Source organism: Opisthocomus hoazin, chromosome 6 (genome assembly GCF_030867145.1).
Source record: "Opisthocomus hoazin isolate bOpiHoa1 chromosome 6, bOpiHoa1.hap1, whole genome shotgun sequence".
Lineage (NCBI taxonomy): Eukaryota > Metazoa > Chordata > Aves > Opisthocomiformes > Opisthocomidae > Opisthocomus > Opisthocomus hoazin.
The window spans coordinates 26,829,505-26,972,479 of record NC_134419.1 but is presented as its reverse complement, the minus strand read 5'-3'; the positions used below and the strand labels follow the sequence as shown (position 1 = coordinate 26,972,479).

General features: G+C 41.5%; 5 protein-coding genes and 1 long non-coding RNA gene across 20 annotated transcripts in view; 1 reads left to right on the top strand and 5 right to left on the bottom strand.

The window, feature by feature from the left end:
* Positions 1-25,760, top strand: part of CFH (complement factor H) — a 36,590-nt gene extending 10,830 nt beyond the window's left edge. For 2 of the 3 annotated variants that reach the window (XM_075422329.1, XM_075422331.1), the window contains 19 exons: positions 625-795; positions 3,950-4,129; positions 4,852-5,052; positions 6,332-6,511; positions 7,981-8,157; positions 9,242-9,421; positions 9,576-9,749; positions 11,118-11,300; positions 13,559-13,741; positions 14,838-15,020; positions 16,271-16,450; positions 17,970-18,176; positions 18,756-18,932; positions 20,455-20,631; positions 21,580-21,756; positions 22,948-23,130; positions 23,858-24,058; positions 25,026-25,223; positions 25,365-25,760. In XM_075422329.1, the coding sequence (XP_075278444.1) occupies positions 625-795; positions 3,950-4,129; positions 4,852-5,052; positions 6,332-6,511; positions 7,981-8,157; positions 9,242-9,421; positions 9,576-9,749; positions 11,118-11,300; positions 13,559-13,741; positions 14,838-15,020; positions 16,271-16,450; positions 17,970-18,176; positions 18,756-18,932; positions 20,455-20,631; positions 21,580-21,756; positions 22,948-23,130; positions 23,858-24,058; positions 25,026-25,223; positions 25,365-25,378 (3,326 nt within the window). In that variant the 3' untranslated portion in view covers positions 25,379-25,760. The remainder of the gene's footprint in view (positions 1-624; positions 796-3,949; positions 4,130-4,851; positions 5,053-6,331; positions 6,512-7,980; positions 8,158-9,241; positions 9,422-9,575; positions 9,750-11,117; positions 11,301-13,558; positions 13,742-14,837; positions 15,021-16,270; positions 16,451-17,969; positions 18,177-18,755; positions 18,933-20,454; positions 20,632-21,579; positions 21,757-22,947; positions 23,131-23,857; positions 24,059-25,025; positions 25,224-25,364) is intronic. The other variant, XM_075422330.1, reaches the window with a different exon arrangement.
* A 47-nt stretch (positions 25,761-25,807) lies between these two features.
* On the bottom strand, positions 25,808-35,790 carry LOC142361573 (uncharacterized). 4 transcript variants are annotated; one of them, XR_012764193.1, is made up of 5 exons: positions 34,387-35,790; positions 29,627-30,256; positions 28,781-28,986; positions 27,741-27,929; positions 25,808-26,876 (listed from the first exon to the last, which is right to left on the bottom strand). It is a non-coding gene; the product is annotated as an uncharacterized LOC142361573 (long non-coding RNA). The 4 variants fall into 4 exon arrangements; XR_012764194.1 differs by having other exon boundaries at positions 28,781-30,256; positions 34,387-34,731; positions 35,223-35,790; XR_012764195.1 differs by having other exon boundaries at positions 28,781-30,256; positions 34,387-34,579; positions 35,223-35,790.
* A 72-nt stretch (positions 35,791-35,862) lies between these two features.
* LOC142361572 (complement factor H-like) lies at positions 35,863-58,246 on the bottom strand. Its single transcript, XM_075422332.1, has 13 exons — positions 57,882-58,246; positions 56,841-57,029; positions 55,788-55,976; positions 54,015-54,185; positions 50,084-50,260; positions 48,910-49,086; positions 46,872-47,048; positions 44,834-45,010; positions 43,135-43,311; positions 39,552-39,731; positions 38,629-38,829; positions 36,708-36,753; positions 35,863-36,303 (listed from the first exon to the last, which is right to left on the bottom strand). The coding sequence occupies exons 1-12, from the start codon at positions 57,940-57,942 to the stop codon at positions 36,725-36,727; spliced, it is 1,905 nt and encodes a 634-aa protein (XP_075278447.1). The 5' UTR covers positions 57,943-58,246; the 3' UTR covers positions 35,863-36,303; positions 36,708-36,724.
* Positions 58,247-64,943: 6,697 nt separating this feature from the next.
* On the bottom strand, positions 64,944-79,340 carry LOC104329709 (coagulation factor XIII B chain). Of its 6 annotated transcripts, XR_012764191.1 has the most exons (13): positions 78,386-79,338; positions 76,429-76,629; positions 75,725-75,910; positions 75,119-75,295; positions 74,795-74,971; positions 72,931-73,110; positions 72,504-72,596; positions 71,653-71,835; positions 69,028-69,231; positions 68,347-68,529; positions 67,782-68,023; positions 65,807-65,853; positions 64,944-65,404 (listed from the first exon to the last, which is right to left on the bottom strand). XR_012764191.1 is itself a non-coding variant. In XM_075422333.1 (12 exons), exons 1-11 carry the CDS (start codon positions 78,465-78,467, stop codon positions 67,812-67,814), a joined length of 1,878 nt encoding a protein of 625 aa, XP_075278448.1. In that variant the 5' UTR covers positions 78,468-79,340; the 3' UTR covers positions 64,944-65,404; positions 67,782-67,811. The 6 variants fall into 6 exon arrangements, 5 of the variants coding, with proteins under 5 accessions (XP_075278448.1, XP_009933157.1, XP_075278450.1 ...); XM_075422333.1 differs by lacking the exon at positions 65,807-65,853 and having other exon boundaries at positions 78,386-79,340; XM_009934855.2 differs by having other exon boundaries at positions 64,944-65,853.
* Positions 79,341-79,474: 134 nt separating this feature from the next.
* ASPM (assembly factor for spindle microtubules) lies at positions 79,475-116,828 on the bottom strand. The gene is made up of 29 exons (XM_075424094.1): positions 116,532-116,828; positions 115,009-115,152; positions 113,280-114,627; positions 111,207-111,308; positions 110,314-110,460; positions 109,200-109,445; positions 108,976-109,043; positions 108,288-108,429; positions 108,082-108,212; positions 107,207-107,382; positions 106,961-107,106; positions 106,797-106,882; positions 105,197-105,415; positions 104,098-104,314; positions 103,866-103,996; positions 103,635-103,763; positions 102,022-102,216; positions 96,604-101,229; positions 95,009-95,158; positions 94,529-94,695; positions 93,440-93,599; positions 92,742-92,948; positions 92,098-92,247; positions 83,583-83,774; positions 82,966-83,158; positions 82,299-82,453; positions 81,221-81,397; positions 80,098-80,270; positions 79,475-80,018 (listed from the first exon to the last, which is right to left on the bottom strand). Exons 1-29 carry the CDS (start codon positions 116,826-116,828, stop codon positions 79,913-79,915), a joined length of 10,380 nt encoding a protein of 3,459 aa, XP_075280209.1. The 3' UTR covers positions 79,475-79,912.
* A 355-nt stretch (positions 116,829-117,183) lies between these two features.
* ZBTB41 (zinc finger and BTB domain containing 41) lies at positions 117,184-137,942 on the bottom strand. Of its 5 annotated transcripts, none has more exons than XM_075422324.1 (11): positions 137,553-137,942; positions 135,635-136,870; positions 133,412-133,619; positions 132,598-132,667; positions 130,033-130,180; positions 128,421-128,550; positions 126,551-126,646; positions 125,934-126,040; positions 124,365-124,470; positions 123,302-123,390; positions 117,184-122,527 (listed from the first exon to the last, which is right to left on the bottom strand). In XM_075422324.1, the coding sequence occupies exons 2-11, from the start codon at positions 136,755-136,757 to the stop codon at positions 121,884-121,886; spliced, it is 2,721 nt and encodes a 906-aa protein (XP_075278439.1). In that variant the 5' UTR covers positions 136,758-136,870; positions 137,553-137,942; the 3' UTR covers positions 117,184-121,883. The 5 variants fall into 5 exon arrangements, with proteins under 5 accessions (XP_075278439.1, XP_075278441.1, XP_075278443.1 ...); XM_075422326.1 differs by having other exon boundaries at positions 137,620-137,942; XM_075422328.1 differs by having other exon boundaries at positions 135,635-136,838; positions 137,620-137,942.
* Between the last annotated feature and the right edge of the window lie 5,033 nt (positions 137,943-142,975).

The following is a 142,975-nucleotide window of genomic DNA, read 5'->3' as shown; positions in this document are numbered from 1 at the left end:
CAAGAGAACTCTTTGGTGTCCTGCTCTGTGGCCTCCGAAACAGCGTCTTGAATATTTTCTGACATTATGAGTGCAGCTTTTGGAAACTGCGAGATCTCAGTGGTTTTGCTGGGTTTGGCAAGGAGCTGGGGATGCTGAGGTTCTTTTACAGGTAGTGAAGCACTCCAGTATCAGTTTTCCAGATAGTTCAGTTGTTTCTTCCTGTTGATGCCATGATTTAACTAATTGTCTGCTGGCTAAGAGAGCGTATCACATTTGCTGGAAATTACAAGGAAATGAAATTATCGGTAAAACGGAAAACCCTAAATTTCAGCTAGCCTAGTTGCGTATTTTAGAATTTCCCCTGCCTTATATACTGATTCTGAGATCCATTAAAATCCAAAGCAAAGCCCTGAAATCTGTCTCAAGAACCAATTTGCTATAGATGCTGTGCTATACCGCACTTCCTACCTGGCACCCACAGTCACGTCAGTGAAGAGTTCTCAAATAAGTATCAATTGGTTTTCATGCAACTGTTTTTGTGAAGTCGAGTGAAAGAAACCTGAAACTTGATTCCAATAGGCATTTATTCTCAGCAAATAAAAATAAACAAAAATATATGGATTTTGTCTTGCTCAATTTCAGAGATTATCTGTGACCTGCCAGAAATACTGCATGGATACGTACGTTCTCCAAAGGAGTCTTACAAGGAATCTGAACAACTACAGTTTGCCTGTGATGAAGGGTACAGATACGGTGAAAGAGCAGACGCGCAGTGTACTGCATCAGGATGGAATCCAACCCCCTATTGCACTGGTTAGCCTTGCCTGAAGTTATTTTGCACGTTTGTTGCGTTTGGAAGTCATTTCACAGATTAGTGATGACACAAGTTAGTTCATTCGTAACAAAATAAATCCATCCACATCTGACCAATATCCCATGAAGATATGGAGGGATTAAGTGTTAACGGGATTAGAAATCTGGATAAGAGTTTCCCACGGACAGCAGTAGCACAACCAGTTATTTCAATATTTTGTTACTTGAGTGTAGTTAAATACGCCCACAAAGCAACAATTGCTTTAGTACAGTGCATGAATAAGATTGATGCTTAAATGCTTCATGCAGCATTAGTAGCTGTTGTTATTTTATTCTTTTTTTTTTTTTTTTTGTATGATTCTGCATTAGTGGGGAGAACATAGGAAATATATTTCCTGGGTTAGAAAAAAATCCTTATTTGGACAAATAGGAAGGATAAAGCTGAATCTCTTTTACCTTGTACAAATTATGACAAAAATATTTTGTCTAAGGAATGGAAGAATGAGACACTAAAAAGAATACTTAAGCAAGCAGAACAACAACTACAACAAAGTATTAATACCAGAGAAATTCATACTGCAGAAGTAATCTGAGATTTCTAATGGCGTGGGAAAATCAACATTTGAAAGCAACTTCTTAGAGAAGTGGTATGGTTTTTGAAGTCCTGTTGTCATCACATCAAGTCTCGATACCTTTTTATGTGTGTTTAACATGAACACAATGGGTACATGTCAGTGGCTGTGCTATATGTTGGAGGACTGGGTAAAGAAATGTTTGTGTGATACCATATGAATTGAAGCAGTGTGAGTAAAACCGGGAAAAGCGAATAGTTTTAGCTTGATGAGCTACTTAGGAACGACAGGCAGTTCTTTGAGGGGGAGATACAAGTTAATGCATCTTCAGGTATTGCGTGTTCAGTAGTTGCGATGTTGTGTCACCATAGCCAAGACTCTGCTACTTGTAATCATAGGACTAACCACTCAGTAAAATACCACTCAACGTCTCGTCCTGTATGAAGATTTGAGACAATAGAAGTTTGCTTGACCTCCTGAACTGACCTCTGCATTTTGTCTGGGTGTCCTGATGAGTCTTACCGTAGTTTGAGCAGACTGAGCAGGTTGCTAGTCATTATATCTGTTCTTGAGACTTCCAGGCTACTAGTTCTCATCAACCAATTCCAACCAAAGAGGAACAATTCAAAAATGATCCCTATTTTGCTGGTAGAACTTCCGTAAGAAATTGTTGGTGTACTGTGCAACCTTTCAGAAATGACTGGAAATTACAAAGGTGTCTTTCAAATTAAAATCCTGAGTTCAGTTTGTAAGCTGCCTTTCAAGACTTCTTTTGAAATAGCACGGTAGTGTCATAGGAAGAACAATCTGAAGCTGACATGGCCATTTCTAAAGGAGTTTGAGCAAATCTGAAGTAGTCCAGTTTCAGAAGGAGTAGTAGTCCGTTGGTGGCCATAAGTGTCTAAGCTGAAAATTACAATGGAATTGCAAAGACGGATTATACATAAAGGTGAAAATGACAGTACTTTCTACACAATCATTACATCAAGAATTGTGTACAGCATAGATTTGAAGTTCACTAACCCTAAGAGCCATGGACATGAAATGACGTATCAACAAGGATCAAAGTGACATGGTGTGCATGAATCCAGCCACTGTCCGTGACCCTTAGTCTAGGATGAAGACAGCAATTTCTTCAATGTCATGAGAACTGTAATTACGCAACCGCATTATCCATGGTGTTCAAACTTCCCATCAGAGATTCTCTGAGGGTCAATACAATTTAATCTGTTTACAATGCTGAAGCTCCCGCTTGCTTTCTAACTCCCACATGCCTTCCGAGCAGTTAAGATGAAAAATCCGTAATTTCTGAGGCTAGTGCTGATTGACATCAGCCCTCTGGGTCATGGATTTTACTTTTATTTCATTCAGCTACAACACTTAAAGATTTCAACCAAATCTCCCAATCCCACAAAGAGAAATATGCGTGCCATGTCCCAGTTGAGATAGTGTGATCTAAATTTGGCGGAAATCGTTAGTACCTTGAATTGTCTTCAAGAAATTACCAAACACTTGAAACTGGAAAAAAACGTTGGCAACAGGGCAATGTTGTAGGATATTATGTACCACTGACCTTGCCGGGACCTCTTCCAGAAGGCTCCTTTAGAAATAAAGAGTAGTCAGTCATAGTGCCCACTCAGTTCGTGAGCTTTCTTGCTTCAGGATTAGCAGTGATACAAATTAATATGCATTGCCTACGGTTTAGCAGCATACTGCTTTTGAGAAGTGCCAAACAGAACATTCTTCCAGATGCAGATATCCTGGGCTCTGATACTTGGGGCATATTCAGATAGGGGTTCTGGATCCTACTTGACTTACCGCTGAACCTAGATGATTCAGCAGTATGTGCATACCGCTGATTCATCCACCTTCATTCCCAAGCAGGACCAACCTGGAGTTACCTTATAGTCATGCCCTCCCAGCCCTGAGTGTGTTGGTGCTACTCGTCTGAGTTGGAAGCAGAATATGAAAAACCCCAAAAGACGAACTCCAGTTTATAAAGAATATCTTTGCCTGAGTTATCTGAGCATAAAGATATCATGAGCTTTTTAGAATACCACTCTCGTCCTTTCTTAGTTGTTGACGTACTTGCAGTGTCAGTGCCAGAGCCTAAGCTTATCACACAGCCTTCGAATGATCAGTTCCTAGTGAAGAATAGTTACTCCTCCTTTTAGGACCTGCCAGAGAACCTGCCCTCCCTTGCGACAGCGCCCATAAACCAGCCCAGGAGAGCTGTGAGTGAGCCCAGCATAGGTTATTTTAAGCTCTAGCTGTGGAACGACCTGCTGGAAAAGATCAGTCAAATTCAGCTTGATCACCTCTAGTTCTTGCTCCCGCCATTCTCTTTGCAGTTGATATTTAGTCTTCTAATTAACATGACATCAGTAACAGCTGTCACTCTCCTCTTGCAGAACCATACATTTCTAAGAGTGAGAGAGAAATGTAACCTTTTCTTTGCCCTAAGAAACATCTTTTTAACAATTTTACGCAGTTATTGTCCATGTACTATAAAGCTAAGGACTTATGCAATAAATGTAAATATATCATTCGAATTAGCATCCATTTTTTCTCTTTTTGTTTAGAAATTGTATGCTCTCCTCCAAGAATTCCCAACGGGAACTTTAGACCTCAAGAAGACAACTACATAGTAGGTGATGTAATCACAATAGAGTGTGATCCTGGATACCATTTTAAAACATTGACTGGCAAAACCACATCTGAATGCACCAAGAATGGCTGGGTGCCTGATCCAGGCTGCGTCCGTAAGTAGCTCTCGTGAGTGAAGACACAAGATGTCGAGTTGTTGGAAATATCTCAGTGAAAAAGAGGTCAAGAGAAAAACTTAAGAAGTATGAGAAATGAGAGTTGCTTCTTCATTGTGTTTCTTGGTGAGGTAGAGCTTAATTTGACGGTTTGGAAAAATTGTCTGTAAAAAGAATGGTATTGTCCACATTTACATTGTGTTTGTAAACACAGGCATTATGTAGTACTGTACTGTGAAAGTGTGTGTTAAGAAGTGCTGTAGTCAGCTCCCTGTCAGGAAGGTTTGTGGTCCTCCTGAGGAGTAGCATGCCAGTCAAGATAAGAGGACGCAGAGAGTGTTAAAGTATCCAAACCAAACAAAAGCACAGGTAACAGTTGGAAGGTATCTTCCATCGTAGTTGTTGCAGCTTTAGATTTTTACTTGCAGTTGTTTGTTGGAATATTATGAACAACCACAGTTTTATTCTACCTTTTATAACCTGTCAAATATCAAACCATATGCAATGGTAACAGGGGAGCCACCCGAGGTATAGGTAACAACAGAGACAGCAGAAGCAGAGTGCCGATGTTCCTGCGCTCCTTGGGATCTGCCAAGGTGTGCACTTCTGACCCTGCCAGTTTCAGAAATCACTTGGGTGATGAAGCTGAATCTGAATAAATTGTCTCCTGAGTTTTTTGTCACGCATTTGTTGATGATGTTCTTGTTAAATTCTATTTCAAGAGAAACCATGTGACTACCCAGCTATAGAAAATGGCAAGTTAAGTGGAACACTGGAGTACTACAAAAACTATTACTTTCCAATGAGGCCTGGGCAGCATGCGGATTACCACTGCAATACTGGTTATTCAACCCCGACTGGACAATACTGGGTTCGAATAGCCTGTTCGGAAAGGGGCTGGTCTCCAGCACCAAAATGCCTCAGTAAGTACATTAGTAAGTACATTTCCACCATATGCTCAGTTCTGTTAGAATGACGAGAGATCTGTGCAGCAGAAATTGTGCCAATGGAGCACAAGACAGAAGAAAGAAGAGTTTGTTAAAGTAGAATGGCTTTAGCTGACCCCTGGAACTGCACCCAGACTGTCATTCTGTCTGCAGAGCTCAGACTGTAGTCTGACACTGGTAAGTGACGCTCTGAAGTGAGTAAGGCTGAAACGGTGTGTTTAGATTTTGGAGTTTCTTTCCTCCTGAAATTATCCATGAGATGAAGATATACATAGGAAATGTTCCTCTTCTCCGGCCTCTGGGTCGCATGCATGCATCTACTTTCATCTGCACACACAGCTGCGCATACAAAGAGAGTTTCTGCTCTGTGTAGATATATTCTTCCTTGCGTGACTTGGGCACTTAGTCTAGAGGTTCCTCCCTGAGATGTGTTGCCTGGTCTATTTGGCTAACATGGAGCTAAGAAGGTGGCCAACTCTTGCAGTAAGCTGAAAGGGAGCGTGGCATCAGCAAGAGACCCAGATAAACTGACTTAATGATTGAACCATGGAAAACCGATACAAAGGAGCGAGCTGAGGCCTCCTCTCCTAACATACTGGTAGGACTTGGAAATGGGTTACAACAGGTTGATCTTTCCCTGTTGCCCTCAGTGGAGAGGTGCCCAGTGGAGGAAATGAGTGGAATCCTGCCTGGAGGAAAGGACCGGTTACCCAAGTAACACAGCTATAGCATTTCCTCCACCATCTTCCTCCTGCCTGGGCTCTTGGGGACGCAGGGTGCTGGAGAGCCAGTGTGCTTAACTATTGCTAAAGTCTCTGGAGCTGCTTTGAGAGACTGATGCATTTGCACAGAGATGATAAATCTCCTGGAGGCAAATGCTGAAAATCACTCAGGGCAGATGTCAACATTTCAGAGACATAGCAGACCGAAGCAGAGCTGGTGGACATGACAGTAGGTGCACCGAAGTTAGCCAGCCATGCTTGTGAACACTAGGTGAGGCACATTGTTTACTAGAGCACTCCTTAGTGCTTTAGGTAGTGACTTGCACTCCTGTTCACGTGACTTGTTAATCTTAGGGCAGTGAAGTAAAAGATGCTTTCATTCAGCTTTGAACACAAATGTCTTTTGGGGATAGAAGGATAAAGAAAGGTGCTAGGGGGCCCTTTTTCAGTAACTCTCTTCCTAAGAATTCATTTAGCTCATTTCTTGCTTTATAAATGAATGTATTTAAATGTACTTTACCTTCCTCCTTTAGAAAACTGTCATGTCAGACGTCTGGAAAATGGTTACTACTCAGATAACCATGAGAATGTTTACAAAGAAGGTGAAAAAGTTAGATATCGCTGCAATGATGACTATTATGCTGAACATGAAGATGGGGAAGTCACGTGCACAAAGGATGGCTTGTCCCCTCCTCCAAGATGTATCCGCAAAAGTGAGTGTCTTGTATTTTGTTGAGGTTTCTAGCTAAAACCGGTAAGTCCATCATCACATCACCTACATTAATCCGTCGCCACTGCTTAGTAATTCAAAGTGTTCTCCAGCTAAGACACAGTGCTGTGATTCTCTCAACTGGCTCATGCGGCTCTCCTGTCCCTGTATGCTGCTGAGGCCACTCACGGTACAAACGTGCAGAACGTAACCCTGTAAAACGTCTACACATGGCTCATTCAGATCTTTTAGAATGTAAGCCCTGGCATGGTACTCATATTCCCTTTGTCTTCAGCAGTGAAACCTTGTTATAACATAGCTGTGCAGTAATATAATAAATAGTAATCATTCCCCTTGTGCAGCCTATCTGTAATTTCTTGTCTTCCTTCAGCCTCTCACTATGCCACGTGATCCCTATTTCTCTTGCTTCCTTTCCAGTTGACATCAACTTTAAATTCTTTAGATAATGATTTCATCTGGACAAAAGAAATAATTCAACCTAACTTTTCTTGGACTGTAAAAATACTTTTTTAGGAAACAATTCCACCCTGACAGAGACACCGACCATGGAATCTTTTGGACCGCCACCCACTGGCATTTTGACATAGCAATGAGCGAGCAAAATAAAATTGTGTGAATCCTAGGGTTAGGCAATTGCAGGCATTACTGGAATAAACACCAAAACATGTGATGTGGAATTTAAACTTTCAAAGCTGTTGCACAAAAGCATAATTAATTCTGCTCCCAGCATGCAAATACATCCTCTAGTGTTCCTCAAAGTCTTTTTTCCATATCTTTATTGGCTCTCTAATGTACGAATATTGCTGTTTGTTATGGTGTTAATTTCTTAAAATGTTTTCCTTCACAATACAAGACCATAACATCCAACCAAGATGACTGATTTCCATTTGTTTAGACTTGTTTAAACAACGTGTTCCACGTGATGTGAAATCAGTTACAACATTGGGTCTGTCTGCACTAGCGTGTTAGTGTGCAAGAAGGGGTCCTTTGGTACATATTTCCTTTAGTCCTGCAGTATGTGCCCTCTAAGTGACCTCTTTTTGGTAGAAGTGAGGTGGTGCTTGCACACTGTGAGGATCTCTGGTGTGTCCCCCCTTGCAATATGGACAGCAGGTCCTCTTTATGCATGCGCAGTGCAGTGCACGCCCAACATGAACTCATTTCTAGTGAAAACCAGGTGCGGACATACAATTTTTGGAAGTTTACAGGATTGCTGCACATCAAATCCCTGTCCACCCCTACTTGCGCTGCTTGAGTTGGTAACTGTGAACTTTGACTTTTCTCTTTACAGTTGTCCCCCAGGAAGAGAGCTCAATGTTGAAGCAAAAATTCATGTACTCTTAAAAATGTTCTCAGTTGTACTGCTGGTTCATTGTCCTCCTCCTCCTGTGTATTAGAAGCATGTAATTTAGCAGTGTTTTACTTTGAAGAAATTCTGTCTATCTCTTTCAGAAAAATGCCAGAATATCAATTTTGATGATGGTTATTTCACCTCGCGCAAGAAAACATTTCATTTGCAGGAGAAGGTCACCTACAGTTGTCATACTGGTTTTGTAACTCCAGAAGGCCAAGGAACAGGAGTGATACAGTGTCAAATGGATGGCTGGACTCCACCTCCAAAGTGCATCAGTGAGTAACGTAAAGGCTTCAGAACTCCCTGTCATTGTCACTGGCACAGACAAGGTGTCCTATTTAGTCAGATTTTTGCCATCTAGATAGGTAGGGTTTTCTTACTGGGCAGAGGGAGACTCCAGTAGAGGACTGATCCTGCAGAGACTAACCTTCCTGGGGCGCCAAGAGGTAAGGAGAGAAAACATAAAAGACCTGAGTAAGGCAGGAAAATAGCTACCGTCTTCTAGGTGAGCTATCTTTTTGGACCTCTGTAGCACAAAGCAGATGGTAATCACTGACCTCTCCAGTGATTCTGACCTGATGCAGATGCTCCAAATTATTCCCAATTCTCGCACCTTTCACACTTGTGAGGGAAGATTTATGAAGAAATGCCTGTGAACCAAGAGATTCTGCCAAGAACTTTCTTTAAATGTGACCAAGCTAGAGAAAAATGGGATTAATTATTTGGAAATATGTTATCACTATGCATAAAAAGCAGTATACAGATGTCTTCCCTGGTGTTAAAAAGCACATTTGTGAAAAACACTGGAGTGCTTTTTCCTGATAATACCTCCATACTGTGGTTGCCTTTCTCCTCTTAGAAGTTCCTTCCTCTCCTGAACAGGGATGTGGGATGGTGTTTAATCTTTCAGTGTTATCCTACCAAGGCTCGTGATGTTGACCATCTTTAGCCAATATTTTATCTTGTCCTTTTATTTCAGACTGCCTTTACCAAGGATTTGGCAGCTTTTTCTCTGACCCTGTCACAAATGACCATAGGGAACAGAAGTATAAACTGCTTGCTATGACACCAGTAATAATAATATCTAGTAGAAAGAAAGGAATTGAATCTAAGGAAGAAATATTAATACTGGGTATGACTTCTAGACACGTATTTCTGAAGATTAATGCAACAGATATTATGTGAATGTGCCACACACAAAATTTTGCATTCATATTCTGGCAGTGCAGAATTTTTAGTGTTTCAGACATACGGAGTAGTTCAGTATGGTAGCACACGCTAAAGCACCTACAGAAATGATGGTTCCAAAGGACAGTGTTTCTGGATCAGAAAGTGCACTAACTTTGTTTTATTCTGCAGAATCATGTAAAGCACCTCATGTGGACATTTTGAATTACCATGCAAATAAAACTATGTTTGTGCCTGAAGATACAATCGAGTATGCGTGTTCGGAGGGATATCAAACTGCAGATAATATGCCAACTGGTACCACAAGGTGTGGCATAAATGGTGAATGGAGTCCAGCGCCGCAGTGTCTTGGTGAATATTGTTCTGTTTGCTAGTCAGTCTAACTCTGTATACACTTTGTGAAGCTTTTTTCTTTAAGACTTTCTTTGGTTTTTTTCTGATCAGTAGCATTTCATGTACTTTTTGTGGGGTGTACACTGTATGTTAAAATATTTTTTCTTTATAGCAATAGAATGTGAAATGCCGACATTGCCCAGTGGAGATTTTTATCCGAAGAAGGGTAAATACCGCAATGGAGATGTTGTGAAATTTACCTGTACAAACAAGTACGTTAGAGTGGGACCTGCCTCTACTCAGTGCTATTACTTTGGATGGTTTCCATCACTGCCAGTATGCAAAGGTAATTCTGTTAACTTCATTCTAGTAGGAAGTAGATGAAAATGCCTGGGTCCTGAAGACTTCTGGGGACACCTTCTGAAAGTCAGTCATGCTCCCAAGAACGATTATGCCATCTTTGACTGTAAAAGGGCAGGAACTGGTCCGCTTTGGATCATTGCGTAGTGTTTTGCTATTTCCTGTGAAAGATCCTGAGGAGCTGAACTTTCAGTGTTGACCTTTCTTTTAGCTTTAGCTATGCCAGCTGGAGTTCTGCAATAACTGCAAGTCAGCTTGTAAATGGCTTGTGCAAAAGGTCACTCAAGTTACTGACTATAATGTATGAAAAACTATTTATTATTCAAAAAGTCATAAATAATATGTAATATGGTAGCCAGGAAGGATTAATTTCAGTAATCTTCTCTCTTACTGTACCCTAAACGTCCTAAGTTTTGCCGCTGCCTGATGCTGGTACCCATCAGATATTGTACTCTGTGTTCCTTTTTCCGATCACATGATATTGAAGAAAATAAATTTTTTTTTGAGATGACACAGAGCTGGACCCAAGCAGAAGAAACTCAGTGAAGGGTTTTCCCTGAGAAAATCCTCAGCTTCATCCAATAGGATGAACAAACTCATGCAGAAGGGAAGGTACGTGCCCCTGTTCTTCTCTTCCTCTTTCAGACAGAGCACAACTTAGTGGCATCTGAAAAGGGTTTATTTTGCTGGTGCTATGCCCCTTCATGAGACAGCTTGAGAGGATGAAGGGATCTCATATTTCTCATGTCCCTTCCTTCACACTTGATCCATTTCCTTCTTTTTGCTCACTCTCTTTTGCATTTAAAAACAAGTATGTTTCATCTAGTTGGCTCTTCAGCTCAGGAACACTTTAAGCTCCCCTAATAGGAGTTCCATTCGCTCTGTCAGACATGAATTCCTTTAATATACACTACATATCACTTGCTGGGTGATTTTTATAACATTGTATAACACTTTCATAACATTATAACATTATTACTTGCAGAATTTTCACACTTTTTCCTTTTTTCCTTTTTTTTTTTTACTTAAAGAATACTGAAGTTGTCATCCATGCAACACTTTTTTTTCTCTTAAAACTGGGTTGGTTTTATCAACCACTTCTGTCATAGCAGGCAGCTGGGAGTGCGTGGAAGTAACAGAGTAGACTGAGCCAGGTTCACGCATATCTTTTCGTGATCTCCAGACCAGCAGGAATCCAGATATTCAAAGGCATAAACCAATGGCCTGTTTAACCTGTTCTACTGATTTTTCTTAGCTTTAAACAACAAACTCGATTTACTTTGTGTTTCACTTTACATGTAACTGTGCTAATAGTACTGAGTTCAGAGCATAAGCTTTGATCTCTTGATTTCAGTGAACGCCAGACGCTGTGGACCTCCACCTGAGGTTACCAATGGAAGCATTGCTGGTGGCTCTGTGAAACAGTATCAGCACGGGGACAGAAAACAGTATGAATGCAACATTGAATTTAAATTGGTTGGATCAAAGGAAATAGAATGTGTTGACGGACAATGGTCATCTTCTCCCTCTTGCATTGGTAATCTATATAACTCTTCCTTGAAAGAAGTCTTATAATTCACTGTAGGCTAATACTTCACAGATATTTTCACAATTAAAATTACCTATTTGCAGGTATAACGTGCAATGTTCAAAATCATGTTATGAATGAAAAATAAACGCACACTATAGGTAAAGCCAGAATTTTATTAGCCGTATAATTGAAATCTTAGCAGTCCAATCAAAGAATTGTTGTGAGTCCAAATCAAATGATTACAGGAAGAGAAAGAAAATAAAGACATCATAGATGAAGACTAATTATATAAATAATGCAGAATACCATTGCATATTTGTAGTACAAATAATTTATAAGATATAATTACAATTGTTGTACACACACTCTACCTTATTGACCCCTTTTTCTGGTTTTATGCTTGCCCTTCCACTGCCTCTTTGGGTCCTACAGTCAACGGGTTCAGTCTGATGCGTTTTGGAGGGAAGTTACAGCACGTTACCAGTATCTCAAGTCATTCACTGAGAGGAAGAAGATGTTGATGCTGATGACTTCCTCTTCCTCCTCACAGCATCTGCTTGGGGCAATTTTTAGGTTTACTAGCATGCTCTTATGCCTTGCCCTGTCCTCACTGATCTGTAAGTTCTGAATCAGATCTGTTAAATGCGTTTTATGTATGTTAGAGACTTGCCCTTTGTTCTTTGTGTTATCCCTGAAACCAGTTGTGATCAGCTCCAGGTCTAAGCTGGCCTTTTGAGAGCTATTCCTAGCCTTTGGGTGCCAGGCTATGCCCTGTCTCTTACCATCCCATGCCTCTGCTCTGCCACGCCCAGCCTTTGTCCCCACTTCTCAAGGACTCTGTTATTGTACGTGCCCTGTACTCACCTGTATCATTATATTAGAGGCACCAGTAGTCACTCTACAGAGACTGAAAATTTCTTACTACTATGTATATAAAACTATGGTTGTGCCACGCAGAGCTAACCAAAAGTAGAATAAATCAGCTATAGCCTGATCTAGAAAAATTGTTGTTACAGCTCAAACAAGTAAAACCAAGCCTATAGGCAGGTAAGGACAGGTTCTGACAAAGTGAGCCTCATACGCGTCCATCCTGATGCCTTACAGCTCAGTACAAATTCTGTGGCCTCTTTGTTGCAATGGCAATATTGTATGCTAGTGGTGCACAGGGCTACAAACACGATGGCCATGACTGCGTGATGTACGCTGCTGTCTTCTTTAGGGTAGAGTCAGACACGTCCACCAGTTTTTTATTGTCCTGATAATGAAATGGTGACTAGTTCTACAGTCAAGACTCCTGCCTAGGCAAAAGCACATACTTACTGTGCATGCCATTAGGTAGCGTACCTCAAACCTGAGAGTATGAATGTCAATGACAGGAGTTAAAAAAATACTGTTGAAAGTACTTGTACTAAACTGGGCTAGTTTACTGTGTTCCTCTATATACACATTCTTACACGTCTTCCATGAGCAACACTGATGGTTTAAAAACGTGCCGCATGGAGCTTGCCATCTTTTCAGTGCTTGATACAGTGAGAATAGTTCAATGCACAGGCTTGAAAGAAGAGTGGTCCCAGCTTGAGTGCAGGGTTGTTCAAATTCAGGTTTTTAGTTTATCATGGGTCTTCCCTCTCCCTCATTAATAGCAGGCTGTATGCCCTTATTCCCTTTGCATGCCTTTTTCCTCCTTCAGAAAATCTACTCACACACTGCGCTCATCTGTGCAAGCCGTTACCCTTTGCTGTCACTACCGCTGCAACCGTGACAGCCTGAAGCAGCAACTGCTGTTATCACACTGAGGTGGCAGCACTGCTGCCCTTTGAGTGGTGTTACAGTGGTTTTCAGTTCTTGTAATAATACTAATTGAAAGTACACACTACAAATATGTAGGTGTATAATCAAATATAATTTTGACTGATCAGAATCAGGTATCCGGGTGAGCTGGATTAATTGAAGGTTTTCTTACACTTCAGGTTTTATGTACCAATGAAAAACTGTTTGGGAAATGAACATTAGCTGAAACTACTTGTGGAGCGTGCTGTGGAGTTAGGGCAGTGATGGAAAAGGAAGGGGAAAGACAGGAGAGGGATTTAGTAAACTGACTAAAATATATACCTACTCCAGCTGTGTTGAAGCTTAGTTGTTCCAATGCATGGAAGCAGGTTTGACTGACCAAATGCAAATATAGTTATTTTTATTTAAGTTCTTTCAGCTGTTCATATGACTCCAATATTATTGTGGTGGAATACTTCTGCTCTTTTCAACAGAAGACAAAATGCCGTGTGGATCGCCTTCCTCTATTCCAAATGTTGTTCTTCATCAGGAAGACCAGACCCAGTTTTTGCATGGTGATGAAGTAATTTGTGGATGTAAACCAGGCTCTGGCAATTCTAAGGAAATGAAAGTTAGATGTCTTAATGGGGAATGGAAGCCTTTACCTCTTTGTGCCGGTAATCTATTTCCGTAATATTTCAGATGTGAGCGTACCATAGTTCCATGCAAAATTTCAAGGACTTCAGCAATCCATATGTAGCCAGAGATACTATAGTTTCATGCATCTCAACTAAGTTTTTTTAATTCACTCCTCTTTTATAAGTGAACATGTCCTTTGTCCTGGAAAGACCCTGCACCTACAACTTTGTAAGTGCTCTGATTAGGTTTGAGGAAGGAAACAGACACTTGCACAGTGGGTAAAATCAAGTGTGGGAGTACAGCTTTGGTGGACGGTGGCTTTTACCCGTTTTCCAGGTGTTGCTTCCTGGTAATGACCCTTCAGAAGCCTTGGGACATACCTGCAATAAAGTACCATGCCTGTTGTTTTAGTTACTTGTGGCTTTATGTGTCTGTATACTACTTTGCTTTCTTAAAATACTACTGGGAATTAAAAAACATGCTAGTAGCCACAATGTGCTAGACTTATCCCATCCTCACCATTTTTATGTGGATTAGTCCTTTTCATTTCTGATCGGTAGTGATTTGAGAACACTGTAAACCTTTGTTAACAATTACGTTGAGGATCGAATCTGGCACAAAACACGGTCTGCTTAGCTTTCGTGAGTAGCTTGTGTTCTGATTCTCAGGATCACCAGTTGAGGACACAAGACCTGGCTATGGCTCAGACACACTTTCACAGGAGATTGATACCTGATACATATTCGGTTGGGAGTCGCACTTTATGCTCCTGTTTCTACAAGCAAAAGAAGGTTTCTCTTCTTGCTTGTCTTCCTACGTTTTTGTAGTTTTAGGGAAGACAAGAATGCTTAGTTTTTATATTATTTACTGCATTCAGCAAAAGGGATCCTGTCAACTTAAAAATAATTTCTTCGTGAGTGGGAACAGGCTCTTCTTTAGATAGCAGGAACAAAAAAATCATTCTGTTTCTGTAATCTAGGAATCTTACAGGTTACTTCACACTACAGTAAATAAAAAAACACTTTCACATGGACATGCATGAGGAAACTGATAAACTCTTCACCAGTGAATGCGTATGTATGTACTATCTGAATTAAATCGATTTTTTGGCTCTTTTTATTGATTTTTTTTCAGATCCATCTCCTCAGTGTGTGCTTCCAAGCAATGTAGAGCTTGTGCACAATGGTCATCTTCCCAAGCCAAGAAAGGAGACTGAGTTCCATGGAGTTATACATTATATATGTAGCTCAGCTGACAGAAGTATTAAACAGGCAACTTGTGTGTCTGGCAAATGGTCACCAGAGATTGAGTGTACAGGTATGTTTTCAGATTTGGATACAATTTCTTTATGTTATGTAGGACTGATAAATGCTCATTATTAAAGCTTCTTAGCATTACTGTGTCACTAGTCTGAAATAGAAATGCTTACAGGCTCATATATACGCTAAAGAATAGTTATGAATAATTATGGGAACCATTTAAACAGTTAACTAGGTTTAGAGACACACTGTTTTAGTGAGGCAGACTTAATAATCTCTACTCTGACATTGGAATGGTTGTCACTGTCACTTCTGATGTGAGAAAAGATGCAATGGTAAATTTAGGCTCAGTTCTTCAAAAGGGCTTTACCCTGGTGCAAATGAGAGTAGCACAGAGCTCAAGCTCCAGCCAAAGCTCCTTTATTTCCTGTAAACATCCAAAAGCTTTTCTATTCCAGTTTTTTTTTCCTTCTTTTTTGTCCAAATTGCTTCCTAGTGAAACAAGAAGAAAAAAGCAGTTCCCAAACTCAAAAGCACAGACCTAGAAGAGATTGACCTTATCTAATACACACCAAAGGTCAGACGCCTGCTTTTATGTATAGTAGAGCAGGATATTGTCTGTCGAAGGCATGACTCTGAAACAATCATCACCTCATTGCCTGCTTTGGTTATGCCAGCTTTGTGGGAAACAGCGCACGAAGTGGGAGGAGTACACTGAGTGGCAATCACTGAAGGGACCATCCCCTTAAAAACCAAGTGTCCCTACCTTCCCAGCAACAAACCAAGCTCCTGAGGTCTCCTCCTTCCTAGATCTACCTTCTTCCCTCCCATTTTCTTTCCTTTGGCAGGAGCAGCCCTTCACTCCTTGAGTGGCAAAATTGAAGTTTTTTTCTTTGTTTCCTTCTGTGATTCTAATTCAGCTCTGTTATCAGCCAAGTCTGAAGAAAAAAAGCAGCAGCAGAACAAAGCAAATTGAGAACCCAGAAGTGAGTCCAGTTTTTCTGAAGCAGCTCACCACAGAGAGAGGAAGGGGGAGAGCACACAGGAGCGTGAAGCTGGGTGTAAGGGAAAGGAGGGTCTACAAGAAGCTCCAGCTTAGATTAGTGTAGGCAACTGTGACTGCCTGTGCTGTGAGTTTGAAAGCAAGCATCTGAAGGCAGCTCTGGTGTTTCTGAAGCAGAACAAAATGATCAAAGTATTAGTTAACACTTGACATAGCTACTGAAGTGTTTTCTTGGTTGTTTGTGCTGTAAACTGTGATGAACTCTTACGCTTGATCTTAAGTTCTATTACAACATGTGTCCTTAGCTGAGGAGAGTACATGCCCACCTCCACCTCAGGTGCCTGGTGCTCAACAGATAACAGTTGGAAGAAATTACAAGAATGGGAGTAAAATAGCTTTTTCATGTCTGAAGAGTTTCCAGCTTGTTGGTGTGAATGAAATAACGTGTACAGAAGGGAAATGGGAGTCACCACCTCACTGTGTGGGTCAGTAGTGGATTTTTGGTTTCTGTTTATTTTGTTGTGAATTTCTGTGTTGTGCATTTGCAGTCATCATTAGCAGGAGGATGATGTTATTCATGTTAAGATTATCACGAACAGGTAACTGCAGAAAAGCAACAGAACGGAAGCTGCTAAAGAAAGTGCAGTTAAACAACTGCTGCACAGGAGGTCTTTTTATTTACTCAGGCTTCTCTAAGATGGCATATAAATCTTTCAGGTTTCTCCTCAAGAGCTGTGTGTTTATTTGCTTAGTATATTGCAGAATGGAGTCTCAGTTTTGACTGGGGGCCTTTCGAGTACCCTGGTGAAAAAAATCAGGATTATTTGTTATTTAGTTGCAGTAGTAGCAATGGCTGGGTTTTTTCATTTTTATTCTTTCTTGATTTGCTTTCCTTTCTTTTTGCAACCTCTTGCTCTAACAGGCGTGTGAATGATATGGTATAACTCAGGCCATCTATTCTAAGAAACGGTGAGGAACCTGTAATCCAAGTGCTAAAATGTTGCTGATGCAGGTGATGTCTTGTAAGCAGAAGTTCAGTAAGAGGTAGAATAAAGCATTTTCAGAAATAGATAGTGGGTAGATGAGCACAGGACAAATGAGGTGCCAGCTGGTGAATGATGTGCGCAACATGCCAACCATGTCTGTATTTTTAAGCTGCAAAACTCCAGTGCCACATGGTTTGTCTTCTTTTGCATTGCCTGAGTCTCCATTTCTGCTGGTAAGTGGCAGACATAGAAAAGAGTAACGAAAAAATGCTTGAGCTGTTCATAAACCAGCTTATAAATGAAATAAAATTCCCAGTGCCAGTTACTGAACAGGAACTTTGACTGTAATTAGATCTTTTGTGTTGTGGAATTCAGTGCAAACATATGCATTTTAAATTACTGAGTACATAAGGTTTTATTTTATTGTGTTGACATATCAAGTCGAATGCATAAAATAGAATCTAAGTACTGCCATGCTGCAGTAGTATAGGAGAAGAAAGCATTGGGACAGCCCTGACTCAGAAGGGCTTCATAGAGATTTAGTCCATTGTATGTATTAGGAAGTACATTTTGTCATTTCTGTTCTCTCTTTCATTTTCATCATGCCATCACAAAACCCCTCAGGATGTTGGTACAACTTTATTAATGGTGGAAAAAAATAAAAGCTAACATTCTAGAAACTCCCTTTCAGCATCCCAAAACAACATAACGTCTCTTCTGTTTCTCTGCCTATGACATATTCCCTGTTCTTGATGCTAAGCTGTAACTGTATCTCCTCGGTATGAACTGGAAAATTGCTTTAATTTGGTTCAAAGGAAAAGAGAGAGAGAAACCCCACATAGGAGGGAAATGAGAGAGAAGTTTTCGGTTATGTATCTTGGATACATCTTCATCTTCCTTTCAAGCCACATAATTTCTGTTTGGATTATTTTTTTTTCTTTCAGTTTTAGATGGCATATGTCATTGGAATATTAATTGTCTTACATCATCATTTACCTGTGTTTTCTTTATTTTACAGAAAGACCATGTTTGCCACCACAGCCTGTAGAATGTGCTGATGTTCCCAGCCTGGAAAATCAAAACTTAAAAATTAAAAAAGAAGGGAAAACAGTTTATCTGTCTGGTGCTAGATTTAAGTATGTTTCTCGTTCCGGATATGAGTTAAAGGGACCATTGGAGATAACTTGTTCTATGGGAAACTGGACTTCAGCTCCTACATGTTCGGGTAATATCAAAAAATACTTCTTTTGAAGAGCATTTAGCAATGAAACTGGAAGAATTTTAAACTGGATGTTGACTAGTAAGAGCCAGCAACTCCATATTTTGCTGTGGAATCTTATGATCCCCCGTGTATGTCTCCAGAGCAATCCTGACTGGACGTTTTGAATGCACTTTAGTTTTTAAAATCTTCCTCTATATTCTTAAAATCTTTGTTCAGTTTCTGTCAGGTGAGTCGTGGGCACATCCTCATAATCCAAGGATCTCTTTTCTATAGAGTCCACTAGTGACCAGGAGTTGCTTTGGTGCTTCAGTGATGGAAACCACTCCAGTGTAGTCAGAGACAGAAGCCTTTATTAAAATTTTCTGCCACGATTAGAAACAGGATCTCAATAATTCAGTGACTGAAGTCCATGCCTGTTTAGGGGAACAATTTCTTTAACTACCTTGTATATAAAATCCACGGTGAGCAGATGACTGTGCCGATGTGAGAAAAAGCTCTCTGAAGCCTCTGTTTGGTGGAAGCGGTACACTCATTCTACGTGTGTCCCATTAGCACAAACATCGACTTTCTGTATCTTTTCAGAAATGCCATGTGGAAGTATCCCAAAAGTTGCCAATACTCAAATTGAAGGCAGAAACAAGGATATTTATGAGCCCGGTGAAACAGTTCGCTACCAGTGTGATGCGGGGTTCCTGATTGTTGGTCCCCCTGAAATTATTTGCAGAGAAGGAAATTGGACGGCACCGCCCTTCTGTGAAGGTATTGGTTCTATTTCTAAGTAGCCTATGATCCTTCTTAGTCTTTCATGTTGTGAATTTAAATAAGGGCAACTCGGGCATGTAGGTGAGTCAGGTCAGTAGAGCCAACAGGTGACTTGCTTTGAGGGGCTGCGACAGCACCTGTTTTTCTGGCTCCTAAGAAGCAAAAAGCAGGGTAGATGAGAAAAGAAGTCTTTTTTGCTGGGGGCTGAAGCTAGTAGCTGAAACTTAGCTCACTGCTGAAATCATAGAATCGGAGAATCGTAGGTTGGAACAGACCTCTAAGACCATCAAGTCCAACCATCCACCCAAAAGCACCATGCCTGCTAAACCACATCCCAAAGTGCCACATCTACATGTTTTTTAAACAGCTCCAGGGCTGGTGACTCAACCACCACCCTGGGCAGCCTATTCCAATGTCTGACCACTCTTTCAGAAGAGAAATTTTTCCTAATATCTAGTCTAAACCACCCCTGACACAACTTGGGGCCATTGCCTCTCATCCTATCGCTAGTTACTTGGGAGAAGAGACCAACACCTGCCTCACGACAACCTCCTTCCAGGTAGCTGTAGAGAGCAAGAAGGTTCCCTCTGAGTCTCCTCCAGACTAAACAGCCCCAGCTCCCTCAGCTGCTGCTCATAAGACTTGTTCTCTAGACCCCTCACCAGCCTCATTGCCCCTCTCTGGACACGCTCCAGCAACTCAATGTCCTTGTAGTGAGGGGCCCAAAACTGAACACAGTACTCGAAGTGCAGCCTCACCAGTGCCGAGTACAGGGGAACGATCACTTCCCTATTCCTGCTGGCCACACTACTCCTGATACAAGCCAGGATGCTGCTGGCCTTCTTGGCCACCTGGGCACACTGCTGGCTCATGTTCAGCCGGCTGTCAACCAACACCCCAAGGTCCTGTTCCGCCAGGCAGCTCTCCATCCACTCCTCTCCAAGCCTGTAGCGTTGCATGGGGTGGTTGTGACCAAAGTGCAGGACCTGGCATTTAGCCTTCTTGAAACTCATACAGTTGGCCTTGGCCCATCAATAGAGTCTGTCCAGATCCCTCTGCAGAGCCTTCCTATCCTCAAGCAGATTGACACGGCCACCCAAATCAAGCGTGGAGTGGGTTATGGGGGAACAGATGCTGGCTGCAAAGGAGGAGATGACTGGTAGGGTAATGTATCTCATTTTCACATCACTAAGAATGACAGTTTCTGAAAGTTGCCTACAAAGAGTAAAGAAATCACTTTGCTCACCAGCCCTTTTGGCACACAGTGCTGCACAGCATATGTCTGCATCTTCGGTCGAGCTCTACAAGCCCTTTTCTCTCCTTAGTCACTAGGCAAAAGTAATAGTGTCTGCCGAAGCATGCAGAGTAAAGACCATAATCTCTTCCTTTTGTACCCATAGAAAATGATCTGCATTACGCAAACCATTTTGTTCCTCAGGAGCAAGGGTGCTGCGGAATGCAAAGTTCTGTGACTGTCATAGTGCCGCACTACTGTTCTTAAATGCACCTCTCTTTGCAGATGTTAGCTGTGGAGCCGCACCTGAAATTCCCAACGCTTACATTACAAGCACTCAACAGCATAGGTATCTGCCCGGTGCCAGGGTGCAGTATGAATGTGAAAACAATTTTCAAATGATGGGTGGAAATTATGTGTCTTGTAGAAATGGAGAATGGTCACAAGCACCAACCTGCAGAGGTAGGAATCTGTGCTTTCCCCTTGCCTGTTAGCATTGAGGAGACTGTTTGTTTACCTAAACATTCCAAAGACTTTCCCTTTTTATCTTCTGTTTTCTTTGTGTACTGCCACTTTGTACTCGTGATTGCTTCCTTGCACAGCATCTTAATTTAGCCTGATACTGCTAGAAATATCGGGGATCTTTTCCTCAACAGCAAAAACGTCTTGAAGAAGCAGGGCCTAAAATAGGCTGGTCTGTCATTCTCCTGCGACCTGTCAGGGAGAATCTGAATGGACGAAGCAGCATGGGAGAGAAACAGCTGTTCTTCTCCAGGGCCCCGCCCTGCCCGGTGCCGATCCCAGCAGAGACTCAGCTCTAAGCCATGTAACATCTACCAGGGCTACGGAAGGGGGAAGAGGGTTCCTGTGACAAGGAACCGGCGGGAGCTGTTCTCCTGGGCCCTGCCCAAACCTGTGGCTGCGGGACGAGCAAGTGCTGCTTGGCTTTCACACAGCTGCCCGGAGCTGAGTGCCCTGACCCGTCCCCGAGCAGTGCGGGCTGACAAGCTCCTCCGGCGCTGCCGGTCCTCCCGAGCTCTGCGGTTCAGCAGGGCGCCAGCTTGGCTGCTACCCCGGTGATTTTCAGGAGTGCCAGGGCTCCCTGGGGAGGGACATGGGCATGCGGGAGGGCTGGTGTGGCTTCTTGTGCCGTAAGGCGTAGCTACAGAAACACTGGCTTTTTCTGGAAGCTCTCGTTGACCCTGCCGTCTCCCGAGAGTCCCAGAAAGAGTGTTCTGCTGCCACTGTCACACCTCCTTGCTTTCTCCAGGGTGAGCTCTTGGAGCTGTGACCCACCAGAGGCAGAAAATCTGGACAGAAATTGTAACAAGGTTGATTCCTTTAACTGTCGGTTGTGTAGGTGAATGCCTCAACGACTGCAAAGGTGACTGCAGCATTGTCTCTTTTCAGATGTGACTTGTGAGCCTCCTCCAGAAATTGCTGGTGGTAAAGTTCAAGGTGTTAAAAAGTCGAGGTATTTGCCTGGGGAGAGTGCTCGCTATCAGTGCTGGCGAGGTTTTACGATGAGTGGGGCTTCCGCTGTAGCGTGTCAGAATGGGACCTGGACAGAGCTGCCAAAGTGCAAAGGTAATTTCTCTCTCTCTTCGTACAGTCGCCTCTTAGGGAGACTGTCATGAAGCTGACTCAGTGGCATTCCCTTCTCCACATTTCAGTCCTGTTACTCTGCATAAATGCAACATCTCCGACACACTCAGGAAAAAGCCATGTTCTCAGGTATCTATTCAGATTAGCGTACCAGCTGAGTGACCCCGGTGGCCTCACTCAAGAGGGCCGGCATCTGGAAAAGCACCCTGAGGCTGAGAGCAGTTGCTGGCCAGCTCTGATTTTGAGATGCGGCCCTTGGACTGCTTAAAATCTACTTTCTGTGCCTGCCTGATGAGAAGAGTGCAAGAAATGTTGCCGTCCATGTTGGAGAACAGAGCCCAGAGCTTCCCTGCTAGTTGACATCCAGATAGTGCCGATGGTGCATTGCTACGTTGAATGCCCTGGAGTAACATCAACTGTTACATCAGCTGAGGGCAGAATTTGACCTGTGAGCCAAGACCTAGGTACCGTGTTGGTGTCTCCTAGGATTTCACGTGTTTTCATTAGACATAAAGTTTCAGCACATCAAGCAATGCTGCAGCATTTGACTCGAACACCATGCAGCTGGGAGCTGAAAGGGGTGGAGGAGCAGCAGATCAGTTAGGACCAGGCTCCATGTTGTGGCTCCAGAACACAATGCTAAGTGCAGAGAGGCTCACTGCCCGTACCAAGGGACCTGGGTCTTCTCTGAAGGTTTCTGAGAAACTGGTGACTGCCATGTGTGAACTCCCCAGTGGCCCTAAGTGGCCCACAGAGCCCAGGGGCTACCCCGCCAGTCACTGCAGTGGTGCAGTTCAGCGACAGTCATTACTGTCTGCAGTCAGATCCACGTTCCTCACTGCTCAGGCAGCACAGGGAGGGGCTGGGCGTCAGGCGCTTCTGCAGAAAGAGCTGTGCCAGACACTGCACAGTTCCACAGGACGAGAAGCCGCCCTGCAGACAGCTGCAAGCACTTCAGCCGCAGGCAGATGGGGCCAACTGGAAGTTGTGAGGCCAGGCACTGGAGAAATGAGAAACACTTGCTCTTTCTCCCTTGCCCGGTATTTGGGTTTCTCTCTGCTGTCCTCCGGGTCTCTCAGAGCAGTGCCACTGTACTGTCCAATACTATTTGTGGCCAGGCCTCCGCTGCAATTAAACTCTCGCATTTTTCTCTCATTGGGAACTTTCTTCCAGGGAAAGGTGGGAAATGTGGCCCGCCTCCAGTTATTGAAAATGGAGAACTTCTTTCCTTCCCCATGCAAGAATATGCACAAGGCACAACTCTGGAATACAAGTGCCCAAGTCTCTACGTCCTGGAAGGATCTCGGTATATCACCTGCACCGACGGGCAGTGGACAAGCCCCCCAGTTTGCCTAGGTAGGCTGAAGAACATGCTGTGTGGCCACAGGCTGTGTGACTGCTCCCGTTTTGTTTTTCTCAGAGCCTGAGGGCACCGCTTGTGCAGCATCACTTGTGCTGGGGCTGCGATGCCAGCCAGGAAGAACAAGTATGAGTCCTTCTGCTGTCCAGAAGGAATTTCTTCTTGAAGTCAGCTCCTGTATCCCTTCTGCTGCCTGCTGTCTCTCACCACAACAGGCTTGGGAGGAGAGGAGTCTGGCTGAACCCCACTGTGCGGGACTCCCAAGTGCTCCTGAGCTGGGGACGCTGCTACAGTCAGCAGGCTGGGAGTGGGGAGGATGGGTCAGAGCGCGTGGCAGTGCTGGGGAAATCTGGGGGTGCATCCGAGACATGGCCACGAGGAAACGGATTTGGAGAAGGGCTGGGCAGAAGGGAAGCAAGGATCTCGATAAAGTTCCTTGGTGTCTGGTGACTTCCGCCACCCATGCTTTGGTCTTGCCCTGTGTGACTGTCAGAGAGAAAGGGCTTCTCCGTAGCCCTGCGCAGGGTCTCAGCCACGCTCTCTTTTTTTTCCCTTTAGCATGGATGTGGATGTCTTTCCTGTTGCAAGTAACAGAGAGTCAGAGCAAAGAGCTGGAAGCATTTTGTGATGCAAACAACTTTTGTAGGCTCTAGGGGGAAAAAAATTACCTATGGTGTGTCTGTTTGAATGAATTGATGGCACTCTTCTCTTGCCTTTTTCAAGTGGCCTGTACAGCATCTGAAGAAGACATGGACATAAACAATATCGAACTGAAATGGATCGTAGGAAGAAAGCTGTATTCCAGATCGGGTGACTTTATTGAATTTCGCTGTAAAAGAGGATATTTGAAAGACCCAGCATCTTCCCCCTTCAGAGTACAGTGTATGGAGGGGACGTTAGAATATCCACGGTGCAAGCCGGGAAGTAAGTCATCTCCACGTCAGCCACAACTTCACTGCTGTGTTGTTGCATTTTTCGTGCTGCGGTGAAGGGGATAGGCTCTAGCTTTCCTGGGGAAGTGCCTGGGGAGGTAGTAGCTGAGTGCCAGGGTGTGATAGCATGTCCTGTAAGCTGCAGGCGTTGAGGGGCAGTGCCCCCAAGAAGCCATTGACCAGTGTACCTGAACTGGAAAGACTGCTGGGGAAAGAGCTTTCAGGGGGGTCATGCCAGGGTTACTTCTGCAGTGACTGCCTGGCCACTTGCAGTCAGGACCAAAGAGCCTGGCAGTGTCCTGAAAGTCAATTCCCTGATAGTGGAGCATGCTCTTTCCCCGATCCTGGGATCCCTGATGGTTCCTTGCCAACTCTCCCAAGACTGCTTGTTTAGGTACAGCTTTCCCCCAGCAACTGGTGTCCTGGTTGTCTTTTGCAGCCATGGCTGTACCTCCTTCACGACCCTGGCCCTCCAGCCTTCTCTCTGGTTGTGCCGTGTGCTGTCGCATGTGGAGGCAGCAGCTGTTGCCTCTCCCAGGCCTCTGTAGGCTGCTTGGTCAGGAAACCTGCACTTGCCTCATCCCGGGGTTTCCCCAAACCTTGATTGCTGCATCACTGCTGATGAGTATGAAATGGGCATTTGCCCTTCATTGCCTGCACCATGTGCTAATGCAGGCCGCGACAGCTGCCAAAGAGCCACCTGAGCCAGCAGCAAAGAGTCCTTTTCTGCCAAGGAAGCAGGGGGGCCCTTGCGCTGCATGCGGCAAGTGTGAAGGCTTGCTTCCCAATTACCCTGCTCTTCTACCCCAATTCCACTCTCAGTGTTTCCCTGTTAAAATCAGGAGGGGAAGCAGCAAAAGGGAATAAATCTTTTGGGCACTCAGCTGGTACCGGCAGTTTCAGGGCATCAGTTGTCCAGTGTGAGGTCTACAGGGAAATAACGAAAGCACTTTTTGCAGAGGACTGTTCGGTACGTGAGGTGATCATGGCAAACAACAATATTAAACTACAGTCATCAAGCTGGTCGAGCGCTTCCCCCTATCGCTCTGGCGATTATATTTTCTTTGAATGCAAATGGTTTTACCGACAAGTTTCACGCCCGGAGAACTTTATTGCACAGTGCCTGGATGGAGTGATTAACTATCCTACATGTGCACGTAAGTGCTCCGTGCCGAGGACATGGGGGGGCTGTATGAGGCAGCTGTTCTGAAATTGCCTGTCCAGTGCTCTGAGGAACCACTGCAGGGTGCCAGGCTTGGTCTTCATGCCTTTTCCCCTGTTTTGTCTTTATGCTGCAGCACTGTTTGGATAAACGGAAATGGCATGAAGGAGCCCAGCTGTGGAAATGAAAGGTCCCTCAACCGACCCAGTGATTTGAGGTCGATTTTTCCTGGCGTTTCCTGTTTCGCAGTGCCTTGTTTGCAGCTTTGCCGATGTTCTGTCTTGGAATTTGTTAGGGTTTTTTTTTTTCTTTCTATTATTGGATGATTGTGTTTACATTTTATCCACATTTTATCCATTTTTGTAAATGTATTTACGTTCTGTAAATGTGATTACATTTTATCCATCCAAATGGTTGTGCTTATGTTTTATCCATTCTGTATTGATCTCACAATTGTGTACTGAAATAGGCTGGCTTTGGTGGCATGCTGAGACAAGAATTAAAGCCCGCAGGTAATCTGGTCATCAGCAAATAGCGTGTGTTTGGTCTTGTCTGCTCCTAGCTGCTTCTTCTGTGCACTGCCCTGGAAACTACCCTAGGGTCGTGGCAGAGGTAAGTGTCCTGACTGCCTGATCAGGATGAGCAAGTGAGTGGAGTTTCCTTTAAATGACTCAAGGAATTCTCTAGATCACAGACCCAGTTCTTACAGGGGACTTGAGCCTCACTGACATTTGCTAGAAGGGCAAGGTGTTGGAATGCAAATAATGGGGATTCTGGGTGGAGGTGGGGGTGACTTCTTGGTACAGGTCCAGAATGGGACCTGCCATGCTTACGTTTTCTAGGAGCATTTGTGATGGTGTCTTGATGATCCAGAGCCTTCTTGATTTTTTGGTAGTTGATCCGAAGATAACATATTGCAGCCGATGTAAACTAACACATTGCCGGCAACACATTTGTGTATCATTGATGTCTTGCTGCGTGGAAGAAGGCTGAGGGAGTTTTTTTACTGCCTCTTACCTCTAGGGCTTTGTAGATAATATGCAGTTTCTTTTCTTGTTCACATTGCTAAGATTTTTTGAAAGCCAGTGTAGACAGCCCACCCGGCACTGTGCAGCAAGGGGTAATTCTGCAATGGCTTTTGGTGCCTTCATCTTGCTGGGTTTTTTTTTTCTTTAACTTCATCTAATTTCAGTAAGGTGATGAAAATCAACTAAAGCAGCAAGTTGTATTTATATATAGATAAAGGACCCTATCTCAGTATTCATGTGGGTTATTATTACTGTGTGTTGATTACTCTCAAAGCAAGAATGCAGCATTTGTGGTGTAAAAGGCAATTGCCCAATGAATAAACAGCCTCTGACAGTACAGGCAGATGCAGTTCATCTACACGAACAGTGGCAGAATTACATGCAAGATGTGTCTGACAGATAAAAATTATTCAAATATGGTGCATATTTACCAGTGATACACGAAGGAAGCTCAATGTGTCCATCAGAGCACTGCTTGATAGGAGAGGCTGTGAGTTTAAATCCTGTCATGCACATAAACTTCTGCCACTGACCACTTTGAATCAGAAACGTGCGTCTTTGTCCGTTGGAGAGAAGTAGGTTTTGGGCTTCCAGTTGCTGTTTTGTAATAGTACATGGTGCTAGGGAAACAATAAAAATTAAAAATGGTAGAGCACGGATCTTTGGTGGCTTTTAGCACGTGAAGAACCTCCTCAGTAAAGATAGCGCAAAACCACCTAGGTTCTCACTCAGCAGTGATTTTTAAAAATAAAATACAGACTGCTTAAACACTTGATCTGTATCACAGTTAATTCAGGGTATTTAGTTTTAGGTAGTTTGTCAATGACATGGCACAACGTCCAAGAATATTCTTATTCACCTGTATATAAGACTCATTTCCAGACTTTGCAAACAGCAGTGATGGGCTCAAGAGGTACTGATTTCAGGAGATTGCAGTCCTTGAAATAATTAATTGATGAAATCCGTACAAGTAAGTCTAATTTTATCCCTGGTGTTTCCATTAACTGAGATTAAAAACTAATTTCGTAAGACTCCTAAGAGCAAGCTCCAATGAGGAAACTGAAGACGGCAAAGCAGCTTATGACAACAGCGCTCCTCACCCCATATGCGGGGCAGTCAGGAAAGTGTGCGAAAGGAAGTCTAGCAAATGCGGTCACTGGAGGGAAGAGGCTGACACCACTGTCAGTACGTGTGCCTTGTTGCACAAACTCTTGAGAGTACAGACAAAACATTTATCTGCTTGTAACCTTCCAGACAGCTCCAAAATTCTGACAATAAAAACCACGACTGAGCATAAATGATTTTGGGATGCTAAAGCCCAAGATCCTCAAGCTGAGGAGTACTGAATCCAGGGATTAATCTTGGCCCTTTACAGACTTGGTAACCGAGCAACAAATGTAAACTCAGTTCTGAAACTCCTACTTTAAGAATGATGAGAACTGTCTACCAGGGTAAACTCAACAAGCAATACAAGTTACACTTACCCAAACACTCTGGTGGTCCAGGTACCCAGATTTTTTCATGGCACATTACCCATTCTGATCCCGACAAAGTGTATCCCAGGTTGCACGCGTACTGCACGCTGTCACTTTCCTTATATCCTGATTTATGCCCACTAACGATTTCTCCAAAGTCAACGAGAGGTGGGTCTTCACAGGCTGCTCCTGCAGAAGCTGTGCACGGATTCTGGTTATGTGACGGCACGCTGCCATTTGCTTCTTATCTTGATTTATCCCTGCTAGCAATTGCTCCAAAATCAGTGGCGGGTGGGTGTTTGCATGCTACTCCAGCAGAAGCCATGCACGAGTGCTTGTTAATCGATAGATGCAGGACAGTACTGACAGCTGCAAGCCATGGCACTACACAGGAGTTAAATAATGTTCCAATGACCGACCGACATATCCCTCCACCTGGCAATATCCTGTTCATTTTTTGAAAGTACAAGTTATATATAAGGAAGCACTCTTAAAGGCAGAGGGGGGGGGGGGGGGGGAATCTTGATACGAATAAGTTTAAATGGATCAATCATGGAGTTTAAAAGTGGTTATTTTGGTAAAGGTATACATCCAGTGAAGACCTCCTTCAGACAGCGTGTTTTTTGTAGCATTCTTCTTCCCAAAAATAACAAAGCACCTGTGTGTTTGGAGAGTTGCATGCTGTTTTAAAAACAAATCTGTATTCTGCATTTTTAATAGCATGTCTTGAGCATAAGAGTAGCTAAATGAAAACATAAAGGAATTCATCTGGATTAAGGTATTCTGAGTGAGTTGTGGCTTGTAAGAAGTTAGATTCTTTATGAGAGCCATCAACTTCAGGCGCAAGGCAAAGAAGCAAGCTCATACAAGAAAATACAAAGCAAATATTCTCAAACACATAGTTCTATATTACAAGTCTCCTTCCAAACTTCTGAAAGGAATTCCATAAAAAGTAAATGGTATAGTTTCATTATTTTTTTCCAGTTCGCTTTTCTTGATTTTCACCAGCTACATCAGTTAAAAGTATAAATTTCCATTTAATCATTTACCTTTACATGTAGTACAACCCATCCACAGCAGAAACACTACGGTCTGGCTGTGCAGCGTCATTCCCAAGCCTTAGAAGTTCAATATGTCTCGGGCAACAGAGTTCTTTTCTGTATTCCAAATTGGACGTACTTGTAGTCACTCCCATGATTCCTGAAGTTGTCCTTGCAATCTGTTCCCCTCATTTTCTTGCAACACAGCAGTCAATCTGTACAGTTAAATTGTGCAATCGTTGCAAAAAGGCTTCAATACTTTGTGCACAAAACTTTTCAGACTGAACTTGACACTGAAACATTATGACACCCATAACCAAAAACTCACGGTGCATTTATCACACACGCTATAGTGCAATTAGGTTTTCAAATGCTGCAACTTCAAATTTTGTTATAGTCAAAAACATCTGCTGACATGTGGAGCCCCTAATTCGTTATCAGTTTGCTTAAGATTTTAACAGCCTAATGAAAATACAAAGTTATTGTTAGTCCTATTCAAATAATGCTAACATGCATAGTCCAAATTAATGCAGAGAGCCTCAGTAATGCAAATTTTTTTAAAAAACTGTTTTACAGAAAACCTGTCCCAGCACCTAACCGCCTCCTCTGGTGTTACACTCATCCTTCCCCTGCTCCTCTGGCTGACAGCGACAGTCTGTCTCAAGGAGGCTAGCAGGACAGTGAACCATTAACGTACCAAGGTTTTTATGGGAAGAGTTCAATGCAAGTAGCAGGAGACCCTTGCTCCTAAGTACTCAGGTCTTCTTGTGTTGATACATATGTATTTTCTTAATACAGTCCACTTTGTTTGGATCCCCGCTATTCAGCATCTCTGTTTGCTAAAATTGGGTTTACCTGGACAAGACCAAGTTGTACTTCTGCTGGGGCCGCTGCTTGACCACGGTGGTTTGTTTTTACACTCTTTGACCTCTTTTCATCCTGTCATCCCATATTCTCCTTCCCCACGCCACATTGTAGTCTGGAGCCACAGGCAGATCAGTAACTGCTCGTTACCAGTATGAAATGCCTGACCAACCTAGTGGCCTTCTGCGATGGAGTGAAGACGTCAGCGGACAAGGGAAGAGCTACGGATGTGATCTATCTGGAATTCTATAAGGCCTTTGACACGGTCCCCTGCAACATCCTTCTCTCTAAATTGGCGAGATGTGGATTTGCTGGGTGAACTCTTTGGTGGATGGGGAATTGGTTAGATGCTCGCATCCAGCAGGTAGGAATCGATGGCTCAACGTCCAGATGGAGATCAGTGACAAGTGGTGTCCCTCAGGCATCTGTACGGGATTCAGTGCACCCTTGGCAAGTTTGCAGGTGACACCAAGCTGGATGTTGCAGCTGACGTGCCAGAGGGACGGGATCCTGGGCTGCATCAAAAGCAGCGTGGCCAGCATGGTGAGAGAGGGTATTCTGCCCCTCTGCTCCGCTCTGGTGAGACCCCACCTGGAGTTCTGTTCGGAGGGTAGATTCAGTCTAGATAGAAGGAAGAAATTCTTTACAATGAGGGTGGGGAAACACTGGCATGTGTTGCCCAGAGTGGTGGTAGGTGCCCCATCCCTGGAAACATTCAAGGCCAGGCGGGGCGAGGCTCTGAGCAACCTGATCCATTTGAAAATGTCCCTGCTCACTGCAGGGGGATTGGGCTAGATAACCTTTAAAGGTCCCTTCCAACCCAAACTGTTCAAGAATCCATTCTGTGATTCTGTGACTCAGAGCTAAACTAAAACACATGTAGGCATCCAATGGGGTCATTGCTCAGCAACCGTCATCACAGCTAAACAAGCTAAAAGCAGCTCAAGACAAACCCCGGCAAGCCCAGAGATCCTGAACCATCAACTCATCGTAGAGCCTCTGTTTTTTTATTTGCAATGGCAAAAATGATATTTGTTGGGCTACACCAGCAGGACAGCTTTGACTGAAACAAGCTCCACTCTCACGTGACAACACTATGATTATTTTCAAGATTACTTTCTGGGTAGATTTTTGTGAGTTTATTTTGTTGTGATTTTTGTTTTGGTTTGTTTAGTTTTTTACCACAATCTTCGCTCTTAGGATGTTCTCATTTTTTTCTTCCAGTGTGCTTGCTGATGAGAACTATTGGGAAATACAGAATTTACTAACCTAGCCATTGACTTTGAGTTGTTTTTTCTCCCTTCAAAAACACACATGGCGTTGTTTTGTTTACTGAACGATAACATCCATCTGAGGACCAACAGATTTTGCTATTACTATATACACTAAACGAATTTCAACATCACTGATATGCCACCAACTGGCAGAACTTCAAAGCGCCTTGCAGAAAGGCTTTTCTCCAAATCAAAGTCCACAAAAGTCTCAGTGACAAGCACCCAATATTAGCACCTCGATTAACCACTCTTCAAGCAACTAAGCACATTCCTTTGAGAAAACCAGGAATATGAGCATGTAACTAATATTTCTAGAGACAGGTAGCATGTATTTCTATATTAGATTCTTACATACCAGTCCAACGTGACCCTAAGCACTGACTGTTGCTTATGGAGTCCTGGCAGGCTTGCAATATAAAACAACAGCCCCCCCCAGACAGTATTAACAAAGCTGTCTGGATTTCATTCCGAGTCCAATCTTTCTGGCTCACTTCTTCCTCACTCTCTAATCCTCCTGTGCTTCAGAGAGACCGATGTCTCACTGAGGAACTTTGACTTGTAGTATAGCACTAAGAAGAACTAATAAGGTGAAATTAATTTCCACCTTATCTGCCACCATTCCTGCCCCTTTTTACAGGTCATTGGCTTTTATAGATCTCCATAGGTCATGAACTTTTGGGCTCATTTGTAAATCAGCCACTGGAAAACACAGAGTTACCTTTTCTAAGCAGCAGTTTTTGGTCAGGCAGCCATTTCCAGTAAGTCGGCTCCAAAATGCTTGCCAAAGTTTTGTTACACAACATGTAGATTTCTTTCTTTCTTTCTTTTTATGAAAAGTGTGACAGAAACTGTTCTTCCTATTCAAGGTCACGTTTCCTTATATTTGCCCAAGGAAACACAGGCACTGTTCAAAAGATCTGATCTCCACACCAAGGCAGAAGAGGACCGTACTCGGTGCGTACAATCACTTTGCCCTTGCCCTAACACAGAAGCATGGTCAGCAAGACCAGCCTCCTGCCCTAGTGCCACGGGCTGAAGCCCACCTGAAAACGTTGCTCAGGTGGGTGAGAACCTGGTTGCCTTTGCCTAGCTCCAACGAGATGTCTCTTGTACGAGCTGGGTAACAAAGCAGCAGCAGACAAACTCTGCTGTTTCACATCGGCCAGCTTCACACAATCTGTAACACGCTGGGGGGAGAAGACCAGAGGTTCACAGAGATTCTGGTGACAATCTGAATTGGACTCACATGCAGATAACATTGAGTAATTTGAGTCTATGTGATTAGAGAGGCCACTAGCAGTTTCTGCTGACAATCTAATTCATAGTGAAAGCAATAGCTTCTCGGGACAGGGGAAGGGGAACTCCATACACAAACGTCCAGCACTGCGCAGAAGGCTGAGCCCACTGTGTGCGGGGGCAGCCAGAAGCCAGCACCCAAAATGTCAATGGGTCGGAGTGGCCCGTTCTCCTGGGACCATGATGTTGGTTTAACATGGACCAGAAGAGCAGGGCCTCAGATTCGTAGGTGCCATAGAACAGAAAGCTCGCAGTAGAAATTACTGTCCCCCTGCTCTACCCAACCTGCTGCTTCGTTAAAAAAAATTAAATTATATGCCACTGAGTGGTGTGGTACTGCTTTTGTAGCCGCTCTGCCCAAAATTCCCCAAGACGACCACCCGCCCCTTCTGATATATATTTTACTACAGATCCGTGATACCTGACTGACTGCAAGACTCAGCCGTTTCACATCAGGACTTCAGGAAGGAAATAAACACTTATTAAAACACAGGGAATTGCTCTGAATTCCACTCCCAACAAAAGTTCTGGAAACAGACTTTAACCCCTTTCCCTCCATTTTCCCCAGTTCTGCTCTTCAGAGAAAAGGACCTTTTTACATTTACTAAATCTTTGGATGCTTCATCCAGAGCTCCTCAAAGGCAGCAGGTCTGGGCACCACCTTCACTACACAAAACATTGTAAAGCTGATACAAGTCACTGAAACTTCACTGGAGCACCTTGGTTAAAACATGCCCGTCTGAATCAGCGCACACAGCACTCAGAACTTTGCCTGTTACAGGAATTGCCACGAGCCGTGAGTTTAAATCCAGACAAAAGTCAGCTTCCCCAATAATGTACCATGGAGGTGAGAACTTAACTGGAAAAGAGAAATTACAATCCATAAATAAATCTGAAGGCCTGTTTGGCTGATGATCGCAGAAAAACGCATAGATGCAAGGTTGTTACACAGGAGGAAAGGCCTCCCTGTCATGACAGGGCACTGATTTTGGACTGAAAGAGGGTAGATTAAGATTAGATATGCGGAAGAAATTCTTCACTATGAGAGTGGTGAGGCTCTGGCACAGGTTGCCCAGAGAAGTTGTGGCTGCCCCCACCCTGGCAGTGTTCAAGGCCAGGTTGGACGGGGCTTTGAGTAACCTGGTCTGGTGGAAGGGGTCCCTGCCCATGGCAGGGGGTTGGAACTGCATGACCTTTAAAGGTCCCTTCCAACCTAAACTGTCCTATGATTCTACAAAAGCAAATAAAAGGCTAATTGCGAAAAAATGTTCACAAGCCAGACTTGGTGCAGACATGTTAGCAAATCATCTGCATGCTCCCAAGCCAGCACTATCACCGTGAAATGACAGAGCTGAGATCGATTGGAAGGCCCTGCTACACAAGGAGAGGCACCAACAGAAACATCAAATCTTTATTTTTCTCGTGCCTCGCACAACCAAAACCACTCCATTCTTTTTTGTATGTTTCTGAAGCAGAAAAGGCTTGGAGAACACCTCGATTCTGGGTCTGGCTTCCCGATGGGAGAGTATAGAGAAGATGGAGCCATAGTCTTTGCAGAGATGTACAGCGATAGGATGAAAGACAACAGACACAAAGCTGCAGTCAAAGAAGTTCCAGTTAGATATTAGGAAAAAAGATTCACCACGAGGGTAGACAGACATGGGAAGAGGTTGACCAGAAAGGTTAGAAAAATGTCTCCTTGGGGATGTTAAAAACTCAGCCAGACAGGTTCCTGAGCAACCCAACTCTCATCCTGTAATTCTATGCTAACTCTGCAGAAGGCCAGCAAAAGCTCAGGACTGTTCAAGGGTTAAATTCAGGGCTTTGGTATGTTGATGGCTATTGCAAAAGTCATTCCAGCACCACAGCTTGGTAAGTCTTCCTCCGCTTCTGAACACACTTCGAAGCCAGGAGCACTCTTGTACTCACACATCACTGAGCCTCATTTGCATGATACGTTCCACACACATCAAGCACAGCGCTTTGGCAGATGAGCTTTCAGCATCCCATCCATGGTAGGACAACAGCACGCCAGAGCTGCGTGCCTGCATCAGCTTCTCTGCTACCGTAGCAGTGTGCGTAGCTGATCCCTGTCTTCCCACGCTGCCTACTGACATTTACATAACTAAATTCTGGGAAAATTAAGGTAGCGGAAAGGAGTCATTAGCAAATTTTCCTTACCTTCCAGTAAGCAACTGGATGATCACTTCTTGTGTCTTCATTAACTTCTGTGACAATTCTGTGTTCGGCCGTTTTTGTAATGTTCATGTTGTAAATCTTGCTTCTTCAAGATTTCACGCGGATATTTCTGAGCTTTGTCAGATGTTGAAACCCAAGCTCTAGCTCTCATTTTCTTTCGCTTAATTCTGATGTGCTAATTAACAGAAACAGCATAGCCCCAGATTTCACATCACAAGCAACACGTTTGTTTTCAAATAATCCACGCAACAAAACTGACAATGGAAAAACGAAAGAAATCCGCATTCTCTTTCCCAGAGGAAACACCCAGATGCTGTCCTGAACTTGCTGCACAAAAAACAAGAACGAGAGAATTAAATACACTAGCATAGGCTGGTCTTGGGAAGCAGCTGGGAAGACGCTGATGCCATCAGGCCTGGAACGGGCACCAACACAGTAAGGAGTGGATGCTCCACCCGTGTTTCTCTCTGCTAACTAGAGAATGTGCCCTCCCCTCCCTGCCCTGAATGGGTCTTCCAGTCCTTGGAAACAGGTTTGGTCTCTGTGGTACAGTTGAGACTACGGATTTGGGGTTTTGGCCTGACCTAAGCTAAGGTGATCAAGCACGGAGCTGCTTGACTGGTATCCCTGGAGAGTCTCACCTAGATCACGTGCACAACTTATTACCCTTTTTCTTGCTTATTGATCCTCTCTCCACCATGCTTGTACTTCTCTTTCTCTACCTGGGTCTCCTTCCAAACAACCTGCCCCAAATTATCCCTCATTTTTCCTAGTTTGGTTACATCCCTGTTCAGATCCCGTTTTTCTGATACCGATACCTAGGTAATGTTGAACTCGTGTGGTGTTACTGATATGTCCCAGGTGCACGAGTTGCCTTGCAACATTTTGCTTGCAGATCTGCTCCATCATGTAAAAGCACCGTTCCTGTTCAAGGGAAATAGAGTTGTTTTTCTTCTATCCTTCGCAGGCACGGGAACGATGAGAGTATAAACCCTCCGAGACTGAGATTAATTTCTATGCCTTTTGGCCTCCGTACAAATCGTTTCTGCATGCATAGCAAGCCTAGATGGCAGCTACTAAGGCAACAGTGCTCAGTACACCAAAATCTGCTGGTTAAAAACGTATCACCAACCATTTTGTTTAACTGAGTTCTTACATTATTTCTTCACTGAGAAAGACCCACCAATTCACATTACAAACGTTGTTCATAACATGACCTAGAAATAAAAGCTGTAGTGAAAAGTTCATTACATTAAATTGCCAGATCTCATTGTTATTTGTCCTGATTCTTTGATACCATTTTCAAAGCAATGACTTTCTAATCTTTTGAAAACATTTTGGAACGCAATAAGATTAAAATAGCATTTACATGCTATTTACAAACTTCCCCCCCCCCCCCCCCCAAATCGTTCACCGGGTTTTGATTACATAAGCAGAATTTCTCTAGTTCTTGAACGCTTTAATTTCTTTGCTGTTTTTTTATTGACGTAGCACTCACAAAAGCCTTGGAACACTATACAGAACAGAACACATGCAATGATACCACAGAAAGTTGGGAGTTCAGAGGTAAAACACAGAAGTGACTGTTACAGTGACTTTTTAATGAAAAAGTACTAAAATGGATGCGAAGCAAACATTGTCCATCTTCCTGAATTTTCTTCCTGTCTTCAGTCACACAACATGTTCGAAGACAGAGCCCCAGCAGTACCAATGTTTAAGCGCCATAGGAAATCGTCCAAAGGAGTTGTCAGGGTTTGGCCCCGGCCAGCAGCAAAGGGCCACGCGGCCGCTCTATTGCCCCTCCCACCGCTGGGGTGGGGAGGAGGATTGGAAGAAAAGGCAAAACCCGTGGGTCGGGATAAGGGCAGTTTAACAGAACGGCAAAGGAAGCGAGCTGTACTGGTAAGAACAAAGGAATACACAGAGTGACTCGCTCACCATCTGACGCCCAACACACTCCCGAGCCGCGATTCACCTCCCCCCGGCCAGCTCCCCCACTCTGCACCGAGCAGGACGGCACATGGCATCCAATGGCCTCTGCATTTGGCCAGTTTGGGTCAGCTGCCCAGTTGTGTCCCCTCCCAGCTTCTTGTGAAAGTTAACCCTATCCCAGCCCAACCCAGGACAGCAGTTGGACTCGGTATGTTAATAGTTTCAATGCTTTCAATTAGCAAAACAAAGATCCTTGCTTGACCTTTTCTTTAAAAAATAATAATTAACTACTGAGTAGAATTTGCATATTTTCAGGTTTTAAATGGTTCCATACAGCCATTAAACACAATTTTTTTTTTTTTAATACTTGCTTTTTTTTCCTTATCCCTCAAGCCTTGTCCTCTGGAGGCTTCTTACCTGTGAAAGAAGACATGGGTACTGTTAAGACGTACAAAAAAAATACACCTCCCATTTCTCCCTCTCTCAGAGTTTAAGATCCATCTGAAAGGCATGAAATTAAATCTCAATTTATCTACATTCAGTAGTCAGGAAAGCCACTCATGCTATCAAAACCACCAGTGTCCTCACAAAGGCAATACTTGCTCAGCATCTTCTCATCGTGGTGCTTTGTTTGAATCTTCCAGCTTGCGATGCATCCTCAAGTTTATCACTGTAAGCCTTACAAAACACCTTCATCCTAAGTTTTCCGCGTGTATGCCAATATTGCATCCTCTTATAATGTCGATATCCCAGTGTTCTAACTGATTTCACATCACGTGGAACACATTGTTTAAACAAGTCTAAATGAAGGGAAATCAGTCAACTTGGTTGGATGTTATGGTCTTCTATTCTGAAGGAAAACTTCTGTACTATGCCAAATCCTTTACTAAAAATGATTCTGTGAAGTACTTTCTTCATTTTAAGAAATTAACACTACAACAAACAGCAATATTCGCACATTAGAGAACCAATAAAGATATGGAAAAAATACTTTGAGGAACAGTAGAGGACGTATTTGCATCCTGGGAGCAGAATTAATTATGCTTTTGTGCAGCAGCTTTGAAAGTTTAAATTCCACATCACATTTTTTGGTGTTTAATACCAGTAATGCCTGCAATTGCCTAACCCTAGGAATCACACAATTTTATTTTGCTCACTCATTGCTATGTCAAAATGCCAGTGGGTGGCGGTCCAAAACATTCCATGGTTGGTGTCTCTGTCAGGGTGGAATTGTTTCCTAAAAAAGTATTTTTACAGTCCAAGAAAAGTTAGGTTGAATTATTTCTTTTGTCCAGATGAAATCATTATCTAAAGAATTTAAAGTTCCTGTGAGACATTCTAGAAATTTCAGGCTTAGAGCAAGTCAGGAACAAAAGCTGGAATTGGAGTTAGGAGAGGTATCTTTCCTATTCCTCCTCCCTTCCAGTATGATGTCAACTGGAAAGGAAGCAAGAGAAATAGGTATCACGTGGCATAGTGAGAGGCTGAAAGAAGACAAGAAATTAAAGTTAGGCTGCACAAGGAGTTATATTGCTAAACAGCTATGTTATAACAAGGTTTCGCTGCTGAAGACAAAGGGAATATGAGTACCATGCCAGGGCTTACATTCTAAAAGATCTGAATGAGCCATGTGTAGACGTTTTACAGGGTTACGTTCTGCACATTTGTACCGTGACTGCCCTCAGCAGCATGCAGGGACAGGAGAGCCGCATGAGCCAGTTGAGAGAATCACAGCACTGTGTTTATCTGGGTCTCTTGCTGATGCCACACTCCCTTTCAGCTTACTGCAAGAGTTGGCTACCTTCTTAGCTCCATGTTAGCCAAATAGACCAGGCAACACATCTCAGGGAGGAACCTCTAGACTAAGTGCCCAAGTCACGCAAGGAAGAATATATCTACACAGAGCAGAAACTCTCTTTGTATGCGCAGCTGTGTGTGCAGATGAAAGTAGATGCATGCATGCGACCCAGAGGCCGGAGAAGAGGAACATTTCCTATGTATATCTTCATCTCATGGATAATTTCAGGAGGAAAGAAACTCCAAAATCTAAACACACCGTTTCAGCCTTACTCACTTCAGAGCGTCACTTACCAGTGTCAGACTACAGTCTGAGCTCTGCAGACAGAATGACAGTCTGGGTGCAGTTCCAGGGGTCAGCTAAAGCCATTCTACTTTAACAAACTCTTCTTTCTTCTGTCTTGTGCTCCATTGGCACAATTTCTGCTGCACAGATCTCTCGTCATTCTAACAGAACTGAGCATATGGTGGAAATGTACTTACTAATGTACTTACTGAGGCATTTTGGTGCTGGAGACCAGCCCCTTTCCGAACAGGCTATTCGAACCCAGTATTGTCCAGTCGGGGTTGAATAACCAGTATTGCAGTGGTAATCCGCATGCTGCCCAGGCCTCATTGGAAAGTAATAGTTTTTGTAGTACTCCAGTGTTCCACTTAACTTGCCATTTTCTATAGCTGGGTAGTCACATGGTTTCTCTTGAAATAGAATTTAACAAGAACATCATCAACAAATGCGTGACAAAAAACTCAGGAGACAATTTATTCAGATTCAGCTTCATCACCCAAGTGATTTCTGAAACTGGCAGGGTCAGAAGTGCACACCTTGGCAGATCCCAAGGAGCGCAGGAACATCGGCACTCTGCTTCTGCTGTCTCTGTTGTTACCTATACCTCGGGTGGCTCCCCTGTTACCATTGCATATGGTTTGATATTTGACAGGTTATAAAAGGTAGAATAAAACTGTGGTTGTTCATAATATTCCAACAAACAACTGCAAGTAAAAATCTAAAGCTGCAACAACTACGATGGAAGATACCTTCCAACTGTTACCTGTGCTTTTGTTTGGTTTGGATACTTTAACACTCTCTGCGTCCTCTTATCTTGACTGGCATGCTACTCCTCAGGAGGACCACAAACCTTCCTGACAGGGAGCTGACTACAGCACTTCTTAACACACACTTTCACAGTACAGTACTACATAATGCCTGTGTTTACAAACACAATGTAAATGTGGACAATACCATTCTTTTTACAGACAATTTTTCCAAACCGTCAAATTAAGCTCTACCTCACCAAGAAACACAATGAAGAAGCAACTCTCATTTCTCATACTTCTTAAGTTTTTCTCTTGACCTCTTTTTCACTGAGATATTTCCAACAACTCGACATCTTGTGTCTTCACTCACGAGAGCTACTTACGGACGCAGCCTGGATCAGGCACCCAGCCATTCTTGGTGCATTCAGATGTGGTTTTGCCAGTCAATGTTTTAAAATGGTATCCAGGATCACACTCTATTGTGATTACATCACCTACTATGTAGTTGTCTTCTTGAGGTCTAAAGTTCCCGTTGGGAATTCTTGGAGGAGAGCATACAATTTCTAAACAAAAAGAGAAAAAATGGATGCTAATTCGAATGATATATTTACATTTATTGCATAAGTCCTTAGCTTTATAGTACATGGACAATAACTGCGTAAAATTGTTAAAAAGATGTTTCTTAGGGCAAAGAAAAGGTTACATTTCTCTCTCACTCTTAGAAATGTATGGTTCTGCAAGAGGAGAGTGACAGCTGTTACTGATGTCATGTTAATTAGAAGACTAAATATCAACTGCAAAGAGAATGGCGGGAGCAAGAACTAGAGGTGATCAAGCTGAATTTGACTGATCTTTTCCAGCAGGTCGTTCCACAGCTAGAGCTTAAAATAACCTATGCTGGGCTCACTCACAGCTCTCCTGGGCTGGTTTATGGGCGCTGTCGCAAGGGAGGGCAGGTTCTCTGGCAGGTCCTAAAAGGAGGAGTAACTATTCTTCACTAGGAACTGATCATTCGAAGGCTGTGTGATAAGCTTAGGCTCTGGCACTGACACTGCAAGTACGTCAACAACTAAGAAAGGACGAGAGTGGTATTCTAAAAAGCTCATGATATCTTTATGCTCAGATAACTCAGGCAAAGATATTCTTTATAAACTGGAGTTCGTCTTTTGGGGTTTTTCATATTCTGCTTCCAACTCAGACGAGTAGCACCAACACACTCAGGGCTGGGAGGGCATGACTATAAGGTAACTCCAGGTTGGTCCTGCTTGGGAATGAAGGTGGATGAATCAGCGGTATGCACATACTGCTGAATCATCTAGGTTCAGCGGTAAGTCAAGTAGGATCCAGAACCCCTATCTGAATATGCCCCAAGTATCAGAGCCCAGGATATCTGCATCTGGAAGAATGTTCTGTTTGGCACTTCTCAAAAGCAGTATGCTGCTAAACCGTAGGCAATGCATATTAATTTGTATCACTGCTAATCCTGAAGCAAGAAAGCTCACGAACTGAGTGGGCACTATGACTGACTACTCTTTATTTCTAAAGGAGCCTTCTGGAAGAGGTCCCGGCAAGGTCAGTGGTACATAATATCCTACAACATTGCCCTGTTGCCAACGTTTTTTTCCAGTTTCAAGTGTTTGGTAATTTCTTGAAGACAATTCAAGGTACTAACGATTTCCGCCAAATTTAGATCACACTATCTCAACTGGGACATGGCACGCATATTTCTCTTTGTGGGATTGGGAGATTTGGTTGAAATCTTTAAGTGTTGTAGCTGAATGAAATAAAAGTAAAATCCATGACCCAGAGGGCTGATGTCAATCAGCACTAGCCTCAGAAATTACGGATTTTTCATCTTAACTGCTCGGAAGGCATGTGGGAGTTAGAAAGCAAGCGGGAGCTTCAGCATTGTAAACAGATTAAATTGTATTGACCCTCAGAGAATCTCTGATGGGAAGTTTGAACACCATGGATAATGCGGTTGCGTAATTACAGTTCTCATGACATTGAAGAAATTGCTGTCTTCATCCTAGACTAAGGGTCACGGACAGTGGCTGGATTCATGCACACCATGTCACTTTGATCCTTGTTGATACGTCATTTCATGTCCATGGCTCTTAGGGTTAGTGAACTTCAAATCTATGCTGTACACAATTCTTGATGTAATGATTGTGTAGAAAGTACTGTCATTTTCACCTTTATGTATAATCCGTCTTTGCAATTCCATTGTAATTTTCAGCTTAGACACTTATGGCCACCAACGGACTACTACTCCTTCTGAAACTGGACTACTTCAGATTTGCTCAAACTCCTTTAGAAATGGCCATGTCAGCTTCAGATTGTTCTTCCTATGACACTACCGTGCTATTTCAAAAGAAGTCTTGAAAGGCAGCTTACAAACTGAACTCAGGATTTTAATTTGAAAGACACCTTTGTAATTTCCAGTCATTTCTGAAAGGTTGCACAGTACACCAACAATTTCTTACGGAAGTTCTACCAGCAAAATAGGGATCATTTTTGAATTGTTCCTCTTTGGTTGGAATTGGTTGATGAGAACTAGTAGCCTGGAAGTCTCAAGAACAGATATAATGACTAGCAACCTGCTCAGTCTGCTCAAACTACGGTAAGACTCATCAGGACACCCAGACAAAATGCAGAGGTCAGTTCAGGAGGTCAAGCAAACTTCTATTGTCTCAAATCTTCATACAGGACGAGACGTTGAGTGGTATTTTACTGAGTGGTTAGTCCTATGATTACAAGTAGCAGAGTCTTGGCTATGGTGACACAACATCGCAACTACTGAACACGCAATACCTGAAGATGCATTAACTTGTATCTCCCCCTCAAAGAACTGCCTGTCGTTCCTAAGTAGCTCATCAAGCTAAAACTATTCGCTTTTCCCGGTTTTACTCACACTGCTTCAATTCATATGGTATCACACAAACATTTCTTTACCCAGTCCTCCAACATATAGCACAGCCACTGACATGTACCCATTGTGTTCATGTTAAACACACATAAAAAGGTATCGAGACTTGATGTGATGACAACAGGACTTCAAAAACCATACCACTTCTCTAAGAAGTTGCTTTCAAATGTTGATTTTCCCACGCCATTAGAAATCTCAGATTACTTCTGCAGTATGAATTTCTCTGGTATTAATACTTTGTTGTAGTTGTTGTTCTGCTTGCTTAAGTATTCTTTTTAGTGTCTCATTTTTCCATTCCTTAGACAAAATATTTTTGTCATAATTTGTACAAGGTAAAAGAGATTCAGCTTTATCCTTCCTATTTGTCCAAATAAGGATTTTTTTCTAACCCAGGAAATATATTTCCTATGTTTTCCCCAATAATGAAGAATCATACAAGAAAAAAAAAGAGAATAAAATAACAACAGCTACTAATGCTGCATGAAGCATTTAAGCATCACTCTCGTTCATGTACTGTACTGAAGCAATTGTTGCTTTGTGGACGTATTTAACTCACTCAAGTGCTGAGGATGATGAGGTGCTGAGGGAACTGGAGGAGGAGTTGGCCAAGCCACTCTCCATCACCTGTCAGCAGTCCTGGCTAACAGGGGAGGTCCCAGGTGATTGGAGGATTGCCAGTGTAACACCCATCTATAAGAAGGGCCAGAAGGAGGATCCCGGGAACTACAGGCCTATCAGCATGACCTCAGTGCCAGACAAGATCATGGAGTGATTCATCCTGAGGGAGCTCACAGGGCATGCGAAGGATAAGCAGGGAATCAGGCCCAGCCAGTATAGGCTCATGAAAGGCAAGTCCTGCTTGACAAACCTGAGCTCCTTCTATGACCAGGTGACCCACCTACTGGATGAGCAATCGCGAGTACAAGGTGGCGGTACACAAAGGAAACAGAAGACAAAAAGGGAAAGTCTTTGGAATGTTTAGGTAAACAAACAGTCTCCTCAATGCTAACAGGCAAGGGGAAAGCACAGATTCCTACCTCTGCAGGTTGGTGCTTGTGACCATTCTCCATTTCTACAAGAGACATAATTTCCACCCATCATTTGAAAATTGTTTTCACATTCATACTGCACCCTGGCACCGGGCAGATACCTTTCTGGTGGAGTGCTTGTAATGTAAGCGTTGGGAATTTCAGGTGCGGCTCCACAGCTAACATCTGCAAAGAGAGGTGCATTTAAGAACAGTAGTGCGGCACTATGACAGTCACAGAACTTTGCATTCCGCAGCACCCTTGCTCCTGAGGAACAAAATGGTTTGCGTAATGCAGCTCATTTTCTATGGGTACAAAAGGAAGAGATTATGGTCTTTACTCTGCATGCTTCGGCAGACACTATTATTTTTCCCTAGTGACTAAGGAGAGAAAAGGGCTTGTAGAGCTCGGCCGAAGATGCAGACATGCGCTGTGCAGCACTGTGTGCCAAAAGGGCTGGTGAGCAAAGTGATTTCTTTACTCTTTGTAGGCAACTTTCAGAAACTGTGATTCTTAGTGATGTGCAAATGAGATACATTAACCTACCAGTTATCTCCTCCTTTGCAGCCAGCATCTGTTCCCCCATAACCCACTCCACGCTTGATTTGGGTGGCCGTGTCAATCTGCTTGAGGATAGGAAGGCTCTGCAGAGGGATCTGGCCAGACTCTATTGATGGGCCAAGACCAACTGTATGAGTTTCAACAAGGCCAAATGCCAGGTCCTGCACTTTGGTCACAACAACCCCATGCAACGCTACAGGCTTGGAGAGGAGTGGATGGAGAGCTGCCTGGCGGAACAGGACCTTGGGGCGTTGGTTGACAGCCGGCTGAACATGAGCCAGCAGTGTGCCCAGGTGGCCAAGAAGGCCAGCAGCATCCTGGCTTGTATCAGGAGTAGTGTGGCCAGCAGGAATAGGGAAGTGATCGTTCCCCTGTACTCGGCACTGGTGAGGCTGCACTTCGAGTACTGTGTTCAGTTTTGGGCCCCTCACTACAAGGACATTGAGTTGCTGGAGCGTGTCCAGAGAACGGCAATGAGGCTGGTGAGGGGTCTAGAGAACAAGTCTTATGAGCAGCAGCTGAGGGAGCTGGGGCTGTTTAGTCTGGAGGAGACTCAGAGGGAACCTTCTTGCTCTCTACAGCTACCTGGAAGGAGGTTGTCGTGAGGCGGGTGTTGGTCTCTTCTCCCAACTAAGTAGCGATAGGATGAGAGGCAATGGCCCCAAGTTGTGTCAGGGGAGGTTTAGACTAGATATTAGGAAAAATTTCTTTTCTGAAAGAGTGGTCAGACATTGGAATAGGCTGCCCAGGGTGGTGGTTGAGTCACCAGCCCTGGAGCTGTTTAAAAAACATGCAGATGTGTCACTTTGGGATGTGGTTTAGCAGGCATGGTTCTTTTGGGTGGATGGTTGGACTTGATGGTCTTAGAGGTCTGTTCCAACCTACGATTCTCCGATTCTATGATTTCAGCAGTGAGCTAAGTTTCAGCTACTAGCTTCAGCCCCCAGCAAAAAAGACTTCTTTTCTCATCTACCCTGCTTTTTGCTTCTTAGGAGCCAGAAAAACAGGTGCTGTCGCAGCCCCTCAAAGCAAGTCACCTGTTGGCTCTACTGACCTGACTCACCTACATGCCCGAGTTGCCCTTATTTAAATTCACAACATGAAAGACTAAGAAGGATCATAGGCTACTTAGAAATAGAACCAATACCTTCACAGAAGGGCGGTGCCGTCCAATTTCCTTCTCTGCAAATAATTTCAGGGGGACCAACAATCAGGAACCCCGCATCACACTGGTAGCGAACTGTTTCACCGGGCTCATAAATATCCTTGTTTCTGCCTTCAATTTGAGTATTGGCAACTTTTGGGATACTTCCACATGGCATTTCTGAAAAGATACAGAAAGTCGATGTTTGTGCTAATGGGACACACGTAGAATGAGTGTACCGCTGCCACCAAACAGAGGCTTCAGAGAGCTTTTTCTCACATCGGCACAGTCATCTGCTCACCGTGGATTTTATATACAAGGTAGCATATGGAAGGTTAAAGAAATTGTTCCCCTAAACAGGCATGGACTTCAGTCACTGAATTATTGAGATCCTGTTTCTAATCATGGCAGAAAATTTTAATAAAGGCTTCTGTCTCCTACTACCGGGCAGATACCTATGCTGTTGAGTGCTTGTAATGTAAGTGTTGGGAATTTCAAGTGCGGCTCCACAGCTAACATCTGCAAAGAGAGGTGCATTTAAGAACAGTAGTGCGGCACTATGACAGTCACAGAACTTTGCATTCCGCAGCACCCTTGCTCCTGAGGAACAAAATGGTTTGCGTAATGCAGCTCATTTTCTATGGGTACAAAAGGAAGAGATTATGGTCTTTACTCTGCATGCTTCGGCAGACACTATTACTTTTGCCTAGTGACTAAGGAGAGAAAAGGGCTTGTAGAGCTCGGCCGAAGATGCAGACATGCGCTGTGCAGCACTGTGTGCCAAAAGGGCTGGTGAGCAAAGTGATTTCTTTACTCTTTGTAGGCAACTTTCAGAAACTGTCATTCTTAGTGATGTGAAAATGAGATACATTACCCTACCAGTCATCTCCTCCTTTGCAGCCAGCATCTGTTCCCCCATAACCCACTCCACGCTTGATTTGGGTGGCCGTGTCAATCTGCTTGAGGATAGGAAGGCTCTGCAGAGGGATCTGGCCAGACTCTATTGATGGGCCAAGACCAACTGTATGAGTTTCAACAAGGCCAAATGCCAGGTCCTGCACTTTGGTCACAACCACCCCATGCAACGCTACAGGCTTGGAGAGGAGTGGATGGAGAGCTGCCTGGCGGAACAGGACCTTGGGGCGTTGGTTGACAGCCGGCTGAACATGAGCCAGCAGTGTGCCCAGGTGGCCAAGAAGGCCAGCAGCATCCTGGCTTGTATCAGGAGTAGTGTGGCCAGCAGGAATAGGGAAGTGATCGTTCCCCTGTACTCGGCACTGGTGAGGCTGCACTTCGAGTACTGTGTTCAGTTTTGGGCCCCTCACTACAAGGACATTGAGTTGCTGGAGCGTGTCCAGAGAACGGCAATGAGGCTGGTGAGGGGTCTAGAGAACAAGTCTTATGAGCAGCAGCTGAGGGAGCTGGGGCTGTTTAGTCTGGAGGAGACTCAGAGGGAACCTTCTTGCTCTCTACAGCTACCTGGAAGGAGGTTGTCGTGAGGCGGGTGTTGGTCTCTTCTCCCAACTAAGTAGCGATAGGATGAGAGGCAATGGCCCCAAGTTGTGTCAGGGGAGGTTTAGACTAGATATTAGGAAAAATTTCTTTTCTGAAAGAGTGGTCAGACATTGGAATAGGCTGCCCAGGGTGGTGGTTGAGTCACCAGCCCTGGAGCTGTTTAAAAAACATGCAGATGTGTCACTTTGGGATGTGGTTTAGCAGGCATGGTTCTTTTGGGTGGATGGTTGGACTTGATGGTCTTAGAGGTCTGTTCCAACCTACGATTCTCCGATTCTATGATTTCAGCAGTGAGCTAAGTTTCAGCTACTAGCTTCAGCCCCCAGCAAAAAAGACTTCTTTTCTCATCTACCCTGCTTTTTGCTTCTTAGGAGCCAGAAAAACAGGTGCTGTCGCAGCCCCTCAAAGCAAGTCACCTGTTGGCTCTACTGACCTGACTCACCTACATGCCCGAGTTGCCCTTATTTAAATTCACAACATGAAAGACTAAGAAGGATCATAGGCTACTTAGAAATAGAACCAATACCTTCACAGAAGGGCGGTGCCGTCCAATTTCCTTCTCTGCAAATAATTTCAGGGGGACCAACAATCAGGAACCCCGCATCACACTGGTAGCGAACTGTTTCACCGGGCTCATAAATATCCTTGTTTCTGCCTTCAATTTGAGTATTGGCAACTTTTGGGATACTTCCACATGGCATTTCTGAAAAGATACAGAAAGTCGATGTTTGTGCTAATGGGACACACGTAGAATGAGTGTACCGCTGCCACCAAACAGAGGCTTCAGAGAGCTTTTTCTCACATCGGCACAGTCATCTGCTCACCGTGGATTTTATATACAAGGTAGCATATGGAAGGTTAAAGAAATTGTTCCCCTAAACAGGCATGGACTTCAGTCACTGAATTATTGAGATCCTGTTTCTAATCATGGCAGAAAATTTTAATAAAGGCTTCTGTCTCCTACTACTGGGCAGATACCTATGCTGTTGAGTGCTTGTAATGTAAGTGTTGGGAATTTCAAGTGCGGCTCCACAGCTAACATCTGCAAAGAGAGGTGCATTTAAGAACAGTAGTGCGGCACTATGACAGTCACAGAACTTTGCATTCCGCAGCACCCTTGCTCCTGAGGAACAAAATGGTTTGCGTAATGCAGCTCATTTTCTATGGGTACAAAAGGAAGAGATTATGGTCTTTACTCTGCATGCTTCGGCAGACACTATTACTTTTGCCTAGTGACTAAGGAGAGAAAAGGTCTTGTAGAGCTCGGCCGAAGATGCAGACATGCGCTGTGCAGCACTGTGTGCCAAAAGGGCTGGTGAGCAAAGTGATTTCTTTACTCTTTGTAGGCAACTTTCAGAAACTGTCATTCTTAGTGATGTGAAAATGAGATACATTACCCTACCAGTCATCTCCTCCTTTGCAGCCAGCATCTGTTCCCCCATAACCCACTCCACGCTTGATTTGGGTGGCCGTGTCAATCTGCTTGAGGATAGGAAGGCTCTGCAGAGGGATCTGGCCAGACTCTATTGATGGGCCAAGACCAACTGTATGAGTTTCAACAAGGCCAAATGCCAGGTCCTGCACTTTGGTCACAACCACCCCATGCAACGCTACAGGCTTGGAGAGGAGTGGATGGAGAGCTGCCTGGCGGAACAGGACCTTGGGGCGTTGGTTGACAGCCGGCTGAACATGAGCCAGCAGTGTGCCCAGGTGGCCAAGAAGGCCAGCAGCATCCTGGCTTGTATCAGGAGTAGTGTGGCCAGCAGGAATAGGGAAGTGATCGTTCCCCTGTACTCGGCACTGGTGAGGCTGCACTTCGAGTACTGTGTTCAGTTTTGGGCCCCTCACTACAAGGACATTGAGTTGCTGGAGCGTGTCCAGAGAACGGCAATGAGGCTGGTGAGGGGTCTAGAGAACAAGTCTTATGAGCAGCAGCTGAGGGAGCTGGGGCTGTTTAGTCTGGAGGAGACTCAGAGGGAACCTTCTTGCTCTCTACAGCTACCTGGAAGGAGGTTGTCGTGAGGCGGGTGTTGGTCTCTTCTCCCAACTAAGTAGCGATAGGATGAGAGGCAATGGCCCCAAGTTGTGTCAGGGGTGGTTTAGACTAGATATTAGGAAAAATTTCTTTTCTGAAAGAGTGGTCAGACATTGGAATAGGCTGCCCAGGGTGGTGGTTGAGTCACCAGCCCTGGAGCTGTTTAAAAAACATGTAGATGTGGCACTTTGGGATGTGGTTTAGCAGGCATGGTTCTTTTGGGTGGATGGTTGGACTTGATGGTCTTAGAGGTCTGTTCCAACCTACGATTCTCCGATTCTATGATTTCAGCAGTGAGCTAAGTTTCAGCTACTAGCTTCAGCCCCCAGCAAAAAAGACTTCTTTTCTCATCTACCCTGCTTTTTGCTTCTTAGGAGCCAGAAAAACAGGTGCTGTCGCAGCCCCTCAAAGCAAGTCACCTGTTGGCTCTACTGACCTGACTCACCTACATGCCCGAGTTGCCCTTATTTAAATTCACAACATGAAAGACTAAGAAGGATCATAGGCTACTTAGAAATAGAACCAATACCTTCACAGAAGGGCGGTGCCGTCCAATTTCCTTCTCTGCAAATAATTTCAGGGGGACCAACAATCAGGAACCCCGCATCACACTGGTAGCGAACTGTTTCACCGGGCTCATAAATATCCTTGTTTCTGCCTTCAATTTGAGTATTGGCAACTTTTGGAATACTTCCACATGGCATTTCTGAAAAGATACAGAAAGTCGATGTTTGTGCTAATGGGACACACGTAGAATGAGTGTACCGCTTCCACCAAACAGAGGATTTAGAGAGCTTTTTCTCACATCGGCACAGTCATCTGCTCACCGTGGATTTTATATACAAGGTAGCATATGGAAGGTTAAAGAAATTGTTCCCCTAAACAGGCATGGACTTCAGTCACTGAATTATTGAGATCCTGTTTCTAATCATGGCAGGAAATCTTAATAAAGGCTTCTGTCTCCTACTACCGGGCAGATACCTATGCTGTTGAGTGCTTGTAATGTAAGTGTTGGGAATTTCAAGTGCGGCTCCACAGCTAACATCTGCAAAGAGAGGTGCATTTAAGAACAGTAGTGCGGCACTATGACAGTCACAGAACTTTGCATTCCGCAGCACCCTTGCTCCTGAGGAACAAAATGGTTTGCGTAATGCAGCTCATTTTCTATGGGTACAAAAGGAAGAGATTATGGTCTTTACTCTGCATGCTTCGGCAGACACTATTACTTTTGCCTAGTGACTAAGGAGAGAAAAGGGCTTGTAGAGCTCGGCCGAAGATGCAGACATGCGCTGTGCAGCACTGTGTGCCAAAAGGGCTGGTGAGCAAAGTGATTTCTTTACTCTTTGTAGGCAACTTTCAGAAACTGTCATTCTTAGTGATGTGAAAATGAGATACATTACCCTACCAGTCATCTCCTCCTTTGCAGCCAGCATCTGTTCCCCCATAACCCCCTCCCTGCTTCATTTCAGCAGTGAGCTAAGTTTCAGCTACTAGCTTCAGCCGCTATGGAAAGTGATTTCTCATCTACCCTGCTTTTTGCTTCTTATGAGCCAGAAAAACAGGTGCTGTTGTAACCCGTTCAAAGCAAATCACCTGTTGGCTCTACTGATCTGACTCACCTACATGCCCGAGTTGCCGTTACTTGAATTCACAACATGAAAGACTAAGAAGGATCATAGGCTACTTAGAAATAGAACCAATACCTTCACAGAAGGGCGGTGCCGTCCAATTTCCTTCTCTGCAAATAATTTCAGGGGGACCAACAATCAGGAACCCCGCATCACACTGGTAGCGAACTGTTTCACCGGGCTCATAAATATCCTTGTTTCTGCCTTCAATTTGAGTATTGGCAACTTTTGGGATACTTCCACATGGCATTTCTGAAAAGATACAGAAAGTCGATGTTTGTGCTAATGGGACACACGTAGAATGAGTGTACCGCTGCCACCAAACAGAGGCTTCAGAGAGCTTTTTCTCACATCGGCACAGTCATCTGCTCACCGTGGATTTTATATACAAGGTAGCATATGGAAGGTTAAAGAAATTGTTCCCCTAAACAGGCATGGACTTCAGTCACTGAATTATTGAGATCCTGTTTCTAATCATGGCAGAAAATTTTAATAAAGGCTTCTGTCTCCTACTACCGGGCAGATACCTATGCTGTTGAGTGCTTGTAATGTAAGTGTTGGGAATTTCAAGTGCGGCTCCACAGCTAACATCTGCAAAGAGAGGTGCATTTAAGAACAGTAGTGCGGCACTATGACAGTCACAGAACTTTGCATTCCGCAGCACCCTTGCTCCTGAGGAACAAAATGGTTTGCGTAATGCAGCTCATTTTCTATGGGTACAAAAGGAAGAGATTATGGTCTTTACTCTGCACGCTTCGGCAGACACTATTATTTTTCCCTAGTGACTAAGGAGAGAAAAGGGCTTGTAGAGCTCGGCCGAAGATGCAGACATGCGCTGTGCAGCACTGTGTGCCAAAAGGGCTGGTGAGCAAAGTGATTTCTTTACTCTTTGTAGGCAACTTTCAGAAACTGTCATTCTTAGTGATGTGAAAATGAGATACATTACCCTACCAGTCATCTCCTCCTTTACAGTCAGCATCCGTTCCCCCATAACTCCCTCCCCGCCTGATTTCAGCAGTGAGCTAAGTTTCACCCACTAGCTTCAGCCGCTAGGGAAAGTGATTCCTTTTCTCATCTACCCTGCTTTTTGCTTCTTATGAGCCAGAAAAACAGGTGCTGTCGCAACCCGTTCAAAGCAAGTCGCCTGCTGGCTCTACTGACCTGACTCACCTATATGTCCGAGTTGCCCTTTTTTAAATTCACAACTAGGCTCACTAGAGATGAGCCCAAGTGTGGCATGCCGGGGTTGGGGGTCATATCGATAGCCCAGCTCAAGTTCATCTACACCAATGCATGTAGCATGGGCAACAAACAGGAGGAGCTGGAAGCCGTTGTACAGCAGGACAGCTATGACTTAGTCACTATGACTTGGTCACAATCACAGAATCGTGGTGGGATGACTCTCATGACTGGAGTGCTGCGATGGATGGCTATAAGCTCTTCAGAAGGGATAGGCGAGGAAAGAGAGGTGGTGCAGTGGCTCCGGATGTTAGGGACTGCTTCAGTTGTATAGAGCTCAACGATTATGATGACAAGGTCGAATGCTTATGGGTAAAGATGAGGGGGAAAGCCAACAAGGCAGACATCCTGTTGGGGGTCTGTTATAGACCACCCAACCAGGATGAAGAGGTAGATGAAGTTTTTTTATAAGAGGCTGGCAGAAGTCTCACCATCGCTAGCCCTTGTTCTCATGGGGGACTCTAACTTACCAGACATCTGCTGGAAATACAACACAGCAGAGAGGAAACACTGCAGAAGGTTCCTGAAGTGTGTGGAAGATAACTTCCTGATGCAGCTGGTAAGTGAGCCTACGAGGGGAGGTGCCTTGCTAGACCTGCTGTTTACTAACAGAGAAGGACTGGTGGGCGATGTGGTGGTCGGAGGCCATCTTGGGCTTAGTGACCACGAAATGATAGAGTTCTCAGTTCGTGGTGAAGTAAAGAGGGGGGCCAGCAAAAACACCACCATGGACTTTTGGAGGGCAGACTTTGGCCTGTTCAGTATGCTGGTTGAGAGGATCCCCTGGGAGAGAGTGCTGAAGGGTCAAGGGGTCCATGAAGGCTGGACATTCTTCAAGGAGGGAGTCTTAAAGGCACAGGAGCAGGCTGTCCCCATGTGCCGCAAGACAAACCGGCAGGGAAGGCGACCGGCCAGGCTGAACAGGGAGATCTTGCTAGGACTCAGGAAAAACAGGAGGGTCTACCATCTATGGAAGAAAGGGCAGGTGACTCAAGAGGAGTACAGGGGTCTCGTTAGGTCATGCAGACACGATATTAACAAGGCAAAAGCCCAGCTAGAACTCAGGCTGTCCACTGTGGTAAGGGAAAACAAAAAATGTTTTTACAAATACATCAACAACAGAAAAAGGGCCAAGGAGAGTCTCCATCCCTTATTGGATGCGGGGGGGGGGGGGGGGGGGGGGAGAATATTGCCAACAAGGATGAAGAAAAGGCTGAGGTCCTTAATGCCTTCTTTTCCTCAGTCTTTAATAAATCAGACTGGTTATTCCCAGGGTACTCAGCCCCCTGTGCTGGAAGATAGGGAAGGAGAGCAGAATAAACGTCCCATAATCCAGAAGAAAGCAGTTAATGACCTGCTATGCAACCTGTCCACTTGTAAGTCTATGGGGCCGGATGGGATCCACCCCAGGGTGCTGAGGGAACTGGAGGAGGAGTTGGCCAAGCCACTCTCCATCACCTGTCAGCAGTCCTGGCTAACAGGGGAGGTCCCAGGTGATTGGAGGATTGCCAGTGTAACACCCATCTATAAGAAGGGCCAGAAGGAGGATCCCGGGAACTACAGGCCTATCAGCATGACCTCAGTGCCAGACAAGATCATGGAGTGATTCATCCTGAGGGAGCTCACAGGGCATGCGAAGGACAACGAGGGGATCGGGCCCAGCCAGTATAGGTTCATGAAAGGCAGATCCTGCTTGACAAACCTGAGCTCCTTCTATGACCAGGTGACCCTCCTAGTGGATGAGGGAAAGGCTGTAGATGTTGGCTACCTGGACTTTAGTAAGGCCTTTGACACTGTTCCCCACTGCATCTTAGTGGAGAAACTAGCTGCCCATGGTTTGGGTGGGAGTAGTCTTCACTGGATAAAGAACTGGCTGAATGCCTGAGCACAGAGAGTGGTGATGAATGGAGCTAAATCCAGCTGGCGGCCAGTCACAAATGGTGTCCCCCAGGGCTCAGTTTTGGGTCCGGTCTTTATATATGATCTGGATGAGGGGATAGAGTGCTTCCTCAGTAAGTTGGCAGATGACACCAAGTTGGGTGGGAGTGTCAATCTGCTTGAGAAAAGGAAGGCTCTGCAGAGGGATCCGGACAGGCTGCATCGATGGGCCGAGGCCAATTGTATGAGTTTTACCAATGCCAAGTACCGGTTCCTGCACTTGGGTCACAAGCACCCCATTCAACACTACAGGCTGGGGAGGAGTAGCTAGAAAGCTGCCCAGCGGAAAAGGACCTTGGGATCTTGGTTGACACCTGGCTGAACATGAGCCAGCAGTGTACCCAGGTGGCCAAGAAGGCCAAGGGCATCCTGGCTTGTATCAGGAATAGTGTGGCCAGCAGAAATAGGGAAGTGATCGTGCCCTGTACTCTGCATTGGTGAGACTGCACCTCGAGTACTGTGTTTGGTTTTGGGTACTAACTGAACTACTATTAACGGGTACTAAACACTACTAGTAACACTGCATGAAGTATTTTAGCATCAATCTCGTTCATGCACTGTACTAAAGCAATTGTTTCTTCCTGGACATATGTAACTACACTCAAGTAACAAATGATTGAAATAACTGGTTTTGCTACTGCTGTCGGTGGGAAACTCTTATCCAGTTGTTTGGTCCTGTTAACACTTAATCCCTCCAGATCTTCATGGGATATTGGTCAGATGTGGATGGATTTATTTTGTTACGAATGAACTAACTTGTGTCATCACTAATCTCTGAAATGACTTCCAAACGCAACAAATGTGCAAAATAACTTCAGGCAAGGCTAACCAGTGCAATAGGGGGTTGGATTCCATCCTGATGCAGTACACTGCGCGTCTGCTCTTTCACCGTATCTGTACCCTTCATCACAGGCAAACTGTAGTTGTTCAGATTCCTTGTAAGACTCCTTTGGAGAATGTACGTATCCATGCAGAATTTCTGGCAGGTCACAGATAATCTCTGAAATTGAGCAAGACAAAATCCATATATTTTTGTTTATTTTTATTTGCTGAGTATAAATGCCTATTGGAATCAAGTTTCAGGTTTCTTTCACTCGACTTCACAAAAACAGTTGCATTTAGAAACCGATTGAAACTTATTTGAGAACTCTTCACTGACGTGACTGTGGGTGCCAGGTAGGAAGTGCGGTGTAGCACAGCATCAATAGCAAATTGGTTCTTGAGACAGATTTCAGGGCTTTGCTTTGGATTTTAATGGATCTCAGAATCAGTATATAAGGCAGGGGACATTCTAAAATACGCAACTAGGCTAGCTGAAATTTAGGGTTTTCCGTTTTACCGATAATTTCATTTCCTTGTAATTTCCAGCAAATGTGATACGCTCTCTTAGCCAGCAGACAATTAGTTAAATCATGGCATCAACAGGAAGAAACAACTGAACTATCTGGAAAACTGATACTGGAGTGCTTCACTACCTGTAAAAGAACCTCAGCATCCCCAGCTCCTTGCCAAACCCAGCAAAACCACTGAGATCTCGCAGTTTCCAAAAGCTGCACTCATAATGTCAGAAAATATTCAAGACGCTGTTTCGGAGGCCACAGAGCAGGACACCAAAGAGTTCTCTTGGATTCCCTTGCTAGATTTACTTCGTATTTAGGATGAAATATAGCTCAGTGGAAATATCATCATGTGACGAAGCTCACTGTATCCTGCAAGTTTTACAAGCGCGTGTGTTTAATCCCACTTTCTACTGTTCAAATTCTAATAAATGGGAGTTTCAAAGCAGCAAAATGCAGCGCTGAAATTGTGAAGAAAACATACAGGTATCTGACATCCTGACATGTCTGCTCTGCTCTTCAGACGCGCCCTTCCCAATCAGGTAAGACATAAAGAATCTAAGGCACTTGATGGACTGAATATTTACTAGTGGATTGTTACCATAAGCTTCCTGGGATTCATTCTGACATGCTGACAATCCAAAAACATATGATCCGCAAAACGGGAGGAATAACCCCAGCCACCAGCAGAAGCTGCGGGCAGGGCAGGGCAGGGTGGGGTCGACTGGCTGAAAAGTCCTTTTGCAGAAGAAAAAATGGCAGTCCTACTGGACAAGTCGAACAGGGGGCAGCAATGCGCCTTCGCAGCAAGCAAAGAAAACAGCGTCCTGGCTCCATGGAGAAGAGTGTTGCCAGCGGGTCAAAAGAAGTGAATAAGATTTATTCCTGATGGGCAAATTCACAAACATATTTCACACCCATAGTCTGAAAACTGCTTTCACATTCATATAGTCTGGCACCAGGCAGATACATCTCCCGTTGAGTTCTAGTAACGTAAGCCAAGGTTTAAAATCTTCATAAAACATCTTTCATGAAGAAATTATGTCTGAGACAGTTTTCTGAACTCAAGGTGCATCTGTATTCTACTTATCAATTCAGACATCCACATCCTCGCCAAGCACGGAAGAGTACTTGCACCAGAAGTGGAGAGAAACAGGTAACCCAGGACTTATTTTCTCCTCAAATACAGGTATCTACAACTGATCAGATGCACATGCAAGATGTGTCTGACAGATAAAAATTATTCAAATATGGTGCATATTTACCAGTGATACACGAAGGAAGCTCAATGTGTCCATCAGAGCACTGCTTGATAGGAGAGGCTGTGAGTTTAAATCCTGTCATGCACATAAACTTCTGCCACTGACCACTTTGAATCAGAAACGTGCGTCTTTGTCCGTTGGAGAGAAGTAGGTTTTGGGCTTCCAGTTGCTGTTTTGTAATAGTACATGGTGCTAGGGAAACAATAAAAATTAAAAATGGTAGAGCACGGATCTTTGGTGGCTTTTAGCACGTGAAGAACCTCCTCAGTAAAGATAGCGCAAAACCACCTAGGTTCTCACTCAGCAGTGATTTTTAAAAATAAAATACAGACTGCTTAAACACTTGATCTGTATCACAGTTAATTCAGGGTATTTAGTTTTAGGTAGTTTGTCAATGACATGGCACAACGTCCAAGAATATTCTTATTCACCTGTATATAAGACTCATTTCCAGACTTTGCAAACAGCAGTGATGGGCTCAAGAGGTACTGATTTCAGGAGATTGCAGTCCTTGAAATAATTAATTGATGAAATCCGTACAAGTAAGTCTAATTTTATCCCTGGTGTTTCCATTAACTGAGATTAAAAACTAATTTCGTAAGACTCCTAAGAGCAAGCTCCAATGAGGAAACTGAAGACGGCAAAGCAGCTTATGACAACAGCGCTCCTCACCCCATATGCGGGGCAGTCAGGAAAGTGTGCGAAAGGAAGTCTAGCAAATGCGGTCACTGGAGGGAAGAGGCTGACACCACTGTCAGTACGTGTGCCTTGTTGCACAAACTCTTGAGAGTACAGACAAAACATTTATCTGCTTGTAACCTTCCAGACAGCTCCAAAATTCTGACAATAAAAACCACGACTGAGCATAAATGATTTTGGGATGCTAAAGCCCAAGATCCTCAAGCTGAGGAGTACTGAATCCAGGGATTAATCTTGGCCCTTTACAGACTTGGTAACCGAGCAACAAATGTAAACTCAGTTCTGAAACTCCTACTTTAAGAATGATGAGAACTGTCTACCAGGGTAAACTCAACAAGCAATACAAGTTACACTTACCCAAACACTCTGGTGGTCCAGGTACCCAGATTTTTTCATGGCACATTACCCATTCTGATCCCGACAAAGTGTATCCCAGGTTGCACGCGTACTGCACGCTGTCACTTTCCTTATATCCTGATTTATGCCCACTAACGATTTCTCCAAAGTCAACGAGAGGTGGGTCTTCACAGGCTGCTCCTGCAGAAGCTGTGCACGGATTCTGGTTATGTGACGGCACGCTGCCATTTGCTTCTTATCTTGATTTATCCCTGCTAGCAATTGCTCCAAAATCAGTGGCGGGTGGGTGTTTGCATGCTACTCCAGCAGAAGCCATGCACGAGTGCTTGTTAATCGATAGATGCAGGACAGTACTGACAGCTGCAAGCCATGGCACTACACAGGAGTTAAATAATGTTCCAATGACCGACCGACATATCCCTCCACCTGGCAATATCCTGTTCATTTTTTGAAAGTACAAGTTATATATAAGGAAGCACTCTTAAAGGCAGGGGGGGGGGGGGGGGGGGAAATCTTGATACGAATAAGTTTAAATGGATCAATCATGGAGTTTAAAAGTGGTTATTTTGGTAAAGGTATACATCCAGTGAAGACCTCCTTCAGACAGCGTGTTTTTTGTAGCATTCTTCTTCCCAAAAATAACAAAGCACCTGTGTGTTTGGAGAGTTGCATGCTGTTTTAAAAACAAATCTGTATTCTGCATTTTTAATAGCATGTCTTGAGCATAAGAGTAGCTAAATGAAAACATAAAGGAATTCATCTGGATTAAGGTATTCTGAGTGAGTTGTGGCTTGTAAGAAGTTAGATTCTTTATGAGAGCCATCAACTTCAGGCGCAAGGCAAAGAAGCAAGCTCATACAAGAAAATACAAAGCAAATATTCTCAAACACATAGTTCTATATTACAAGTCTCCTTCCAAACTTCTGAAAGGAATTCCATAAAAAGTAAATGGTATAGTTTCATTATTTTTTTCCAGTTCGCTTTTCTTGATTTTCACCAGCTACATCAGTTAAAAGTATAAATTTCCATTTAATCATTTACCTTTACATGTAGTACAACCCATCCACAGCAGAAACACTACGGTCTGGCTGTGCAGCGTCATTCCCAAGCCTTAGAAGTTCAATATGTCTCGGGCAACAGAGTTCTTTTCTGTATTCCAAATTGGACGTACTTGTAGTCACTCCCATGATTCCTGAAGTTGTCCTTGCAATCTGTTCCCCTCATTTTCTTGCAACACAGCAGTCAATCTGTACAGTTAAATTGTGCAATCGTTGCAAAAAGGCTTCAATACTTTGTGCACAAAACTTTTCAGACTGAACTTGACACTGAAACATTATGACACCCATAACCAAAAACTCACGGTGCATTTATCACACACGCTATAGTGCAATTAGGTTTTCAAATGCTGCAACTTCAAATTTTGTTATAGTCAAAAACATCTGCTGACATGTGGAGCCCCTAATTCGTTATCAGTTTGCTTAAGATTTTAACAGCCTAATGAAAATACAAAGTTATTGTTAGTCCTATTCAAATAATGCTAACATGCATAGTCCAAATTAATGCAGAGAGCCTCAGTAATGCAAATTTTTTTAAAAAACTGTTTTACAGAAAACCTGTCCCAGCACCTAACCGCCTCCTCTGGTGTTACACTCATCCTTCCCCTGCTCCTCTGGCTGACAGCGACAGTCTGTCTCAAGGAGGCTAGCAGGACAGTGAACCATTAACGTACCAAGGTTTTTATGGGAAGAGTTCAATGCAAGTAGCAGGAGACCCTTGCTCCTAAGTACTCAGGTCTTCTTGTGTTGATACATATGTATTTTCTTAATACAGTCCACTTTGTTTGGATCCCCGCTATTCAGCATCTCTGTTTGCTAAAATTGGGTTTACCTGGACAAGACCAAGTTGTACTTCTGCTGGGGCCGCTGCTTGACCACGGTGGTTTGTTTTTACACTCTTTGACCTCTTTTCATCCTGTCATCCCATATTCTCCTTCCCCACGCCACATTGTAGTCTGGAGCCACAGGCAGATCAGTAACTGCTCGTTACCAGTATGAAATGCCTGACCAACCTAGTGGCCTTCTGCGATGGAGTGAAGACGTCAGCGGACAAGGGAAGAGCTACGGATGTGATCTATCTGGAATTCTATAAGGCCTTTGACACGGTCCCCTGCAACATCCTTCTCTCTAAATTGGCGAGATGTGGATTTGCTGGGTGAACTCTTTGGTGGATGGGGAATTGGTTAGATGCTCGCATCCAGCAGGTAGGAATCGATGGCTCAACGTCCAGATGGAGATCAGTGACAAGTGGTGTCCCTCAGGCATCTGTACGGGATTCAGTGCACCCTTGGCAAGTTTGCAGGTGACACCAAGCTGGATGTTGCAGCTGACGTGCCAGAGGGACGGGATCCTGGGCTGCATCAAAAGCAGCGTGGCCAGCATGGTGAGAGAGGGTATTCTGCCCCTCTGCTCCGCTCTGGTGAGACCCCACCTGGAGTTCTGTTCGGAGGGTAGATTCAGTCTAGATAGAAGGAAGAAATTCTTTACAATGAGGGTGGGGAAACACTGGCATGTGTTGCCCAGAGTGGTGGTAGGTGCCCCATCCCTGGAAACATTCAAGGCCAGGCGGGGCGAGGCTCTGAGCAACCTGATCCATTTGAAAATGTCCCTGCTCACTGCAGGGGGATTGGGCTAGATAACCTTTAAAGGTCCCTTCCAACCCAAACTGTTCAAGAATCCATTCTGTGATTCTGTGACTCAGAGCTAAACTAAAACACATGTAGGCATCCAATGGGGTCATTGCTCAGCAACCGTCATCACAGCTAAACAAGCTAAAAGCAGCTCAAGACAAACCCCGGCAAGCCCAGAGATCCTGAACCATCAACTCATCGTAGAGCCTCTGTTTTTTTATTTGCAATGGCAAAAATGATATTTGTTGGGCTACACCAGCAGGACAGCTTTGACTGAAACAAGCTCCACTCTCACGTGACAACACTATGATTATTTTCAAGATTACTTTCTGGGTAGATTTTTGTGAGTTTATTTTGTTGTGATTTTTGTTTTGGTTTGTTTAGTTTTTTACCACAATCTTCGCTCTTAGGATGTTCTCATTTTTTTCTTCCAGTGTGCTTGCTGATGAGAACTATTGGGAAATACAGAATTTACTAACCTAGCCATTGACTTTGAGTTGTTTTTTCTCCCTTCAAAAACACACATGGCGTTGTTTTGTTTACTGAACGATAACATCCATCTGAGGACCAACAGATTTTGCTATTACTATATACACTAAACGAATTTCAACATCACTGATATGCCACCAACTGGCAGAACTTCAAAGCGCCTTGCAGAAAGGCTTTTCTCCAAATCAAAGTCCACAAAAGTCTCAGTGACAAGCACCCAATATTAGCACCTCGATTAACCACTCTTCAAGCAACTAAGCACATTCCTTTGAGAAAACCAGGAATATGAGCATGTAACTAATATTTCTAGAGACAGGTAGCATGTATTTCTATATTAGATTCTTACATACCAGTCCAACGTGACCCTAAGCACTGACTGTTGCTTATGGAGTCCTGGCAGGCTTGCAATATAAAACAACAGCCCCCCCCAGACAGTATTAACAAAGCTGTCTGGATTTCATTCCGAGTCCAATCTTTCTGGCTCACTTCTTCCTCACTCTCTAATCCTCCTGTGCTTCAGAGAGACCGATGTCTCACTGAGGAACTTTGACTTGTAGTATAGCACTAAGAAGAACTAATAAGGTGAAATTAATTTCCACCTTATCTGCCACCATTCCTGCCCCTTTTTACAGGTCATTGGCTTTTATAGATCTCCATAGGTCATGAACTTTTGGGCTCATTTGTAAATCAGCCACTGGAAAACACAGAGTTACCTTTTCTAAGCAGCAGTTTTTGGTCAGGCAGCCATTTCCAGTAAGTCAGCTCCAAAATGCTTGCCAAAGTTTTGTTACACAACATGTAGATTTCTTTCTTTCTTTCTTTTTATGAAAAGTGTGACAGAAACTGTTCTTCCTATTCAAGGTCACGTTTCCTTATATTTGCCCAAGGAAACACAGGCACTGTTCAAAAGATCTGATCTCCACACCAAGGCAGAAGAGGACCGTACTCGGTGCGTACAATCACTTTGCCCTTGCCCTAACACAGAAGCATGGTCAGCAAGACCAGCCTCCTGCCCTAGTGCCACGGGCTGAAGCCCACCTGAAAACGTTGCTCAGGTGGGTGAGAACCTGGTTGCCTTTGCCTAGCTCCAACGAGATGTCTCTTGTACGAGCTGGGTAACAAAGCAGCAGCAGACAAACTCTGCTGTTTCACATCGGCCAGCTTCACACTATCTGTAACACGCTGGGGGGAGAAGACCAGAGGTTCACAGAGATTCTGGTGACAATCTGAATTGGACTCACATGCAGATAACATTGAGTAATTTGAGTCTATGTGATTAGAGAGGCCACTAGCAGTTTCTGCTGACAATCTAATTCATAGTGAAAGCAATAGCTTCTCGGGACAGGGGAAGGGGAACTCCATACACAAACGTCCAGCACTGCGCAGAAGGCTGAGCCCACTGTGTGCGGGGGCAGCCAGAAGCCAGCACCCAAAATGTCAATGGGTCGGAGTGGCCCGTTCTCCTGGGACCATGATGTTGGTTTAACATGGACCAGAAGAGCAGGGCCTCAGATTCGTAGGTGCCATAGAACAGAAAGCTCGCAGTAGAAATTACTGTCCCCCTGCTCTACCCAACCTGCTGCTTCGTTAAAAAAAATTAAATTATATGCCACTGAGTGGTGTGGTACTGCTTTTGTAGCCGCTCTGCCCAAAATTCCCCAAGACGACCACCCGCCCCTTCTGATATATATTTTACTACAGATCCGTGATACCTGACTGACTGCAAGACTCAGCCGTTTCACATCAGGACTTCAGGAAGGAAATAAACACTTATTAAAACACAGGGAATTGCTCTGAATTCCACTCCCAACAAAAGTTCTGGAAACAGACTTTAACCCCTTTCCCTCCATTTTCCCCAGTTCTGCTCTTCAGAGAAAAGGACCTTTTTACATTTACTAAATCTTTGGATGCTTCATCCAGAGCTCCTCAAAGGCAGCAGGTCTGGGCACCACCTTCACTACACAAAACATTGTAAAGCTGATACAAGTCACTGAAACTTCACTGGAGCACCTTGGTTAAAACATGCCCGTCTGAATCAGCGCACACAGCACTCAGAACTTTGCCTGTTACAGGAATTGCCACGAGCCGTGAGTTTAAATCCAGACAAAAGTCAGCTTCCCCAATAATGTACCATGGAGGTGAGAACTTAACTGGAAAAGAGAAATTACAATCCATAAATAAATCTGAAGGCCTGTTTGGCTGATGATTGCAGAAAAACGCATAGATGCAAGGTTGTTACACAGGAGGAAAGGCCTCCCTGTCATGACAGGGCACTGATTTTGGACTGAAAGAGGGTAGATTAAGATTAGATATGCGGAAGAAATTCTTCACTATGAGAGTGGTGAGGCTCTGGCACAGGTTGCCCAGAGAAGTTGTGGCTGCCCCCACCCTGGCAGTGTTCAAGGCCAGGTTGGACGGGGCTTTGAGTAACCTGGTCTGGTGGAAGGGGTCCCTGCCCATGGCAGGGGGTTGGAACTGCATGACCTTTAAAGGTCCCTTCCAACCTAAACTGTCCTATGATTCTACAAAAGCAAATAAAAGGCTAATTGCGAAAAAATGTTCACAAGCCAGACTTGGTGCAGACATGTTAGCAAATCATCTGCATGCTCCCAAGCCAGCACTATCACCGTGAAATGACAGAGCTGAGATCGATTGGAAGGCCCTGCTACACAAGGAGAGGCACCAACAGAAACATCAAATCTTTATTTTTCTCGTGCCTCGCACAACCAAAACCACTCCATTCTTTTTTGTATGTTTCTGAAGCAGAAAAGACTTGGAGAACACCTCGATTCTGGGTCTGGCTTCCCGATGGGAGAGTATAGAGAAGATGGAGCCATAGTCTTTGCAGAGATGTACAGCGATAGGATGAAAGACAACAGACACAAAGCTGCAGTCAAAGAAGTTCCAGTTAGATATTAGGAAAAAAGATTCACCACGAGGGTAGACAGACATGGGAAGAGGTTGACCAGAAAGGTTAGAAAAATGTCTCCTTGGGGATGTTAAAAACTCAGCCAGACAGGTTCCTGAGCAACCCAACTCTCATCCTGTAATTCTATGCTAACTCTGCAGAAGGCCAGCAAAAGCTCAGGACTGTTCAAGGGTTAAATTCAGGGCTTTGGTATGTTGATGGCTATTGCAAAAGTCATTCCAGCACCACAGCTTGGTAAGTCTTCCTCCGCTTCTGAACACACTTCGAAGCCAGGAGCACTCTTGTACTCACACATCACTGAGCCTCATTTGCATGATACGTTCCACACACATCAAGCACAGCGCTTTGGCAGATGAGCTTTCAGCATCCCACCCATGGTAGGACAACAGCACGCCAGAGCTGCGTGCCTGCATCAGCTTCTCTGCTACCGTAGCAGTGTGCGTAGCTGATCCCTGTCTTCCCACGCTGCCTACTGACATTTACATAACTAAATTCTGGGAAAATTAAGGTAGCGGAAAGGAGTCATTAGCAAATTTTCCTTACCTTCCAGTAAGCAACTGGATGATCACTTCTTGTGTCTTCATTAACTTCTGTGACAATTCTGTGTTCGGCCGTTTTTGTAATGTTCATGTTGTAAATCTTGCTTCTTCAAGATTTCACGCGGATATTTCTGAGCTTTGTCAGATGTTGAAACCCAAGCTCTAGCTCTCATTTTCTTTCGCTTAATTCTGATGTGCTAATTAACAGAAACAGCATAGCCCCAGATTTCACATCACAAGCAACACGTTTGTTTTCAAATAATCCACGCAACAAAACTGACAATGGAAAAACGAAAGAAATCCGCATTCTCTTTCCCAGAGGAAACACCCAGATGCTGTCCTGAACTTGCTGCACAAAAAACAAGAACGAGAGAATTAAATACACTAGCATAGGCTGGTCTTGGGAAGCAGCTGGGAAGACGCTGATGCCATCAGGCCTGGAACGGGCACCAACACAGTAAGGAGTGGATGCTCCACCCGTGTTTCTCTCTGCTAACTAGAGAATGTGCCCTCCCCTCCCTGCCCTGAATGGGTCTTCCAGTCCTTGGAAACAGGTTTGGTCTCTGTGGTACAGTTGAGACTACGGATTTGGGGTTTTGGCCTGACCTAAGCTAAGGTGATCAAGCACGGAGCTGCTTGACTGGTATCCCTGGAGAGTCTCACCTAGATCACGTGCACAACTTATTACCCTTTTTCTTGCTTATTGATCCTCTCTCCACCATGCTTGTACTTCTCTTTCTCTACCTGGGTCTCCTTCCAAACAACCTGCCCCAAATTATCCCTCATTTTTCCTAGTTTGGTTACATCCCTGTTCAGATCCCGTTTTTCTGATACCGATACCTAGGTAATGTTGAACTCGTGTGGTGTTACTGATATGTCCCAGGTGCACGAGTTGCCTTGCAACATTTTGCTTGCAGATCTGCTCCATCATGTAAAAGCACCGTTCCTGTTCAAGGGAAATAGAGTTGTTTTTCTTCTATCCTTCGCAGGCACGGGAACGATGAGAGTATAAACCCTCCGAGACTGAGATTAATTTCTATGCCTTTTGGCCTCCGTACAAATCGTTTCTGCATGCATAGCAAGCCTAGATGGCAGCTACTAAGGCAACAGTGCTCAGTACACCAAAATCTGCTGGTTAAAAACGTATCACCAACCATTTTGTTTAACTGAGTTCTTACATTATTTCTTCACTGAGAAAGACCCACCAATTCACATTACAAACGTTGTTCATAACATGACCTAGAAATAAAAGCTGTAGTGAAAAGTTCATTACATTAAATTGCCAGATCTCATTGTTATTTGTCCTGATTCTTTGATACCATTTTCAAAGCAATGACTTTCTAATCTTTTGAAAACATTTTGGAACGCAATAAGATTAAAATAGCATTTACATGCTATTTACAAACTTCCCCCCCCCCCCCCCCCAAATCGTTCACCGGGTTTTGATTACATAAGCAGAATTTCTCTAGTTCTTGAACGCTTTAATTTCTTTGCTGTTTTTTTATTGACGTAGCACTCACAAAAGCCTTGGAACACTATACAGAACAGAACACATGCAATGATACCACAGAAAGTTGGGAGTTCAGAGGTAAAACACAGAAGTGACTCTTACAGTGACTTTTTAATGAAAAAGTACTAAAATGGATGCGAAGCAAACATTGTCCATCTTCCTGAATTTTCTTCCTGTCTTCAGTCACACAACATGTTCGAAGACAGAGCCCCAGCAGTACCAATGTTTAAGTGCCATAGGAAATCGTCCAAAGGAGTTGTCAGGGTTTGGCCCCGGCCAGCAGCAAAGGGCCACGCGGCCGCTCTATTGCCCCTCCCACCGCTGGGGTGGGGAGGAGGATTGGAAGAAAAGGCAAAACCCGTGGGTCGGGATAAGGGCAGTTTAACAGAACGGCAAAGGAAGTGAGCTGTACTGGTAAGAACAAAGGAATACACAGAGTGACTCGCTCACCATCTGACGCCCAACACACTCCCGAGCCGCGATTCACCTCCCCCCGGCCAGCTCCCCCACTCCGCACCGAGCAGGACGGCACATGGCATCCAATGGCCTCTGCATTTGGCCAGTTTGGGTCAGCTGCCCAGTTGTGTCCCCTCCCAGCTTCTTGTGAAAGTTAACCCTATCCCAGCCCAACCCAGGACAGCAGTTGGACTCGGTATGTTAATAGTTTCAATGCTTTCAATTAGCAAAACAAAGATCCTTGCTTGACCTTTTCTTTAAAAAATAATAATTAACTACTGAGTAGAATTTGCATATTTTCAGGTTTTAAATGGTTCCATACAGCCATTAAACACAATTTTTTTTTTTAATACTTGCTTTTTTTTTCCTTATCCCTCAAGCCTTGTCCTCTGGAGGCTTCTTACCTGTGAAAGAAGACATGGGTACTGTTAAGATGTACAAAAAAAATACACCTCCCATTTCTCCCTCTCTCAGAGTTTAAGATCCATCTGAAAGGCATGAAATTAAATCTCAATTTATCTACATTCAGTAGTCAGGAAAGCCACTCATGCTATCAAAACCACCAGTGTCCTCACAAAGGCAATACTTGCTCAGCGTCTTCTCATCGTGGTGCTTTGTTCAAGTCTTCCAGATTGCGATACATCCTCAAGTTTATCACTGTAAGCCTTACAAAACTCCTTCATCCTCAGCTTTCCATATGTATGCCGATATTGCATCCTTCTCCTGCATTTCCACAGAATCACAGAATGGTAGGTGTTGGAAGGGACCTCTGTGGGTCATCTAGACCAACCGTCCTGCCGAAGCAGGGTCACCTAGAGCAGGCTGCACAGGACCACATCCAGACAGGTCTTGAATATCTCCAGAGAAGGAGACTCCACAACCTCCCTGGGCAGCCTGTGCCAGTGCTCCGTCACCCTCAGAGGGAAGAAGTTCTTCCTCATGTTCAGATGGAACTTCCTCTGCTTCAGTTTGTGCCCATTGCCCCTTGTCCTGTCGCTGGGCACCACTGAAAAGAGTTTGGCCCCATCCTCCTGACACCCACCCTTCAGATATTTGTAAGCATTTATTAGATCCCCTCGCAACCTTCTCTTCTTCAGGCTGAACAAGCCCAGCTCTCTCAGCCTTTCCTCATAGGAGAGATGCTCCTGTCCCCTCACCATCCTTGTAGCCCTCCGCTGGACTCTCTCCAGTAGCTCCTCATCTTTCTTGAAGTGGGGAGCCCAGAAATGGACACAGTACTCCAGATGGGGCCTCACTAGGGCAGTGTAGAGGGGAAGGAGAACCTCCCTCGACCTGCTGGCCACACTCCTCCTAATGCATCCCAAGATCCCATTAGGTTTATTGGCAGCCAGGGCACACTGCTGGCTCATGGTCAACCTGTCGTCCACATGAACACCCAGGTCCCTCTCCACAGAGCTGCTCTCCAGCAGGTCCACCCCAAGCCCGTAATGGTGCATGGGGTTGTTCCTCCCCAGGTGCAGGACCCTGCACTTGCCCTTGTTGAATCTCATCAGGTTCCTCTCTGCCCAACTTTCCAGCCTGTCCAGGTTACGCTGAATGGGAACACAGCCTTCTGGTGTATCCACCACTCCTCCCAGTTTGGTGTCATCAGCAAACTTGCTGAGGGTGCACTCTAACTCTTCATGCAGGTCATTGATGAAGTTGTTAAATAAGACTGGGCCCAGTACTGACCCCTGAGGGACACCACTAGTTACCGGCCTCCAACTAGACTCAGCACCACTGATGACAACCCTCTGAGTTCGGCCATTCAGCCAGTTCTCAATCTACCTCACTGACCACTCATCCAGCCCACACTTCCTGAGCTTCCCTAGGAGGATGTTATGGGAGACAGTGTCGAAAGCCTTGCTGAAGTCTAGGTAGACAACATCCACTGCTCTCTCCTCATCTACCCAGCCAGTCATGTGATCGTAGAATGCTATCAGATTGATCAAGCATGATTTCCCCTTGGTGAATCCATGCTGACTACTCCTGACAACCTTCATTTCTTCCACTTGCTTGATGATGACCTCCAGGATAAGCTGCTCCATCACCCTTCCCAGGATGGAGATGAGGCTGACCGGCCTGTAGTTCCCTGGGTTCTCCTTCTTGCCCTTTTTGAAGACTGGAGTGACATTGGCTTTTCTCCAGTCCTCTGGCACCTCTCCTTTGCTCCAGGACCTCTTACCACAATGCACTTTCACTTCCCTTCCGCTTCAGCTCAGACCCAACAATGCCACTGAACACTTGTTTCTCAAAGCTGACTGTAGTGATCTTGAAAATATGTCGCCATCTTAATTCAGCTGTTAATACTAGATAAAGAACATGTACATACCTTTTCTGCAGGCTTTCCTGAAATCCATACTTATTTTTCTCTTTCAACACATCTTGGATACCTCAGCTTTCCTCTCTTACACTGCACTTGAAATAAAGTGGTACCGGATTCTGCTCCAAAATGGTTCTGTTTACAGTAAAATCCAACATAATCCCCATGGTAAAAGTAAACTTGATTCTCATAGAATCCTTGCAGCAACACATTATTTTTTTCCATTTCATTTTTTGACAAAGCACATGGCTCTAAAGAAGAGACACATAATCAGTGCAAATAAATCGATTTTTAAATCACATTGTTTTGACTCGTCTACTGGAGATTATTTCCCATTCTCAATATTTTATATATTAAATCGCTGTATTTTTGGACACGGTAGGCATGTCATATTTAAGAAAAGAAAAGCTAAACAAGCTTACATTTGCTTCTATTAAAACTCTCCTCTGCAACTGAAAAAAACTCAACTGAAAAGTTGAGATCTTGAATTTCTAGTTATCAGTACTCAATTTATAAATTCTAATTATCTGAATTATAGAGAGAACTAAGAGCTTCTTTATCTTGTCAGACTTACCTATACAAACTGGTGGTAAAGTCCACTGTCCTTCAGAACAGTAGATTCTCTCAGACCCTTGCAAAAAATGATAGTCAGAGCAACTATACTGAACTGAAGAACCACTGTCATACTGGGTCAGGGGTGGGAGAGTAAGCGCCCCATTCACAACAGAAGGCGGAGAGCCACATTTTTCTGTAGGAGCTGGAATCATTAAAAACATTTGAGAATCATTCAGTGTAAGAAACTAACAAATCAGCAGCTTTAAATGCCTGTCAACACTAGGTATAAACCAACTCTCAGACAGTGTGTTTTCCTACTAATTGCATTCTGATCTGAGATATAAAAAATCTCCTGCTTAATTCTAGCCATAAGAAATCCTTTGTGTGCATTTAATTGTTTACAGCTGTCTTTCTGCAAAGCAGAGTTCCTGGGCTTGGAGAACAACTCCTTCCTCCTTTCTACAGCCTTCCCCATCAAAGGAAGGTGTATTGTTTGTCTATGGTTGCATATACTTAATAATATAGCTGTCTTGTGCAAGGACATCTATGTATATCTTTATTCATGAATCCTAAACTTCTATTACATCTATTATTATTATATTTTACAACAGATTCTAGGCCTGCACTGCCAAAGAAAATTGTTTCAAAATAGGTCTGAGACTGATTAATTTAAAAGGCAATAAAAAAAGTCTTCTTTTACCTTGCATAATGCATTTCGGATAGTTCAGTCTGCCACGGTTACACTGTGTCCTCCCAGGAGATGGAATGGTAGTCTGGAGAAAACTGTATCCCTGTTTACATTCAAACTCTATGAGATCACCATGTATGAAAATTAATTCTTCCTGTCTCCATTTCAGCTCTATGTTGTTGCTGTTCATATCAGTTACGTTAAGAGTGCACGGTTCTAGGAAATAAAAGCATACTTCAATAAAAAGCCATCTTAAGTGATTTCTTAGGTCCCTTCTGTAGGAGTCAAGAAAGAGAAATTTAAATTATAGTTCTAAAATGTTTTTGAATCTTCTAAAAAAAGAACTATAGATGCACAAAAAAAAAGAATGCAAATGTAAAGAAATGGGCTGAAGTAACACAAACAATATGCAAAAAAGCCTAAACTGGGAACAGTAAATCACAAACTCTTCTGACAAAAGCTGGTTTCTACAAGTATTTGTAAACATATGGCAGCCTGGCTTTAGCATTGAAGAGGAAAAGAACTTCTCTACTGTAACTTGAAAGGAATTTTGCAACTAAGATAGTCCTCCATCAAAATTAACCTGTCAGATCTGGCTGACAGGTTTGGCAAGCCCCTCAAGGATAGTAGTAGTTAACACACAGTAAATTTAAACTGTTAACCTAAGGAAGTGTTTTGACAGTTCTCTGTTTTTTTTTCTTTGTTCTGTCATTGTTAAAAGAAAACCCGAAAACCTTTGGGAAGTTTTGTGTTCCTCTTTGAGCTTTTTCAGGTTATTCAAAGTCAACATTGTTTCGGCTGCTTTCTGACAAGTATTTTAAAATTTAGTGCCACATCACATCGGGTAGCCTACCTTTTCATTAGACAGTTAACCTCATTAACTTCTGAAACCACTGTTCAACTTCAGAGTTGTCCCTGACAGAGGGACAGTTATAAAAATAAATTTCCATGAGAATGATGGCTTGATGGAGGCCCTTATTAATGCTTTGCTGAGGGAAAGACAGGAGAAATCAGTTATTGCATATTTTGATGACTGCACCATAACAGCAAATTGGCATGGATATTGTCCTGAAACTACAGTATGTGCTCTTCCTAGTCTGATTAGGTGAGGGTTGAAAAGAAATCACAGAAAATATAGAGAGGGTGATGTGATTGTTTGAATGCCGAGGAGACAAATAACCCTCATAGGAAATGAGTTTTTGTTATTTCACAGGATTTGTTAAATTCAAATACTCAGATCCAAGAATGCTGATCTGGACCTTTCAGACCAGATGCGGTACATTTAGTTCATTTAGAAAAACGTAATTAAAACTCACCTGGTTATTTATTTGTATTTTCACAGTAGATTACAAATTTAAAGTGAGTCAATTTAACAAAGGATACTAGTGAAATAGAATTATTTCATTACAGGAAGGAAGGAAAGATAAACAACTCCTGTAGGTCATCAGAAGTAGTATTCCTGCTAGTATTGGTAAATTCCTAATGGGAGTTGTATACATTGTTTTGAACAGTACACATAAGAGCAACATGAAAAAAATAGGAAGTCCAGAATGAAATGATAGATATAAAGACACATAATAAAAACAATGGATGAATGTTTAAAAATGAGAGTCCAAGAAGTCATTGTATTCTTTGTTAATCATATCTGAAAGCCCTTTTGGCAACGGCTGCAGTCATTCTTTCTAAACATCTACTGAAGGACAGAAAGAAAAATCAGTGAATGGAGAATATGGGAGAAAAAAATTAGAGATACAGGGATAGCTGTGTTCTAGAATAGCTCACTCAGAAAAACAGAGGAATCTATCTAATTGAACATTTGTAAGAACAGGCTAGAGGACACCTAAGCAGGAGCCGTCTAAATATATTTGTTTTTGTTTCATCCTATGTTTCTGGAATCTTTCTTGACTCAAATGCAAGAGAAAAAGGTGGTCACGAAAGGATTATCCAGGGGTTCTTTCCAGTTTTACTTTCTGTATTTACATACGTAGAAGACCGCTACAAACTGGTTTTGTCTTGACATCGCTATTGCCATCTCTTGCTGGCCTCTGGAAGGAAGCCGCCACAACGACCTGCAGGAAAGCGCTTGCGCACAGAGTAGCCCGTGGATGGGCAAAAACAGACTTGTCTAAGTGAGCAGCACGCATGGCAGGAACTGCATGTATGCAGACATGCTCTGCGCATGCGCAAATGCCCCTATAAAAGGGCAGCACATGCTCCTCGCCGCCCTCTTGCTCTCCTCCTCACCGCCTGGCTGCTGGGCTCTACTCTCGCCGGGGCTCCACGCCTGCACAGAAACTGAGCCGACTGGACATCGCTGGACATTGACGAATCCGTGGTGGTGGTAAACTGATCCTCTCCCCCCGCACTTTTCCTCGCCCGCTGGGGTTTTTCCGACTTTACCCCCTTTTTTTTTTTTTCTTTCTGTCTCGTCTTCTCTGTGTCCCCCCCACCCCCCACCCCCGCTGCCATCGCCGCCAGACCTCCGATTCCCGGTTCACCGAAAATAAAGTTTACAAGGTTGCACGGCATATGACTGCGTTTGCATCTTAATCTCATCTCCTGGGATCGAATTGAAACCTCCCCGATATCAGATCAGGACAACATATGACAAAACTTTCTTTTTCTTACAAGACTTACCTAAGCAAGTTGGCTGTTCTGTCCAGTTTCCTTGTTCACAGTAAACAGTACTAGGTCCGTCCAAAAAATGGTAACGCTGACAACCATATTCTACTGAGGAACCATTTTTGTAACTTGCCAATAATGGACCAAGAATAACACTGTTTTTAACCACAGGTGCAGAGGTACAGTTTTGCTGCATTTCTAATACGAGGTAGGGAGATAAGTAATTAGATCTTTAAAACAATGTTAATACTGGTGAAAGTATCAGACTAGCAATAGACTAAGAAAAAAAATTACATATAAATAAATCAATATAATTTCTTTTTCAAATTTAGTTTTCAGAAACTCTGCACTTGCCTTACTGAATTGCAGACAAGTATTCTATTTCCCTCTACATTCCTCATCCATTCTTGACTCTAGATGGTTTACACTCAATATAGATTAGTTCTTTTTCTGTGATGAGACCATCTTTATTTGTTGCTTGAAATCTTTAGCCCATGCATGGTTCAAAAAAACCAAAAGACACCTCACTGGAACCATTAATCAAAGGGTCAGCAAAATACTCAAATTTGCATGTTCAGACAATACTAACAGAAGGGGTACAAAACGACTGAAGGTAAATGCTAATGTATGAAATAAAATTACAAATACAGCACAGGCTTATAGGTGTAGTTATAATCACTAGAAACAAGAAACAACGCCCTTTGTTTCAGTAAGACTGCTACATCGACATTTGTAGCACATGCAAATATTTTCAAGAGTAAGGAACAGTACTATAGCAAAGGAGTAGTAAAAGCAGTCATAAAATTCCTGTAATAGCATTGGAGTACTGAAGTCTCTTTTAAATAGAAAAAGCAACGTTCACCTACTTGTACCTTCATTACGATATGTTTTGCTTGCCCTTACTGCTGCATCTGCCTCGAGTGCTGGTGGTGCCTCAGATTCCTGCTTGTCCATAGCTCCTATAACCACAGCAGAAACTTAGAACCAGGTTTCTCAGAAATAATGCATTTTCAAATACCAGGACAGACACTGATGCATTGTAAGATGTCATAAAATCAATATTCCAGGGAAGATCTACACAACGTGGATGGCAGTTGACTTCACCCAGCTCATCCTTTCTCTTTAATCTGTGAAATATGGATTGTCTGAAAATTATACAGCACTTCACCTCTCAAGCATTTTAACAGAGGACAAACAGTTTTGCCAATACTAAAACTGAGGCTCTCCAGAAAATTAAGGCATTGTTTAAAGAATCGTTTCTGTTCAGTTGTCAGTCTTCACAAAAATACTAACCAATACAAATAGGGGGTGATGTCCATTTTCCTTTTTCACATTGGATTTCCTCAGATCCTCTTCTTTCAAAGGTACTTGGACACCGTATACGAACTTTGTCTCCATTATGATATGTTCTTCTAACTGTGATTATACGGGCATGAGGAGGAAGTGGTGGTGAAGGACATTTATTTTTTATATCTGAAAATAAAAAAATGTATTTTTTTCCTCACTAATCAAAACCACGTACACAATTAATTTTATTATCTAGCATGCAAGTCTATTGCTCAAAAGACATTTTTTAGATTGATTCAGAGTAATTGCTTACTCCTTTCTTCTTAATAAAATAGGAGACCAGAACAAAAATAGTCATTTTACATTCAGCAAATACAAGACAGGTATTACACTGCTATAAACAAATTTGTAATTTCTCCACACAGACTCAATAATATGTTCTTTAAAGGACTTCAGGAAATAGAGATTTCGCATACCCTCTACTGATATATTATTTAAAGCAACTTATGTATTAATTCTAACGCTACAGAAGCGGCAATAATCATAGACCATTTCCTATCCCCAAATTAAGTTTGCAATTACTGTATCCTCAAAACTAGATTTAGGCCATCTTTTCATCCTCTTGAGCATCCCACCTTCTCTGTGCTCACTCAAGAAGAAATCCTTCTGTGTCATCAGAATGACTACAGGGCTGGAGTCCTAACACATGCTATTTAATTGAGAGATTCTAGTGCATTTTAAATGCTACTGTATCTTCTAGGAAACGAAGATTAATTTAATCTTTGTACTCAATCGCATAGTCTTCTACGAGAATAGCTATAAAGGAATTAAAAACACTGATTTTACTGAAAACTGTGCTTAATACATCTACATTTTCTAAAGGCTAAATATGATTTTTTTTTTTTAAATCTCAAGCACCCCACACACAATTACTATTAAGATTACTTTAGAAAAAATACTTCATAGGAAAAACTCCTGCCAAAATATATTGGAAAAGCATACCATAGATTTAGTTTAAACCAATAAAAATTATTGATTTTCCCATCTTCTGTCATCAACACTTGGCATCCCTTGTATTATAAAGCAGAGGTTTTGTTACCATTAGGCAGTGAGATTTCCTATAGCTCAGAAGTAATCCTCATAAAGGGGACAATATCCAGATATAACCATGACCCACAACTATCAATGTATGTTGAACAATATTATAAATTCTTAGCTAGCCTAAAGATTGATTTGTACTTTTTTCTGCTGTATATCTCACCTGGTTCACTAGACTTTTCATTCTTTTGAAAGTTTATTTTCTGAGAACCTCCATTATCCCCCAGTGACTGGGGAAGTGATAATAATTGCTAAAGGTGTGTTTCTGTCCTCAGGATGTCTTTTCTACTTACGTCTATCGGAAACGTACAGTTCAGTGAGGTTGTAAAACTCTGAAAAGTACTACCGTCCCCAAGCTCAGGAGGAACTTGTTAAAATTTTATTTCTTAATGCCTCTCAAAAGGCATGTTCCCACCTCACAAGGCAGGATTAAATATGCTTGATTAAAGCTTTATGTAATCTGAACATGGTTTAACTTGAGCTTCATGGGCTGAACAACTTCCCTGTAATTGTTGATTTCTTCTTGTCCAGGATACAACATCAGCGAGAGACAGTATCTGCTGTATCGTTAGAGTCCACTGAAAACTAATCAGCATTGCCTCCCTCCCTCCTACCTTGGCTGCATGCCTTTCAGCTAACACTTGACTTCTATTTAGGCTGTGAACTAGTACAAAAAGTGTATTTTTATTTTGCATTCATAAAGCATTTCACAAAAAAAGGTGCTAGTCTTTCACTAAGAATTTGACATAGTAAAACTATGAAAATAAGGTACCTTCACACGCTGGAGGGTTTGGATGCCATCCAAAATAATAACATTGAATTAGGTCAAATTCACTAACAGAATAATTTTCCTCACAGAAAAAGTGAACTACATCTCCCTCTTCATAGATTTTCTTCACAGGATAGAAACTTCCATGTGCTATTGCACTCAAAGAGGAGCAAGTTATTTCTAGGAAGAAAAAACACAGCAGTGAAAACCAGTTGAAGGATTCCCCCCACCCACAACAGCTTATAAAAGAAGCCTTTTTGTAAATTGTTGTTCATTTGTAGAATAAATCACATTTCAAACAGAATTCTTTTCCAGCCCATTACATACTAGTGCATTTTGGGGTAAGGGACCACCCATGTGTTAGACACACTGCTGCTTCTGTAGTGTTTCCTCCCGCAGTATAATATCCCTCATCACATTTGTATAGCAGTGTTTCATTCAGTCGAAGCTCTTGTCGGGCTGTGAAGTAGCTGCCGTGATGTAAATTGGGTACTTGACATGACTCTTAAATAAAGCACATGCATAATATTAATTATTCTTTTCATTTCAAGTTACTCATCTAAAATTTTCCTTAGAAACACCTTAAAAGTGGTCATATCCAAGGCAAAATCTTTGCAAATAATGAATAATTAAAAATGCAGTACTTTACACAAGTTTTCAAGTCATCATTTGGGAAGAAAGCTTGGATGGCAATAGATTTATTGGAAACAATGCTATTACATCTATACTGATTCCTTCTACGCGTAATTTTATCTATAAAAATTCACAAAACTAGCAGCATCTGACAACTTCTTCCCAGGGGGTACAGCTGAGAACCTACTTTAGGAGTACTCACATGATAACCTGACATAGGCACTTTGGCCCCACAGGTGCAGCAAGGGCAGAATTGTATGCGTGTAAGACATTATAACGGAGAAAAATGCAGAATCCTACCAAATTTTTTAGTACAGCTTGGCTGGGAGGACCATCCTTCTGGCCGACATTGTACTGTATCTTCAGTACCACCGCTTGGAGTGTGGTAGCCTGGATTACATTTGTATTGCAGTTTGTCATGTATTTTGAAGTACATTTCTATACCATAAAAAAAGCCATTTTCCAAAAGAGGCTTGTTACATTTTTCTAAATGAGAGGAGACAGTTTGATTAGAAAGAAAGAATTAACGGAATATTTCTGTTCTCTGATAAGCAAGAAAAGGGGGGTTTTAGCTATCCTGATCTAATCTTGTTTTCTTAACCTACTGAAGAAACTCAACCACAATCATCAAACAATACGTCAAACCAACAGTAATAACATGGAACACAATAAACGAGGAATCTTGAGCTAGGGAGGCTCTAGGTAATACACATCTGAAGGGAAACTATCTATTAGTTTTCCCAAAATAAGGAAACTGAGCAACTTTCTTATCATTCTTATAAAAGCATATATAGTAAAAGCCCTTAAAATACTTGTTATTGTAAAAATATTCCATATATAAATATATATAATTTATATACATAAAGGATTGACTTCACCTTTTTGTCCCAACTTACACATTTTATCCCTCCTGTCATGCGGCTTCTGTTCCTGTATGTTCAAGGAAATCCAGCTAGAAAAGTTTCCTGCTAGAAGCAATAATAAGATTAATAAAGCTAACTCACTGTAGCATTGTGGCACTGGAGACCATCCTTTTGCTGTACAAGTTATTCTTCCATCTTGAGTCCCAGTTTCAGTTGTATAACCAACCATGCAAGAATAAGAAAGTTTTTTTTTCTTAAGCATAGGAAAATAGTAACTTTTGAAATTATAATAGTACTGGGCAATCTTTCCATTTTCTATATGTGGCAAATCACAAGGTTTATCTGCAAAAAGATAAACATATTTCTCACTAAAAATCTCAGCCCAGATATTAACTTTTTCTGCAGTAAATTATTTAATATCAGTTGGATGGATTCAGACTTTCAAACAAGGTGAATAAAATTCTGAGTTCTTACAAGCATGAAGGGTCTTGCAAGACTCACTAAAATTAAGATATATTACAACTGTATCAGTATTTGTTCTTCAGGTCCACAGGAATTTCAGCTGCAGAACGAAACTTCCTAAAGTGTGAACTGGGCAAAACTGACGCAGAACAAATTTGACTCTTTAGCCCAGAAGATGTAAGCATGAGCACCCTTTGCTGCATAAACATACTAGTGCCTGCTCTAAAATCCAGCGGCAACAGCATCAAGATCAGTGATGCCATAGCTCCTCATTCAGCAAATTTTATCAGAATGGTACGACAAATTGCCAGGGGGCAATATAGAAGTTAACCTTGCTGAAGAAAGGGAATTTAAGAACAGAGTCAACAGAAAAGAAATAAGAAATAGAGGTTAAAGAAAGAACAAGCAGAGCAAAACAGAAACAACCCAAAAAACAATAAACCCCCCAAAACACCCAGAAACAGCAATAGCAAAAAACCTTTAAAGGGAATTGTACTGAAGATTACATTAAGTTATTAAAACAAAACCGCAATACTTATGTTTTGATTTCTTACAAAATTATCCTTCGGGTCACAAAAACTCTTTCCACGGCATTAGAAGGCAATCTAACCTGAAGAGTCAAGTTTTTAAAACTGAATCAGAGCTTATGAATCTCACTATAATTGGGCAGAATTTTCCCCCAAGTTGCAGCACTCCATTCACCCTACACACATTAGAACCAAAATAACAAACTATTGCGCCTTCACTCTGTAATGTCACTAGAATTTACTGCATTTACTACAATTTTCTGCAAATTTAGTAATTTTACTATATAGAAAGTTCCAAGATAATTTTCTTAAATAATTCCCTTCCTCACATAGCTACTGTATCACATCTAAATTAAAAAAAAAACACCCGTACCTGAGGGTAGTTAAGATTTTTAAGTAATTAAAAAACAGAAATGGTTGCTACCTACATACCCTCTGGAAAGTGAAACAAAAGGTATCAGCGTAATTTCAACTGCTTTGCATAAGGACAAATTGCTAGTGAAGACAGAGGTAGTTGCAACAAATATGTTGGAGTTACACATTAGCAGATACAAAATGAAATGCAAAAAAAGGGACTTTATTTAATTAATGAAGGTGTACCCTCATATACAGTCCACAGCTTCATGAACTTGCAGTTCAAGTGGTAGGTAAACTATATAAACCCAGGAATTTTAAGCAATACTGAAAATAGATATAGGAAATGTGGAACCACTCCAGACTAGCTTCTGCCAGTTCCATTTAACTTCCACTCTTCTGCTTTGTGGTAAGCCAAACCACTCCAATCACCAAAACACTTCAATATATAAAATGTTTTAATAGCACAAAATTCAATTTATATAAGTGTCTAAAAACCACTCAAATACATTTCAAAAGAAACTTTTTCTAAATAGAAGTCTGAAGCTTTCAATATTACAGCTTTAAAGACTAGAAACGAATCAGCAGCCCTGAACTACAGCAACAGTTGAATCATGATCATCAGCTATCTCACAACAAAATCATATTTAAAAAGCAGCATTTACTCTTGGTAAAGATATGAAAGACTTCAAAGTACATCGAATCTACAACATGCAGTAAGGTAACTTCTTAATGACAGAATTCATTGTATTTACCTTCTGCAAAGAGGTTGCCTGAATACATCATAACTATGATGAAAACACAGCTTTTAAATCTCATCTTCATTATTGTCTCCATCAACAGTTTTCACCACCTGTGAAAACTCCCCAGGTATTGCTTTTGTAAATAATTAACTGGATTTTCAAAGGTATTCACAAATGCCTTAGTGCCCGTGGTATTTTGTAACAAGTTCTTTCACTGAAAACACTATTTTCATTTATTTTAGTTCTCCAAATATCTTAATAGTAGACTTGCAGAATTCAACTTCCATTTGGCATACATCAGTAAATATATATATAATATAAAAAACCCACAATTTATCGTTTTACAGTGAAACCAGGCAACAAGCTTATGAACAATTTAAACTAATCAAACACTGCTCCCCTCAGAACCTCCCGAGTGCTAAGTTTAAAGGGCATTCTGTTATCATATTATTTACCTTGGCTGAAATAAGAGGAAATAGAAAATTTCCCCCTCCTCCAGCCTATACCCACATAAACCGTCAGTGACATTCTATATATTATTCCATCTGGAGGCTCTTACATTAAGAACATAGCCACTATGATTATCTATCTGTTGGGTTTTGTTGTATACAGCTAACCCCTATGGAGACTTCTTTTAAAGAAAAATTAAAAAAAACACAAAAAAACAAAAACAGGAACCTCATTTACAATGCATAATCACCTAACTAATGGCTACCAGTTGGTTTAGCATCACATCCCACTCCTGGGGGGCATAATCTTTAAATTTGAGGGTGGGAGGGTGTAATTTTACAGTATTTGTTTTCTTGGCCTTGCTCTAATAGAATGTAATTCCAAGGCACAAAAGAACAGAATTTAAGGGAGACGCTCTGATGGAGACCATTTTTTCAGCCAGATGAGATGCATGCTTGTATGTACTGCTCACTTGACAGGAAAAAAGCACTCAAACAACTTCCCTTAAATTATTAAGTCAGAATTTCTAAATTCATCCTTACATCCCGTTGTTCTGTCCTAATCTTCTAGTGTTTAAAAAAAAAAAAGGGGGGGGGGGAATTATTAAAAAAAAATTTCCTAGTCACACATGATCCCTCAAAACCCTACTAGAAAGTAAACTCCAGCTCCCTCAAAACAGTAGCCAGTTTTGAAATCCACAGACTATGCCTCCCTTCCCACCTATACCTCTCCAGATCAGACAAGCCAGCATAACTGTCCCACACAAACAGCTGGTTTTAATAGAATTTTACAGTATTTAATCACAGTGAAGAATACTATGCTATTAGTAAGATTTCCAGTTGTGTAATAACAATACATTACTGCACTAGTGAAGTTTCCAGGGCTTTTATTGTACAATTGCTTTTGATAGTAGTACAAAATAGGATTTCAAAAGTTGAATAAAACACAGAAAAATACAGAAATATTAATTGCAATTTGAAAAAAAAATTTTCAAGGGTAGCGACACTTATTTTCTTTCTTTCAAAAATCATTTAGTTGTCTACTACATACATGCTGTACAAACACATTTACATATACATCATTTACATTTCAGTAGCAGGCGATACCAAGTGTATCCATCACCATCAAAATTGCTTGCAGAGGGTCCACAATTTCTTGCATGTTATCTTTCCTCAAAACCCAGTCTGGTTTAATTCTGTGAAAATAAGAGCGGCTTGTCATTAAAATTTTATATTGCCACCGCAAACACAGTAGACTAATTTTTAAGCTCTTACCTTGAAACTGTTTTTATTCTTCGAGTAGTTACTGGAACAAAGGAAGTTCCGCTTAAGAAGTTGTTTGTTTTCTGCTTCACAAGTACTCTCTCTGCATCCATTTTGTGTTTACGAGCCGTAAGCTTATATAGGCTTTGAATGCAAGTAACAGCTCTTGGTATGCTTCGTATTTCCTGAGAAAAGGTGAAAATAGCATACAGTTAATACTACAAGTTTGAAAGTAACTTAACAGATCAAGAAATCAATACTTAACAACTGGTATGTGATTTGAGATCTCAGAAAATTCAAGCTCTTGCAAGTCAGATTTTACTAATTTCACTAAAACCAATTTTTACACACGTCATTGGCATATGCCTTCCATGACTGGTAACAGAGAGAAAAAATAGAGTTTGTACTTGTCTTCATAGCAATGAAAGAATAATGCAATGGTCAGAGGTGACTGGATAACTGAACTGTTTATATCTGATGAATAAACAGCTAGTGAATTTATAGCCTAGAACCCAGACTACCCTAACAACCTTACTAGGGATTCTAGAAATAGGCATGAGCAAAGGAAATTTTGTTCAGAAACAGGCTATGACTCTGTTACAATATGTCAACACAAAGTCATGGACAATTATATTGACAGTTTTTACTGACAATAAAGATCTTAACTTTATCTGAAAAGCAACAGTAAACTTACAGAAATGGACTAAAAGTTAATTAAGCGGCCACAAAACTATATGTAATGCTAAGCAATTGATAGAAAGTCATCAAAACCCTATGGAAAGTAGGGATTGCAATATCATAATCTTGCAAGGATTGCAGGATCAGAACATACATGTCTTCTTGAATAGCTCTGGGTGACTAGGGCACACAAAGGACAAAATAATGAGCGTTTTCACTGTCTTGGAAATGCATTTTTTAGCTCTGGGTGACTAGGGCACACAAAGGACAAAATAATGAGCGTTTTCACTGTCTTGGAAATGCATTTTTTTTTAAATCAGAGTTTAGTCATAATTCATATTAAAGCCATAATAGGTATGGTAGAGAGGGAGAGGAAAAAAGAAATTACAAACACCACCAAAATGCGCAAGAAAATCATGTTAAATCAAATTACTTAACACACAATTTAAAGTCTTACCAAAGCTCTTTCTGAGTCCTTTGAAAGAATGGCCAACAAACAACAGGTCTTTGTGAAAATGCTCCCTCCTTTCTCTGAAATTTTGTCCCCAGCTTTCCCTCTGTACATTTGCAGTAGGTCTAGTAATGTATCTATGGAATTTTCTACTTCATAAACTGCTTGAGTAGTTCTTTCATACTGTTATACAAGAAAGAGAAAAGAGAGTTTATATAGACAGATCTTTAAAATACCTTTCAGGTTAGAGGAAAAAGCAAAATCCATTCTCTTCCCTACATTAAATTTGTATCCGATCTGGCATCCAAGTGATAAATATCACTTCTGTATGTTACACTATCATAACAGGTTACAAAAAGCACCCTTTAGTGCTTCTCCCCTTTGTTTAGAAACCCGTACAATATGATTTTACATTTAAAATAGAATAATAAATTAGAATAAATTTAGAGAAATTTAAAAATAAGTTTAGCTTAAATGTTAAATTTTTTTCACGAAATAAAAATAAAAGAAATTGAATGTAAGTACCAACAGGATGGATACAAGATCAAAAACTATGTTTAGCAAATATTTGAAATTTCAAGTAATAAACTCTAGAATACTCAATTCATAGTCAGTAACTACAGTACTGAGGCAGCTTAAAGTATTTATGAAAATAATCAGTTCTGTAAGAAATCCAAAAGTGTAAACATAATCTATTCTTTGACACTAATTTGAAAAAGTAGCTTGTCTTCTGGAACATATATATTTTTACCTTAAGAAAACTTCATAGCTTATCCTAACTACTAGTTTTGCATTTCTACAGTTTCATGCAATACTTGGGATACCTTGCAATGTAATCAGTTAAAATTAAGATTATTACTTTAAGCCCATGAAATAATTCTCTTTTGCCAAAAGAAAAAATCAAATCATAATTATTACAAAGTAGATAATTGGTTTCAAAACAACATGGTTAAAAATCAGAAACTGTATTTTTATTCAAAACTATTAATTTTGTTGTTTCTAATTTATTCAGAAATTTGTGGATAAATACTACAAGAAAGCCGTCTACAGCTTATACACCTGCAATGGAAAATATTAAAGTTACCTTTGAAACATTAAGTAGAACCTGAATTGAGTATCTGATCACATCCATGCATGGAACACTCCGGTTGCAACTTCGGATCAGAACAAAAATAGCAAAGATTGCTCTGCTCCGGGCCATATTTTCACAACAAAGTGGGGACAGCCTGGTAGCCACCTCTACGATAATTAAAAAAACCCACAAACTCATTTAAATTGCTAGAATTAAATTAAATTAAATTGCTCAAGCAATTTAATTACAAACTATGGTTTTCTCTTCTTTTTAAGTAGAGGTGCAAAGAAGTACAAACTGCAATTACTGATTTAAAGAAGTATTTCCTACATTCATAGTTTTAATATTCCGCACTAAAAAATAAGCAAACAAAACAATCCACAGACAACATATACCCATAATAAATATAATTGACTTATGTAAGGCATAGTATTACTAGGACTGCCAGGAAATCACAGCAATCATATAGGATTTTCTTTCTCTACATAACAATTTTAACAGTATTCTTAAATCAATAATCTAATTTTAGCCCAGAAAAAAACCCACATTACACTCTAACACATTCTTATTTTATAATCATACAGAAAGCTTAAATATCTTTATGAACTTTTCTCAGCTGCAAAACTCCAGTTTCTATCCTCCTGGAAATCTATCAGTTACAATAAAACAAAACACTGACCGAGATGCTTTAACGCTGCAAGAATATAAGAGAGGTGTTTGTATTTCAGAAGGTATTCAATAGCAACTGCAGTTCTGTTGCACAATTTGTTTTCTTCTCTGCTCTTTTCATTAGCCTTTTCTAAACTGCGTCTTAAAGCTTTAGTTTTTGCTGTGTCATTACTCTTTCTCCAAGAATATCCTCTCCACAATGCCTACAGAAAAGGAATTTTACAAAGAGAAAAAACGTTGTGAACAAGAGACAATAGAATTGAACTTCCATTACCCTTCCAAATCAATTTTACAGAAGTTTAACAAAGTATTTCATTACCTTGGTTATTAATTTTTAAGCCATTACCGTTCAGTGTCTAATCTTCCAAATACTGGATTTTCAAGACAAAAGACCAAAACAAACATGCATCTACACTCCATGCACATTCCCACATAAGTCATCTCAACCAACATTTGCTTAACATTACTTTATGATCTGTTTGCATTTAGCTTTGATGTCAAAACTGAAGCTGACTTGGCTTGCAATTTCACTGATAAATTCACCAAACATCTTTCCCCTCCCCAAAAATCCATGACAGAATAAATTTAAAAAAAAAAATTTGTATTTTTCTTACAAGTAGTATTTACCTGAAATTTAATTACTCCAACCACAAATTTTCTCCTATGTCTGCAGGCAAGGAATCTTCGTACATTTCGTTGGATCATGGATGCTGCAACATTTCTGTGATTTAGCCAGCCTCGAATCACACGTTGTAATTGAATAATTCTTTGATAATCCCTTAGAAATCTCTTCTGTTGCATTTTTGCTCGGAACCATCTCTGTTTAAAATTACAGTACATTTCTATTTACTCATTCAAGACTTTTCCCTTAATTCCCTTTTCCCATCCTAAACAAGCATTGATAAAAACAGAAGTAGCATTTTAACGTGAACTTTGACAGATACAGGCACTATAAATATCACAAGCACTCATATAACCACCAAGACACAGCTTTGATTGGCCTTGGGGTAGCTGAAATGCAAGACTGTAAAATGAAGTCTTAACTAGGAGCAGTTAGGGAAGCATTCCATGTAGAACAGAAAATTTTATTTTCAGTTGGAGGGGACCTACAATGATTATCTAGTCCAATTGTCTGACCACTTCAGGGCTGACCAAAATATAAAGCACGTTATTAAGGGCAGCGTCCAAATGCCTCTTAAACACTGACAGGCGTGGGACATTGACCACCTCTCTAGGAAGCCTGTTCCAGTTTCTGACCACCCTCTTGGTAAAGAAATGCTGCCTAATGTCCAGTCTAAACCTCCTCTGGCGCAGCTTTGAACCATTCCCACATGTCCTATCACTGGATACCAGGGAGAAGCGATCAGCACCTCCCCCTCCACTTTACCTCCTCAGGAAGCTGTAGAGAGCAACAAGGTCACCCCTCAGCCTCCTTTTCTTCTTACTAGATAAACCCAAAGTCCTTAGCTGCTCCTCACAGGACATGCCTTTGTTCTGGTTCGGCTGCAGCCGGTAACAAAAGCGCCACGCGGCCGCCCCTCCCCCCACCACGCTGCGGAGGAGAATGGAAAAAAACAGGCAGAAAACTGGTGGGTCGGGATAAGGGCAGTTTAACAGAACAGCAAACAAAGGGAACGGGAAGAACAACGATACAGAAAAGGCGAATACACAGAACAAACCAGCAGAACAGAGCCCGCAGAACAGAACCGCTCTCTGGGACCGAACCGCTGCTGTACCCTCCCGAGCGGCGAGTCCCTTCCCCCCCGCCCAGCTCCCCCCCACCAGAACCCAGCATGACGGCACATGGTATGGAATACCCTATACCCTGTTCTGTTCGGCCAGGTGGGGTCAGCCCACCCGGCTGTGCTCCTTCCTGGAGTCCGGTGAAAATTAACCCTGTCCTGGACAAACCCAGGACATTATCCACCCCTTATTCCATACCATCTATGTCGTGCCCAGGTCCCCCATTATCCGGCTGATCACCACCACTTCTCCTGTCTCCAGATATCATTCCCTTAGTCTATGGATCATCACTCTAAAGTGTCCGTTGAGTTCATTTAATCCATGACTTCAGGCTCCATCTGTCATAATGGTCTTCCGTGGCAGGAGAGGTGATGTGTGGTGGTGGGCGGTCACTTGCTGCATGCGGAGCTCACAGCTGATGGATCTGGTGCAGCCCGTGCCCACAGTCTGCAGGAGATGTTGATCTTGATGAATTTGCTGGGTGCCAGTTGTTGAAAACCAGGTCCAGTCCCATCATCGCTGTGCTCTGCTAGGTTTTCATCAAAAAGTCCATCCTTCTTTAATCTGTATGATTCTTACTATGCTACTACTGGTACAACACATAACAATTATAACAGTGATAACAGACAGTGACAGGGTTATTTAACAATTAACTTTATACAGTTTTATTTATGGACTATTCTCCCCCAAAATCAAATCCCCATGAGGTACACATCAGACTTCCCCATCCTTCCGCATTACCCACCAGGTACACCCAGGTCCTTGAGCAAAGGCAATCCCGCGGACGGGCTTGCCTTTGCCCGAGGCAGGACTAACCCAAACCGTCTTCCCTAATATGTTCTGCATGTGCACTACAGGGACTTTATCCCCTTCTACGGGACGCTGAGGTTTTGACTGGGCAAGAGCAGCCCAGTTGGTGGATCCCCTGGTGTTAACCAACCAGGTGGCCTTTGCTAAATGGGTATCCCAATTTTTGAAAGTCCCACCCCCATTGCTCTCAAAGTGGTTTTTAGCAGCCCATTGTACCGCTCGATCTTTCCAGAGGCTGGTGCATGGTAGGGGATGTGATACACCCACTCGATACCGTGTTCTTTGGCCCAGGTGTCTATGAGGCTGTTACGAAAGTGAGTCCCGTTGTCCGACTCAGTTCTTTCAGGAATGCCATGTCGCCACAGGACTTGTTTTTCAAGGCCCAGGATGGTATTCCGGGCAGTGGCATGGGGCACAGGGTAGGTTTCCAGCCATCCAGTGGTAGCCTCCACCATTGTGAGCACATAGCACTTACGGTTTGTGGCAGTGTGATGTAGTCAATCTGCCAAGCCTCCCCATATTTATATTTTAGCCATCGTCCTCCATACCACTGAGGCTTTACCCTCTTGGCTTGCTTGATTGCAGTGCATGTCTCACATTCATAGATAACCTGTGCGATGGTGTCCATGGTCAAGTCCACCCCTCGGTCACGAGCCCATCAGTATGTCACGTCTCTTCCTTGGTGGCCCGAGGTGTCATGGGCCCACCGAGCTATGAATAGTTCACCCTTATGTTGCCAGTCCAGATCCACCTGACCCACTTCAGTCTTGGCAGCCTGATCCACCTGGTGGTTGTTTTGATGTTCTTCAGTGGCCCGACTCTTAGGGATGTGGGCGTCCACGTGACAGACTTTTACAACCAGCTGCTCCAGCCAGGCAGCAATATCTTGCCACAATGGGGCAGCCCAGATAGGTTTGCCTCTGCGCTGCCAGTTGTTCTTCCATTGCTGCAGCCACCCCCATAAGGCATTGGCCACCATCCAGGAGTCGGTGTAAAGATAGAGCACTGGCCACTTCTCTCGACTGGCAATGTCTAAAGCCAGCTGGATGGCTGTCACCTCTGCAAACTGGCTTGACTCACCTACTCCCTTGGCAGTTTCTGCGACTTGTTGTGTAGGGCTCCATACAGCAGCCTTCCACCTCCGCTGCTTCCCCACAATGCGACAGGACCCATCCGTGAACAGGGCATACTGTTTCTTATCTTCTGGCAGCTGGTTATACAGTGGGGCCTCTTCAGCACGTGTCACCTCCTCCTCTGGTGATGCTCCAAAATCTTTGCCTTCTGGCCAGCCCATGAATACCTCCAGAATTCCTGGGCAACTGGGGTTTCCCATTCAGGCGCGCTGGGTGATCAGAGCGACCCACTTACTGCACATAGCATCGGTGGCATGATGCATAGAGGGGGACCCTCTCTTTGAACATCCAGCCCAGGACCGGCAATCGTGGTGCTAGGAGGAGCTGTGCTTCAGTGCCGATCACTTCTGAAGCAGCTCGAACACCTTCATATGCTGCCAGAATCTCTTTTTCAGTGGGAGTATAGCAGGCCTCGGATCCTTTGTATCGCCAGCTCCAAAACCCCAGGGGTCGACCTCGAGTCTCCCCTGGTGCTTTCTGCCAGCGACTCCAGGTTGGGCCATTCTCCCCGGCTGCGGTGTAGAGTACGTTTTTAACATCTTGCCCTGACCGGACTGGACCAAGGGCTACGGCATGAACTATCTCCCTTTTAATCTGTTCAAATGCCTGTCGTTGCTCAGGGCCCCATTCAAAATCATTCTTCTTCCGGGTCACGTGGTACAGAGGGCTTACAATCTGGCTGTAATTTGGGATGTGCATCCTCCAAAAACCCACAACACCCAGGAAGGCCTGTGCTTCCTTTTTGCTGGTTGGTGGAGACATAGCTGCTATTTTGTTGATGACATCCATTGGGATTTGACGGTGCCCGTCCTGCCATTTTATCCCCAAAAACTGGATCTCTTGCGCAGGTCCCTTGACTTTACTTCGCTTAATGGCGAAACCGGCTTTCAGAAGGATCTGAACTATTTTCTCCCCTTTCTCAAAGACTTCCTCCACTGTGTCACCCCATACAATGATGTCATCGATGTACTGCAGATGTTCTGGAGCTTCACCCTTTTCCAGTGCAGTCTAGATTAGTCCGTGGCAAATGGTGGGACTGTTTCCACCCCTGGGGCAGTCGATTCCAGCTGTACTGGATGCCCCTCCAGATGAAAGCAAACTGTGGCCTGCACTCTGCTGCCAAAGGGATGGAGAAGAATGCATTAGCGATGTCAGTGGTGGCATACCACTTGGCTGCCTTTGACTCCAGCTGATATTGAAGTTCTAACATGTCTGGCACGGCAGCACTCAGCGGTGGTGTGACTTCATTCAGGCCACGGTAGTCTATTGTCAGTCTCCACTCTCCAGTAGATTTTCTCACTGGCCATATGGGACTATTGAAGGGTGAGTGAGTTTTGCTGATCACTCCTTGACTCTCCAGCCGGTGGATCAGCTGATGAATGGGGAGAAGCGAGTCTCGGTTGGTACGATATTGTCGCCGGTGCACCGTTGTGGTTGCGATTGGCACCTGTTGTTCTTCAACCCTCAGCAACCCCACAACGAAAGGATCCTCCGAGAGACCAGGCAAAATGGACAGCTGTTTAATTTCTTCCGTCTCCAAAGCAGCTATGCCAAAAGCCCACCGATACCCCTTTAGGTCCTTGAAATAGCCTCTCCTAAGATAGTCTATCCCAAGGATGCACGGAGCCTCGGGGCCAGTTACAATTGGGTGCTTCTGCCACTCCTGCCCAGTGAGGCTCACTTCAGCCTCCAATACACTCAAGCTCTTGGGACCCCCCTGTCACTCCAGAAATGCAAATGGACTCTGACCCTTTGAAACCTGATGGCATTAAAGTACACTGTGCACCAGTGTCCACTAGAGCTTTATACTCTTGTGGATCTGACGTGCCAGGCCACACTGTCCAATAAACGCGGTTGTCCCTTTCCTTCACCTGGCTGGAGGCAGGGCCCCTCTAATCCTCGTCAGAGAATTTGCTGCTCACCTGCTGTAAGAATGACTTGGAGGTCCCCTCCAGAGGATCGGAATCAAGGTCAAACTGCCTACCTGGTCTGGAGAGCTGGCTGCTGGAAACTGGAGCGGCATTTTTCCTAACAGAATTCCCTTTGGTGATTGTTTTACCTCGCAACTCACGTACTCGTGCCTCTAGACTTGAGGTGGGTTTTCCATCCCACCTTCTCATGTCCTCTCCGTGGTCACACAGGTAGAACCACAGGGTGCCCCGGGGTGTATAGCCTCTGTATTCCCTCTCCTGAGCACAGAAACACTTGCTCCTAATAGCTGAGACATTGGCCCGTACAGGTGGGGAGTAGGAAATAATCTGTTCGAGTCGCTGGACCTTCTGGGACAATTTCTCCACAGCTGAAACGAGGGAGGAAGAGAGGCTTTCTTCATATTGCCGGAGTCGGACAGCCACCTCATCCACTGTTGGTGCCTCCTTACCTTTCCAGTTTACAACTGCCAGGGAGTTGGCATATGAGGAGGGTGCGCTCCGCACAAACTTCCTCCACATAGATGCTGTGCACTGGAGTTCATCTGGGTCTGTGGGTACCTGCTCATCATCTGGTTCATAGTAAACCAGCTCCCGCACAGCTAATTCCCTCAAGTACTGAATACCCCTTTCCATATTGGTACACTTGCCAGGATAGCATACAAAATCGTCACTGAAGGGGTACCTCTCCCTCACGCCTGACAGAAGTCTCCTCCAGAGGCTGAGGACTTGGTCCTTCTTCCCAATGGCCTTGTCAATACCTCCATCCCTGGCCAGGGATCCCAGCTGCTTGGCTTCCTTGCCCTCTAACTCCAAGCTGCTGGCCCTGTTATCCCAGCACCGCAGCAGCCAGGTGACAATGTGCTCGCCAGGGTGGTGGCTGAAATCTTTCCGCATGTCTTGCAGCTCGCCCAGGGACAGTGACCCGGTGATGATCTCTGTCTCTATCTCCCGCAATGACCCTGGCTCATCATCATCCCTCCCAGAGCGATCTGCTCTCTTTGTGTCTTTGTTTAGTTTTACGGGGGCGACTGCTACCGGCACAGGTTGGTCATGGGGCTCAGTCACTGTGCCTGTGGCTGGAGCTGGAGCTGCAGCAGCTGCCGTGACCACCAGGGGAGCCGGGACCACGCCAGTGGCTGCAGCAGCCGTGGTGCCTGTCGGGGGGGGGGGGGGGGGGGGGGGGGGGGGGGACGGACTGTGACTGCCTGCTGGGCTGGAGGGGCTGCAGGGCCGGCTAGGGGGGCAGCACCAGTCGCAGCGCCTGCTGCTTTGTTTCCCTCCCCCTTCCCCTTTAGGGCACTGAATCAGGTTGAACAGGGCTCGGTAGGCGTGGACCAGACCCCAGCACATTGCAGTGATCTGTGTCTCTCTGGAGTTCCCTGGGTGGCAGCACACTTTTTGCAGATATTTTACTAGTTTGTCCGGATTCTGCACTTGTTCAGGGGCAAGTTTAAAAAACACCGGGGTGCCCACTGCCCTAGGTATTTGCCCATGCTGTCGCACACACCCAGCCACTCACAGCTAGCCAGCCCCGGGGCAGGTCTCTGCACGATGTTCTTAACGACTTGTTTAACCCTAAACAAAACCTGCAACCCATTCAGGAGGCAGAACAAAAGGAGAGTGCTGGCCTGAGCATCCCACGGGTACTCGAAATTCTCAAAGGGTACTCGAAATTCTCAAAAGAATTCTCAAAAGCCGTTAGGACCAGCCTGAAGGAGAGAGGGGAGGCGAAAGAGTAGGGGAAGGCATCCCCTCTGGTTTTCCCCACAGGCTGGGTTCGATTATTAACAAATTCTAAGACATAGGATCCGAGGTACGGAAATGACCGCAGTGCCGCATGCAAATACAAGCCTAATTCCATGCACAGTGACGCTATCATGTCGTAAGTCGACATCATACAGTACAGTAAAATCATAATCATGATCTTTTTCCCCGAGGTAATGAACGTCACCACAGGGAACAAGTACAGCAAGTACGGATTCAAAAACCACAACCATCTGATCAAAAACCGAAACATTTTTACCGGTGACTGTTTAACTAACACAGTAAATACGTACAACAAATTATAACAAAACCTAAGAAAGCAGTTTTAACACCCGCTGCTCAGCCCTGCCGTTATCCCCGCCCCACGCTTGGGCGCCAAATTTAATGTTCTGGTTCGGCTGCAGCCGGTAACAAAAGCTGGGCCCTCCCGAGCGTCGAGTCCCTGCCCCCGGCCCAGCTCCCTCGGAACTCAGCATGAGGGCACATGGTATGGAATACCCTGTTCTGTTTGGCCAGGTGGGGTCAGCCCACCCGGCCGGTGAAAATTAACCCTGTCCTGGCCAAAACCAGGACAGCCTTCCAGTCCTTTCACCAGCTTTGCTGCCCACCTTTGGGCACATTCAAGGACCTTCACACGCTTCTTAAGTTGTAGGGCCCAGAACTGCACACAGTTCAGTGTTCACCCTCACAGGGTGAGGCCATTTGCCCTCCTGACTGCCAGGGCTCACTGCTGGTTCAGACCGAGTCTGCTGCCAGCCAGCACCCCCAGACCCCTCTCTGCAGGGCTGCCCTCCAGCCACTCCTCTCCCAATTCACAGTTGTGCCCAGCATTATTCCATCCTAGGAGTTTTCTTTCTCTTGGCTGGCTTTTAAGGAAAATGACCGCTCCACTTTTCAAATTTCCCAGCTCTGCTTCTTTCCCTCTACAGAGAGGCAAGATCTACAGAGAGGCAAGATCTACAGAGAGGCAAGACCCCTGTACTGTATGCCAAATCTGAGCAAAGAAAAAAGCCTCTTCCACCCATTCGCTCTTACCTTAAGGGGGAAATTATAGCTTGTGGGGAGAGATAACAGATTTGTGTATATGGAGGAGCAGTAGGGCAAAGTTTGCCATAACATCCTTGATTACAGAACAGCTATTTCAGTAGTCCTGTTTCAGCCTCTCTATTTATCTAATACTGACCTTCCATTATTGGGACTAAGCTAACTGTCAGGTCAGAAACCTGAAGATAATTTTTCCTATTAGTCGGTGCTACAATATATACCTGATTTTTGACCTTGCTTTTAGAGAAGTAAAACATGTTTATATTAAAAATGCTGCAACTTCAACAGGTTCTAGTACCACTGGCAGGTTAGAGACATCCAACCAAATAAATCACTGTATGCCAGGGGATTGTTTGTGTAAGGAGAGGCTCTTCATTTCACAAGATACATGGGTTGTCATATCTGATCTTTCCTACTTCCAGTACAACGTAAAGAAACAGACTAAGACAGCACTTAGATTCCTTTAGCAAGCTTGAAGGTCTGAAGCAAACAAACTTTCCCATCCATCCTCAGTTTTAGAATGCTTAAGCCTCTAAATCTTGTTGAGGTTCAGTCTATTATGCTTAGCTGGGTATAAGTACCATTATTTAATAAATCATAGCCTCCGTGATTTAGCTCTATTTTCGTTAGTGAAGGAACTACAGTATCTCAGTGCTACAACTTAGCCAACAGAAAAAAGTTAGACTGTTACACAAAATAATTCATCCTTAGACTAACCTGTATTATAAGAACAGATGACATCCGTGTTTGTGCAAGTTTTAAGATGAGATGAATCCTATATGCCCTTTGAATTTTAATTGCAGAGATATGATGATATGCAGCTGCTGTAAAATGAAGTAGTCTCTTTTTTTGCTTCTGTTCTGAAAGCTGTAGAAGTAAAACGAAACAAGGAACACCGTTAATTTTCATACTCAGAGGTGGCTTATCATCTATGCAAAGACTACGGTATAGAGCAATATACTATTAGATGTTGAAGAACTGCCTCAGAAGTCATTATCGCAGAATTAAGCAAGCTACCTGTCTTCAGTACTAGGTCTCTAATCTCAACAACACAGAGAAGTCACTGTAAGCAATAATAGTAATATATAGCAGAGAACAGTTTCATTGTAAGCATATGTGTGCAGAATTATCAGTTACAGATAAGCCACAAGTATCTCAGAAGCTAAAAAAAACACCCAACAATAAATGGGTCAAACAGTATTCTGATTTGTTCTGACCCACCCAATTCTAGAAGCAGTCAAGAAGAATTTGAGTTCAACAAGTGATCTGGTTTTCCTTTTCTTGCCAGCCAGAATTAATGCTAAAGCAGCTCTAGAGATACTTTACATCAAGAGTACAGTTTTAATTTAAAGTATACCAACCTTTTTTCTGACTAAATAACCCCGTATAAATGCTTGCAGTTTAATGACAGCTCTTCTAGTTTTGTTGTATTTCATAAACTGAAGACTGCCTTCCTGCCAAGCCCTCAGATGTTTTTGGATAACTACAGCAGCATTTTGTTGAACAAGTTTTCTTCTTGCCTTGAAACCTCTGTATGCTTTTTGGATCAAATATGCAGCTTGAACCTTCTGAAAAAGATTTTAAAGAACGCATTGATAACTAAACTTTTGTAATTTCCTGTCACAATCAATATACACTTATACTTAAGTTCTAGTTTTTTTTTTTCCATCATAACAAAAATAAAATAGGAAATACAAGCAAACTCATGCAGTACCAGTTTATATAAAAATGCACTTTCACAATTTGGAAGGTCTTCTCCTTTACCTAAACGGGGTAAAAATATGGTCAATTTAACTTAATTCTTTGTAAGCAATAAAGCCAGCAGAAAATTTTACATTTTATCTCGTTATCAATATAGACAGGGGTAATTCAACAATTGAAACCATCTGAAAAGAAGAATTAACCTTATTGCTCAAAGCAAAAAGGAAATTTAGTATTTTGAAGATGGAACAATCTTTGTTCTGGTCTGGTTCTTTTCTACATTTCTGCATAGCGATGACAAAAATCACTCAAATACTCAAAGCTTTTAATACAACCATGAGTGCAAGTGAACACACACCTTTCTTAAAAGTCTTCTAGCTCTGTACTGTCTATATGCCAACTGAATCTTAACTGCAGCATTCTTAGTTGCCAGAAACTGATGTCGAATCATTCGTGCAGTAAGGGTTGCTCTCCATCTTCTTTGAATGGTAAGTGCACAGAACTTCATTTTCAAAAACCTAACAGGAAAACGCATTTTAGTTTTTTTCCAAAAGTTGAGAACACCTGCATTTTTAAAGTAAGAAAACAATGAAGGTTCACAAAATTATTAAGACTCATATTCTGAAAACAGAGCTGTTATCAAGCAAATCTTGGAACATTTAGAACATGGGGATAGCCAGCAATGTTGGCAGGAGGATTGGTTTAAAATAGAAGATACTTTCTGTTTTCCCACAGTAGGTACTTCCAGAATTTGCTGTCAAAGGAGGTTGGGAAGGCAGACCGTGGTTTAAAAGGCATTAGACAAATTAAAGTACAACAGATGCTTATAAGGATGATAGAGGGAATAGGCAAGGATGTAAGTTCTAGCATCCATAATCTACCAAGCATGGATGCTGAGGGAGGACCTTAAAAAGTGGTCAGGTTAATGTACTATATCTAAACAGCATCTTTTGCTGCTACCAGCAGAGGACACAGTTCTAAATGAGATAAGCTATCAGGCTGATCTAGTAGAGTATTTATTGTAAAACTGTCTCTCAGCAAAATAAAAACAAACTAGTTTAACAAATCCATTGTGCATTATAACAAAATAGCTTTTCATCCCATTAGTTTTATGCTGGAATTTTAACAATATCCAGAACACCCTTCCTGTCAAAAACAGATACGTGAAAAAAAGACCAAGACCTACTCTTTCTAGATCCCCAATACGCAAAATTTGAGTTTGTGAGGTAGTTTTTCAGACCAGAAAAATATTGAAACATAAGAAAAATCTTATGCAATAGAATAATCCCACCTGCATCAACAGGATTATGTTCATGCACATTACATACATGCTGCAGGGTCAGAGCCTGAGAATCCATAGGCATTTGCCAGAGTGCGAAGCAGTATGAAATAATTATATAATAAAAGCTTTGAAAGGTAGAGAAATTTATATCCAGCTCAGTATTACCGTGTTCGCTGCTGTTTTGTTTTGAAGTGGCTCTGAGTAACATGTATAGCTTTTAACACAGATGCATATTCCTTTCGTGCTCTGCAGCCTCGAAACCAGGCTTGAATTACTTGTGCTGCTCTCATTTTGTTAACCCACTGCCTGACTTTATATCCTCTATACGATACCTATTAAACATAGAAAAAGAAAAAAAAATTTCAGAACTTGATTTTTTTGTTGTTGTTTTATGGAACAAACACAATTTAAAGGAAAAAAGACATATTAGCATGAAAAGGCTTTTAGGATTTCTGTCTCTACATTATTACAAATATCTAATCTCTCACATCTAGATGTTTTCTGAAGCAAGTGAAATGCATTCAGGGAAGTACCGCAAATGCCACTCTTTAACGTCTGTAAAAATAATTGTGTCAAAGAAAAAAATACAATAGAAATTAAAAAAATAAACCACAACACACAATAAAAACCTCCTTCTGGGATTACCTGAATTCTAATGGCAGCTCTTTTCATTTGATGGTATCCTTGTTGTTCAGTATTTCGCATCTGATGGGCTCTGTAATGCTGCTGTATTAATACAGCAGAAAACTTGCACCGAAGGTATTTCTGTCTCTGAACAAATCCACGGAAAAATGCCTTAAAAGACATAATTGTAGAATACGTCACCACTTGCACGGCATTGACTGGGGAGACGCTTGCATGTTTTTAAGTACACCTGTACTCCCTGGCTTGTTAGAAAAAAAACAATATACATAAATATATTTCTGATTTCCCAATTAATTTTTTTCCTACCTTTTATGCAAAGTAATCATACTTGCATTTTCAGGATATAAAAGTTCAACATTCAAAAAAATAACCAAGAAGCTGCCACTACCCCCCAAAACACAGAGGCAAGGAAGGCACTCCTGTTTTATTATCTGTTAGATAGAGCATGTGCTCGGCAACAAGATAGTAATAACAACCTAAGAAATTATTAGGAGAGATTATTTATTTCCCTTTCTTCCCTGATTTGGTGGAAAAAAACCCTTTCATTCCAGTAACACCCTGAAAAGAAACCCTTTCCCTCAGGGTAAAGTAACTAAGTCCACCACAGGAAGTCACTTAAAGCTTTTCCCGGGAGGGGGGAAAAAAGTCTACTCCCACTGCATACAAATCATAATTAATATAAAGAAGGAAATATACCTTCCTCCCTCATTCTTGAAAGAAATAATTGAAAAAAAACAATGAAAAAGCACTTCAGACTAACAAGTCTTCCAAGGTTCTTTGAAGTCACACTAGATGGATGTTTAGCTTGCTACATGGAGATGAAGAACAATTTCTCATTACTTCTTGCTAACCACACTTTTATTACATCAACAATGGAAGGAAAAAACATCAAACTAAATACTTCCCACTCCCTAGAGTGCCTCTGAGAAACCACAGATACAGTTTCACACTAAGTTTCATGTGGCACCACCCAAGGTACCAACTGAAACATACAGTAAGAATGCAATTTTTCTCCTTACATTGCGCTTCAAAATGTTATCTAGGCACTCAAATTAGTCTAGGGCCATTTAATAAATCTGGAAGAACTAACTTGATTGATTTACTCACGCCTTCCTAAATAGGAGTCTTAAATGTAGCAGTCATGCCTTTTTTGCCATTTACTTCGTTTTCTACTCAATACCAGTCCCCCCTTCATTTCAACATGTCAAGACAGCCTTTATTCCCATTCCAATCAAAGGAAACATTCACTAAGCTACCAACATTCATATAGGAGAAAGCCAGTTAGGACAAAGATAATCCTAGAAGAAACACAGAAACACACACAAGTATCAGAACTCATACAAAGTGGTAAAATTCTAGGGGAGAAACAAGAAGAAAAGGGGAACATTACTTTTTAAGATGAGTACCTCAGCAAGGAAAGACAAAACAGAACTAAGGCCCATTTCTGTGCACTGTGGTAGCAAGCTGTATGCATCTGTCATATAGTATACTTCAGAAATTGACTCTACTTTAACACATAGCTTTAAACTACTGTTTGCAAGAGCAGTAATCTTACAAAAAAACACAGAAAAAACATCCACACCCGAAAAAAGTACCTGAATTTTTATTGTGCTTTCTTTAATCTTGTGAAACCTCTTCTTTTCAATGAATCCTCTGACTCTAGCCTGCACAATGATAATGTTCCTCCGGGTTTGCAAGTAAGTTGTTCTTTGGTATTTCACAGTCAAGTGGGATCGGTAGCATCGTTGTAAGACAACTGCTGCTTTTTTATAGCTTGTATACTGTGATTTAGTTTTATGCATTACGTAATAGGCTTGTAACGTAATAGCTGCTGTTCTAAGTTGAATAAATTTTGTACGCTGGACAGCCATCTGAAGAAAAGACTGAATCTTTCTTGCAGCTCGTCTATGTCTTGCTATTTTTCTTGCTTTCATACCACGGAAGGCAGACTGAATAATTACTGTTGCTTGTCTTTGAGCAGAATACTCCGCTTTCTGTAAACGAGCCTGGTGACATGCTCTGTACCACCTCTGAATAGCAACTGCTGAACTCTGAATTAACTTATAGCGAGTCCTCATTCTTTGGCATCGGAACATAGACTGGATCATTATTGCTGCTGCTTTCTTTTGAAGAAAACGCCTCCTCTCTACACGCATTTGTAAGAATGATTGTATGCACCGTGCAGCAACCTTGGTTTTATACAACTGCCTAGCTTTTTTAGCACGAAAAGAGGACTGAAGGCAAATGACAGCCTTTCTTATTCTTGCATAGTTTTCCATATCAGCTTCTTTTGCCATTTTGGCTCTGAACCTTTGCTGTATAACTCTGACAGCCCAGCACAACCGTTTGTAATATCTATGCTGTATGTACATACGATACCTAGACTGTATTACAATTGCTGAAACATGTATGATTTTCAGTTTCTGTCGTTCCTTCATGCCTCTGTATGATGCTTGAATAACAAGAGCAGAATGCTTCATGGTCAGATATTCCTTTTGTTGATTCCTTCCTTTAATGTAGGATCGATAGTAGTTCTGTATAACAATAGCTGCAGTTCTCATATGTTGATAGGCCCTTCTACTCCTGCGCATTTTGTAGACTGACTGTATCATACTAGCAGCTAAATGCATCTGCTCAATACTCTTCCGCACCCTGATACCTCTGTACACAGCCTGTACATGAATAATTGCTCTGCGAAGAGCAAGATACTCTGAAGCATGCTGTCTTGACAGAATCAAAGCTCTGTATCTTCTCTGAAAGACAAGAGTAGCTGCTTTAAGAGAGAGGTATCTCTGACGTTCTCTAAAAGCTTTAAAATTTTTCTGAACAACAACAGCAGCACAGTGCATTTCTTGATGATGTTTTTTTGCTCGCGTGTCTCGAAAAGCCTTCTGAATACAAGTCGCTGCTTTCTTTAATGAAGAGTAATGCTGTACTGCAATTTTCTTTAGGTTATTGGCTCTGAATCTCTTCTGTATTAGCTGGGTTGCCCACCGAACTTTTCTGTAATGGCGGTACTGCCTATACATTCGGTAGTTTCTCTGTATTGTAAGTGCTGCCTCATGTCTTTTCTTCAAGAAGCATCTTGCTTTCATTCCTCTATAGGCAGCCTGAAGAACTAAAACAGAATTGTGCAGTTTCAAGTATATTTCTCTCACACGCTTCCCTTCCCTGTAAGCACGATAACGTTGCTGTATGGCTACTGAAGCAAGCCTGACAGCTTGATAAGAAATGTAAATTTTACGCATTCTTAATGTTGCTTGAATAACTGTAGCAGCTTGATGCATCTGCTGCACTTTTTGTCTTACCACAAAGCCTCTATAAGCAGACTGTATGACGACAGCAGCATTAAGGAAAGAGAGGTATTTATGACGCTGAATTTTTGCTAGTTTTGTTGCTCTGTATTTTCTCTGAATTACAATAGCAGCTGTCTTAATGGAAAGAAAATGTTTTCTTACAAGAAAAGCTCTAAATCTTCTTTGAATAAGCTCAGCTGATTCACTCATAGTTCTTATAAGTCGTCTTGTTTTCATACCACGAAATGCAGCCTGGAGACGAAGTGTAGCACTTTTCATGATCATATAGTTGTGAACTTGTGTATTTCGCCCCTTACAAGCACGGAACCAATGCTGAATCCGCCTAGCTGCCAGCAACAATTTTCTGAAATCCCTCTGTTGTTTGTGCATTCGATAATAAGACTGTATTATTGCTGCTGACTGATGCATAGTTTTTAAGTCTTGTCGGACCTTCATGCCTCTACAGGCGGCCTGAAGGATGACGACAGACATCTTCAGTTGCAAGTACTTTTCACGTTGTACTTTGCCTAAACAAAATGCTCTATATTGTCTTTGAATTATAATTGCCGCCATTCTCATTGCCTGATATTTTATGTTCAAGCGATGCATCTTAAAAGTGGCTTGGATACAGACAGCTGCTTGATGCATACTGCAAATTTGTCGTCTAACTCTTACACCTTGATAAGTCGCCTGCATTTTGACTGTGGCATTTTTTAAAGACAAATATTTCTGCTTTTGACATTTAGCATTAATAATTGCACGGTAATGCATTTGAACTACTATCGCGGCAGATCTAAGTCTTTCATAGTCCTTTTTGACCAGGTAAGATTTGAAGGCAGCTTGTATAGTTGTAGCAGCTGTGTTTAGTTTGTTCAGTTGTTTCCTCACAGTCATCCCACGGTAAGCAGACTGCAAGACTAACACAGCTGCCTTTGTTTGTAGATAAATTGCACGTTGTGTTTTTTTCATACAGTAAGCTCTGAAGTATTTCTGAATCACTAGAGTGGCTTGTTTTAGTTTCTTATATTTCATTTGATTTACATGCATTCTGTAATAGGACTGAATAATTGTTGCAAGATCATGTTTCTTTTGTATTGTTTTTCTCACAGTTTTCCCCCTCCATATTGCCTGAAGATGCACTACAGAGTTACGCAGCTGAACATATTCTTGCCGTTGTTTCTGGCCTAAAACGCTGGCTCTGTAATGCTTCTGGATAGTTAGCGCAGCATGGTTCATAAGTCGGAATTTTTTCAGAGCCATAAATTTTCTGAAGGCAGACTGTATTTTAGTAGCAGCAACACACTGTCTTCGAATCTGCTTTCGTACCTTCCAGCCACGAAAAGCTGCTTGTAGAGAAATCACTGCTGCTCTTGTCATTAAGAAGTTCAGTCTTTGCCTGTTACCAGTCTTACAAGTTCTGTACCACCTCTGAATCACAATGGACGCCTGAACTATTGCCTTGTATTTCATTCTTGCAGCATGAGCTCTAAAAGCAGTCTGAATTTTAATAGCAGCTCTATATTCAAGTTTAAGCTTTTTGCGTGCTTCGTAACCCCTGTAGGCTGCCTGTAAGCACACAGCTGCTTTTTTAACTTGTAAGAACTCCTGCCTCTGACACAGTTGCTTTTTGTATGCACGATAATGCTTTTGAATAACAACGGCAGCTCTATATATGCTTAAATAAAGCTGCCTGTCCCTTCTCATTCTGTAGCGTGCCTGGAGAAATATTGCAGTCTCCCTCCACCTTTGTGTTTGTTTCCTGACAAGATAGCCTCGAACTACAGCTTGAATTCTTATGCAAGCTCCCTTCAATTTCCTATAATCCTCTTTAAGTTGAAGAGCATATCTACGAGACTGATACCTTCGCTGGACATAAAGCGTTGCCTCCCTTAATGCACAATAATGCTTATGTGCTTGCCTCATCTTTACAAAAGCTTGAATCTTCACTGTTGCATCTTTCAAGTTTTTAAATCTCTTCCGGGCAATATAAGCACGATAACTTGACTGAATTTTTATCACAGATCTCAGTATGCGAGCCTCTTTCCTAGCCTCCATTCCTCTGTAGGCAGACTGTAGGACAACAGCTGCCAGACGCATCCTCTGGAAAGAAGCAGCTACTTTTTTGGAAGCAATGTGTGCCCTATACCAAGCTTGAATTACAGAAGCAGCATTTTTAATCTCTTTGTATCTTTTTACTTGTTGGTATTTTCTCACATGTGACTGCAATGCGGTAACAGATTTTTTTAATTGTAGAAATCTTAGTTTCTCTTTTTTCATTCTCCACATGGACTGAATAACACAAACTGCTTTTGTCTGCCTGTATAGTTTACGTGCCTTCATGCCTCTAAGAGCAGCTTGGAGAACTATCACTGCTGCACGCTTTTGCAAATAATACTCTCTTTCAATTTTTCCTAGTTTATAAGCTCTGTAATACTGCTGAATTGTCACTATTTTTGCCCTGCGTTCCTGGTACATACGTCTAGCCAGCTGACCCCTGTACCAAGCCTGAATCCTGATAACACTTTGCTTAATACGTAGATACTGCTTCAGATCTTTGTGCATCCTATACCAAGACTGCATGACAAGGGCAGCCCTCTCTCTTTTGGCCAGTTTTGAAGATTGCCATTTTCGGAAATAAGTCTGAAGCACTAAAGCTGCTTTAATTTTCTGTTGAATTTTGTATTTTCTCCATCTCCTGAATGCTGACTGAATAGTAAGTGCTGCAGACTTTAAGATTTCATATCTTTGCCGATCTTTCTTTGCCAACTTAAATGCACGCAGATGACTCTGAATTGTAACAGTAGCCCAAACAATTCGTTTATATGCAGCAACAGACTTCACCATCCTTATCCTTGCTTGTACAAAAATAACATAGTGTCTTAGCTGTAAATATCTTTTCCTAGCAGTGTATCTCCTCCAATAAGCCTGCAGGGAAAAACAGAATATTTAGTGTTTTCGTCATGGTATCTCCAGTTAAGCCTAAATTTGAGGACTACCAGCCTCAGACATTTTAAGATTTCTTTATTCCTACTTAATCCCTAGAAAGATAAGACCAGATGTCTACGTAAAAAAAAACCAAAAGCCAAATGCTTGAATCATTGCTTTTTTTTTAAGCATTTTAAACTCTGGGGAAAAAGCTAAATTTGCCCTGGTGACAAAAAATTCCCTTTTAAACTATTTGATAAATCAGTGATTCTTTAATTACCATTCCAAAAAGTCTTAAGGATGTAATATTTAGCTTTGGGTAATAGCAGGCAAAGCATCTTGAGAAACAGGATTAACTGCCCAACTATCAGTTGGTAACTGTCTGCCGTTCTGAATGTGCCTACAGCAGGTGTTATAACACTAGAAGAGTAATTCTTATTGCCTTTTAAAGCTTCTTTAAGTAACGCTCATCTGCGGCAAAGTGGGAAGCAACACAATCCGATCAGTCCTTACGCTGACTGGTTTAAGGCCCAGTGTTTTAATGTTCACGGCACACCAAAATATTTTCGCTAAGAAGAAACAATTGTTGATTTAATAGTAATAGCACGTTACCATTTCTCTCTTGAGAGAAAGTCACCAAAACATCTCAAATGGGGGGGGGGGGGGGGAAGGTAATACATTTTCATGAAGATATCAGTTGCTGCAAGCAGAAAAAATGACCCTGAACAAGCCGTTTTCTTACAGGATTCAGAGAGTTTCCTTGTGGTGTAATCTCATTTTAGATTGTATTACCTGAATGACTGTGGCAGATTTACTTCTGGCTTCCTCTCGTTTTGTCTTTTTCAGATCTAAAAAAATCATCCTGGCTAAGTATCTTCTCCAGTGCTTCTGGATGAAAACCACTGCATTCACCTTCCTCAGGATGCGTCGACGAGACAAGAAGTTTATTGCAGATTTCTGAATTATCCGAGCAGCTCTGTCTCTTTCCTATAAAGAGTGAATTTCCACTGAACAGTCAGGATTGGAATTTTCACTCAAATATTTGATGTGTTAAAATAACTATCTAAAGCAACCTCATAAAAATTAGGCTTGTTGATACCACAGCTTTTTTTCTTTTCTTTACCCTAGTGAAAAAAACTATTCTGAGACAGAACATATATTTTGGCACCAAGTTCTCTGTAAAAGGGTGATATCACTTAAATCTGCATCCCCTCACCTTTACAGTTCTTCCTCTTTGATACTCAATTTTTCAGCACTCCTAAGCAACCCACTGTTAAGTCTCAATTTTAGTTCTCATTCATAAGAGCTTAAGATACTCTTTACTAATGGAGCACACCAGAATGCTTTCCAGCTATTTAAATAATATGAGTACAAAGACAGTCACACCAGTTCATGTCCATCTAGCCCAGAGTTTTATTTGTACATACCAACCAGTGTTTTTATACTAACCCAGACTGTAGTAACAAGCTGATGTACACCAAAGTAAAAGGAAAAAGCAACTAACAAGTGTAACACGTCAATATTTAGATCATGTTGTCAGAATCTTACTATTAGCCTATCCTACCACAGGGCAAAGTACATAAGCACATACTGTAAGATTAAATAAAAAAAAATAATGCCTGCAATGTTAGGGGTTTTGGTTTTGATTCCCCCTCCCCCTACCAGCATCTTTACTATTAGTTCTTTATAAAAAGTTATAAAGGTAATGTTTTGTCATCACCATTAAGGTTGTATAGTTTTCATAAAGTGCAGAAACTGGAGATTAAAAAAACTACGTAAATATAACCTCTGCCCCCTTCTACACCACAGATTCTTAGAACATTTCACTTGAACACTGTTCCAACATTGAATAACATGCAGCTTAGTGGCATTTATCAACCTTGAAGGCGTTAGTTTTAAAACCATCACAAGATCTGGTATAACTACCAAAATAGCGAGAAACAAAATACTAGAATTCATTAGATTCAAGTCAAAACACTGATGAAGTTTAGCTTCTAAACAATAACAATAAATCCATGCAGAAGTTTAAATCACTCTTTTCATCTTGTAGACATTAATAGGAACTAAAAATTAACCACTCCCTTTTTGTTTTAAGGAAGCAGTGCAACTATTTTATATTTGCAATATTGGGAAAAGAGCTTAAGGGGTGACATGCTTCAATCAGAATGCAAAACAAAGAAAAGTAGCCTTTAAACTGTAATTACTTCAGAATACTCTTCAATGAATGTGTTTTTAGCAAATTACATCACCAAGAAGGCTGTATATTTTGATAATAAAAATGGTAGTTCTGAATTCAAATGCCAATACTATTCTAATAAACCTGTATACTCCAAACAGCAAATTTATATTCTTTATTTAGTATTACTCAAAGTAGAAGCTATTAATATTGCACAGGCAAAGAATACCTGAGAAAGTTTCAGTTCCCTTTTCAGCCTGTAATTCCTCCAAGCAGACTGAATTAATCGTGCAGCTCGAGTTTCTTTCCGAAGAGCCAGAAGCCGCGAACACAGAAATGATAGGTAGGTAATAACAACCTATATAAACACAGAACACAGCAAGTTAAGGGCTATATGGAAGAGCAGGACACTTTCACACAAGAGCAGAACGTGTTTACACAACCTCTAAAGGCATCTTACCTTCTCATCAGGAATTGTATTTGACATGTCTGAGTGATGAATCATTGCTGGTATTCCCCCTAGGTCAGAAACTGCAGCATTGATCAGCTGGAAGTTTTTCTCCTCGTTGTCCAAGAGTTCCTTGTATAGCACTGAGGCAGTTACAGATTTGCAAAGAGAAAACGCTTATCAAATTACATTGTGCATAAGAGAAATAGATTTAACGCGAACTTCTGTGCGTCAAATAACTTACTTGGGTCAAACATTCCGTCCATTACATTTAGAGAAGTATCAGACTCTGAAGAGGATGAGGAGGAAGAGTTTAGTCCCACTGTATAAGTTCTTGAGCATTCTACTGTTTGAGTTGTACGTTGGCACACAGCTTCCAAAGGCACATAACATGGATGGTAATGATGAATCAAATGACATAACACTCTACCATCCGAGAAACTCACTGTGAAATTTTCCACCTGTTAAATAAAATACAGTAAGATACAAGTTCCTTGAATTTTTGTACCAGTTAATTGGTATAAACTGGATATAGAATTTGTTATCTTGTATCTTTGAAAGTGACTAAGTGCAACTTTTTTTTGACAAAAAAATTACATACTAGTGCTTCCTTTGAACATTCACTGTATAGTGACATACAGTTGTGAGAAACCAGAAACAAAGAGGTGTGAACCACTATACAGTAAATCTCCAAGGGAAACATTTAAGAAACAAAAAAAAAGATAAATCTTTCTACAGAAGGATGCTAAAGAAACTTTATAGGTACCTTTACACTAGGTATTCAGTGCAGAACTAAGTTCTGAACTTGAATCAGTCTAACTTAGCCTTCAGAAAAACCAGCAGGTATAACCGTATTCTGACCAGAGACAAGTCTCTGTAAAGGGCTTCTCTTCGTGGAAGGAACAACCAACACAGACCTTCTAAACAGACACCTCTTTGATGAGAGGGATTCCGCTTATCCCAAACATTAGTTTAATTCCCACAGTTCTATAAATGGTGAAAATTTTATGCACAAATAATTTTAGGATGAATGCTCATTAAAAAAAAACCTCAAACCACCTAATATTCCAGCAAAAATGTTCTATTTTTAAAAGGCATTTTTATGCCTAAGACTAACTGGGAGGTCCTTTTGCTCAAATTTGTTTAAAGAGAGTTGCAGCTAAACCCACAGAAAGATAGTTATTCCAAATCAGACTAAACAAAGTCCAGAAAGATATCTGAAATTAATTACCGTTGGCTGCTGCTACATATTTGATAGTTTGAAGAATTCTGGTCTATAAAGAACAAGCATTCTTATGACAGCCAAAGGATGTATTTGCCGAGATGTACACAAAACTATTTACCTTGATATTATAAAATCCACAAACAGCATTAACCCATGCCATCAGCAGCTTCACACTGTCACTGTAACTTTGAGGTAAGGAGTTACTACTATCATCTTCTTGCACTCCACAACAATTTGGAAAAGCTTTGAGAGCACTCAATCGTGTTTTCGTCTTGTGTGCGTTCTTTAAAAACTCAATTTCTTCTTTCAACTCTTCCACATTAAGAAAAACATCCACCTATCAGGGAGAAAAGAAAAAAAAGATATTTTATTTATGTCACCATCACTCTGACATGCCATGCATTATAGCAGCTGGATGCAGAGGCTTTAGATACTGCATTTTAAAGAGAAACTACTTAGCAGTACCTGAAACACTGCATCGGTAGTGGATAGTCTGGAATTGCCAGCATAGATGGCAGTGTCCGCTACCAACTGCTTCAAATAAAAGAACCTAAACGCACTCTCCCACTGTTCTGTGTAAAATGGCTACTTCATTAGTTAATAGTTGGGGGAAATTCCCCAAAATAGCCTGTGTAATTTCACCATACTTTCAGAGGAAACAACAATTTCAGAGTCTTGCCTGCATTTCTACTGAGCCCATTTACCACTCCTCCTCATTTAAAGTATTCTGAGGGCTTGAGCTGGTGTTGTGATGGTGCGAGAAGATTTAGAGACAAGTAGCATACTCACAGGACTTGGATAAAGCCACTGCTCACTGAAATTGTTTCTTTAATCAAAAGCAATGCAACTGACGGATGCATACAGGAGAGCTAAATGGAGGAAGGTAACTACTCAATACTGCAACAGCAGTTAAGTTAAAAAATAGTTCTATTCAATTTTTATTTGTTGTTCTGGCACTCTGATAGTTCTGTGGCTATAAGCCTTTGAAACTCTAGCTATAGTTAATTGAACTTCCATTCCTGGCTACTTAGTGGTGAAATTCCACCTCAATTTGTATTTTGTTTTACATTTCACACTTCAGGTTCCTTCCAGCTGGATTTGTCAGCTAGATACTTATTGTCAAAAGACTATCCAACTCAAGTTAAGTCTTAAAGCAGTCTTAAGAAAACAATCTTTGCTTCCTCTACCAGTTTGTTTGGGTTTTTTTTTTTTTTTGAAACGCCACTGTAGTAATACCCAAGAAATCTTCATTCGTATTTCAAGAATGTTTCTTCAATTGACTGTTTCAGACAAATGGGAAAAAAGTAGAACTACAGCTTCAGAGCTTACTCTACAATTGTCTGTCAGGGTAACCTCAAAATGTCCTTTTCAGTTAGTAAAAGCTTATCAGCATTTTGAGACCAACATTATTTTGCTCTTATTATCAATTCTGTTGACATACAGCATAAACTCAAAAGTTAAGTTTTTTCTAAAAACTTGTATGAATGCATACAAGAAAAAGCACAGTTAAAACATTACCTAAACTGTATTGTTAGGGAACAGTTAGCAGATCTAGGTGAAGGTTGCACGGCAGTTTGAACATACAAAGCTGATCATTTCATAGTCTAAACTCTGGTCAGTAGAGGCTTTCACAGGCAACAAATATTCCCAAAAGACTGGTGTTTTCATTATCTCTCATTTCTAATTAGTAACAAACAAAGTAAGTAATTGAATAATACCTGGAAGGCAAAGACAATTTTCCACAGGAGTGCTAACGTTCGTTCTCTGTGTCTATCCACAATATCCCTGCAGTCAATTGAAGCACCTATCAAATAAAACAAGGAATTAAAGTCTGTGCTAGTACGCTGATGTACTTAGAATAACCCTGATTTCTAGGCCTTACCACTTTCATCTTTCAAGTGAATTCCTCGCTCTTTAAGGACATTAAGAGCAATATCAACATTATGCATCTTCTGTAGACGACTTATTGCAGGAACTCTCAGTTGTTTTGAAAGATTCCAGTTTTTAGTAAGAAGTTCCATTGTTCTCCTAACAAAGGGAATTTCACAGTTTAATGCCTTAGCTGAGCTCATATTAAGTATTATACAAAAGAAAATAAACAGTTCAAAATAATTCTGTATCAACGTACACAAGACGAATGCCACATTGTAAGTCCACAGCCAGATTGGTTACAGCAAAATCAAACTCATCAAGTGGAGTCTGAATGTGACTGACAGGTAGTCCTAAGAAACCAAGATGGCGGGAAAGGTTCCCTTCACCGCTCAGGAAGTCTCGAGAAAACGCAAGCAGAAGGTCTTTGCTAGCCTAAAAGAGAGAAAGAAAAAAAAAAAAAAAGGAAGATAATCTTAACAGTGCAATATTTGAAAAACTGAACACAAATTGCATTCTGTTTTTCCTTACCTTATACATAAAATTATAATTTAAAAATGTTTTTTAAATTTATTTTTAGCCAGTTCACACAGCTTTAATTTTCATCGTACCTGGCTACCATGTCGCTGAAGGGACCATGAAATTCAGAAATACTGTCTTCTCAGTCTGTCTGCTTACATAGTACAAACCCCAAGAAAAGGTCATTTTATTCAAACATAATGTATTTGTTAATCAAAGCCTTCGTATGACAGATGTTGCACAGTCTTTCTTAGCACAGCAAAATAACAGAAAAAACAAACAGAAAAGCCCATCAAACTGACTTGCAGTTTTAAGATCAGCTGCAGTATGCTAGAGTGACATTTAAAAATAGTGCAGAAGCTTAGGTTTAGAGAGGGAAGACAGATAACACAAGATAATGGAATCTCTGCTACAGGACCAACACTTCAGAGTTTTCCTGGGAATTCCTTTACATGACCGTGAGCTGAGGTTTTGCGAATGTTCAGGCAGAAGGCTGAACAGCCAAGACTTGTTAAAGAAACATACATAGTCAGATAAAAAAAACAAAACAAAAAAACATCTACATTGAGTCTTAGGACAATATTGGAGGGAAACGTCAAATCACAGCTCTCTTACCTTGAACTCTGCATCCTTACAAAAGAGGCAAGGGTCATGGTCAATCATTCTGGACTGCTTGGCACAATCCAGAAAACAAACTAACAGCAGCAATTTTTTCAATGTGAATTTTGACAAAGCTTCTTCATGACCTAAAAACATAGAACCCTTTAAGTGCTATTTGAACTAAGTGCTAAAAATAACCTATTTTTGGAAGTAGTAGTTACCTTCTTGGTAAAGGTGAGGCACAGTGGGATGTCTGTACTCAGCTGCAATGTCAGGATTCCAAAGCAACCGATTAAGGATAAATATCACTAAACCCATAACATCACTGTTACTCTCCAAAGGTATCAGTTCTCCATAAACAGTCTAATACAAAAGGAGGGGAAAAAAGCAGAAATGTTAAAAATTATGTTAAATATTATGAAGAACATACATTACTGAAATTCTGGAGTGGTAAATAGTAATTAGTCTCTAAAAAAACAGTAATTTTTTCAGATCAGCCACTGAAGGATAAAGCCAAAGGAGGCTTCAGAAGATACAGTCTCATTTCAAAACGTGTACGATCATCTACATCTGAGGAATCGATCAGGAGCTTCCTTAAGGCAACCACACTTCTCTCCAGTTTAGTAAAGAGTTAAACTGACAGGGAACTGCTTTTGTGGTATTGGTCAGGGAGTTAACTTCCACTTTCCTTGATCAAGTATTTTCTAATAAGTTAAGCCCTTTTTCAAAGCAAGTCTGTTGTAATAATTTAAAACACAGGTAAACATGCTGTAACTGCATGGAACCTACCTTAATTAGTGAAACAGACAATACAAAGAAATCTGAAACATCCACTACTACTACTACAAAAAAAAAAATCCGCTAGATGTCCTTTACACTTTGATTATAGACCATAAATTCTGCGCTTACCTCCAGACCTATACGCAGCCACAAAGGGTTGTAAGATAATAGCCACTTAAGGACTTTCTGCCTCTCTCCTGCAAGAAAGCATCTTGTAATATTACATCCAGCAAACACTTCATAACACAGCAAAAATTTTTATCAACCAATTTTAGATTAAATCAAGTTAGTGTGTCAATAATCCTTCTTCTACTTGCAAGAAAAGAGAGGGTGCCTAGTTTTAGTATTCTTACCTATGTCTTTCCAGAGGTGTCTGTCTCTACGCACCAGCAAACGTCTATTTTCAATCTCAACTTCCAGCTTCTTAATAGCTTTAACCATTGTTTCAGATGTAAACAAATGGCAAGCATCACGTCGTAACTTATTCAGCTTACGATGAGCCGTGTAAGCTTTTAGAGATGCTTCATCTTTTGTTGGTGCTTTAGGAACACTGATTTTACGGTGGTTGTCTTCTCCCAAGATAAGAGCAGCTGCATTTACTGTTTAAACACAAAGAGTATGCATTTCCATCTCAGATAAAGCTAGCTTTGCCCACCTCATTTTTTTCCTCTCTAAGTTCAGATTTTGTTATTTGCCTTCTGATTAACGATTTTACCCCTCAAGTAACTTATCAGCCACTGCACTAAACATATATTGTCAGTTACATGTATATTAGTCAAATATTTAATATAACAACACTTCTTTCACAAGCAAGCAGTGCTAGGAATTCAGTCTTAAGACCACTTGTACCATCCTCAATTTTTTAGATTGAAGCTATAAATAGAGGGGAAAAAAGTAGGTTACCATTATTTGTAAAGTAACAGTCATAATGTTTTTCAGCAGGTGGAGATTCCCCACTCAGAACTCGCTGAGAAGTGCCTCAGCCACAGTTCCAGTGTGTATTTCTTGTTGCAGAACACACTCCCTGTTCAGGGGTATGGTATGCTTGTGCCTGGTGTGAGCAAGTGCGCCATCCACACTTATCACAAAGAGAAGGTATGACTGTAAAGGGCTAGATGGTTATAAAATTCTGCTGGGATGGACAGCACTGTCTCCAATGTGAGAACTGCTTTTGCGTTGGCATATTCCATATTTTCTAGCATAACCGCCACTGAAACACATTACTTGATTATCGCCTTATTAAGTCAAAGACTGAAAAGGGGAACACAGGCGATACATTAAAATTAAAAACCAAAAACCTACTCTTACCTAAGAGCTTAATGTTACACAAACTGAAGTGACAAGTCAGGACTAGTGTTAAGCTAGTACTACTATTCATTAATATTAATAAAGTGTATTATAGAAAGTTTAAGAGCATTAGTGACAAAAAAAGAACATTAGAAAACGTGAAAATTCTTGTACTCTTACCTTGTGAGGTGTTTGTTTTTACACTGAAGTCATCAGGGGTAAGTACAAAATTTAACCACCAGGTGAAACCTCGTTGCTGCTTCTCCTTCCAACGTTCATCATAAAACATGTTTTTAGCAGCAAAAGGCATTGGGTGCCTAGGGATGACTTAAAAAAAACCAAAAAGTGAGTCTCTGCAGTTCTTGAAACATTTGATAACCAATATATATTTCAATGTGGAAAGGATTAACGTTTGACCCTCCATTTATCACTACAACAGAAAAAAGCAGTGTGTTAGAATCTTCAGTGACTTGCAGATCAGCCACCATTAAATAAATTTCAGCCGCAAAACATGGATTAAATTACTAAAGCACTCAAACAAAGACCAGATTTCTAGAAACCATGCCATTTGCAATGCACAACCTGGGGCAAAAACAAGTTGAGCTGGATTACATCCAGAAAGAGCTATTTTATAGATAAATTTTTCTGATCAGATCAACTTAGTATTATTAGCTCTGCAAAACCAGTATCTTTTGGTAAGAAGTTCTCTCTTCTTAGGTGTTCTGTTGTTGTATTAAAATGTTATCAGATATGGAATAGGCATTTCACTGATAACCAACAGTCAGCTGGGAACATATCTGTAGTGTAGCTTTTACACTTACAGACAAAACTGGAGGAAAGTAACATCCTACCTTCAGCTGGTCATGTGTTGCAACCAATTTTCTTATGAGTAGTTAAAATGGAACGCAAAAGGTTGCATATATTTTTCCTACTAAATATTGATTCACCGTAGGTACAATCTTCTATTTCATCTTGACTCTAACCAGTTGGGTCTTACCAATCACTACCAGTACAGCAATTGTGACATTCAGTTCAGTGTATACTGTTCTATTAAACACCAGAAGTCTGCCTACCTGTTTTTAGTGGTTTCACAAATGTCAGGTGAGACTGAGCCAATCCAGGGATAGGTTTACTGATTCTGTTGGTAGTTTTAGATGCTTTCTGAAGTGAAGAACCTACAAGCATTCACGCACAAATATCAATAACAAGCATGTCAGTGAAAGTTAATGTATTAAGGTTCATATCACTTACAAAGCACAGAACTACAGTAATTCCCCATGAACCCATACAAAATAACAATTATCTCCTGTTGACGGAAAAAGTTAAGCAAACCAGTTTGACTACAATTAAAAGGGAAAAACAGTTAAGAGTAAGGAAGTGTTATTGTATTTCACAGTTCTTCCATACACTAAGGAAATATACTGTTTGCAATTCATTATCATATGGCTAGAAACACTAAGCTAACTGGTAAAAACATTCATTAGAGCATAGGAAAATGTATTCTATAAGTATCTAGGGTAAGAGGTATGACTTTTTAGGCCTTGACTCACCTCTTCCCTGTTAGATTGCATACTACATTGAGATTCATGTCAGAACAGCCCGACTTGGGTTAGTTTAGGCAGCATAGCACTAGCTAATAAGTATCATCCACGACATAGCAGTAGGACTTAAATAAAACTCAAGGGAAAAATGCAGATCTAGGCTTTCTGAACTCTCAACGTGTAAAAATACACACTTTTAGCACAATCATTTTGTTACGTTGACACCAAATGAAGGATTAAAAAACTCTGCTGTTGCAGATGGACTATAGTTGCTGCCCAACACCCTCCAGAACATGATTGTACTTCAAAACCAAAAAAAGATAATGAACATAAATTACAGGTTGCACTCTCCTGATCAGATGAAGCAGTGTTTTTCATGGAACATGCATTTCTCCAGAAGCAAAGAAATCATTCCAATCTCTCACACACTTCTAATAAATTGAAACACTTTGTGACAATTTTTAATAAAGATCTCAAATGGACTAAATTAATGATGTGCATGTCAAAGTCAACTTTTAGTAATGAAACACGATTTTTCTTTGTGAAACCTAGAGACAAAGCCTATGCAATTAAAAGAATAACAGGTTATATTTTTCAAGAAAAATTGCAAAAAAAAAAGTAACTCAAAGCTGTCATAATTTTTGTGTTTTACAACTAGGATTAAGAGACTGAACCAAAGTAATTTTGGGCTCACAGACTACTTCCTTGCCCAGCCCATCGATCCTTACCCTAATGGATGAATAGAAATAAGCTCGTAGATAACACAGCTTTTCCTGCTGCACACTAACGCTGTTAGAGTCTTATGCTTTTATGTAGACTATCTTAAAAAGTCTGAAATCAAAATGTGTTACTGAAGGCACCAAATCAAATCTAGATCACAGAACAGATCATTTGAACTGAAGAAAGCATCATATGTTATTTTGATCTGCAAGCCATGATGATTTTTTCTTGTTAGTTATATTGCAGGGATCTCAGGAAGATCCTGCAAATTAAATGTGTCTTTCAATTACAAACCCTCATTCTTTTTCTATTCCAGAGCATATTTGGAAATGGAACATTTAGAAAACCCAAAATACATTGAAATACAAGAAGTTAACTTCTGATCTTCAAACAACAAAGTACTGGCAAACTATAAAGGCAGAAAGATCTCCACAAGGCTGACAACAAGATAATTACAGACAGTAAAAAGCAAGCAGCATGAATGAGGCTTGGGAACTACATATTTGAAAACACATGACAACAGCAATGGATTCAAATATTCATAATGGTAAGTGTGTATATGATAGAAGTCTCATGCAGCGAGTTAAGTTTCTAGTAAATTTGAATTACATAACAAGGGCTGCGCTCAAGACCTGCGATACTTTTCCTGTTACTGTCATTAACAAGGTTTACGAAAGAATAAAGTAAATTTGAAGCCAAGTACATAACCAAAACTACAACCTAGTTTTCAAATTTATAAAATGCAGATAATATCTAACAAATTGCAAAGGCGCACACTTCAGGGATATATAATATTCTTGGCTGCTAGAAAGTTCAGTTTGCTATACAATTGTCCTAATCAAAGGCATCTTTCAGAAAGTGGTAAATGAAGGAAATACTGCTCACCAGCTTTTTTTCTCTGCCCTACTCTCTCTCGGTTTTCAAGTTTGAAGGCTGATGGTCTCATAGTGTTATGAGTTTTACTGTCCATGCTAGATGTATGAGGTTTTTTTCTTTCCACTTCTTCCACATACACTGGAGCTGTAACTCTGCTATTTTCTACATATATTTCACTTTTCCTCTTACGACACAAAGAAGTTGATCCAGCAGGAGATGAGTTTACTTTGTCATTGTGACGCTTCTTTTCCACTGAAATGGGACCTATAACTGGTAGGTGTTTAGCGATTTCTGCTTTTGTATGTACAGCCACCACATTATCACATTCCATTATTGCTTTACTAAGGCATTTTTTAGATTTTGGCTGAAGGGTTTCCGTTCTTCTTTCTTCAGCAGCTTCAGGCTTACTTTTGACGACAGTGGCAGAGAGAACTGGACGCTTTTTTGGTTTGTCTCTCTGTGAAGAATTGCGAGTTTGAAGTTCCTCTGTACAAGGAAGACTGAAGTGATTTTCTTTGGGTTTGTCATAATGAAGTACCTGTGATTCCACATTATGCATCTCAAAGACTTGATTTAATTTGTGTTCTACATGAACATGTGTTTTTGTCTCTATGTCTCCATTTCTCTTCCATTTTGAGGGTAGGAATTTCTTCACAACATAAGCCTCTGTAGCAGACAATACTAAAGCTGCCTCAAGTCTGGGAGTCTTTGATTGCTTATCTGACAAGCTGTCTTTCACAAACTGATCAGGTGACAGAATTGGAACAGGCTGCTCTATTATATCTATATCCCCTTGATAATTGCCATTTACAAAAGAATCTGGACTTAAAAATCTCCTTGTACTTAAAACAGGCACAGATTCAGAGTGCTCTGGAGTGCAAACTGGTGAGAGTGTGCAGTTCAGAATTACTTCATTGTTTGAAATCTGCAGTTGTGCTAATCCAGCAGAACTGTACGCACTCTCAGATTTTAATTCATTGTGCTCATCAACAAATTTCTTGACACTACAGCTGTCTATTTCAGGCAGTAACTCCTCATTTACAGTGGCAACAATATCTGAGAATGTAGTAGATCTTCTCATCGGAAGTGGTGTGCAAACAGGATCATGATGTTCCTCTAATACTGGTGCAACAGGAGATACAGGCAATTTATTTTCTGAGCCAACAATGGAGTCATTTCCTGGGGATATACTATTTTGCACTGTGTTCTGATTTTCACATGGCTGAAGTGGGCTTCTAATTCTTTCCACCTCCTGGGAAACTTCAAAGGTTTTATTAACATTTTTAATTTTCAAATTACTCTTTTTAACTTTTATATCTGAAGAGGTTTTCTTTTTTACTGTATCCCAAAGACTCTTCTGAAAAAGAAGCATAAATAAAAGTTAGTATGCTGACTTTACTACACAGTGTTATGTATATATATGAACATTATTAGTGTGTTCATTCAAAGTCTAAAAATGCTATAAAAAGAACACCTAGTCCAAAATTCACCCTAAGTTACTTCCAGGCTTGAAAACAGCTTTTTTGGTCATCTTTCAGTTTTATTCTCTAAGCCGTAATGCACCAGTATCTACTTTCCAAGCCAGATGAAAGATTTTGAAGACAATGAGCATTTCCACAGACAGCATCTTCTATCAATTTTTAGCTCTCCTTCATTGAATTTTCTACTAAGAAAAACAATATCTATGTCAGCTGTACCAAAGTAATAAAATTAAGACACATACTAAACATACATTTACCTTTTTCTTCAGAGGCTGTTCAGCCGCACCCAGGAGCACAGCTTGATGCTTTACAATGCCATTAACAACAAAAGTCACCAGTTCTCGGACTTTTCCTTCTTCTGATGGTGTCCATGTTACAGAAACAAAGATTCTTTGTCTTGACTATTGGCGGGGGGGGGGGGGGAAACAACAGTTTAATAGCTAACACTTAGGTACACTTACATAACATCAAAGATAGAACAATCAAATCAAATGAGAAACACTAGGCAGAAGTAACATCTATTCCGACAACATGAAATGATACACAATTGTTAAAAGTCAGTTTTCCCCTCTGACATGTAAATTTAAGCAACCTCTGTCAAAATGTTGTCTTACTAAATGGGCATATACCTTTTAATGAAACTAGAACAGATTTTTTTTTTTTTCACATATTAACCAAATAAGCCCTCTAAAGTAATTTTTGAGAGAATTACATTTCGACTAACAATCAGAGGTTAATTTTTAGGACTTTAGCTGAATCTAAATACAAGTGTCAAATTTTTTAGTCCAATGACCTGCAAGGATGAGATCTGACGTGCAAGATCATTGAATAAACATGAAGACACTGCAAATAAACAAGGCAGTCGCGGAGCCATGTATGAGCTATGTAAAAATTCTTCATGCATGGTGACCTCTGATGATATCAGTACTAACAGACCAAAGAAAGGTTATACCTCAGACAAAAAAAATCAAACAGAGTGTGAAAATGACCAATCTCTCAAGCACTGAATTAGGAGTTCCACCTCCTCGGGCAGATGCATTTAATGAAAACATACAAGCTAATTCAGTATGTGCTTATACAGTAAAGCTGGTGAACAACAGTTAATATTCGTTAATTACTATAGGCAGTTGCTATTGGAATACTTCACAGTGAAAGTCCAGCCGGTTTTTACAAGCACATTGTTGCAAGAGCTCTCCAGAGAGTTTCCACCTCTCTCACAAAGACTCCGGAGATTCTAGATGACCATGGAGAACATGTTGACCTAAACTGTTCTTTTAAAAATCGGCACTGATTGGATTAACCATAGTTTATATTTCCTTGGGAATCGTAACGGTTTATTCCTAGATTAAGCCTGCTTTCCTCTCTGTTGTACTATTAATTAACGTGCAGAACAGTCAGTTAGCACCCTCTTCGCAACGAGCTCCCTCAGCCTTTTTCCCAAACTAAACTGATGCCCTCCAGCTTTTTGAGTGGTCACTTTCTAAACACCTCTTCTTCTCCTGCCCGTCTTTAAAAACACGTTCCCAGAGAACAATTAGTTGTGGGTTTGTTTTTTTTTGCACCTTCCTGCAAACCCCCCGTACCGAGCCGGGATTTGAGGCCCCCTCCCGCCACCGAAAGCCCCAGCCCTGCGCCCCCCGCAGCACCCAAGGCCGGGGCGCAGCTGTCAGGGCACCGGCTCGCCTGCCGAGGGGCTTTCTCTGCCGCCCCAGAGCGGGTCCCCTCGCGTGTCACAGGCCCGCACGGCCCCGCTCCCCGCCGCGGCCGCCCCGCCTCGTACCTGCACAGAGAAGCGGCGACGCTCGATACTGAAGCCCCTGGCAGCAGGCGGGAAGCGGTCGACGACCACCTCGGCGTCCTCCGCGTTGGGGTTGTCGATGGCCAGGAGGCGCTCGCAGGAGGAACCGACGCGCAGGCTGCCGAAGCTGAGGAATGGCGGCCGGGAGAAGAAGCTCAGGACCAGCACGGCCGGCGCTTCCTCCGCCTCCGCCTCCTCCTCGCCGCGCCGCACCGCCCAGCGCCGCCGCTTAGGGCTGGCGGCGGCGCTCAGCTCCCACACCGCCGCCGCGGGGAACATGCCGGCAGCGGCACCCCGGACCGGGACCGGGACCAGGACCAGTTCCCCTCAGCGCCAGCGCTCCACTGCCGCGCCAACTGTCGCGCCGCCGCCTGCCCGTTCAAACCCGGCGCCCCCGCCAATCACCGCGCGGGCACGCCTCACCTCCCCGCCAATTAGCACCGGGCGTTTTATTTAAACGGCGCGGCCCTGCCCCCCGGGCCCGAGGCTCGGCAGGGCGGGGCGCGGAATGGCGGCGGCCCGAGGCGCGGACCTTCGACATCAGAAAACAAACCCGCGGATTTAGCAAACCTCGACGCGGAAACGCCCTACTCCTATTAAAAAAAAAAAAAAAAAAAAAATGAGCGAGGCCAGGTATTTTTCTATATAAATTTAATTTACAAAATATTTTAAAATAAAAAGTCAAATGAGACGCGCACAGAGCTGATGAAAAAATTTGCCTCATCTGTTTATCTTTCGGTTTTAATGCTCCTGAAAGATGTACAGAACACTGTGTTTCCATGCTGTATAAAAAAAAGGCAGAAATCAAAAGGTAGCACAAGCATCCCTGCCAGAAATCCTGTGAAGCAAGCACTGTTGAGACAACTTTACTTTTCCATAACAAACAAAATGACACATAGGACTGAGTCCGTCTACGTTCACAGTACACTTCCTAACTTTTCCTTACAGCAAAGAATTTCCCCTAAAAACACAACTTTACTTAAAGACTTCCATCTAAAATACCACCCTATACAGATCACATTTAAAGCACATCATCCCATATAGCAGTGACAAAATATTGAGTTTATTTCACCTCATTCTTTCATATAAAAGGACCAACATTTAAACATGATCAAAATGGTTATGGGGCAGGAAAAAAGTTTTGCCGTTGCTACCTTTAACCCACCAAATCTTTTAAACCAAAACATTTCCTAGGAACCAGGCAAAAGGTCCTTATGGGCTTGAGCAAGGCGACTGCCCGACGCTGTATTATTCTGCCATTCTTCAGTGCACACGGCTAAACAGCCAAATCGCCGTGAGATGATATTGTAGAAGAAGATCGCCTGTGACAGCAGTCACAAGGACCTACAGATAAATGCACTGTTTCCCTTAAGCATCAGTCATATGGAGAACACGCAATCTGGATCAGTTACGCATGTATGCTCAGCATAGAAAAAAATCACATCTCTTTTATTCTTTTCAGGGGGGAAAAATATACCTATTCATCTACAACAGCCTTCTGAGAATTCATTCACAATTCTACATTCATGAACTTCATCAATTAAAATTTAAAAACTTGAGGGTCATTTATTCCCTAGCACTCCGTAACACATTTCATGTTTGAACAAGCACATTACAAGGCGATACCTTTGAAGCATTCTTCAGAGTTCTGGATGCTCTTTCACATTCGTTACTAGGGAAATAGGCTCAGCTCTTTGATGACAGCAAATAAATCTTTTGTCATTGTGTTCTGACATGACCCATCTTTAAAAATAACTACCTGAATTTTAATCCAGACTGAAGTCACGCTATATTTTTAAGGAAACCACAGCCTTACAGAAGTTGTATCATCACCATTACAATTACTGAGGTTCAGCATAAAAGGAACCTATGAGAGTCATACCTCTGCAGGAAAAGTGTCAGTGCTCAGAGGAAATTCCAATATAAATATAAATAAACTGAACATAAAATCCACTTCAAGAATTACAGGCAGTAACCCAGTCAACAACCAGAAATTTGTTCAGCAAAAAAAATACAGAATTCAATGTTTTCAATGCCTAAACAGAACGAGTGCCGTAAGTTCTCAGAACCATGTAGCAGTTTCAAGTACCAGCAGGGACTCCACTCTTCTCCCCAAAGGTCAGCAATATGGAAAAAAACAACTTTTTGCAACGTGCCACTGATCACTCTCTACAGAGATATTTTTAAGAGACCTGCTTCTTCCTTCTTTGGCAACAAATGGTCAACGGAGTCAATGACTGCCAGATAAAACATAGCCTTTATTGTAAAAGCATCCTCCAGATCAACAGGACGCGCACTCCTGGATAAGTACATACACATTTTAAAATGGAGGTACCAGACACCTATGGAGCTTCAACCCATGCAGCTGTGAGGTGCAGATCTCTGCTCTTCAACTCCAGTCCTCTTCCGAGGAACTGTCCTCCACCGAGCAGAGATCAGCTGCTTCCACCCACCAAATGAAGTACCAGTCCACAAAAATTTACTTTTCTCATATATGAATTTTAAATAGATGTAAAGCTGTAAGAATAATAGCTCATGATATTAAAAAAATAAAAACTATGTATCTAGCACATAAGCTTTCCTATTTTCTTTCACTGTCAACTGGCAACGATCCAGCCTGACCAGCAGGTAAAAACACTAACTAGTAGGGTTATCTGCAAATAAAAGAACGCCAAAGAACTAGTAGGTCATTTTATCCAGGAATGACTAGTAATTCTGGTCACCCAAACAGCAAAGATAGTACTCGTTTTTCTGAAAAACGAGTCTTTTTATAATCTGTTTCTTGTTGGGCACCAAAAACATGAAGCCCTTTGGAAGATATTGACCTTAATGTTTTCTGAATAATCAACTGAACTATAGAAAAAGCCATTATTCAGAATACATATAAAAGGCACAATCATGAAAGAATTTTAAAAAGGACATTATCAAGTAAATATGCTCCAAATTCCATTTTAGTATTTTCCTAGAGTGCCTTCCGAACCAATGGGACTTTAAAAGAAAAAATCAGTTACCAACTATTTTTAAGCCACTGTTTTGTCAAAATCCTACAATATTTTTTTCTACTGTAGGACAGCAAAGACAAGAAATAACAAAGAGTTAGACAAAGGTCTAAAACTAAACATAGTTCGAGAACTGCACTGACACCACTGATGTTGGGTTATTTTCAAGAGTACAATTACAAATGCTGGAAATCATGTTTCACATCCACATGCAGTAATATGAATATGATACATACATGCCGACTTGAAAACTACAGATAAAGCAGCAGTTTTCAAGCCATGGAGTGTACAGATGACAGAACCAGTTTTATTTTCAAAGGAGAAGAAGGTGGAGTTAGAAAGCAGGAAGGGTAGTACTTGATAGTGTCCTTTCCGATGGTGGCATTCAGCGGCCTCATTATTGCTGTATGTTTGCCAGTATTCAGCTTCTTACCAGGGATATTTACAGCACATCAGCCTGAACATTCCCAGAGCACAGCTCTAAATTTTACTTCAGAGATACAAACATACAACTGTTAAACATAGGCAGTCCTGTTTTGGAAACTGAACTTTTAAAGTTTAGGACTCCTATTGTGCTTCTTTGGCTAAGTCCTATTCAAATATCGGTAACACTTAAAAGTCTATAACTCTGCCACTATTTAACAGCTAACAGAAATCTTTGGTGTGTTTAGGTTAAGAATCATTAGGGTACAAGCTTCAAAATATGAACATTCAGGCAGCTCTGGCCCCTCTCCTGCAAACTGCTCGACACTGAAGTAGATAGGGATTAAAAGAACCTAACACTGCAGTATTTGCATAGGATTTTAAATGATCCATACCATTTAGAGTTGAGAGAACTGGGATGATAAACGAGCTTTTCACCACAGATCACCTGTGCTCAGGTCACTGGATAAATTTAACAGTTACAATAATACACATACGTCCCGTTTCCCATTTTAAAGTTCTTTTAATAATTTAAGAATAGGGAAAACTGGGGAAGATTTTGCCTTAATATGTAATTCTTGTGAGGAATAATGAAGATTATACAATTACTTCAGATACTTTCTTTGGCATAATATCACCAAACAAACACAGAATAATTATTTTTAAACTAGACTTATTTGATGAGGTTAAATTATACTAGATTTCATGGTGAATAACACTAGACTTGTAGCTCAAAATGGTTCTTTTGGAACAAACCTTTACGTGTAGTAAAGAGAAAGCTTAAAAATAATTAAAGACATATAATACTCTCAAGAGTTTGACTTTGTTTCATAAACACAGTACAAGAAAGTGAGAAACAAAACAATTTCACTAGCAACTCACAAGAGAATTCCAATTACTGATTATTTGGTTTTTTTAAATAGAAGTTGAGTACTGTTCTGGAAATAACAGCCTTTAAATTTCTTCTCTGTCACGGTTAACCTGAAAACGGGTATGCTGACGTGGGACCCTGTTATAACCTCTGCTCTAACAAGGATAAACCATGCCAATCCTTTATAGATTAACTAGATCAAAATGACCTCGCAAATACTCCCATTTCTTTCAAAGTTAGAGTGTGGGGCACACTTTAGAAGACAAACAAGATTTAAAAAGTAAGAAAAAAAAAAAGCATATTAAAATTATATAGGACTACCTCTAAAAAATTAGACAATACCATTGTCTAGATCTTCCCACATAATTCAGTATTAGAGATCAAGGAAGAATTAAGAGGCCACTTTTAGGCAGCGTAATTATACTCAGGGGGATCACCAAATACCCTGGTTAGTGTCTTCATAAAATATCTGAATCATTTTTCAGAACAATCTAGTTCCTGTGTCCACTGACGAGGCTCCAGAGTCCATCAGACTTTAAAACCCTTTGAAAATACCTGAGGGTTCAAGTAAAATTGTATTTTCATTTCTACATGAAACATAATTCAAAGTTTGTGGTTTATATCCCTGCCTGCCCTTACAACTTTTAATGAATTTGATATAGTCCTTGTTCTTCCAGAATGCTTTCTATTACACTTAAAACATTAACTCAAAGTGAGATGCAGAAAGGCAAACAATTTTTTTTAAATAGCCAGATATGTAATTAAATTTTTCAGCCACTATCCTTAAAAGATACTTCAGAGCATAATTTTTAAAAGACCATCTATAAGATTTTTAAAAACTCTTAAAATTACAAGAAACACTCTTTCAGTATGCATCAAAATGTGCCTAAATGTTCAAATATTATGTAAACAAACCTGTTTTCCCAAAACTATGCAGAAGACTCATGAGCCCAAATAAAATATAAAATATAAATCTCAATTGCCATATCAGCCTTCTGTTGGCTAATGGCTTAGTAAATTAGGTGGAATGTTATGGTCTGATCATGAATGTTCATTGTTCGAAATATTCTGTACAGTAGGAGCTGTATCTAGCCCCAGTAAAGTTCCAAGATATGACTGGTCTCTAGGATCCAACATCTGCTCAGGCCTTACAGGATGAACAATATTTGCAGGTTGTGGAGTAAGAGTATATTTCTCTAGAAATGATAGATCTGTTGCTCGTTGGTAATCTGTCTGCTCAGGCTGTGGAGGAAGAATGCCATGTGACTGAGTAGTATGCTGTACTAGATCAGCTTGCGGCTCAGGCATCTGAACCGGTACGAGAGTCACAGGCACACACACATCTGTAGATACATTCTGCAGCAAAGTTTTGGCTTCTGATTGATATGCTTTGGACTGTTCCACATACTGTTTACCCTCAGTTTGGTAAACTTTGTCATCAGAGGTGTACTGCACTGGTAAGGAGACTAGCTTTTCCTCCGAAGAAGATGTCAGTGCCTCTTCTGCAGCCTTTGATCCATGAACATGATCAATATGATATTTCAGCTTGTCTTTTCGTTTAAATGTTGCGTTGCAGTGTTGGCAATTAAAAGGTCGAGCATCTGAATGAATAACCATGTGTTTTGTTAATGTCTTCTTAATTCTAAAAGACTGATTACAGATTTGACATTTGTAGGGTTTCTCACCTGTAAAGACAGAGAAGTTAGAACTGTTTATTCTGCATAACACCATGCCACACAAATATGCAAATACATACATGGATTATGGCACAGAGACCTAGTATAAAACAATTTTACTGAAAACAAAGGGCATATGTTTAGCACCAATTTTGGAACTAAGGGAGCAATTAGAAGTTTGTTGAGAAATTATATTAGCATGCCCTTCTCCTTACATACAATTCTCTCAATATTTGGGATTTCTATCAGGTACACAAAAAGACCATCAGAATACAAGCCAAATAAAAAAGAACAGTCTTTAAACTGTTATGATACTGGTACTAGATGAGCTCGATTTGTACTTCTATACATTTCAAAGGGAAAATGATTTCCCTAAACATAAGGCACAAAAAACAAAGTCAAACATGTAAGGACATAAACCTTTCCAAAGGAATTTCAAATCCCTGTTTAGATCACCACTAGAAATGTAGTACTCTCTGGACCACAAAACTTATTAGAAGGTCTTGGTAAATTTGGCAAGAACATACACCAATAAACTAAAGCAAGAGGTGTAGAGAGCACACCACAAACCTGTGTTGAGGATTACCAATATTTCAACATACATATTCAGGAGGTAGTAGTCAGGAATGACCAACATGAGAAAGAATAAAAACTCTTGCTTCCTGCTACTCTTTTGCTAAATGCTCAACAATCATAATGAACTGAGTAAGTCCATCAATGTTGATACATAAAAATACATTCCTACATGTTTTGTGGTTTTGTTGGGGTTTATTTTATTTTTACCTGAATGTGTCCTAAAATGCATTTCCAAACTTGATTTCCCTTTAAAAACCTTCTTACAGACTTCACACTGGTGAAATGTTGCTTTATACCTTTAAAGAAGAAAAGACATTTCATGTTAGATACTTTTTTTTAAAAAAAACAATTAACACTAAAGCTATGTGCACAGTCCTTTTTGAAATCTTCAGCTGCAAAATAGATGAATATCAAAGCTTCCGAATTTCCTCACTTATGTTCATATTTCCTGGCATCTGCATACCAAGAAGCTCAATTAGATTCTTTTCTATATTCTATCTTATTCTCTGCTGGGACTGGCACTTAGTATTCAAAGAGCAAAAGCCAATAAAAATTCTTCTCTGACCCCAAAAGCATCCTTAAGTAACAGTTTTTGCACAATACCCACCAGAGGCTTTCACTTTGGCAGAATTATGACATAAATAAAGTATGGTTTAGATTACTGGCTACCAAGAAAAAACAAACAAATAAGCAGACAATGTACTATAATTTCAACACAGACACATCCATGATGGCTTCTACACAATGCTAGTAAGTACAAGCAGTTAAAACACATCATTTGAAAAACAACCAGGTTTCAGTTTATCTGAAAATCTCTGAAAGGCCTGTTTTTGGACCTCAAGAATTTAAAAACCCTATTTCATTTTCAATTTACAGACATAACTCAGGTTTCAAAGTTTTTACCTACTTTCAGCCACTAATCTGCTACCAGCTTCTAAAATACCTAAGTGTGGGATAGTTCTCACAGTGCTTAAATGATGTTTAATAATTCATTCTTAACTAGTCTGCAATAACAGTATTACAGCAAACCATCCTTTTGATCCTTTTTTATGTTTTTATTTACTTTATTATGCTACAAAGAAAACATCTTACTTAAATTGTGAAGGCAATTTTCTGACACCCACTTCAAACCATAATAATGATATCTCTATCAAGACTAAGGTAATGGGCCTGACAAATACACAGACTGATAGAATTCTGCACAAACATGCAAGTCCCAACAAAATCAGCTACAGAAGTATTTACGCAGTTATACAAACCCCACACTTACTTCTGCCAGACTTTTTCTCCCAGATGAACACTTTTATAATGAACAGTAAGGTGATCTCTACGGCCAAAACATTTTCCACATTCCTCACACTGATGTGCTTTTTCACCTACAAGGGCAAAATTCAATACATTTTGGTTAAATCTTCTGGAACTTATTAAATGTCTAAGAGCTGTAATTGTAAGACATGCGGTAGATCCATGTTCACAAAGTCCAGCCAATCAAGCTCTTCCATACCCTACTCAGAGAAGGATTCTCTGTTATCAGAGAACAAAATTCAGGAGGTAGGTTGGTTCTATAAGAGTAAGGATTTTTACTACTTGTTACATGCAACTATTACTGACCATTTGTCATTTCTAGAAAGAAATTCATGTTCATCAGTTAAGGCACACTTCCCCAAGCACCCACTGCATGAGAGAGACAAGGCAATGACTAGGAATCCGCTTTCTTCATTATGACTCGAAATGTGACACCTTCAATAATTCACAGACTTTAAAACAGAAGCTTACTTAAACATACCTATTATTTTCAGCTACTACTTTTTAGAACTTAAAATTACATCACAGTATTTATCTTCTTTATTATCCTGATTTACGTAGTTACCTTTTTCTTTTATGCTGCTGTTTAAAAGTATCTTGATTCTTTTTAGTCATCTTGAGATCTTCCACAAAGTGGCACAATATTTCTTCTCATGTAAGTAGGAGGAGTGTGGACAGTCAAAGAATGTAACTTTCTAGAGGAGGGAAAAGCAAATAGAGTAGAAAAGAGGATTTTTTTTTTTTTTGTACTTGAGTTTTCAAAGATTTCTTTATTTTATAGCAAGCATTATAATTTCAAGCACCAAAAAAGAAGCCGTCATCAAAAGAAAGGCTCAAGAAGTTTAGACTCTGATCACTTTCATATTTGCATGCTGCCTAGAAAGTATTTTGCCTCCTAGAAGGCCACATTCTCTTTGGATCTTGTCCTGAAAATGGAAAAGTCCCTAGCGACTCTTCGCTCTTCCTATACATTTGATAACCTTTTGGCTCTCAGTGCAACAGAATGATTTTTTTTCTTCCTCCTGATCATCCCCATCTGGCTGTTGTCACGGTTGACTCCCACCACTCTCCTTCCTTCCCTCTTCTCCATAGCAGAGACTTCAGAAACACCTCTTAGGTGTTCTTACATTAAAGTGATCAGTGTACAAACTTTGACAGAGCCTGTGACAGCTTCTTCTGTGTTGCGGTAATAATGTTTCACACAATTGCTATTAAAAAAAAGAAATCTGAACTCATTTAAAAATCCTCCTTTTTCACTTTTGCTTTTATTAATTATTATTTTTAAAGCAATTCACTGTTACATGTTTTTGACTGTCCCTTGGCTTTCTATGTTAACATGGAGGAAACACTTGGCCTTTAAACCTTGGAAAGAGGTAATATTAACCCTACTTTAGTAGACCTTAAAAATAGGGAGAGGAACTTTTAACAGGCCTAAAAAAATGCACGTACTGAAAAAAAATTCCATAATTAATTTTTTATTTGATCTTATTTCAAAATAGTAATTTCGAAGCCAATTTTCAAATAAAATGCCTACCTGAGTGTATTTTTTTGTGTTTTGTCAGGTGGTCATGCCGAATAAATGTCTTCCCACATTCTTCACATTCATATCTCTTGTCATCATGGTGGACTCTTAGATGAAGTCTGTGTATTCATAGTCATAAACATAACCATAAAATGCAATTTTGTTAACATCTGTACTACTAATTCAATGCAAAATACCAGAAAACACAGCCTTTAGTGCTTCGCACAAATATCAGGAAATAACTTCCAGTTGAGGTATGGCTTAAACTGCTCTCAGAAAGCAAGAGAGCACAGAGCTAAAATCTCGTATTTGATCTTAATTTAGCAGGATATTTCAGTCCTCCGCTTATTTTCTCTTTGATCAACAAAGGTGGAAAAGTTTTAGATGTGCAAGAAAGTCAGCTTTGATGCAAGATTTGTATGGGATTCTGTCTGCGTTTAAACCACTAATGTCTTGTATTAAAAATTAAATGACTTCTCACAGGTTGTTAATATATTTTCAATATTTAAGCACGTTTAAAGCATTTACTCATGCTCTCAGAATCAGAATACATCAAATCACATATATTACAAAGAATTTGTTGATAACACAAATGCCAGTTTACCAGCTTGTTTAATAAAAATCTGTACCTGTAAGAGCTTCCATGACGAAAACTCTGCCCACAAATACTGCAAAGATGAGGCTTCTCTCCACTGTGAATTCTCAGATGTTCTTTCAAAGTTGTTCTGTTTAACAAAGGCGATAAAATTTAATTTTAAGCAGTCGCTGCCATGTGAAACAGATGATCAGTTTCTCAATTTCTTTAACAGATGGTTCACAATATATCCAAATAACTGCATCAATTTTTTCAGATACACACACATACCCACACATTCAAAGGCAGTATGGCAACCTATCTATGATTTACTGAACCAGCTGGGCCTAGAGATGATATAAGCAAAGAAACCAAACACCATCCCAACATACATTTGAACAACATACATTAAAGAAAGCATCAATTTCTACACTATTTTCTATGTAATAATTTCCATGCTACTGTGTGTATAAAGCCAGACTCGAAGGAAATCTGGATTATGGATGTTAATTTAACGTAACTCAGAACAGAGCTTATTTAAGTACATATATATTCATACACACATACATACATATACATATGTAAGTCTACTTTTACTATTGCCTTTCCAATGTGAAAAGAAAAGTGCATGCAGGTGAAAATTCCTCTCAAGCAAAGGAAATAGACAATAAAATTTACTGTACACACAGCTGGTGTGTGAACTAAACAAAAGGTAAAATTCTTTAATCTTCTTCCAGTACTTATTATACTACTTTTCAAAGATTTTTTTATGCTTTACACAAAAATCTTATATTTTCTAATGAGAGCAGCAACATTTAAATATCTGACTGCCTTACATAACGTAAATGAAACTTGAAGTGTGTAAACATACTGACTTTTTAAAACAGAAATTCTTCTTGCAGTTCAAAGTGATCTTTATAGAATTGAAAGACTACCTGTGCTTTTGTTCACCCTTTCATTATTGCATTAGTACGTTTTCTTTTAATACATGTATACCTATGGATGAAACTACTAGAAAACACACACCACCAACAAAACCCATTAGGGACAAATCTTCCTCATACAGTACTCTCAGGGGTCTTTGCCAGTCATTGGAAAAAAAAATGAAAACCAAGAAAATATACTGCAGTACACAAACTCAGATCTTTTCATATGCCCCAAATAGAACATAACTAGAATCTTAGTCACAGTTACTGAGATGAAGCTGTATTCTTTCAAAATAATTAAAAAAAGAGAATTATAAGGCTCATTGTTTCAGAACCTAACCATAGATCACCATTTGGAAAACTTAAAAGATCTCCTTTATAAAGCAGTGCAAGACATGTGCACTGAAGCCATGTTAGCAAGTGTTTAAAATTCACATTTTTTTCCCTAACGTGTAGAATAAAAATGGGGGGGAGGGAATTGAGCCAACTTTTAGAGCTTCCACTTTTCAAAGTGCTGAATTAACATTTTTTCCCTCCATTTAGAGAAGCAGCAGCAAAGGCTGTACAGTATTATTCCATCTTCCATGAAACCATGTTTGTACAAGTCGAATTTCTTCTTAGTCATTCTCACCAGTGTTCCTCATCTTCCTGTCTTCATCAGCATATTTACCAAAATATCTATGGCCGAAAACTCTTTCCCAAACAAATGCAAGATGTTCCTGCACAACACAGGAACCCTAAGCGAAGTGAATTAGAGGTAAGACTTTCTTAATATAATTCTGTCTCATAACTAATTACCTATGGCTGTCACCCATAATTTTAGAGGTCATCAGAAAATCACATGCTACCTGTGGCTCTGACACTACGTTTTAATAAACTAGCCCTCCGAAATTCTCATTTATGTTAAAAACCCAAAGCCAAAACAAATTCAGAATTAAACAAAGCATGCTAAACATTTCTCTGTTCTGCTGAAGTTCAAGTAGTCACGCAGCTCCTTACCGTTCCCTAACAGATTTTCCACAGATGAAACATGTCCATTTCCTCTTTCCTCCATGAGTACATTCTATATGGCGTTTCAGATTTCCTGTATCATTAAACTGGCGGCCGCAAATATCACAAGGAAAAGGCCCTACAAGGAGACAGACACACATACTACTATCACCTGTCACTTAAACCAAACAAGATGCACAGACTGGTTAATTGTGAAAACCCTAATCAATTTACAAAACAAAAGTTTTGTCTAACAAATAATTAATGTTTAGTACAGTCAGCATACTTTAAGTAGACTTTGTGCGCTTTCTGCTCACACAAGTTATTTCTAATACGTGGTATTTTGGCAAGTTTCATAACTGTAAAGCAAAAATTTCGAATTAATAGTCAAAAGTAATTAAGCCCACTTAAGACTGTTCGAAAAAACAAATTCCTATCACTATCACCGATCTAGTTGCTACCTAGCAGAAATAATTACTAGTAATAAAAAAAGTCTTTGGAATACTTCAGGAGGAAAGAACAAGGTCTTTGGAAAACTTCAGAAGACTATGACTTCATAGCTGAGAACCAGTTTCATGCAAAAAAGTTTTAAAACAATGCTAATCTTAATTTCTGCTCCCTGAACCCCACCATGCATTTATTTAGGCAAAATACAACAAGGCCAAGTGCAAGATCCTGCACATGGGTCAGGGCAGTCCCAACCACAAATACAGGCTGGGCGGAGAATGGATTGAGAGCAGCCCTGCCGAGAAGGACGTGGGGGTGCTGGTGGATGAAAACCTGGACATGAGTCACCAATGTGCGCTCACAGTCCAAAAAGCCAACCATATCCTGGGCTGCATCAAAAGTAGTATGGCCAGCAGGTTGAGGGAGGTGATTCTGCCCCTCTACTCTGCTCTGGTGAGACCTGCGTCCAGCTCTGGAGCCCCCAGCACAGGACAGATGTGGACCTGTTGGAGTGGGTCCAGAGGAGGCCACAAAAATGATCAGAGGGATGGAACTCCTCTACTATGAGGACAGGCTGAGAGAGTTGGGGCTGTTCATCCTGAAGAACAGGAGGCTCCAGGGAGACCTTCTAGCAGCCTTCCAGTACCTGAGGGGGCCTACAAGAAAGCTGGAGATGGACTGTTTACAAGGGCATGCAGGGACAGGAGAAGGGGTAATGCCTTTAAACTGTAAAAGGGTAGATTTAGATTAGATATAAGGAAGAAATGATTCATTGTAAGGGTGGTGAGGCCCTGGAACAGGTTGCCTAGAGTTGTGGATTCCCCCTCCCTGGCAATGTTCAAGGCCAGGTTGGATGGGGCTTTGAGCAACCTGGTCTAGTGGAAGGTGTCCCTGCCTGTGGCAGGGGGATTGGAACGAGATGATCGATAAGGTCCCTTCGAACCCAAACCATTCTACAATTCTATAATACAATGCCTCAAAAAGACAGCTGAACAGAAAAGTAAAAATACAACCAAAAGCAACAAAAAGAACCCCAACAACTCCCCCACAGAGCTGCAAAAGCGACAACTGGAAAAGGAGGTAGGGTAGAAACCAGACTGATCAGGATATACAATGGTGGAGGAAGGTTCTACTTTAAATCTGTTGTTTACATGTCAGAAGGAGGTTTCTATACCGAGATGGAATTTTTCTTGATGTTTCAGTCTTGCAAATCGGGATTTAAAGTGCTCTTCGCAGTAGGTACACTTAAAGGGTTTATCCTGAGAGTGAAGGATCATATGCTCTTCTAAATGAGGTCTTCGAGTGAAAGATTTCTTACATATCTAAAATGATAATACACTCTGTCAAAGGTACATCAGTTATAACCAGACTTTTTTCCTGTTCATAAACTCTAACAGTTTAGTTCATCTACTCTGCAGCAATGTAAGATTAAACATATATTATTCAAAAGCATACTCTATTCCAACTTGTAAAGCCTTGCAGTCAACATCAAAAAGTCTGTGTTCTACATAAACCCCAGTGGATTGCACTAGAAAAAATAGGATGCCAATCCATGACATCCTAAATCAAACTATTGGCAACTCCTGCATAGAGTTACATGTTCTACTCCTCCTTTCTACTGACTCCAGCCCTTACCAGACTCTTTTCCTAAGGTGTTTCAACACAGTAACTCAGCAGGACATAACCCAATGGATAAAAAGCAAATGGCTTTGGCTTTGTTTTGGATGATGAAACAGCTCAGCTGGTAAAAGTTGTTGTAGTATAATGTACTGTAGAACTAGAGTCATACCTGTTCCTTTATTTCCTCTGGGAAATTCTCTGACAGCTCATATTAAAGAGAAAATGCCAATACCAACAAAGAAAGGTAACTCAAAATATATTTTAGAGACACAGGACTTTTTCAATGTTAAAGTTACGTGAGCTTTTTAGTACTGTTCTCAGATTAATCAAAACCTAACTGTACAAGAATTATTAGTAGTTATTACAGAAAGCATGCAGTTCAATTATAGAATTGAATCCACAGCTCAAATTTAGGCATTTAAACTAGGTATCGCAATTTAACATCAGGGACCTATGCTTTAACATAAATCAACATGGTGGTAACTGATTTCACTCTGAAACTGTTGCCATTGTTTGTAATAGCTGAGTTTAGTACTACGTAACTCCCATACATTAAATTGTGCAATCAGTTTCTCAGAACATGCCCGAATAACACTCCTTTAGCCTCAGAAAATCAGAAGCAACAGCTTTATTTGCTTAAAAACTCATTAATGTGAAATACAGGTGTAAGAAAATCCCATACCTGTAAAAAGTATAATATCCTTCTTGCTTTTCTTTACTATTAATATTTTACTGTTTCTGTGAATTTGTTCACATTCCTCGAGGATTAAAGTATGGTCACCAAATCTTGGTGTCCACACATGGACTACAGCATAAACCAACAACCTGAAGAAATCCTGCAGCTTACATCTGTGGTACCTTAGCGCTCAGAACATACTAAACAACCTGAAAACAAAGTCACAGCTCCTAAGGGTTATGCTCATTCTCCAATTGCTATAAAAGCTAAAATTCTACCCCTAGTTTTGATTCAAATCCATTTTCAAGACACATGAGCAGCACAAGAGCAGCGGCTCACTTTTTAAAAATTTCTGCTTAACATAAAATTTTCAAGTAAAAAAAAAAAAAAACAACAAACCACAAAGTGGAGTTTACCAAATCATTCATCTGCTAAGAATACTTTCTGAGAAATGAACATCAACAATGTTGCACAATTGATTCCCACTATTGAAATGTTTCTTACCTAGTAACAAACAGAATCTGTAATACGTTCACACAACATAACTTCATCTGGAAGATAACACCCTTTGGTCAACCACGTAATATCTCCAACCATGGCAGACAAACACTACAAATTCCTACAGTTGATTTCTCCCAACCTCCTACTATGTGTTTATAAGTGAAAGTTCACAAACAAAGCAAGATTGGTAATCATGTTACAGCCCCTAGTATTACAGACATACAGGGGCATGTAGCAGTTTGCATAAACAAAAGAGCTGCCCTGGGAAAAACAAAAGTAAACTTATTCCCTTAAAGAAAAACCAACAAAACTCCCCGTTTGAAACCTCAAAACATTATTTGGCAGCAGACACACAGAGAATTGAAGATCTACAAAATCCTTTTTACAGTAGATGTACTACACACATATACCTCTCCCGGGGAAAAATCAAGGAAAGGATTCTATGATTTTACAACTAGAGATAAATTTAGTACAAATTTACAACTCTGTTGACGTGCATAAGCAGCCAAATGAGAGAGTGTTTCATATTTAACATATATATTCCTCACTATTGAGAAAGCCTTCCAAAAATGTATACTTTACAGTCAGTGTTTGATATGCATAATTAATGGGAGAGCAAGTACTCTATTTTTAAAGTATTCATAACACTGAAGTGTAATAATCTGCAAACTGACATATTTTATCAATGCTAATAGCTGATCACATGAAAAAATAGTGCCTTCAACTATTTTAGAATTCAGTTTGGTATTAACCACTCGGTCACAAGCTGTGCATATGAAATAAAGTTCAGTTGCTAGGACAGAAAGAGGAAATTTCTACCATCACCTACAAAATTTACTGAGATGTTACAGACACACATACCATATTTTCACTTAAGTATTCAAGTCACAAAAAAACATAGTATCTACATAAAAAAAAATAAAGCACTGAAGTATTACTTACATCACATTTCCAACCTTCACTCTTTGTCTTCTTGATAGAAAGAAATTCTTGTACATTCTCTGGATGAAACCTAGAAGAAAGACAGAAGCTGCAAGTAGTTACCACTTTCTAAGATGAAGATCACCCAAATACTAAATACCCATTTCTAAACTTTATGTGTCATGAAAGTTGATCACCAAGCCAGCTGAACAGAATACTGATAATTAAATAATTCTAAAGGCACAGGTAACTGGCAAGTAGTGTTGACTATAGAGTCTTGTAGAATCTCATATGACAATTGGTAAGACACAGGACACTTTCTATTATAATGCTTTATAGACATTCACAATGAAAACAGGAAAAAAGCTGTATGTAAATAATAATACCTTATTATTAGACCTGTCATAAAAAATTATTCACCTAAAAGAATCTACATGCAAATGGTTTATCGATCTACTATTATCAACAGTACAGTATCAACATATAAAACCAAAGACGGCATTTTATTCTTCCTCCAAATTAAAAGCAACACAGGTAATTATTAAGACTGTTGTGTTCTGACTGTGCTAGCTAATCTGAGCATTCTCAAATTTATTGCACAAACCTGTGGTAGAACTCCTACAGAACCACTATTGCCATAAGGACTGCATAGGGACTGATGAAATAGCAAGTTAGTTGATACTGCTAATCCCCCTGTCCCTTGAAAAGATACTTATTTGAGAAAACAGTTACAGAAATAATGCAGAATGTGCTGTGTGCATACATATACTTATCTTCACTTTAGAACTGAAAAAATTATTCTTCCGAAACGCGAGACAAACTTGCTCATACTCGCCTCTTCACATGCTTCGCTAAAGTCTTTTTGCTTGCATGCAGCTTATTGCAGTAGGGACATTTGTGTTCCTTTTTATGAAAGTCAGTATCACTAGAGTGTTTCTTTCTGTGCACTGTCAGGTTGGACTTCGTTGAATAGCGCTGATGACATATATCACACTCGAAAGGCTTCTCACCCGTGTGTACACGTGTATGGCTCTCATATTTGCCTACACAGTAACAACAAGAAATATCTGTTAGCATAAACTCTAACAGGCATCACCTGCAATATACACATTTGGGGTTTGTTCTATAATATCTCTCTCAAATGAGGTCAAGATCTTAGTACCTTCCACGCACATCCAAAGATTTCTACTGTTTTACACCACTGAAAACTGCACAGTAATCACACATGCATTTGATCCAAGGTTCCTCCACACAGCTCCATCCTAACTATTTTTAAGATAAAGAGTAAAAATAAAAGGGCTCTGTATTACTGTTAAATCTGTGCAAGGGTTACAAGTCCCCCTTGTTCAACCCTACAGCATACTCTGTTCTTAAGTACTGAAAGGTATGCTACTACTCTTTCGCTACACTTATTGTGACGTACCTTTTCGGAATAGCAAACAGCCTTGCAACAAACTGGTATTTTTAAGGTACTTTCCAATTACAAAATACCGAATGAATGATGCACATCCTTTCAAATGATCTATATTTGAGACCCAAGATATTACCATAAACAAAAATACTACTCTCCCATTTCTTTCACATTGCTTGTATTCCCTCTACTGTTTGGCAGGTTTTCTTCCGAGTATAGGATTCAGTCCGACACTGAGGATCTACCTACCTAAAGTCAATAGCAGGCTCTCTGCTTTGTACTAGGTATTTTTTTTTCTCTGTAGAATATGCATCACACTTCTGGGAGTTAAAGAAAAAAAAAAAGTACTATAGCTCATTAATTTAAAATACAAGTCAATTGCCTACAGTAATACAAGCTTATGAAGAAATACTTTATGTATCACTTGTTTTAATGCTATTTCTCATGTATGTTTTGAGCTCAAAACTAGAATTCTAAGTCATGACAGTGCAAAACGGGCTTCCAATGTGTGCAAAACCAAAATGCACCATTACAACCCTAAATACACACAAGTCATTTCTTTCTGCACAGTACCCTTTCGATATTAATAACACAGCTCCCAAATTCAAGAAAATTTCCTATGTTGCTTTAATTTTAAGATATGACATTACAAGTATGGTTAAGTCCCACATTTTTACTGTTAAATAGCTTGTATGATATAATTGGTGACCTTCGAAAATACATTTCACCTCAGCAAGCTAAGCACACTGTGTGTGAGTAGGAATTAATATATACACTAGCCCCACCCCATTTTCGTAAACTCCTAAAATTTCAAACTTATGAAAGACCCAACATATCTATTGTAAGAACACCAAAAAAATGCCTAACACTAAGAGGAACTGTTTCTTTCCTAGTTCCCATGATTGAAAGGAAGTCAATACCTTACATGACCATAATTCTACATTTATTCCAGCCGAAAAAACACCAAAATTCTGGGGTACAGTAGTAATTTACTTTTAATGTGTGAAAGGAGGACAGAGAAGCTGGAATTTTGACTCTTCTGATACCCTGAATAACTATACACCTAGATTTGGCTGTAACATGAACGATCCTAACAGAACAAATTAAGCTGTCAAAGTATTACTCGGCGTTAACTACAGACCAGAAAAACCAAGCTAGAAGTCAGAGTGACTAGGTCTTAAGCACCTAGACACCAAGTAGAATAGAAGAATTTCAGGCTGTTTGGCAATGGTGCTGTTTTACTTCAGCAATAATGACAGCTTTGTTACTTAAAATTAATTTGGCAGAAAATACAAGTTTCAGACTTCACACAATTTATCATCTAGTATCTTGCTATATTTCCCTCTTTTTCAATGCTGCTTTTATATACCATACTAACAACCAGAACCCAGAACAATGAAAGAGAAACAAATTTAGCATTTGCAGATTTCTCAAGTAACGCACTCAGTTCATTTATTGAAACTGTTCAGCACCACAGATGTAACAGCTCCATACATTCAGAAAAACTAGCGGCGTAGTGGATCAGTGAGACGACCCAGAAATTCTGATCTTCACTCTCCAGGACACAGAAAAAGCTCAGTTTATTTCCCATACAAATAGCACCACCATATGGTAAAAAGAAAAGAAATTAACCTAACTTGTTCTTACCTATTCGATCAAATTTTTTGTCACACTTAGGACACTGCAGTAGTTTTTTGCTACTGCTTTGAATGATGACTGGAGCTAAGCCTTCAGGAATATTTCCCATTGAATCAACTGCCTCAGAACCCTCTTCAGTGTCATTCTGTTCTTTTTCACTTTGTTCTTCAGACTCTGAATCTTCACCTGACATCTCCTCTTCCTGTCCCTCTTCATCAGCATTGCATTCACTTTCACTGTCTTCAAATTCACTTCTATCAGATGTTTCCTTGTCAGAACTGACTTTTTCCAAATTGCTGTCAGAGGCATCACCACTTTCATTGTCGCTGTTATCAAATTTAGCTGGACATTTACGATTTCTCATAGAACGTCTAGTGGAAAAGTCGGCCTTCTCAACCATTTTTAACCCATGTTTTCTTTCCAGTGAAAGGGATCTGTGGGCTTTAGCCAAATGATTTTCTAAGGACTTCTTGTAACAGAAGCTTCGACCACAAAAAGTGCACTGATGGCTATTTAATAGTTTACCTGTCAGTTCACTGAGTGTCTCTACTGGTGTAGGTGCATCAGTTACCACATCAGTCTGTATGTTAGAAATATTTTCATTATTTAATAACTTCACTGCATCTATGATATCTAAAAATTTTGCTGCTTCCAGCACTAACGGAATTTCATTTTTATATACAAAAAACTCAGATGTGTAGAGAAACTCAAGTAAATGCTGAAAGACAGAATGAGTTACATGATCTAACGTGACGACATCGGTGCTTGGATTTTTGCTCAAACATGCATGAAAATAACTACTCCCAACAGCCACCACAACTTTGTGTGCACTAAATTCTTTTCCTTCTACAATTATGAGTAAATCACAAAATGATGGATGTTTCTGTCTATCATCATTTAAGTATTTAAGTAGATTTTTGTTATACTGCAATGAGCTTAGGAGCTTTCTTTGTTCTGATGATGGTGAAAGTTCCTGGGAAGATTCAAGCTGATCTGCAGGAGCTATTGCTGCAGGCTTTGAGACAATTCCTGGCGCACAGTCTACTACAAGAATCTGTTCTGAAGTATCTTTCTCATGGCCGAGATGAACCTTTTCGTTTAGATTTGGAGCAAGCCGTCTCCTTTTCTTCATTGCAGAGGCGCAGCGTTAAAATCAGGAGCTTCATAGGTGACTGGCAAGGAAGTCTCGTCAAAACTTGGTTCTGCTCCAGACCTTGAGAAAATATGTGCCAGTAATTTCATACTCTGCACAAGAATTGTGACAAAAATCACTGTCAGCGCTTAACTGTAACTTTGTTTTTTATTAACGCTTTCTGTATTTCGCTCTTTTCTACCCTGCGTACCTTAAGCTTTTATTAGGTTACCAAGATCTCACCGCTTCCCATTGCGGACCAGGGCACAACACGACTCGGAGCCGGTGCACCGACACCGCTGTTTCCAACGGCGCAGAGGCGGCCGGGGCTGGCTGCGCTCCTCGCCCGGACGCACCGGCACGTTGTTGCTATTCTTACACCGAGGCGCAGCCGCGTTCCGTCTCCCCTGGGCCCGGCCCGGCCGCCCTTCTGCTCCTCCCGCCGGGCGCCCGTCCCCTCGGGACAGCTCGCAGACCCGCAGGCGCCGGGGCTCCCCGGCCCGGCCCTCTCCCCGCCAAGCGCCGAGCCCGCGGCCGGGCTCCCGCCTCCCCCGGCCCGCCCGGCGGCCGCTGCCTTTGTCCCAGCGCCAGCAGGGCCGCCGCGGAGCCGAGGGCCGGCCCGGGGCGGGGGACGGGACCCCACGGCACCGAGGTCGGGGGCAAAGAGCGGCGCCCTGGGCCCACCCCCTCACCCTTGTCGAGCGGGACATAAAATGGCCGCGCCGCGCCCCCCCTCCCTCTGGCCCGGCCCGGCCCGGCCCGGCCCCGCTGCCCCGGCGGCGCGGCCTCACGCACCTGCGCGGCGCCGAGCGCTCCCGGGACCCGCTCGGCCGCTAAACAACGCTGCACCCCGCACACGCACCCGCTTCCGCCGCTTCCGGGTCCCAGCGCTGCGCGCAGCCTGGCTCCCTGCGCCGGCCTGGGGGGGGGGGGAGTGGAGGAGGGCGGCGGCGTGGCGGCTTCTGCGCATGCGCGGGCCTGTCGCGCCCCGCTTCCCCGCCGGCTGCCCGGAGATGGGCGGGAGCGGGGGCAGTTTGTGTTGATGCGCTTGTATGTTGGTGGCTGTGACGCCGAGAATGAGTTTGTTTTCCTGAGAGCTGTACGTTACGCTGCGTTAACGCAGGACTTGTGCGGTGAAACGATGGCATCAATAAGTAATAACAGAGCAATCGCTATGTTTTTCTTGCACTGAAGGCAAAAATCTGCTTACCTTTGGGGCGTCTGCCCTTTTAGGATGTTGCTTGTGCTTTACCCGCTTTCATTTCTATAGAGTCCCAGTTAAGCTAAGCTGCACATAAACTGTAAAAATAAGTTTCTTTACTTTGACTTCGTATGGAAAAAGGAGGTTTTGAGAGCAACGCACTCTAAGCTGAGCCTTACATTTCACTCTACTCTGAACAGCAAGTTGGTAAAAACTGGCTTCTGGGTCTCACTGTTTCCATCACCGGTATCTTCAGGATGGAAGTACAAAGCTACCTGCTTTATGGGTTTTTCAGGAGTTATATATATAAGGCAAATGCAGCTTTGATGAGAATTTTTGCCAGCAAGTGTAACCAAGGCAGGGAGCTGTTCCGTGGGACAGGCCCCAGACTTGCTGAGTTGTCAGTGTACTGTCGTGGGGTTCAGGTGGTTTTCAGTCTGTAACTTCTAGATTGTGTGGCCCAGAATTTTCCATACCTGTTCCCTGGCATGGAAAAATTCATGCAGATGTTCCACATAGCTATTTTTTTTTTTCCTGAGATTTTATATTTCTGCATATACCTGGTACGTGCTTCAAATGCAGAAAGCTATTCAGCTTGCTAGGAGAAGCCATTTATTCCCATTTAGAAACAAATGTAGTGCCTGTACTTGGATGTAAATAAGTGAAGAATTATGGCCAAACAAAAATGTTCTGGGCATAATTACTTCCCTCAGCAGAACTCAAAGTTGGCATCCAATTTCCCCACAAAGAAAGTAAAAGTTGCACCTCTGCATGGACTCTGGCCCAGTTACAATTTTTTTCCTATTGCAGTTTAAGAAGTAAATTGAATGTCTATGTGCATTTATTTTTTCTGTGTGTTGGTTTGGGTTTTTTTTCTCTAGATAACTACCTGATTTTTTATTTATTTGTTGCTGACACTATTTACTCTGTGTTGAGTACGATATGAGTTCTTAGCAGCGTACAAAGCGCCTACGTCTATCCTAATCACCAGAGTCTGCAAGTTCAGCAGGCATTTTGACTTAGCACAAGCCTGGGTAACACTTTTTCTCTTCTGCTGTTTTATGTTACATGAAGGATGTAGTTCAAAGAAAAATGATACAATGGTAAGTGATCCATTACCATGGCTGGCATTGCTACAATCATTGTGTTCTGGAAACAAAATGTCCTTGAAATCCCAGGTCATTACGTTCTTTCAGCATTCATTCTTCAATAGCTGAAGTGGTACAGGCAAATTTTGACTATATTAATCCTTTCTGTTCCAGTGCTTATTCATGCAAAATTTTCTTGCCAGTTAGTAGAATATCTGTGACACAGATAGAAAAAGCTGACATTTATGTTAATTAAAGAGAGACAGCATCAATCAAAGAATAAGCACTTGCTTACCTATGTGAGGCTGTACATCATTTGCAAATGCAGCTGTTCAGATTTGTCCAAGAAAATAGAACATTTATCAAATAAATGTTATTGAAATGGTGGAAATTAAGATGTGGCTTTGTGCAAGAGGGTTTGGTGTTGGAGGAGGCAGTTTCATCTTGAAAGACTTGTTTTCCAGCTCAAAAGCTTCACTTCTGAGATATAGTGAAACTAGAAATGACAGATATTTGAATCAAATAGAATTTAAACAGTAAGCAGATAGGGAATCAACTCTGATGTTAAGCACTTAGCTGCCAACCAAACAGAAATAAAAATACATAAAAATAGCAAAGACCTGGCTGAGTAATTCCAATTTATTCCCAATATATTCTTTAACAGCTGTTCACTGTAAGGGCCTAGTTATAAATCTAGTAGCATAAACATTCACATCCCCTTCTGAACAGCTGCCTTCACTTTGGCCACAACATTTATCTGAGGTAAATGTCTATTTCTCTAGAGATTTTAGAGCTAATTTGCCATGGGTTCACGGTGTATGACACTGCTGAAACACAAGCCACGCTGTCATTCATACCTTTTGTATCCCAGATGTGTCAGTGATGGGTGGGACATAGGGAGGAACCCACAAAGCCTATACTTCCTCTAGTCTGAGATTTTTCTGTATTTTATTGCCAGTCACCACATACACACAAATGTTTTAAATTAGGCTGTGGAGTGAAAGGGTTATAAGATTGTCTAGAGACTCCAACAAGTTTTCTAGCCAACAGTGCTGAATAAAGTCCATTGCTGGAACCATTGCCAAGAAATTCTTTCAAATGGGCCATGAAAAGACCACCCCAGTCTCTCAATCCAGTTCTCTCTGAGGCACTAATCAACTGGAGGCTTGCTGTACTATTGTGGGTGTTTGGCATGTGAATCCTGTCCATCAGGCTTCTCCTCTTGTCTCCTTTCTAAAGCGCAGCAAGTGAAATGTGTAGAGAAGGAGGTCAGACCCACTCTTACGGGATCAGCCTGCCTCACTCCATGCAAGAAGCTAAACGCAGGGAAGGGTGGACACTGTACCTCTGCTCTGGCTGAGTTCTCTTGAGCTTGCTGTTGGCGGGTATGGATTGAATAACAATGGTCTTGGCCGTTGCCATCTTTTTCTGGGGGATTAATGCGGCATGGAAGTTGCAGAGAGCTGTATGGCTGCAGACCCCACAAAGCAGATTTCCTCCTGGAACACTGTTCCAGTGCAGCCCTGAGGTGAAGGTGGCAGGGGCCAGGAACAAGAAACTCGCTGCTGTCACAATAATACAGAAGTTTTGTTAAGTCTGAACTCAGTACTAGGCTTGCTCTACAAGTAGATTCATAGATGCGCTGCGTTCCCTTTGCACTTTGAAAAATAGACCAGATGGAGAAGTCCTTGGGTAGGGAGAAATTGCCCGTGCACATTCCTGCCAGTGCTTGTTGCACTGCCATCCGTGCCAGCTCCCCTGACCCGCCAGCACTCAGCAGCACAAGGGGAAGGGGGGAGAGTGCGAGGAAGGCTGAATGAAAGAAAATCACACTGGAGGAAATACCTCGTCTTCCCCTCTGCTCATGTCAGTCTCAAGCAGTGTTATAAAATCGCTGCAAATTAAAACTGTACCCCCTGCCTGACACTGTGCAAAGAAGAAATGAGGATTTACATCAATTTTCTGTTGTTTTGGACCATGCTTTCAACAGAACAAATGAAATGTTTTGCAATAATACACTGCTAGCATCAAAGAGGTATTTTCCTATAAGCAAGGCAGGAACTGGGGAAACGTAATCTCTGTTATTAGTTCAGACGGAGTATGTGACCATCTGAAGTAAAACCAGACCAGCTTTGGGCACATGACCTCAAAAAGTCTTCATGTGCCTAAAATCATCTTTATTTTCCCAGCCGTATCAGCTTTATTAATAAAAGGTATTGCCTCTCCCAATAAACCTTGCCTTGTTTATAGCCTTAGACCATCATGACTGCAATATTAGCAAATTTCCAGTAACACAAGCAAAACCAGACTTGCCTGTACAGAAATAATCTTGGCTCTCAAAAATCCTTGTATTATGAAAATGTACTGGGTAAACAGCTTGAAAAGGTTTCTCTGTGTCTTACATTGCTGCGTTTCCATTGCACTGCACAACAAGAGACCTGTAAAAGCTGCCGGAGCGCCCTGTGAGCTGAGGCCCTATTATGAGACAACAAGAATTTCCATAATGAAGGTTAGCAGAGAGCTGATGTCACTGTCACTTTTTTCAGTCAACCAGAAACCAATTATCCCTGGCTGACAGGCCCAATTAAATCATTGGGTAGAGGGAAATGCCAGCTATCCTCCCCTAGAGTTAGGTAATTGGGGCTTTACTACGGTCAGATCTGGTGCTGTTTGTTGGGCCACAGGATACAAATAAGAGCCCTTCTGGTCTCTCTCTCCATCTTTTCCATAGGCATTCATGATTTTTCACCCCTAAGAAAAGTAGTTGCATTTTACATTAGAAATGCTAATCTTTTAATGTGTACTTTTATCGAGTATATATATTGGTATATATATTTAGAGTATATCTGTTTTAATACATACTCTGTCATAGTAGGAACCTGAAGGTCATTCTATCCGTTCAAGTTTATAGAGAACACGAAGTCAGGAGTTCTGCCATGAAAGGCCTCAGGTGAAGGCTTTATACTGATTTGTACTTAACATCCCAGGTCTTTTTATTTAATACTCTTGCAAGGATATAGAAAGTTTTCAACTCATACTACTTTGAAACTTGAGAGCATGTCTGACATAGTGTTAGACTGATGTACTGAGGGCTTGCCTAATTTACTGTATGGACTGTTTGGAGCTGAAGAAACAAGACCCTGAGCATGCCAAGGTCCATTCTTGTTCAGGTTAGCACTTAGTCATGGCCCTCCAAGGTCTTAAGGAATGCATTGCTTGTGATTACACAAGGAAGAGGTACTGAACTAGCCAGCTCATTTAAACTACCAAGTTTAAAAGCTTCTTTAATATTATAAGCAGTCCAGCTACATTAACACGAAGTTCCACATGAGCTAAATGCCCTGCATCTGTTACCCAGCCTAGCTCGTTTAGGGTGTGGTGCAATGCAGCCAGATTATTTATGCCTGGACATAAACACCTTCTTGAATTATGTATGAAACAGAACTGCGTGGCCAGGGAGAGCCGCCCCCGGCGTCTTTCCACAATGCAGTTCTGCCACATGCCTGTCCATCCCACTGACCTGCAGTTCCTTTGCCAAGTCAGAAGAGTCCTCTGCTATACTGACGGCACCCCTGTTCACGCCGTCAAAGCCAGCTTACGGCTGCTTGAGCTGGATGTGACAGACGCTATTGCATTTGAGCCATGCAGTCATGCGCTTGCAGAATGCTTACATTGCCCAGTAGAAAGTAGAATTTGGTTCACAGGTTAACATATAGCTATATATGCATATAGAAACATTTGTGTACAACGTGCTCAGTAATTTTGATTTAAGGGAAGAAAAACATTCACTATTGAATTGAAGATGTTTTCAGAAGTATAATCCATAGAAGTTTCTAAATGGGGTAAAAAATTAGAAGGTTGACAATGGTATTTTGTTAGAAGACTAGTACATGAAGCTGACAAATTACCAGCAGTTTTTAAACATTTGT

Excerpts from the sequence above, each read along its gene's own strand:
- LOC142361572 (XM_075422332.1), bottom strand. The coding sequence starts at position 57,942 with ATGACGCTGCACAGCCAGACCGTAGTGTTTCTGCTGTGGATGGGTTGT. Across the intron at positions 54,186-55,787 it reads GCTTCCTTCGTGTATCACTG|AGATTATCTGTGACCTGCCA; the intron begins GTAAATATGCAC and ends GCTCAATTTCAG. Across the intron at positions 38,830-39,551 it reads GCCTGATCCAGGCTGCGTCC|AGAAACCATGTGACTACCCA; the intron begins GTAAGTAGCTCT and ends TTCTATTTCAAG.
- LOC104329709 (XM_075422333.1), bottom strand. The coding sequence starts at position 78,467 with ATGGAGACAATAATGAAGATGAGATTTAAAAGCTGTGTTTTCATCATA. Across the intron at positions 75,911-76,428 it reads TCCAGTGCCACAATGCTACA|AAAAATGTAACAAGCCTCTT; the intron begins GTGAGTTAGCTT and ends CCTCTCATTTAG. Across the intron at positions 73,111-74,794 it reads AAACCCTCCAGCGTGTGAAG|ATATAAAAAATAAATGTCCT; the intron begins GTACCTTATTTT and ends TTTTATTTTCAG.
- ZBTB41 (XM_075422324.1), bottom strand. The coding sequence starts at position 136,757 with ATGAAGAAAAGGAGACGGCTTGCTCCAAATCTAAACGAAAAGGTTCAT. Across the intron at positions 130,181-132,597 it reads GTGAAGGTTGGAAATGTGAT|ATATGTAAGAAATCTTTCAC; the intron begins GTAAGTAATACT and ends TTATCATTTTAG. Across the intron at positions 128,551-130,032 it reads TCAAGAAAAATTCCATCTCG|GGCCTTTTCCTTGTGATATT; the intron begins GTATAGAAACCT and ends GTCTCCTTGTAG.
- ASPM (XM_075424094.1), bottom strand. The coding sequence starts at position 116,828 with ATGTTCCCCGCGGCGGCGGTGTGGGAGCTGAGCGCCGCCGCCAGCCCT. Across the intron at positions 101,230-102,021 it reads AATCTGCCACAGTCATTCAG|GCTTATTGGAGGAGATACAC; the intron begins GTAATACAATCT and ends TTTTCCCTGCAG. Across the intron at positions 83,159-83,582 it reads TTGGAGTAATTAAATTTCAG|GCATTGTGGAGAGGATATTC; the intron begins GTAAATACTACT and ends CCTTTTCTGTAG.